This window comes from Ranitomeya variabilis, chromosome 4, assembly GCF_051348905.1.
Source record: "Ranitomeya variabilis isolate aRanVar5 chromosome 4, aRanVar5.hap1, whole genome shotgun sequence".
Lineage (NCBI taxonomy): Eukaryota > Metazoa > Chordata > Amphibia > Anura > Dendrobatidae > Ranitomeya > Ranitomeya variabilis.
Genome location: NC_135235.1, coordinates 650,729,489 through 650,862,593, shown reverse-complemented (window position 1 = coordinate 650,862,593; position 133,105 = coordinate 650,729,489). Strand labels below are relative to the sequence as shown.

Sequence of the window (133,105 nt, the reverse complement as noted above, 5' to 3'; positions counted from 1 at the left end):
GGGCCCGGTACTGCTAGCTGCACAGAGAAAAACACCTCGCCAATGTGTCAGTGGGGTTCAGCACCGCCAGCTGTTCCCCTGCTGTGCAGCCGGCAACGTGTCCTGCAACAGCCACGCAGGCACAACAGACCCAAAGCTGCCGCCAGTGCAGGCTTCGGCCTACACTCTGCTCCCTCTCCTCCTCCTGCTGACCCCGGGCTCCAACACCGCCAGTTGGGGCCCGGTACTGCTAGCTGCACAGAGAAAAACACCTCGCCAATGTGTCAGTGGGGTTCAGCACCGCCAGCTGTTCCCCTGCTGTGCAGCCGGCATCGTGTCCTGCAAAAGCCACGCAGACACTTGCTCTTGTACCTTCTGCTCCCCATCCTGGTTCCAGTACCGTCAGCTGGTTCCGGGCAGAGCCTTTGGCTTAGGTGCCTCCCTCTGGGTATCCGAGTTCCACCAACGTCAGGTGGTCCTTGGTAGTGCTTTCAGGCACGGGTACCTCCTGCTTAGTAACCGGGTTCCAGTAACGTCAGCTGGTCCTCGGTAGTTCCATTGGCTCTTGGACCTTCGGCTACCCATCCGGGTTCCAGCACCGTCAGCTGGTTCTCGGCACTGTCTTTTGCTCTTGTACCTTCTGCTCCCCATCCTGGTTCCAGTACCGTCAGCTGGTTCCGGGCAGAGCCTTTGGCTTAGGTGCCTCCCTCTGGGTATCCGAGTTCCACCAACGTCAGGTGGTCCTTGGTAGTGCTTTCAGGCACGGGTACCTCCTGCTTAGTAACCGGGTTCCAGTAACGTCAGCTGGTCCTCGGTAGTTCCATTGGCTCTTGGACCTTTGGGTAGCCATCCGAGTTCCAGTTCCATCAGCTGGTTCTCGGCATTTTCTCAGCCTTCTTGTACCTTCTGCTACATTTCCAAGTTCAAGAGACTAAACACGATGACCCGGAAGAACACCCCTAAGATGACGACGACACCAGAGACGACAACCACCGTGATGACGACGACCCTGGAGACGATGACCCTGAAGACCACCGTGATGACGACGACCCCGGAGACGACGACCCTGAAGACCACCCCGATGACGATGACCCGGGAGACGACGACCCTGGAGACGACGACCCTGGAGACGACGACGACCTGGAAGACCGAGAAGCAGAAGAACAAGAGGCTGCAGAACAAAGAGCAGAAGAACATTAAGCATAACACTAAATATCAGAGCAAAAAATATTATCTAAATTATAAGCAGAAGAAGACTAAGCAGTGTATGGGGGTGAGTCCGTTCCTCCTCGTGGTGCCCCTGGATAAAGCCTGATGCTGCAGGCCAAACTGAACGCGGACAAATGTAACTGTTTTGTGACAGGCAGAACGGAAGGTGTAATCTTCAAACTTTTATAGATAACAACTACAGGAATGCCTGTCACAAATAAGAATATGATGAAGAAGTAGAATATGATGAAGATAATAGTAAAATAAAAAGAATATGAACAATGTAACCCAAAAAATAATAGGTAGAAGATGAAGAAGAAGATGAATAAGGTGAAGAAGTTGATGTCAAAGAAGCTGATGATGAGGATAATGAAGAAGAAAGCGTGGGAGAAGAAAAAAAGAAGGTGAAGGGCGTTGAAGTAGTGAAACATCAATATGTGGCATAAAAAAAAAAAAAAAAATTAACATAGTCAAATTCTTTCTAACGCCGAACGTCATCCAAAAAAAAAAAAATCCTGCTATTCTATTACATTGGGCTAAACCTCTGTGCCTTTAATGTCTCCGCCACGTCCCCCAATACATCCTACATTATTCTTAGTTGTTTTCCTTCATGTAGAATGAACCTACAAGTGTATAAAGGGTTTATTTTAATTCCGATATTTTCGTCCCATTGACTTGCATTGGGATCGGGTATCGGTATCGGATTGGATCCGATATTTTGACGGTATCGGCCGATACTTTCCGATACCGATACTTTCCGATATCGGAAAGTATCGCTCAACACTACTTACAATTGCTCATTTTGCCTTTCTACCCAGATAATTCTTCCCCTTTCCATTATATCTTTTACTAGCTGATTCCTTCTAAGTCAGTCCCATATGCATTCATCTGTCATGAACCTACAACTCCCAGTATGCATTTTACATTGGTAAGGAGATGCTGGGAGTTGTTATCAGTCTTTTTCAGACTGCGGACCATGCAGGAACCACAATACTTATGAGACACAGAGACAGGATTAATAAGTAAACATTTACATCCAGGAACCTTACAGGTGACCTCTTCTCTGATTTAGTCCTTTCTTTGTGTCACCATCTTGTTCCAGACGCCATGATGACTTTTCACATCCTTAGCTCATCTCTCCAAATTCGCTCTTTAGGCTTCTGCAGCACATCCTGACACCGTGACCTTTAAACCTTTAAAAATAACAGTGTCATTAAAAACATCTGCCCATATTATGACCTAAATAAGCCTCCTACAGTATATTGTCTTCACACTGACTGCCTTTATGAGCTACACCCACCTCTCTGTCTGCCATTATCAGCTATAACTGCTATACTGTCCGCCCTTATGAACCATGGCCTATACCATGGTTGTCCCATCTCTAGTTTTCCCTTACGCTCTCTATATCGCCACACTGCCCCTTGCCATGCTAACCTCTCTCTACTGCACCCTCATTTCACGCTGCCCTGTGTAAGGTGCGCAGGGCAGAAGTCATGGGCGAGGAGCTGCTGTAAGCCCAGACACCTGGCACCCTACGAATAAATGGTATCCCGATTCCCATGTTCTGTATGTCTGCTGTACATTCACAGTTTGGCCGCAGGCCTCTGCGGTCTCCTTGCTTGCTGACTCGAGCTCAAGGCTTTGGGCATTCCTGGAATGTCCGCAGGGAGTTCCACACGAACGAAAGGTTCTGCTCGTGCCTCCAGCCCACTACCCTTGAACTTTGCTTTTCTTCTTACTAACACTGAACTCTCACACCATCTAATCTAATCTCATCTATCTGACTAAAACCAGGAAGTTTTCCCCTTATTAACTGACCTTGGCTCCTCTCAAACTGTGCTTGCCCCAAACATTTAACTATATTATAACCTCTCTGACCCTGCAGTCTGTTGCTGGGTTTTCGCTTTTTTTTTATTATGCCCTTTTTTAAGACCTTTTTCAAATTTCTGGGATAAAGTCTGAAAAAAAAGCATATAGGGCACCAAAAATAAAGAAAAGCATTACTAAATAGGGCATTTTATATTTATATACTTCACCATTGGCTTTGAGGAAATATCTAGACCCGGATGTCTGAAGAAAACTCACCATTTAAGAAAAAACTAGGGTTAAAAGAGTGAGAGGTTTAGACTTGGATTTTTATTTTCTGTAAGACCACACGTATGAACAGTGCTTCCATTTTTCTGTAAGGCCTCATTCAAGTGACTATTTTTTTCCTTTAGTATGTGAAAGAATCGTACCAATTTTAATCAGTGTTTTAGATTAGATTTTTATCCGAGTTTGGTCAGTGTCTCAGTTTTTACCCTCAGTGTTTCATCATGAATTGTCTAGTAACCAAAAAAAATAAAAAAAATGCAATGCTTCCCTCACACATTGCTATATTGAAAATGCACATCACATGGCTGGCGCATAGATGACAGCTGTGTTCTGGCCATGATTTTCACAGACCAATACACTTATTTGGCTGGTGACACACAAGTTTTTTCTCTCTCGTGAGTGAGATTCGGGCCAATTATGGCAATGATATTGTCAGAGTTTGATCCAAGTGTCACCTTAGTGTGATCCAATTCTCTAAGTAGAGAATGTTACAGCACAGCAGCGGAGAAGATGGAGAACAAAATTTCTCCTTTGATTTTGTGCGAGTACATCGGACTGCACTCTGATGACATCTGAGTGGAGTCCCGATGTTTCTCTCGCACCCAAACACTTGAATGGGCGAGTGTGATCCGATCATCAAATTCACTCGATCTGCCCTGCCCCACAGTATGACATTAGGCCGAGTGCAATCCGATTTAATCAGATTGCACTCGTCCGATTTATACGCTCGTGTGAGCAAGCCCGATGGGTGATTTTGACCCATGAACTTATAAAAAAAAAGTGGACATTTCTCTATGATTTGTTTGCAACTCACAATAATAGAGATAGAGCAAATATGTGGAAAAACAGAAGTCTGAATGAGAGCTTAAACGGAAATTAGACCACAGTGTAGATTTGGTGGACCCTAGATAAAACCCTAAATGTTCTGCACAAGGATCTCAAGGCCTTTACTGATCATGGCACATCACGTAGAGGTTTTCACCACCTAATAGTTGGTTTACTATGCCCCAATCTTTTCAGATTTTAATTTTCTGCTCCACCCCTTCAACCCCCTGCTCAACTCCTTCGTGACCTAGAAACTTGATTCTCAAGGATAGAACAAGTTTTAGTTTTTAACCCCGCTAGAGGGACTTTAACTTGCAATTATTTGATTTCTTACAGTAAAATAATAAAATGAATCATCTCTTATGAAGCCCGGCATAGGTCTTGTGGGAATGGGGAACTTCTGAGGGCCTTTGGCTGTCATGGAAAGCCATCCGCACCTTACAATCGTGTCCCATTGGGTCTTTTAGTGCTGGTTCAGATGTTCTGGATTGTGCTACTCATCTTAAACTTAAAGTTTTTGTATTTTTGTTTTTTTCCTCTCGTTGTTCTAAGAGCCATAACTTTTTTGTTGTTCTGTCGACATGGCCATTTGAGGGCTTTTTTTTTTATTTTATTTTTTATGGAATGACTTGTAGTTGGGACAGGCAGCTTTACCATCCAATGTACTGAAAAACGGTAAAAAAAAAAATCCAAGTGTGGTGAAATTGAGAAAAATAAAAATTCCGACAATGTTTTTTGGGTTTCGGCAAGATGCCTGCCATGGGTAACACACTTGTAGATACACACATTCAACCTTCCCAAGCACCTGGCAGGTACACAGGGAATCACAACCAGGCTATACTTTCCTTCTTGGAGGTTGTGGGTACCTTTAGGGTATGTGTCCACGTTCAGGATTGCATCAGGATTTGGTCAGGATTTTCCGTCAGTATTTGTAAGCCAAAACCAGGAGTGGGTGATAAATACAGAAGTGGAGCATATGTTTCTTTTATACTTTTCCTCTAATTGTTCCACTCCTGGTTTTGGCTTACAAATACTGATGGAAAATCCTGACCAAATCCTGATGCAATCCTGAACGTGGACACATACCCTTTGAGCAGCAAGGAACAAACTTGCTAAATTCTAAATTTCATATATGAAAAGTGCAGTGCTTGCAGAAAGATGAAATAACAAAAAGACATACAAGAAAAAAAAACAGCACATAATTAAAAGATATACCGCACATACAGAATCATCTTGCAGATTGGATATGTGAGATTTTCTGGTAGGTGAGATGACGAGGAAATTGGACAGATCTAGGATACTCGTAATTTCTCCAAGGTCTGATAATCAAACATGAGTATGATATATCCATAATTTGTATTATTACATTTCTGTGGTTCCTCAAGGCCACGTTCACACATTTAGTATTTGATCAGTACTTGTAAATAGTGATGAGCGAGTGCACTCGTTGCTCGTGTTTTCCCGAGCACGCTCGGGTGACCTCTGAGTATTTATGACTGCTCAGAGATTTCGTTTTCATCGCAGCAGCTGAATGATTTACAGCTACTAGCCTGCTTGATTACATGTGGGTCTTCCCTAGCAACCAGGCAACCTCCACATGTACTTAGGCTGGTTTCTAGCTGAAAAATCATTCAGCTGCCGCGATGAAAACTAAATCTCCGAGCAGTCATAAATACTCGGAGGTCACCCGAGCGTGCTAGGGAAAACCCGAGCAACGAGTACACTCGCTCATCACTACTTGTAAACCAAAACCAGAAGTCGACCAAAAATGCAGAAGTGGTGCACATGTTTCTATTATATTTTCCCTCGGATTGCTCCTCTCCTGATTTTGGCTTCCAAATACTTAAGTAAAATACCGACCAAATAATGAATGTAAGAATGTAGCCCAAGACTGAAAATCCTGGAGCTTGGAATTACAGGAGCGATTATGTCCCACAATCACAGATATATCAGTGGATTGTGTTGACAGCAGATTATTATCAATATGATATGGAAATATTCAATCTCCATTGTGCCAAGTGATGTCCCTGGTATGGACTGGAGATGTCCAGTACACCTCACTGCAATGTCTTCCCTACATCTATTGGCACACGGAAAAACTGAAGAAAGAGCAGTAGCGAGTGATCAAAGCGATTTTTTATTAAGTGATAGGACAATGAAACAGCTAATGGTAAAATAGTACAAAAAGGATATATGTAACAGCAGAAATAGACAAAGACAGTATTAGCCGGCGATCGCGCCATCACTTGGGTAAAACTTCGTACTGTAATTGCACGTGAGTGTACATGAGTAAACAAGAGGCAAATCAGCATAGATGTGAACAAGAAGTGTAAGCCAAGTGATATTTCAAAATGGTGCTCATCTTCTTAGCTTTCCTCCAGCCTGAGTCTTCCTGCATCTACCTGTTAAGAGACATTTCACCTAATGTGCACATAATTATAATTTATAATTTTTTTTTATTTATATAGCGCCAACATATTCCGCAGCGCTTTACAACTTATAGAGGGGACTTGTACAGACAATAGACATTACAGCATAACAGAAATCACAATTCAAAATAGATACCAGGAGGAATGAGGGCCCTGCTTGCAAGCTTCAAACTATGAGGAAAAGGGGAGACACGAGAGGTGGATGGTAACAATTGCTTTAGTTATTTGGACCAGCCATAGTGTAAGGCTCGGGTGTTCATGTAAAGCTGCATGAACCAGTTAACAGCCTAAGTATGTACAGTACAGACACAGAGGGCTATTAACTGCATAAAGTGTATGAGAACACGATGCAAGGAACCTGATTATGTGTTTTGTTTTTTTTTCTATTTTTAATAGGCCACACAGGGATAGTTAGGTTAATGCGTTGAGGCGGTAGGCCAGTCTGAACAAATGCGTTTTTAGGGCACGCCTAAAACTGTGGGGATTGGGGATTAATCGTATTAACCTAGGTAGTGCATTCCAAAGAATCGGCGCAGCACGTGTAAAGTCTTGGAGACGGGAGTGGGAGGTTCTGATTATTGAGGATGCTAACCTGAGGTCATTAGCGGAGCGGAGGGCACGGGTAGGGTGGTAGACTGAGACCAGAGAGGAGATGTAGGGTGGTGCTGAGCCATGGAGTGCTTTGTGGATGAGGGTAGTAGTTTTGTACTGGATTCTGGAGCGGATAGGTAGCCAGTGTAATGACTGGCACAAGGTAGAGGCATCGGTGTAACGGTTGGTGAGGAATATGATCCTGGCAGCAGCATTCAGGACAGATTGGAGCGGGGAGAGTTTGGTAAGAGGGCGGCCGATTAGTAGAGAGTTACAATAGTCCAGACGGGAATGAATAAGAGAAACAGTAAGAGTTTTTGCAGAGTCGAAAGTAAGAAAAGGGCGAATTCTAGAAATGTTTTTGAGATGCAGATAAGAAGAGCGAGCCAGTGATCGGATGTGGGGGGTGAATGAAAGCTCGGAATCAAGGATGACCCCAAGGCAGCGGGCATGTTGCTTTGGAGTAATGATTGAACCGTACACGGAGATGGCAATGTCAGGCAAAGGTAGGTTAGTAGAGGGAGAGAACACGAGGAGTTCAGTTTTTGACAGGTTCAGTTTCAGATAGAGGGAGGACATGATGTTAGAGACAGCGGTAAGACAATCACTGGTGTTTTCTAAGAAGGTCGGAGTGAAAGCAGGAGAAGAGGTGTATAATTGGGTGTCATCAGCATAGAGATGGTACTGGAAACCAAATCTACTGATTGTTTGTCCAATAGGGGCAGTATACAAAGAGAAGAGGAGGGGGCCTAGGACTGATCCTTGAGGAACCCCAACAGTAAGGGGAAGGTGAGAGGAGGAGGAACCATCAAAACATACAGTGAAGGATCGGTCAGAGAGATAGGAGGAGAACCAAGAGAGAACGGTGTCCTTGAGGCCGATGGAGCGGAGCATATTGAGGAGGAGCTGATGATCCACAGTGTCGAATGCTGCGGAAAGATCCAATAGAATTAGCATGGAGTAGTGACCATTAGATTTAGCTGTTAGTAGGTCATTAGAGACTTTAGTGAGGGCAGTTTCAGTAGAGTGTAAAGAGCGGAAGCCAGATTGAAGAGGGTCGAGAAGAGAGTTATCTGAGAGATAGCGGGTAAGACGGGAGTGGACCAGGCGTTCCAGGAGTTTAGAGATGAAGGGAAGATTAGAGACAGGTCTATAATTAGCTGCACAGTTTTGGTCGTTTTGCACATACCAGCATGTAATAACAATACCATTTTGCAGTACCAATCGTTTTGATCACTCGCTACTCCTCTTTCTCCAGTTTTTCAATCTGCTTGAATGGAGTGAGTTAATCTGTGTGGTGGTTCCATTGCACCCTTGGCTGGTGCCTTGCCCCCTACACCCTAATGTCTCTGGGATTGTTTTCATCCATTGGCACACCTTTGCTAGTGGGAAAAATATATGAGAAAGTTTTCTCTTCTTGAAACCATTGGCTCCTTGCTAATTTAATTATTTACTCACAGGAGATGCTGACAGGGGTCTTAAAAGATTCAATTTATATTTATCTAATCCATAACACAATTCATAACATCATTGTGATAAAGCTTTTTATTGGTGATTGCAAATAATTTAGGCCCTTAAATGTATTTCCCTTCTTCTCAGCATGTGACTTTACTTGACTGTAACTGGTATACGTTTTGTTTTTCTACCTATCAATAACATAAATCTGTAGCAAAAAGAAAATATTTTTCCCCTGTGTGATTACTCTGATGCCTTACAAAATGGGGTCTCTGGTTAAAACATTTACCACATTCTGGACATGAAAATGGCTTCTCCCCTGTGTGAATTTTATGATGTCTAAGAAGATGTGTTTTTGTCGTGAAACATTTGCCACATTCTGAACATGTAAATGGTTTCACCCCTGTGTGAATTCTCTGATGTATAACAAGATGTGATTTCACAATAAAACATTTCCCACATTCTGAACATGAAAATGGCTTCACTCCTGTGTGAATTCTCTGATGTCTAACAAGATGTGTTTTTGTCATGAAACATTTACCACATTCTGAACATGGAAATGGTTTCACCCCTATGTGATGACTTTGATGTGAAACAAGATGTGATATTCTCCAAGAGGGGGTAATTCTGTCTGCCATCTCACCTGATTTGCGGCGGGCGCTGCAGGAGTTTCAGGCTGATAGACCTGACCGTTGTCCAGCAGAAAAACTGTTTGTCCCTGATAGATGGACTAGTAGAGTTATCTCTGAGGTTCATTGTTCGGTGTTGGCTGGTCATCCTGGGATTTTTGGTACCAGAGATTTGGTGGCTAGGTCCTTTTGGTGGCCTTCCTTGTCACGGGATGTGCGTTCTTTTGTGCAGTCTTGTGGGACTTGTGCTCGGGCCAAGCCCTGCTGTTCTCGTGCCAGTGGGTTACTTTTGCCCTTGCCAGTCCCGAAAAGGCCTTGGACGCATGTTTCCATGGATTTTATTTCAGATCTCCCTGTCTCTCAAAGGATGTTGGTCATCTGGGTGGTTTGTGATCGCTTCTCTAAGATGGTCCATTTGGTACCCTTGCCTAAATTACCTTCCTCCTCTGATTTGGTTCCACTATTTTTCCAGCATGTGGTTCGTTTGCATGGCATTCCAGAGAACATCGTGTCGGACAGAGGTTCCCAGTTTGTTTCAAGGTTTTGGCGGTCCTTTTGTGCTAAGATGGGCATTGATTTGTCTTTCTCTTCGGCTTTCCATCCTCAGACAAATGGCCAAACCGAACGAACTAATCAGACTTTGGAGACCTATCTGAGATGCTTTGTTTCTGCTGATCAGGATGATTGGGTGACCTTCTTGCCATTGGCTGAGTTCGCCCTTAATAATCGGGCCAGTTCGGCTACCTTGGTTTCGCCTTTTTTTTGTAATTCTGGTTTTCATCCTCGTTTTTCTTCAGGGCAGGTTGAGCCTTCGGACTGTCCTGGTGTGGATTCTGTGGTGGACAGGTTGCAGCAAATTTGGACTCATGTAGTGGACAATTTGACATTGTCCCAGGAGAAGGCTCAACGTTTCGCCAACCGCCGTCGCTGTGTTGGTCCCCGACTTCGTGTTGGGGATTTGGTTTGGTTGTCGTCTCGTCTGAACTTGTGGACAAATGTCTTTTTTTCGGCCTTGCTAACTATGTTACTATGTTAACAGGAGAAAATGGACCCCAAAATTTGTTGTTTAATTTGTGCTGAGTAAGCGGATACCCTATATGTGGGAGAAAACCAGTTTGGGCACACGTCAGGGCTTGGAAGGGGAGTAGTGACGTTTTGGAATGCAGACTTTGATGGAATGGTCTGCGGGCATCATGTTGCGTTTAGAAAGACCCTGATGTGCCTAATCAGTGGAAATTTCCCACAAGTGACCCCATTTTGGAAACTAGACCCCTCAAGGAATTTATCTAGATATAGGTGATGTCACGGGTATGTCGGAAGCTGCAGTTGCACTGCATATAGCTGCAGAAGGTCTCTATGTTTGGCTTTGCAGACACCTTTTAAACCTTCCTGACTCTTTCACCCTGTGTCAACCTTTCTCTGGTTCTAATTGACACACCTGAACCTGGATGTTTAAAGACATTCCATTTAACCCTGTTGAGGCTTGGAGCTATAGCAATCAGCTATCTTCCTCTTTGGTGTTGCTGGAGGATGTCTGTGTTATCTGAGTCGTTTCAAGAAAAGTGTTCCCCTTGTTTGTCTACCCCAGCTGTCTTTAGTGGTAGTGGGGATTGACTAGTGCTATCATGTCCTTCCCTAAGCAGGGCTTATAGCCAGGGTAAGGCAGGGATTAGGTTCCTGCTCCGCGATAGGTGCTGATTCTATATAGGTACGTTTAGGGCAGACAGTGAGACTTTAGATCTGCCTAGGGGTCTCCACTCTTCCCTTCCCTAGTGTTGGGCTCCCTTCCCCTCATCCCTTCATGTTGCACAGGTTTAGAGTTTATGAAGGGAAGAACATCCACTTTAACCCCTTCCCGACCTTTGACGCAGCATATGCGTCATGAAAACCTGTGCCAATCCGATCTGTGATGCAGCATATGCGTCATGGCCGGATCGCGTCCCTGCAGGCCGGGTGAAAGGGTTAACTCCAATTTCACCCGACATGCAGGGACAGGGGGAGTGGTGCTACAGCCCAGGGGGTGGCTTCACCCCCCGTGGCTATGATCGCTCTGATTGGCTGTTGAAAGTGAAACAGCCAATCATAGCAATCTGTAATATTTCACCTATGAAAATTGGTGAAATATTACAATCCAGCCATGGCCGATGCTGCAATAGCATCGGCCATGGCTGGAGACCCCGATCTGGCCCCCCCACCGACTGACTGTGGCGATCTGCAGCCACCGTCAGTGTTCTGTGCCCCTCTGTCCTGTCCTAAGCGCCTTCCTCTCCCCTCCGCCCCTCCCGCATCCTCCCCTCCGCCCCCCCCGCTGTCCTATCGCACCCCCCATACTTACCTAGTCCCGGTGTCCCTCCCGGTGTCCTCGGTCTTCTCGCATGGGTGCCGCCATCTTGGAAAATGGCGGGCGCATGCACAGTGCGCCCGCCGAATCTGCCGACCTGCAGATTCATTCCCTGTACATTTTGATCGCTGTGATAGAACCTATCACAGCGATCAAAATAAAAAAATAGTAAATAACCCCCCCTTTATCACCCCCATAGGTAGGGACAATAATAAAATACAGAAAATATATTTATTTTTGTTTTTCCATTAGGGTTAGGGGTAGCACTTAGGGTTGCACTTAGGGTTAGGGTTGCACTTAGGGTGGCACTTAGGGCTGGGGTTGCACTTAGGGTTGCACTTAGGGCTAGGGTTGCACTTAGGGCTAGGGTTGCACTTAGGGCTAGGGTTGCACTTAGGGTTGCACTTAGGGTAAGGGTTGCACTTAGGGCTAGGGTTAGAATTAGGGTTAGGGTTGCAATTAGGGTTACAATTAGGGTTAGGGTTAGAATTAGGGCTAGGGTTGGAATTAGGGTTAGAATTAGGCTATGTGCACACGGTGCAGATTTGGCTGCGGATCCGCAGCGGATTGGTCACTGCGGATTTGTAGCAGTTTTCCATCACGTTTACAGTATCACGTAAACCTATGGAAAACCAAATTCGCTGTGCCCATGGTGCGGAAAATACAGCGCGGAAATGCTGCGTTGTATTTTCCGCAGCATGTCAATTCTTTGTGCAGATTCCACAGCGTTTTACACCTGCTCCATAATAGGAATCTGCAGGTGAAATCCACACAAAAAACACTGGAAATCCATGGGAAATCCACAGGTAAAGCGCAGTGCGTTTTACCTGCAGATTTTTCAAAAACGGTGCGGAAAAATCCGCACACAAATCTGCAACGTGGGCACATAGCCTTAGTGTTAGGGTTGGAATTAGAGTTAGGGTTGGAATTAGGGTTAAGACTAGGGTTAGGGGTGTGTTGTGGTTAGAGTTGTGGTTAGGGTTGGGATTAGGGTTAGGGGTGTGTTGGGGTTAGTGTTGGAGTTCGAATTGAGGGGTTTCCACTGTTTAGGCACATCAGGGGGTCTCCAAACGCGACATGGCGCTACCATTGATTCCAGCCAATTTTGCGTTGAAAAAGTCAAATGGTGCTCTCTCCCTTCCGAGCCCCAACATGTGCCCAAACAGTGGTTTACCCCCACATATGGGGTACCAGCGTACTCAGGAGAAACTGGACAACAACTTTTGGTGCCCAATTTCTCCTGTAACCCTTGGGAAAATAAAAAATTGCGGGCTAAAAATTATTTTTGAGGAAAGAAAAATTATTTTTTATATTCACGGCTCTGTGTTATAAACTTCTGTGAAGCACTTGGGGGTTCAAAGTGCTCACCACACATCTAGATAAGTTACTTTGGGGGTCTAGTTTCCAAAATGGGGTCAATTGTGGGGGGTTTCTACTGTTTAGGCACATCAGGGGCTCTGCAAACGCAAAGTGATGCCCGCAGAGCATTCCAACAAAGTCTGCATTTCAAAACGTCACTACTTCACTTCCGAGCCCCGGCATGTGCCCAAACAGTGGTTTACCCCCACATATGGGGTATCAGCATACTCAGGAGAAGCTGGAAAACAACTCTTGGGGTCAAATTTCTCCTGTTACCTTTGGAAAAATAAAAAATTCTGGGCTAAAATATTATTTTGGAGGAAAGAAAACTTATTTATTATTTTCACGGCTCTATGTTATAAACTTCTGTGAAGCACTTGGGGGTTCAAAGTGCTCACCACACATCTAGATAAGTTAGTTTGTGGGTCTAGTTTCCAAAATGGGGTCACTTGTGGGGGGTTTCTACTGTTTAGGCACATCAGAGGCTCTGCAAACGCAATGAGACGCCTGCAGAGCATTCCATCAAAGTCTGCATTTCACAATTCCGAGCCCCGGCATGTGCCCAAACAGTGGTTCACCCCCACATATGGGGTATCAGCGTACTCAGGAGAAACTGGTCAACAACTTTCAGGGTCAAATTTCCCCTGTTACCCTTGGGAAAATAAAAAATTGCGGGCTAAAATATCATTTTTGAGAAAAGAAAAATTATTTTTTATTTTCATGGCTCTGCGTTATAAACTTCTGTGAAGAACTTGGGTTTTCAAAGTGCTCACCACACATCTAGATTAGTTCCTTTGGAGGTCTAGTTTCTAAAATGGGGTCACTTGTGGGGGAGCTCCATTGTTTAGGCACACAGGGGCTCTCCAAATGCGACATGGTGTCCGCTAATGATTGGAGCTAATTTTCCATTCAAAAAGCCAAATGGCGTGCCTTCCCTTCCGAGCCCTGCCGTGCTCCTAAACAGTGGTTTACCCCCACATATGGTATGGGGTATCAGCATACTCAGAACAAACTGGACAACAACATTTGGGGTCTAATTTCTCCTGTTACCCTTGGGAAAATAAAAAATTCTGGGCTAAAAATCTTTTTTGAGGAAAGAAAAATTATTTTTTATTTTCACGGCTCTGCATTATAATCTTCTGTGAAGCACCTGGGGGTTTAAAGTGCTCACTATGCATCTACATAAGTTCCTTGTGGGGTCTAGATTCCAAAATGGGGTCACTTGTGGGAGAGCTCCAATGTTTAGGCACACAGGGTCTCTCCAAACGCGACATGGTGTCCGCTAATGACTGGAGCTAATTTTCCATTCAAAAAGTCAAAAGGCGCTCCTTCCCTTCCGAGCCTTGCCGTGCGCCCAAACAGTAGTTTACCCCCACATATGATATATCGGCGTACTCAGGAGAAATTGCTCAACAAATTTTAGGATCCAATTTATCCTGTTGCCCATGTAAAAATGAAAAAAATTGAGGCTAAAATAAATTTTTTGTGAAAAAAAAGTACTTTTTCATTTTTACGGATCAATTTGTGAAGCACCTGAGGGTTTAAAGTGCTCACTATGCATCTAGATAAGTTTCTTCGAGGGTCTAGTTTCCAAAATTGGGTCATTGTGGGGAAGCTCCAATGTTTAGGCACACAGGGGCTCTCCAAACGCGACATGGTGTCCGCTAACGATGGAGATAATTTTTCATTCAAAAAGTCAAATGGCGCTCCTTCCCTTCCAAGCCTTACCATGTGCCCAAACAGTGGTTTACTCCCACGTGAGGTATCAGTGTACTCAGGAGAAATTGCCCAACAAATTTTAGGATCCATTTTACCTTTTGCCCATGTGAAAATGAAAAAATTGAGGCTAAAATAATTTTTTGGGTGAAAAAAAAGTACTTTTTCACTTTTACGGATCAATTTGTGAAGCACCTGGGGATTTAAATTGCTCCCTATGCATCTAGATAAGTTCCTTTGGGCATCTAGTTTCCAAAATGGGGTCAATTGTGGGGGAGCTCCAATGTTTAGGCACACGTGGGCTCTCCAAACGCGACATGGTGTCCGCTAAAGATTGGAGCCAATTTTTCATTCAAAAAGTCAAATGGCGCTCCTTCCCTTCCGAGCCCTGCCATGCGCCCAAACAGTGGTTTACCCCCACATGTGAAGTATCACCGTACTCATGACAAATTGGACAACAACTTTCGTGGTCTAGTTTCTCCTTTTACCCTTGGGAAAATAAAAAAATTGTTGCTAAAAGATCATTTTTGTGACTAAAAAGTTAAATGTTCATTTTTTCATTCCATTTTGCTTCTGCTGCTGTGAAACACCTGAAGGGTTAATAAACTTCTTGAATGTGGTTTTGAGCAACTTGAGGGGTGCAGTTTTTAGAATGGTGTCACTTTTGGGTATTTTCAGCCATATAAAACCCTCAAACTGACTTCAGATGTGAGGTGGTCCCTAAAAAAAATGGTTTTGTAAATTTTGTTGTAAAAATGAGAAATCACTGGTCAAATTTTAACCCTTATAACTTCCTAGCAAAAAAAAAAATTGTTTCCAAAATTGTGCTCATGTAAAGTAGACATGTGGGAAATGTTATTTATTAGCTATTTTGTGTCACACAACTCTCTGGTTTGACAGAATAAAAATTCAAAATGTGAAAATTGCGAAATTTTCACCAAATTTCCATTTTTTTTCACAAATAAACGCAGAAAATATCAACCTAAATTTACCACTAACATGAAGCCCAATATGTCAAGAAAAAAAAATCTCAGAATCGCTAGCATCAGTTGAAGCGTTCCTGAGTTATTACCTCATGAAGGGACACTGGTCAGAATTGCAAAAAATGGCAAGGTCATTAAGGTCAAAAGAGGCTGGGTCATGAAGGGGTTAATATTTCAGAATTTTATGGCTATGGCCATAATTAGGGCATAATTACTTTAGTATAATTAATATTTGCACTATATTTATTTGGTGAGCACTATTACTATTATTAATTTAATAATACACCAGCACCTTAATCTCGATATTTAATGCAGTTTATTAAGTTATCTCTCATTTTGGCATATAATAATATGTCCTCAATAACTAGCACTTACTACTGGCCCATTTTTTACTTTATTTGGTTTTGAATTCTCACATTCGGGTGCTTGTTATCTTCACTCTCGTCTTCAAGTCATTCCTCTTCAGCTTAAGTTTTTCCCGATGGTGCGCATGTGTGCTTCCCCTCTCCTACACACTTCGTGATGCGCTCCTCCACAGGACCACTTACGTTCCGTGGAGCATATTTCCAGAAGTGACGTTACTACAGGGGAGTAAGAAGAAGTGTCCATGCGCCGACAGCTTCTGGCGCTCTATTCTCCTCCTCACTTACAGTCATACTTTTCTGCCTTCCTATTGGTGTGTTAACTATAAACTCTCCCATCTATCCACCCTTAACACTCCCCCGATGGATGCGAAACATGCGTCGGGGTGAGGAGGGATGCCTGTTAGTTCCCTAGGTCTGCATTCCACATCACTGCTCTGGTAATATGCATCATTTTCACCCTTTATAAACGGTTTGCTATTGTAGCTTTTATACCATAAATAATATACGGCTCTGGGAAAAATTAAGAGACCACCATATCAAAACCCTGACATGGGCAGCCCAATCTCGAGACCTGAACCCCATTGAAAACCTCTGGAATGTAATTAAGATGATGGATAGTCACAAGCCATCAAATAAAGAAGAACTGCTTACATTTTTGTACCAGGTGTGGCATAAGGTCACCCAAAAGCAGTGTGAAAGACTGGTGGAAAGCATGCCAAGACACATGAAAGCTGTGATTAAAAATCATGGTTATTCCACAAAATATTGATTTCTGAACTCTACCTGAGCTAAAACATTAGTATTGTTGTTTCTAAATGATTATAAACTTGTTTTCTTTGCATTAAGTAAGATCTGCAAGCACTGTTTGTTTTTATCTGAACCATTTCTCCTCAGAAAAAAAACAAAATGTATTACTTGGAAATTTGGAGACATGTTGTCAGAAGTTTATAGAATAAAAGAACAATTTACATTTTACTCAAACATATACCTATAAAGAGAAAAATCAGACAAACTGAGCATTTTGCAGTGGTCTCTTCCTTTTTGCCATAGCTGTATGTACTGTGGAAGTATATCTGCATTTGCAATATATCACTGGATTTGATGTAAAGAAATTTTTTCTCTATTACTATAGCCATGTGCCTCACATGTAGTGGATTTTGGTAATAACTGTATGCTACTACAGCCTTTATACTATAAGCAATTTATGCATTATGGATTTTTTTGTCACTTTTACATTATGTCACTTAACGGAATGTAAAGACTTTCTGCTACAAATATAGCCATGTTCCATTGATCTTACATATAGCGGATTCTTGTCATGCAGCCCAGCGTCCCTCGTAGTTAGGGCACTCGTTTTCTATTTTTTGCTTTTATAATTTCTACTGCATCTACAGGGGTCCAGTTAGAAAACGATGAAGGGTGGTTTTGTGCCAAAAATTGCTGGGCGTACAAATTTGTCTTGTCCAAAATGAGGTTTACAAAATCCTCAGAGAAAAAGACATTCAAAAAGTGTATATTTCTGTGAGGCCATTGGTGTCAAATTGGATTCCTGATTGGGCCACAAAATCAGGAATTTGTGGCTCATAATTTTCGGGGGGTGAGGTTCATAAAAGGTCAGTAACGATGGACGCTGGGTCATTTTCTGTCCTGGGGCATCTATGTGGCGGTTCAGTATCACTTGAAGTATCAGCCCTCGACGGTTGTAGGATGGAGGCACGGATAAGATTATTTTTTTCAGTAAAAATAACTGTAGTAGACGATGATTATTAAGGTACATTTTTACTGTCCCTCATCTAATCCTATCAACTAATTGAATTTCTTTTTTACTCTTTACTATCTGACTAACTCCATTCAGTAAAAAGTACGGTAGTAGATGAAAATTACTTAGGTATATTAATTATTGTCCCTAATCTACTTCTATCAAGTAATTAAATTATTTTTTACTAGATTTTTTTTTGACACAAAAAACCTCAACAACTGGAGTTCGGTCAGTAATGGTCGTCACCGACAAACGCTCGACGGCTGTAGGACGCACGCACAAATGTGGTGCAAAAAGGGGTTAAAAAAAATAGGAAAAAAGTCCTTTGCTAAATGGGAGCGTGCATCAGTTTTGTTTGTTTGATCAGAAGCTTGGAAGCTGTAGGACGCACACATGAAGTGGTGCAAAGGAGCGAGGAGAAAAATAAAGTTGAGGAAAACAGCGAGCACGAGAACCAGGGATTTGTCAGTGATCAGCGCTCAGGGGCTGCAATGTGCACGATCGGAGGTGGTGCAAAGGGGGAGAATAGACAGGGACAAAAATAAGGCATATAAAACAGCGAGCATGGACGTTGATCAGGAAAGATCAAGAAATCTTTCAGCTGCAGCAGAAATAAGAGTGATGGCATAGGCTTTGTGGCACCCTAAGGCTCAGACACAGTGACTGCTCTGTACAAATCTGCACCAAGAATGAGGAAGTACAATGTGGTCATTGTGGGGTCATATTGCGTCTGTGCGCTCCAATTGGTGCAATTTACGTAATTGACGATCGCATCAATTAGAGCTGGTCCTTGTGACGTCATGGTTTCTAGGCTCCAGCACATGATCGATGCTATTACAGTACTGATTATCAGCTGGACATCAGTGTTTCAGGGAATCTGATTGCCTGAAACACTGAAAAGCTTTGAACAGCCAATCACAGTGATTGTTTTTACGAGGAGACAGCGCCACCCCTCAGGATGACAACTTCATGTACCCTACTACAAGACTGAGCAGGTACATGAATGCGATCACTGTGACTAAGTTTGCTGTGCCATATTTTAGCTATGTATACGTCTAAGGCCAGTTTCACGCGTCAGTGGCTCCGGTACGTGTAGTGATAGTTTTCTCACATACCGGAGACACTGACACATGTAGACCCATTCAAATGAATGGGTCTATGCACATGCCTGCGTGTTTTCACGGACCGTGTGTCCGTGTGCAAGACACGGAGACATGTCAATTTTTCTCCGGCAGCACGGTCCGCAAAGCGTCCCGCACATGTGCACATGGAGAACAGTGTTCACTCTCCTCCGTGTGCACGTACCGCCGCAGGAGAAACAGCGATACAGTTAAGCGCTGTCCCCTGCGTGTGGTGCTGAAGCCGGCATTCATCCCTTCTGTCCTGCTTGGCTGAAAGCAGCGCTTGCAGGAGAGAAGGGATGAAAGATCAAGTTTGGTTTTTTTTAAATAAAGTTTGGGGGTCACCTCCCGTGTCCCCCCCCTCCCCCCCGCCCGTTTGCAGAGAAATACCCAGCTCCCGCGATGCCTCCTCTCAGCATCGGCAGCCTGTCCTGTGTGAGCGGTCACATGGTACCGCTCCTTACAGTGATGAATATGCGGCTGCACCTCCCATAGGGGTGGGTGCGCGGGGGTGGGAGGCGGGAGGTGACCCCCAAACTTTATTTTTAACAAAAAAAAATAAAAAATTGATTTTTCATCTCCTCTCTCCTGCGAGCACTGCAGGGGACAAGAGATGAATGCCGCCTTCAGCACCACACGCTGGGGACAGCGCTTACTGTAGCGCTGTCTCTCCTGCACAGTCCATGTGGTCCTCAGGCGGCACAAGGGCAGCACACAGCTGCTGCACCTGTGCCACCTGAGCACACGGACACGGATAACTCCGGTACCGTTTTCTCCGGTACCGGAATTATCTGGACGTGTGAGACTGGCCTAAGGTTGGTAAGTACCTGTCGACCAAGACAAACTGGATATGTCTAAGGTCACTAAGAGGTTATCGTCAGGATGGGGAGCTGGAGCTGTCTTTACACTACACACATTTCTTTCGCGTGTGAATCGGACCAGAAACATGCATGCCTTGGTTTGGTGATATATATACATGTAGCAGAGCTGTGTGTAGTTGTAGCAGATCCGTGCGCATAACTATATCACTTATGTTATTACATTATTATTATTCATTTCTTGACCTGTTTGAACAGGCTATCCGCATTTCCTTGGGCACAGAATAATTTATAACAGGAGAGTCCTGTGTGCACAGATCATGTTTTCCACAAGATGAATGATGATTTTTACACTTGCTGTTTACACAGGCCAATAATCAGAAAACAAGACAGTCAAAACTCTTCAGACACCTGATCTTTCCTTCTCTATACAGATCTTGAGAAACAATGCCAAATTCACGTCTGGTTTTCCTTTTCTCATGCAAAAAAAAAAAGGGCTGATGCTGATCAGATTTTCATCTGTTTTGATTCATGTATCAAAGGTACTTTTTATATGCAAATAAAAACTATTTGTTTATTTGTCACAAACACTACCCAATCATTGCACAAAGGACTTGGATATGTGTGTAAAGGTGGACTCTGCTTCTCATACTAACTCATCCACTCACCTATCACAATAGGCTGACAATCAGTCACGCGTTCCCCACAGCCAGTTCACACTCCTTGCGGAAACCACTCGCGAGCGAGATGCTTGCCCAGGGTAACACACTTGTAGACATGCACACCCACCTTTCTCCAGCACCTAACAAGTCCACTGCTTGCATTCTGGCATACACATTTTAGATTTCATGTATGAAAAAAAAGTGTAGTGCATTCAAAAACTATAAAAAGACATACGCACAAGAAAAGAAAAAAAAAACCCGACAAAAACAGATATACATAAAGATGCATCTTGCAGACTGGATTTGTGAGATTTTCTGGGAGAGGAGATACTGAAGAAATTGGATAGATCTTTGATGCTCGCCAACTCTCCAGGGTCTGACACAGAGTTTTTCTTGAGTTGTGGGTCCCATCCACACCTCTCACCCTCCTAATAGTCAAGTGAGAGGAGGGTGGATAATTGTATGCAAGTAAAAATAGGTACAGGAAATAATTATAATTTGTGTCTTATTTTGCCTGTGGCTCTTCCTAGTGGAATAATATGACTATATTTCCAAACATGCTTTCAACATCCTAGACACACCAAACATGACTATAATATATCTATAATTTGGCTTAATATTAAATTTGTGGTTTCCCAAGACTGAAAACCTGGAGCTTGAAACCACAGATGCAATTATATCCCCATATCACAGATATACAGTTGTGCTCAAAAGTTTACATACCCCGACAGAATTTTTGCTCTCTTGGCCTTTTTTCAGAGAATATGAATGATAACACTAAAACTTTTTCCCCACTCATGGTTAGTGGTTGGGTGAAGCCATTTTTTGTCAAACTACTGTGTTTTCTCTTTTTAAATCATAATACAATCATTTGTATCACTAGATTGTGTTGACAACAGATTATTGTCGATATGGCATGGAAATGTTGCATTTCCATTGTGCCATGTGATGTCCCTGGTATGAACTGGAGACGTCCAGTCCACCTTAGTGCTACTATCTTCCCTGCATTTATTGGCATACCTTTGCTAGGAAGAAAAATACAGAAGTTTGGTATTGTTGGGATCTTTGGCTCCTTGCCATATAATGATCTACTCACAGGAGATGTTGCCAGGTGTCCAGAGATATTGGATATTAATTTATCTAATCCTTAACACAATCCATAAAATTATTGTAAAACATTTTAATGGTGATACACTTTACTATAACTGGTATATGTTCTGTTGTACTTCTCATTCACATAATTCTGTAGCAAAAAGAAAATAATTGTCCCCTGTGTGATTTCTCTGATGTCTTGCAAGATGTGACTTCTGGTTAAAACATTTACCGCATTCTTGACATGAAAATGGCTTCTCCCCTGTATGAATTATATGATGTCTAAGAAGATGTGGTTTTGTCATGAAACATTTTCCACATTCCGAACATGAAAATGGCTTCTCCCCTGTGTGACTTCTCTGATGTCTAACAAGATTCGACTTCTCGTTAAAACATTTTCCACATTCTAAACATGAAAATGTCTCCCCTGTGTGAATTCGCTGATGTCTGACAACATGCGATTTCTTGGTAAAACATTTCCCACAATACGAGCATGAAAATTGCTTCGCCACTTTGTGATGTTTCTCATGTTTAACAAGATTTGATTTATCTTTAAAACTTTTTCCACGTTTTATACATGAAAATGGCTTCTCCACCGTGAGAGCTCTTTGATGGTCAACTTTCTTCCTTTTATTTTTCTTAACATTCTGTGATTCATCAAACGATAGAAGTTCTTCAAAATGATCAGATGATAGCTCTTTGGTGTGTACAGCAGAAGGTATATTTGCTATAAAATCTGTAGCCATCGCATGTCCCTCTGAGCTTCTGAAATAGTCACCTGCCAAAAATAAAACGTATTTGAAGTTAATAATGTTAGGATGATTGTGTTAAAGGAAATCTTTCAGTAGAATAAACCCTGATACACCTTCTATATAGGCATGCAGGACATAGAAAGTTGAATAAAATGATACCTTTATGTCTACGATCAGATGTTATTCATGAGAAATCCACATTTTTCTTAATATGTAAATGATCTGTTAAAATCTCAGTTTTGAAAGTGGTCTTGACAAGGGTTCAAATAACTTTACATGGCGTTGAATATACAATGCAATATTGTGATGACAGCCATCAAGAAGTTGCTTAAATTTCACACAACAATGACCTTATCTAGAACTGGATGTCCCTCAAACATTGATGAAAAGACAGAAAAGTGGTCTAAGAGTCCAACAAGCAACAATAAAGGAGCTGCAAAAATTTCTGGCAAGTAATTTTTGTGTACTGCTTGTGATCACAATCTCCCATATCCTTCATATGTCTGGCCTGCCTATGGGGTAGGGTGGTAAGACACAAGCCTTTTTATAACCAAGACAAAACATCCAAGATTGGCTATGTTTTGTGAAAGCCTACAAAAGTCTGCCAAAGGAATGTGGGAAAACGCGTTCTGGTCTGATAAGATCAAGTTTGAACTTTTTGGCCATAATTCCAAAAGGTATGTTTGGGGCAATGCCAGCATTGTGCATCACCAAAACGAGCACCATCCCCACAGTGAGACATAGTGAAGGCAGCAAGCATTGGAAAAGTTTCTCAGTAGCTGGAACTGGTGTTTTAGTCAAGATGGAGGGAATTAAGAACCAATCCAAATATCAGCCAATTTTGCATCAAAATCTTTAGGCCAAAGCAAAAAAAAAAAATTGAAGATGAAAAAGAATTTCTCTTTTCAGCAAGAGAATGATCCTAAGCAAACCTCCAAGGTAGCAAAAGAATGGATTCACCAGGAGAAGATGAGAGTTCCAGAATTGCCCTGCCAGAGACAAGACCTGAATCTGATTTAAAAAAATCTGTGGGGGACATGAAGAGGGGGCTGTACACAGGAGATGCCCCAGAAAACTGACAGATGTGGAGCTACTGCAAGAAATCGAAAAAGGTGGGGGAAGAATCCTGCAGCGATGAAATCAAGAAGGAAAGTGATCTTTTTTGTAAAAAAAAAAAAAAAATGAAAAACTTTTAATCGGAACAGTAGTATATTAAAAAAAGACATGGATCCTGGTCACCACAGCCTGTGATGAGCAACCAACATGTTTCAGCTAAGAGCTAATCATGGTATATAACACCCTGGACTGAAGGGGTTTCTAATATAGATCACAAGTTAGTGCTGCACAGGTCTGAGCTGATGAAGAGAACAAACCACCTGAAAAATTAACTCAATAAAGTGCCACAAAAATTTAACACAGAGTTGGAAGAAAATAAACACATATATCATACATAAATATACAAAGACAGTATGAAAAGGAAAAAAATAAATTATTTTTTCTCTTGCTAAAAAAATGTGTGTAGTATACCAAGACAAAAAGAAAAATTCATTAGACTTAATTGTATTGTAAAATAAGATCTTGTTGTAGATTCATACCGTGGGGGACTTTGGTCTGTAACTTAAAAATCCAAAAAGATTTGCTGTTCAACAATTTTCGCCTTAAATCCCCTCCTCTCTTAGATCTATATACTTTTTCTATACCATAGAATTTTAGGCATCTGATATTACCCTCATGTATTTGAGAAAAATGTTTGAGATTGCTGATACACCAACAGCTTTCATATAACCGCGTCGGACATATGCCGTCTTATGTGTCTTTTCAAGGGTCCAGGGGTACAGCCTGTATATTGGATATTAAATTATTCGCATTCAATTATGTAAAGGACTCCTGTTATATTACAATTTATAAAATTATTAATAGAAAATTCTTTGTTTGTAGTAATAGATTTAAATTTTTGTTTATTATGAACTACATGTGAACATGCTTTGCAGGGAGTATGTCTACTGCAAGAAAGAATGGGAGAAAATTGCCATTACTAGATGTGCCATGCTGATATACTCCGACCCAAAAAGACTGAACGCTGTCATAAATCCAAAGGGGGAAATCACGAAAGTATTAGAATAAGAGTGCAATAACACAGGTGTATTATTTAAGTTTTGTTTTCTTCTACTTCCACCCAAGATTTCAGTTTTCTTTTCAATGGATTTGTACAGATTATAGGATTCTGCTATAACTTTTTTTTTTACGTCATTTTGACAGGTGTGTAGATTTTCTTTCATATCCACTTTATGTCGTTTTTAATATCCGAATTGCATCCATATGCCTGTTTCTAACATCCATGTACCATCCTTATGTCGATTTTGTACATGCGTATGTAACACAATTTTTACATGAAAAAAATAATGCCTGTTCCTCGCCGTAATGTGAATGTTCTCCTACACAACTGATGCACTGCTGAGTTGGCTGTGAATCAGTCCTGGGACATCATTACTGCTGTCACTTACTATGTACTGAGCGGTGACTGAAGCTGCTCCTCTATGACTAAATTCCAGAGGCTGAAGGGAGGAATAAAGTTAATTTCCTCTCTGTAGCCGGACTTTCAGTGCGGTGGCTACACGGCTTTAGAACGGTATTAACCTGCAGATTAGTTCTATGACAGTTTCCCCTTTATAATATAACAAGTACATAAGCCAACAATGGTGGCAGAAGACTAAAAGAAAGGATTTGGCTTTGCCCAGTGAACATATCTTTGAACTGGTTAAAAGTGGTTTCTCATGTTAAAATTCTTGTTAACCTCTGTCCAGATAATTTGCCTATTTAGACAATTATAACCGGTCCACAAACTGAGCAGAAATTGGCAGAGGAATACGCGGGCTCTATCCTTAGCCAGTCTCGATGGTGATTTACTAGTGGACACAGAGATGGGATCAGTTTTGCCAAATATAGTCTTTTCCTTGATCACTAGATATACAGAACTGCTAAACTTCCTCTATGCAGTCATATTCCATTTCCACATTTCAGCTGTATTTTTATTGCTCTATTTTGTAATCTATAACAGTATCACATTTTCATCCATCATTAATTAGTAGTATAACTGAAGGTAGAATATCAAGAGAGTTTTTTTATTTCAACAACAGCTCATGAGGTTTCCGTCTATATCTGGACAACAGGTCAGAATTATAGATTGTATTGAATATACCTGTGTTTTTCTATTTCAACAAAATCTCTACATTTATTGGTTACTATTCACCTGGGTAGTCATATGTAAGAATCTCCTCTTTACACTGCTCATCACCAATCACAAATGTCTCTATATCATCAATATGGGTCAGATCTTCATCCTGAAACAAATATTGTAAAAGTCACAGACAGATGGAGAAGTCACATCTACAAGTGCTTCTCACAAAAATTACAATATCATAAAAAAGTTAATATATTTCAGTTCTTCAATACAAAAAGTGAAACTCATATATTATATAGAGTCATTACAAACAGAGTGATCTATTTCAAGTGTTTATTTCTGTTAAAGTTGGTGATTATAGCTTACAGCAATGAAAACTCAAAAGTCATTATCTCAATAAATTAGAATAATTAACAAAAAACACCCACAAGGCTTCCTAAGCATTTAAAATGGTCCATTAGTCGGTTTTAGCAGGCTCCACAATCATGGGGAAGACTGTTGACTTGCCAGATGTCCAGAAGGCAATCATTGACATATTCCACAAGGAGGGTAAGTGTTATGGTCTGGTGATGTAGGAGCGACATGCGACTAGCTCTGAGCAGGTGGTAACTATACAGACTGCAGTTCCTGATCTTAACACAGACACTAGCAGTAGCCGTGGGATGTTCCTGTCACTCCCTGGACACCTCGTCACAGCCGGAGAACTAGCTACCCCTAAAGGTAGAAACAGGAAAGCTATCTTGCCTCAGAGAAAATCCCCAAAGGATAGGACAGCCCCCCACATATAATGACTGTGAGAGGAGAAGGAAATGACATACGCAGTATGAAACAAGATTTAGCAAAGGAGGCCACTTCTAGCTAGATAGAATTAGTACAGGACAGAACACTGTGCGGTCAGTAATAAAAACTAGAAAAAGTCCACCGCAGAGAAATGCAAAAATCTCCACACCTGACTAAAGGTGTGGAGGGCAAACTCTGCTGCCCAGAGCTTCCAGCTTAGCGGAATAGGTTCATACTGATAAGCTGGACAAATGAGCAAAACATAGAAAGTGCTGAACAACAAAGTCCACAACAAGTGAACTGCAAAAGGACAAGCAAGGACTTAGCTTTGCTGAACTGGTCAGAGTGTCAGGGAAATCAAAAGAGCCGTGACTCCAGGCTGGAACAATTGACAACTGGCATTGAATGAGGGAACAGGCCAGACTAATAAAGCCGAGCCAGAAAGACGATCAGTGAAAACAGCTGCTGATGCTAAATCCCAGAAGCAGCCATACCACTCAAAACCACAGGAGGGAGCCCAAGAACAGAATTCAAAAAAATGCCACTTACAACCACCGGAGGGAGCCCAAGAGCGGAATTCACAACAGTACCCCCCCTTGAGGAGGGGTCACCGAACCCTCACCAGAGCCCCCAGGCCGATCAGGACGAGCTAAATGAAAAGCATGAACCAAATCGGCGGCATGGACATCGGAGGCAACCACCCAAGAATTATCCTCTTGGCCATAACCCTTCCACTTGACAAGATACTGAAGCCTCCGCCTCGAAAAACGAGAATCCAAAATTTTCTCAACCACATATTCCAACTCCCCCTCAACCAACACCGGGGCAGGAGGATCAACAGATGGAACAACGGGTACCACATATCTCCGCAACAAAGATCTATGGAAAACATTGTGGATGGCAAAAGAGGCTGGAAGGGCCAAACGAAAAGACACTGGATTGATAATCTCAGAAATCTTATAAGGACCAATAAACCGAGGCTTGAACTTAGGGGAAGAAACCTTCATAGGAACATGACGAGAGGATAACCAGACCAAATCCCCCACATGAAGCCGAGGACCAACACACCGACGGCGGTTAGCAAAACGCTGAGCCTTTTCCTGAGACGTCAAATTGTCTACCACATGAGTCCAAATCTGCTGTAACCTGTCCATCACGGAATCTACACCAGGACAATCAGAAGGCTCAACCTGCCCTGAAGAAAAACGAGGATGGAAACCAAAATTACAAAAGAAAGGCGAAACCAAAGTAGCCGAACTGGCCCGATTATTAAGGGCAAACTCGGCCAACGGCAAGAAAGCCACCCAATCATGCTGATCAGCAGACACAAAGCATCTCAAATAGGTTTCCAAGGTTTGATTAGTTCGCTCAGTTTGGCCATTTGTCTGAGGATGGAACGCCGAAGAAAAAGACAAATTAATGCCCATCTTAGCACAAAAGGCCCGCCAAAACCTGGAAACAAACTGGGAACCTCTGTCAGACACAATATTCTCCGGAATGCCATGCAAACGAACCACATGCTGAAAAAACAATGGAACCAAATCAGAGGAAGGCAATTTAGGCAAAGGCACCAAATGGACCATTTTAGAGAACCGGTCACAAACCACCCAGATAACAGACATCCTCTGGGACACAGGAAGGTCCGAAATAAAATCCATGGAAATATGCGTCCAAGGCCTCTCCGGGACAGGCAAAGGCAAAAGCAACCCACTAGCGCGGGAACAGCAAGGCTTAGCCCGGGCACAAGTCCCACAGGACTGCACAAAAGAATGCACATCCCGCGACAAGGAGGGCCACCAAAAAGACCTAGCAACCAAATCTCTGGTATCAAAAATCCCAGGATGACCGGCCAACACAGACCAATGGACCTCAGAAATTACCTTACTTGTCCATCTATCAGGAACAAACAGCTTCCCCACAGGACAGCGGTCAGGTTTATCAGCCTGAAATTCTTGAAGCGCCTGCCGCAAATCAGGGGAGATGGCAGACAGAATCACCCCTTCCCTAAGAATGCCAACCGGCTCAAGGATTCCAGGACAATCAGGCAAAAAACTCCTAGAGAGGGCATCCGCCTTAACATTCTTAGATCCTGGAAGATATGAGACCACAAAGTCAAAACGGGAGAAAAACAGGGACCACCGAGCCTGTCTAGGGTTCAGCCGCTTGGCCGACTCGAGGTAAATCAGATTCTTATGATCGGTCAAGACCACAATGCGGTGCTTGGCTCCCTCAAGCCAATGTCGCCACTCCTCAAATGCCCACTTCATAGCCAACAACTCCCGATTGTCGACATCATAATTGCGTTCCGCAGGCGAAAACTTTCGGGAAAAGAAGGCACATGGCTTCATCAAGAAAACCATCAGAATTCCTCTGTGACAAAACGGCCCCTGCCCCAATCTCAGAAGCGTCAACCTCAACCTGAAAAGGAAGAGAAACATCCGGCTGACGCAAGACAGGGGCAGAAGTAAATCGGCGTTTAAGCTCCTGAAAGGCCTCAACAGCCTCAGAGGACCAATTTGTCACATCAGCGCCTTTCTTTGTCAAATCGGTCAGGGGTTTAACCACACTAGAGAAGTTGGCAATGAAACAGCGATAAAAATTAGCAAAGCCCAAAAATTTCTGAAGGCTCTTCACAGATGTGGGTTGAATCCAGTCATGAATGGCTTGGACCTTAACAGGATCCATTTCTATAGATGAAGGAGAAAAAATAAACCCCAAAAAAGAGACCTTCTGAACTCCAAATAGGCACTTAGACCCCTTCACAAATAGAGCATTATCACGAAGGATCTGGAATACCATCCTGACCTGCTTCACATGAGACTCCCAATCAATGGAAAAAATCAAAATATCATCCAAATACACAATCAAGAATTTATCAAGATAATTGCGGAAAATATCATGCATAAAGGACTGAAATACAGAAGGAGCATTAGAAAGCCCGAAAGGCATCACCAGGTATTCAAAATGGCCTTCGGGTGTATTAAATGCAGTTTTCCATTCGTCACCCTGTTTAATACGAACAAGATTATATGCCCCTCGAAGGTCAATCTTGGTAAACCAACTAGCCCCCTTAATCCTAGCAAACAAATCAGAGAGCAAAGGTAAAGGGTATTGGAATTTGACCGTGATTTTATTAAGAAGGCGATAATCAATACAGGGTCTCAAGGAGCCATCCTTCTTGGCAACAAAAAAGAATCCCGCTCCCAATGGTGACGAAGACGGCCGAATATGCCCCTTCTCTAAAGACTCCTTGACATAGCTCCGCATAGCGGCATGCTCTGGCACAGACAGATTGAAAAGTCGGCCCTTAGGGAACTTACAGCCAGGAATCAAGTCAATAGCACAATCACAGTCCCTATGTGGAGGAAGGGAACTGGACTTGGGCTCATCGAATACATCCTGGAAATCTGACAAAAATTCAGGAACATCAGAAGAGGGGGAAGAGGAAATTGACATCAAAGGAACGTCACTATGTACCCCTTGACAACCCCAACTAGTCACAGACATCGATTTCCAATCCAGCACAGGATTGTGCACCTGTAACCATGGAAAACCCCGTACAACAACATCATGTAAATTATGCAACACCAGAAAACGGCAATCTTCCTGATGTGCTGGAGCCATGCACATAGTCAGCTGAGTCCAATACTAAGGTTTATTCATGGCCAACGGTGTGGCATCAATACCCCTCAAGGGAATAGGACTCTGCAAAGGCTGCAAAGAAAAGCCACAGCGCCTGGCGAATTCTAAGTCCATTAAATTCAGAGCAGCGCCTGAATCCACAAATGCCATGACAGAAAAAGATGACAATGAGCAAATCAGGGTCACAGACAGGAGAAACTTAGGCTGTACAGTACTAATGGTAACAGATCTAGCGACCCTCTTAATACGCTTAGGGCAATCAGAAATAGCATGAGCAGAATCACCACAGTAAAAACACAGCCCATTCTGACGTCTGTATCCCCTCTGTTCCGCTCTAGTCAAAATCCTATCACATTGCATAGGCTCAGGACTCTGTTCAGAGGATGCTGCCATATGGTGCACCACATTGCGTTCGCGCAGGCGCCGATCAATCTGAATGGCCGGAGACATAGATTCGCTCAAACCAACAGGCGTGGGGAACCCCACCATAACATCCTTAAGGGCTTCAGAAAGACCCTTTCTGAAAATTGCTGCCAGAGCATCCTCATTCCATTTAGTGAGCACAGACCATTTTCTAAATTTCTGGCAGTATAATTCTGCCGCTTCCTGACCCTGACACAGGGCCAAAAGTGTTTTCTCAGCATGCTCTACAGAGTTAGGTTCGTCATACAATAATCCGAGCGATTGAAAAAATGCATCTACATTAAGCAATGCCGGATCCCCTGACTCAAGGGAGAATGCCCAGTCCTGAGGGTCACCACGCAGCAGAGAAATAACTATTTTAACTTACTGAATGGGGTCACCAGAGGAACGGGGTTTCAGAGCAAAAAACAATTTGCAGTTATTTTTAAAGTTCAAAAACTTAGATCTATCCCCATAAAACAAATCCAGAGTAGGAATTCTAGGCTCTAAGGCCGGAGTCTGAACAACATAATCTTGGATACTCTGTACTCTTGCAGCAAGCTGATCCACACGAGAAAACAACCCCTGAACATCCATGCCCGCATCCAAGTCCTGAATCACCCAGAGATTAAGAGGAAGGAAAAAGACAAAACAGACTAAAGAAAAAAAAAATGGCTCAGAACTCTTTTTCTTTTCCTTCTTTTGAGATGCATTCAGCTCATTTCTGGCCAGTTTTACTGTTATGGTCTGGTGATGTAGGAGCGACATGCGACTAGCTCTGAGCAGGTGGTAACTATACAGACCGCAGTTCCTGATCTTAACACAGACACTAGCAGTAGCCGTGGGATGTTCCGGTCACTCCCTGGACACCTCGTCACAGCCGGAGAACTAGCTACCCCTAAAGGTAGAAACAGGAAAGCTATCTTGCCTCAGAGAAAATCCCCAAAGGATAGGACAGCCCCCCACAAATAATGACTGTGAGAGGAGAAGGAAATGACATACGTAGTATGAAACAAGATTTAGCAAAGGAGGCCACTTCTAGCTAGATAGAATTAGTACAGGACAGAACACTGTGCGGTCAGTAATAAAAACTAGAAAAAGTCCACCGCAGAGAAATGCAAAAATCTCCACACCTGACTAAAGGTGTGGAGGGCAAACTCTGCTGCCCAGAGCTTCCAGCTTAGCGGAATAGGTTCATACTGATAAGCTGGACAAATGAGCAAAACATAGAAAGTGCTGAACAACAAAGTCCACAACAAGTGAACTGCAAAAGGACAAACAAGGACTTAGCTTTGCTGAACTGGTCAGAGTGTCAGGGAAATCCAAAGAGCCGTGACTCCAGGCTGGAACAATTGACAACTGGCATTGAATGAGGGAACAGGCCAGACTAATAAAGCCGAGCCAGAAAGATGATCAGTGAAAACAGCTGCTGATGCTAAATCCCAGAAGCAGCCATACCACTCAAAACCACAGGAGGGAGCCCAAAGAACAGAATTCACAAAAATGCCACTTACAACCACTGGAGGGAGCCCAAGAGCGGAATTCACAACAGGTAAGCTACAAAAGGTCATTGCTAAATAAGCTGCCTGTTCCCAGAGTGCTGTATCCAAGCATATTAATGGACAGTTGAGTTGAAGAAAAAGTGTGGTAGAAAAAGGTGCACAAGCAACCGGGATAACCGCAGTCTTGAAAGGATTGTTAAGAAAAGGCCGTTCAAAATTTTTGGAGAGATTCACAAGGATTGGACTGCTGCTGGGGTCATTGCTTAAAGAGCCACCACACACAGACATATCCAGGACATGGGCTACAAGTGTCAAATTCCTTGTGTCAAGCCACTCAAGACCAATGGACAACCCCAGAAGCATCTTATCTGGGCCAAGAAGAAAAAGAACTTGACTGTTGCTCAGTGGTCCAAGGTGTTGTTTTCAGATGAAAGTAAATTTTGCATTTCATTTGAAAATCAAGGTCCCAGAGTCTGGGGGAAGAGTGGAGAGGCACACAATCCAAGCTGCTTGAGGTCTGTTGTGAAGTTTCCACAATCAGTGATGGTTTGGGGAGCCATGTCATCTGCTGGTGTAAGTCCACTGTGTTTTATCAAGACCAAAGTCAGCACAGCCATCTACCAGGAAATTTTTAGAGCACTTCATGCTTCCCTCTGCCGACAGGCTTTTTTGGAGATGTAAATTTCATTCTCCAGCAGGACTTGGCACCTGTCCACACTGCCAAAAGTACCAATACCTAGTTTAAAAACAACAGTATCACTGTGCTTGATTGGCCAGAAAACTCACCTGACCTTAGCCCCATAAAGAATCTATGGGGTATTGACAAGAGTAATATGAGAGACACCAGACCCAACAATGCAGACGAGCTGAAGGCTGCTATCAAAGCAACCTGGGCTTCCATAACACCTCAGCAGTGCCACAGGCTGATCACCTCCATGCCATGCCACATTGATGCAGTAATAGATGCAAAAGGAGCTGCAACCAAGTATTGAATGCATTTACTGAACATACATTTCAGGAGGCCAACCATAGGGAGGGTGCCGGAGCAACAAGTATCCTCAATTGCTAACTTTCAGTTCCTGCTAGCATGTGTTTCTGTTTCTGAAGTCTCTGTCAGTGCTCCGCTTACACTGTTTGTCTCCACAGACTATCTGCTATCCGCTACCTGGCTTCCCTGGACGATCTCCAATCTGCTTACTGCAGTTCCATCTCGTCCCGCCATTCAGTCACCTGAACCTCAGGACAACGTCAGTACCGCTGGAACCAGCTTCTACCTGTATCCCCGATACCCACCGGTTAGCTCTACGTCACCCGCTAACCCTGCTTGTCCGTATGTCCCGCTGGGTCAGCTACCACGAGCCCGGTGTCTAACTGGAGGTAGCACCCGTGTCCCCCAGGTATCCCATTCTGACCCTGTTCGAGGGGTCTTACCATGGGTGTCTGGGGCTCACGTAGTCACACCCCCTTCAGAGCCCCCCCGGTCCGTGGTCCAGAGGTTCCACGTTTAATGACAATAAAAACTAATGTGAGCTTCACCATCTGTGCCTCCGTTTCCATTTGTTACACACTGCATAGTAAACCATGTAAGTGCAGGGGCTCTGGGCTTTCTCAAAATGTCGGCAGAACCACCGCACTACTGAACACCCCATCATCCCTGCCTGCAGGCCTTCAGCAACACTAGCAACGCCACACTCTTTCCTCCTCCAGCAGCGACCCTGGGACTCCACTTCACCGCAGCCACCACCCCCAGTAAGCAATAAGACACATGGATTATAAAAAGCACCACCATTTTATTAAAAAAAATGTTTTCATACTTTTCTCCTCAAAATTTCGGGTGCGTCTTATAATCTGCAAAATGCGGTGTTGTAATTTACTCAGATAATGACTTTTGGGTTTTGATTGGCTGTAAGCCATTAACATTAACAGAAATAAACACTTGAAATAGATTACTCTGTAATAACTCTCTATAATTTGACTTTTTGTATTGAAGATGAAATAAAAATTTTGATGATATTCTAATTTTGTGAGAAGCACCTGTATGATCAGCTCTAATCCTGCCATCTCCACCGTTCTCATTACACAAGTATAAAACATATAATACTGGTGGATAAAACAAGACTGAGAACAAGACCTTCACAGCTGCCTACACATCATACAGGAGATCTCATGACACCTCTCCATCTACCTGATGATCCTGAGGAACATCAGGATTTTCTTGTTTACAGTCCTGTGGAAGAAGAGGACAGGGACATCTCTCTGGTGTTGTCCTCTTACTGGATAGAACTGGAGAAAGCACATACATGGACTGAATTAATTCTTCACATACAGATAATTATAGGCCGTGTGTATTTAGTCCTGTCTATTACCTGGTGGTGTGAGGGGCTGGGGAACCTCCATCATGACGTCCTCGTACAGATCTTTGTGTCCTTCTAAATACTCCCACTCCTCTATGGAGAAATAGATGGCGACATCCTGACACCTTATTGGAACCTGACACATACAATGATAATGTCAACCCCCCAATCCCTTGGTAGCATTACTGTATGATGTCCCAGCATTCCCAGCAGTGTCACCTCTCCAGTCAGCAGCTCAATCATCTTGTAGGCGAGTTCTAGAATCTTCTCGTCACTGATCTCCTCATGTATAACGGGGTGAGGTAGAGGCTCCGTGATTGGGCTCAGGGGTCTTCCCCATCCCTCAGACACAGGGGGCTGACAGCACTCCCTAGGGGTCTTCTTCACTACTGTATAATCCTGGTTATGGAGAGACACATTAATAATAAATATCGCTACAGACATTTCCAGAGTCCTCACCTCACCAGTTCTGTCCATCTGTTTTCCCCATAGATAAGAATGATGTATTGTGGCATCATCAGAATCTCTCACCTCTCCTGTAAGATGAAAGAGGATCTCTAGGGTAAGGTGTAATATCCTTTCTGCCACATTGTTCCTGTTCCTATCCATCCAGGAAAATTATCTTATACAGAATATCTCCAATGAGAGGATCCGATATTGTAGGGACCTGAATGGGAAAAAGATGAGAAAATGTAACATCATAAAGAATCCAATAATACTACACAGCGAGCCGCTCTCCCTTCCGACCACTCCTCCCTTCCAGGTGGAGGAAGACTAAGAGGAGGTTGAGTCTTGCCCACCTGGGAGCCTGGTAAGTGATCTCCAGGCAACACATAGCGGGATAGCCCCTGAACAGGTGGCGTTCCCGTCAGACTCCAGTCCATTGGAGAACGTAGGGAGTGGAGAGGACACAAATGTTAGTAACAGTTAGGGGAGCTGCCTCGTCATGCAGCAGATCAGGCAGCAGGAATCCCCCATTTGATTTAATCAGCTGGTGTTTGGGGATAGATCTACGCTGATTAAGCAACCAGAAGGGAGAACGGGTGCAAAATAAAAAAATATAGAAGAAAGATATATCAGAGGTGAAGTTTGTTTATGTCTCCCTTCCTAGGGCCCCTTGGTCCTGCTGCGTAGAACCCTCTACCCACACTGGCTCATACCCAGCTGTGGGTCCACAGCAAGGGAGTGGGGAGAGTGCAGACCACCAGGTGCAGGATGCAGTTTCTGCTGGCATTATCAGAGAGGGCAGCAATTGGTATACGACTGCAAAGACGGACAGCGTATGTGGTATGGAGAGTGGCCTGTTGTAGGGCAGTGATAAAAGTAATGGTGGTGCCCAGGACCGCTCCCCAGTGAAAGGTGGGGCTGACCTGGAACCTGGTGCACCCACTGGCATATGGGGGATGGCATGTCGAAACATGCAGGTAGCAGGAGCAAATGCCGTCGGCAACAGCCAGCGGCTGTTGTCTCCCATAATGTCAGTGGTGTGCTGACAGCCGGGGCTGCATCTCCGGCAGCGTCTGCTGTGGTGTCAGGGTCCCCCACGTGCAGACCTGCTGCTTGATCAATGAGAGGGACCCCGGCACTAGTGAAAGTTACAGCCACAGGGTCAGCTATGAAGCCGGCGGCGTCAGTCATGGCCGCAGTAAAATCAACCGCAGCCGCATCTCTGACAGTGTGTGCTGCTGTGTTGGGGTCCCCTGCACCATCACCTGTTATAGTGGCCGTGGTGGTCGGCGCAGCGCGAGCCCATGCAGTAAAAGGGGTTCCACAGCAGTGCAGGAGTGCGATCTGTGTCAAGAGAGGCGGCTGTGCTGGGAGGATCTGCTGCATAGCTGATGAGGCTGTACAGCGTCTCAATTAAATGGACCATGACCGTTAAAAACCCTGAGTGTAAAAACCCAATGTAAGCTGAAAATCCCAGCAAAAGCAAGGGAGAAAACAACAGAAGGTGGTACCCTTGAAAATAAAAACCTAAGAAAAAAATGTAATAAATGTAACTGTGGTTGGTGAAGGTGCAGTTTTGCTTGAAAATGCTAGTGTGTATGAAGGCAAAGGTATGAATGGTGCAGGGAAAGTGGGGGGTAGTGGTCCTGGTGTGAATGGTTTGTCTGGAGTAGGTGCAGTGGGAGCATGGTTTCTGCTGCAGAGATGGATAGTTTGAATGGTGTTAGTATGGATTTCTCCACTGCACTGGTGTAATAGGGGTGTGCATAGGGTGGGTGAGGAGGTGACGGGAGAATGTGTTGGTGAAGTGTCACAGCTATATGAGGTGGGGGCTGGTCCATCTGCAGCCCCCCCCCCCCAGTGGTGAGTCCTCGCATTGATGAAAGTGCCGCAGCTGGAATTTCAGGGCAGTCCTCACCTCCGGACTCTGGGGACGGAGTTATGCACCGCCGTTTCCTGGAGGCCATAAAAAGGGGGGAGCGGACAATCATCTTAGAGGTAAGAGAATTGGACTTGTCTTTCTGTTAATAGAGACATAAGGTAGCTGCCTTCCAAGATAAGAGAGGGGGAGGGGGGGGAACTGTATGGTCCCTCTTGACAGCCCGGCCACGGATCACCAGGAGGAATGTTGTTTGTCTTTGTTGGAGGGCCGATGAAACATGTCCACCAAGGGCTAAAGTGGTGAAGTTCCTCTTGAAGATGGATTTCAGGGCAATTTACATCTTTTCTCTGATACATCCTTTTGGGACCTCTACCTTAGACGTCAGTTTTGTTTGACCAGAGGGCCTAGAACTTTTCTGGTCAAATAATGAGCTGGTGAAGGAGAAGCCCTGCTGGCAAGGCTTTGCTATACAGGCAATGTCTCGCCAAAATGGGACAAAGAATGTGATCGTGCTCACAAGTAACGAGTTACTTTCTGGAGTCCATATTACGACGTGGCAAAGCCGATATGGGGAGGTTACGGAGGTCTCCCCCCCCCAAAAAAAAAAACAGGAATGAATTTCGCATCTGGTCGGGGCGCTGGACCTTCATGATGAGGTTGAAGCGTTCAGGAGGTACTGTCACCCACTTAGCTGGTAATAGACAGGAACCTGGTCTTCTACCAGGAGCAACCGAAGGTTTGCCACAGGTCCGTCAATCTCCATCACTTCAGCGCGAGATGCAAGGTGCAGAAATGTGCCTTGTGTGGTGGGATAGGCCATCTCGTTGCATCCTGTGGGGACCTGTGTCACCTGTTTAGTCGCTGCCCTCGTTCCTTCTCCAACGCCATCTCTAGCCAGGCAGGAGGAAGTTCCTAGCGATACAACTCCTGCTGAAGTTGGGGGTAGCAGCGGGGTAGGAATTGAGGGGCCAGTGAAGAATGGCAAGGTCAGGAATCCCTCTTATCAGAGGTGGTAGTAGAAGCATCAGAGAGACAGGGAGCAGGGAAACTCCCAATATGAAAATTTTGAATAAGATGGTGGGTGTTAGGGCTGGCGGAACGCACCGAGTCAATTGAGAGATTTTATTTGGTGCGTTCGCAGCCCGGGGTCCACCGTGCAGGAGAGGACCTGCTGCTGGCAAATGGCGGCCCTTTATGGCGGTAGAAGCGAACTCTGTTACTTCAGAGACACTGTGCCAGATCTCACTCTGACCCTCGGTGGCTTTTGAGCCCGCGACTGAGGACGCCCCGAGTCAGCAGCTGAGACCTTGGCAACTAAGAAACATGGAACCCTGTTGACTTCACAGGAGTATCCAGCAACTGCCGAGCTGATGGCAGTGTGTGGCAACACAAACATACAATCTCCTCACCGGAGGAGCCAGTATTCTAGGGGCTTATTTCTGCCGGGGCCCTTAATCCACGCACACAATCTCCTTGCCGGAGGTGCCGGCATTCTAGGGGCTTATTTCAGCCGAGTCCCTGAACACACATAAATGTGACCACACTGGCGCATGCACATAACTGATTCAATACTAGCGCATAGCCGTGCGGTCATGAGAGCCTTAAATAGCTGCAGCAAGTACAGGACCTTCCTAGAAGGACCAATGAGAGGCTGCTACAGAGCCGGAGCACCTTCAGGACCTTCCTGGAGGACCAATGGATTTAGCTGCAGTATCTGAACATGTGACCCTCGATCTCCACTGAGAGATCTTACTCTGGGCATGCTCAGAACAAGAAAAGCAGGACTTAGTCCCAGAAGCGTCTGCTCGCCGCTGCCCAGCACTGGCTTCAATGGCAGAAGCTGGAAAAGCAGCAGTAACCCTTTGTACAGAGTCAGACTGAGCGAGACGCTGGGACTGACGTCTCCGCTGAGCAGGCTCCACTGCGGCAGGAGAAGAATGGGAGACCGCAGCGGAGATGGCCTGAGGTTCCCCCTGTGCAGAGGGGGGAACTCGACCCCTAACAGGGCCCCCCCTCCTTGGGCATCGCTACGCTCGAAGGCAGCAATGAGCTGCGGAGCCTGAATGTGCTCAGCAGGCTCCCAGGACCTGTCCTCAGGACCATAACCCTTCCAGTCCACCAAATAAAAATTTTTGCTACATACCACCTTGCACCCCAAAATAGCGTTCACCTCGTAATCATCCGTAGACTAACCCGATGTCCCGGCAGATGACTCAGAAAACTGGGACATGTATACGGGCTTAAGGAGGGACACATGAAAGGTGTCGGTGATACCTAGGCATGGAGGAAGGGCCAGACGGTAGACCACAGGGTTAACCTGTTCGAGGACCTTGAAGGGACCCAAGTAGCGAGGTGCAAACTTAGTGGACTCAACACGCAGCCTGATGTTATGGGCGGAGAGCCACACTAAGTCGCCAGGAGCAAAGGTCGGAGCAGGGCGCCGATGTGCATCGGCGGAGGACCTCATTCTCTCCTTGGAGGCCCGGATGGCATCTGAGTGCGGTCCCAAATGTCCCGTGCCTCCACTGCCCAGTCTGCCACCCTGAAGTCAGCAGAAGACACAGGCATAGGCACAGGAACCCGTGGATGCTGGCCGTAATTAAGGAGGAAAGGAGTTTGACCGGTGGAGTCGGCTACAGCGTTGTTAAGCGCAAACTCCGCCCACGGTAGCAAGGATGCCCAGTCATCCTGCCTGGCAGAGACAAAATGTCGCAGATATGTGACCAGGGTCTGGTTGGCCCTCTCTACCAACCCATTCGTCTCGGGATGATATGCTGAGGAGAGATTCAACTCAATGCTGAATAGACGACAAAGGTCTCTCCAGAATCGAGACGCAAACTGGGGACCCCGGTCACTGACAATTTTGTCCGGCATACCATGTAGGCGAAATATGTGTTTGATAAACAACGCCGCCAGAGCCCGTACAGAAGGTGGCCGTGGAAGAGGCACCAAGTGCACCATTTTGGAAAAATGGTCGGTGATCACCCAAATAATGGTGCAGCTACGAGACTTGGGTAAGCCCACCACAAAATCCATCCCGACCACCTCCCAGGGCCTATCTGCCACCGGCAGAGGGTGAAGCAACCCAGCTGGCCGTTGATGAGGAGACTTGTTCTTGGCGCAGGAGACACATGCCCGAACATAGTCTGCGATGTCACGGACCATATCAGGCCACCAATATGTCCTCGCCAGTAACTCAGATGTCCTTTTGGTCCCGAAATGTCCACCCACCCTAGACGAGTGAGCCCAAGAGAGAACCTCCGGACGCAAACTGGATGGTACAAAAGTCTTGCCCGGAGGCACAGACTCTAGCGAAACCGGGGCCACAGTTCTCAGGCTCTCGGAAGGGACAATAAGCCAAGGCTCCTCTTCCTCCTCCTCAGATAATACCACAGAGAGAGCGTCGGCACGAATGTTCTTGTCCCCGGAAAGAAAATGGAGGGTGAAATGAAACCGAGAGAAGAACAAGGACCATCTGGCCTGGCGAGAATTTAGCCGCTGGGCGGTCTGTAAATAAACCAAATTCTTGTGGTCTGTGAATACTTGAAAGGGAAAGCGAGCCCCCTCCAAGAGATGTCTCCACTCAGAGAAAGCCAACTTCATGGCTAGCAACTCCCTGTCCCCGATGGAATAATTCCTCTCCGCCGGTGTGAAGGTCTTGGAGAAAAAGAAGCAAGGATGCTTCCGACCTGGAGCATCCTTTTGGAAAAGGACTGCTCCAGCTCCAACGGATGAGGCATCCACCTCCATGATAAATGGCTTATCTACGTCGGGGCGATGTAGGATGGGAGCACTAGCAAAATGTGACTTAGTAGAAGAGAAGGCCTTGGAGACCTCTTCAGACCACAATTTGGGATTTGCTCCCTTCTTGGTGAGGGCTACCAAGGGAGCTACCAAAGTGGAGAAGTGGGGAATGAACTGGCGATAGTAATTAATGAACCCCATAAAGCGCTGCACCGCTTTAAGAGAATGGGGTTCTTGCCAGTCCATGACAGCCTGTAGTTTGGCAGGATCCATAGCCAATCCCTGGGCGGAGATGATATAGCCCAGGAAAGGTAAAGACTCCTGCTCAAACATACACTTCTCCAACTTTGCATAGAAGGAATTTGCCCATAAGAGGTCGAAGACTCTGCCAACATCCCTCCGGTGGGAGTCAATATCTGGAGAGTAGATGAGAATATCATCCAGATAGACTACGACCGAGGTGGAGAGCATATCCCGGAAGATATCGTTAACAAAGTCTTGGAAAACGGCCGGGGCATTACAGAGCCCGAAGGGCATCACCAGATATTCATAGTGCCCATCCCTGGTGTTAAAAGCCATCTTCCATTCGTCCCCCTCACGGAAGCGAATCAGGTTGTAAGCACCCCGCAGATCTAATTTTGTGAATACCCTTGCTCCCCGAAGCCTATCAAAAAGCTCCGATATCAGGGGCAGAGGATACTTATTCTTAACAGTGATGGCGTTAAGACCCCTGTAATCTATGCATGGACGTAGTTCCCCGTTCTTCTTCTCTACGAAGAAGAACCCATCCCCTGCAGGTGACACTGACTTCCTGATGAACCCTCTTGCCAGATTCTCTTGAATGTACTGAGACATTGCCTCCATCTCCGGGAGAGATAACGGATAGACTCGACCCCGGGGAGGCTCAGCACCAGGCAAGAGATCAATAGGACAGTCATAGGGGCGGTGGGGCGGAAGGGTCTCTGCCGCCTTTTTGGAGAACACGTCCGCATAAGGCCAATAGTGCTTGGGGAGAGAGGAAAGATCTGCGGTACCTCAGTAGTAGCAACCTGAACGCATTCCCTCTGACACCTACCCCCACAAGATTCACCCCATCCCAGAATTCTGCCTGAGGACCACTCGATATGAGGAGAGTGGTACCGTAGCCAAGGTATCCCCAACAGGACCTCATCAATTCCCTCAGGAATGATGAGCAGAGATATAATCTCCTGATGGGATGGTGACATGGACAGAGTAAAAGGGATGGTCTGGTGTGTTATCTGTGAGGGCAGTATTGACCCATTCACCACTCGTACCGTTACTGGTTGAGCTAGCATTACCAGGGGTATTGCGTGACGTTGGGCGAAGGCAGAAGACATAAAATTGCCCTCCGCCCCAGAATCCACGCAGAGCTCCACCGAGTGGGTGGATGAGCCTATAGTAATTGTCCCCTTAAAGGACAATTTGGAGGCAAACGTCGCCGTGTCTAGTGTACCTCCACCTACTACCACTAGACGCTGACGTTTCCTCGACCGCTGGGAACATCTGGTGGCAAGATGTCCTGACTGCTGGCAAACATGACAGACCTTGAGTGCACAAACGGTCCGGGACTTAGATCCCGCTCGTGACACTTCCATGGCCTCATGTGACTCAGGGACCAGGACTGGAGATGCCAGAGGTTTGGCGAAGGTGGGAGCCAGCCAAAACCTCTGCCTACACTGGGTTCGCTCTAACCTCCGCTCGTTAAAACGGAGGTCAATACGAGTGGAGACAGCTATTAACTCCTCCAGTGTGGCGGGAATCTCCCTAGTGGCCAGAGCGTCCTTCACGTGGTCAGCCAGCCCCCTCCAAAATATGGGGATAAGGGCTTTAACCGACCACTCCAGCTCAGATGCTAGGGTACGGAAGTGGACGGCAAAATGGCTGACCAAGGACGAACCCTGATTCAATGCCAGCAGTTGGAGCTCCGTGTCATGGGTGACTCGAGGTCCTAAAAAGACCTGTTTCAGAGTGCTCAGGAACAGCGGAGCGCTCTGCACCACATGATCGCCACGCTCCCACAGCGGCGTAGCCCATTCCAGCGCCCTGTCCGACAAGAGAGACACAAATCCCACCTTTGCCTGCTCTGGGAAAACATGCAGCCAGAAGCTTGAGGTATATAGAGCACTGACTCACGAAACCCCTACAAGATTTACTATCTCCAGAAAATTTTTCTGGCAGAGGGAGGCGAGATAATGTCGGAACAGGGGTGGCAGTGGACAAGGTTGCTGCAGCCATGCTAGCAGCCTGTTCAGCAACTGCGGTAACATCCACAGCTGAGGTTGTGCTCTCGAGAGCCGCCAACCTACCCTCCAGCTGCTGGATGTACCGCAAGGACTGCTGTATGTCCGCCATTTACTAGCCAGACCCTGGCGCTAGTATTCTGTTAGGGCTGGCGGAACGCACCGAGTCAATTGAGAGATTTTATTTGGTGCGTTCGCAGCCCGGGGTCCACCGTGCAGGAGAGGACCTGCTGCTAGCAAATGGCGGCCCTTTATGGCGGTAGAAGCGAACTCTGTTACTTCACAGAGACGCTGTGCCAGATCTCACTCTGACCCTCGGTGGCTTTTGAGCCCGCACCTGAGGATTCCCCGAGTCAGCAGCTGAGACCTTGGCAACTAAAACATGGAACCCTGTTGACTTCACAGGAGTATCCAGCAACTGCCGAGCTGATGGCAGTGTGTGGCAACACAAACATACAATCTCCTCACCGGAGGAGCCGGTATTCTAGGGGCTTATTTCTGCCGGGGCCCTTAATCCACGCACACAATCTCCTCGCCGGAGGTGCCCGCATTCTAGGGGCTTATTTCAGCCAGTCCCTGAACACACATAAATGTGACCACACTGGCGCATGCACATAACTGATTCAATACTAGCGCATGGCCGTGCGGTCATGAGAGCCTTAAATAGCTGCAGCAAGTACAGGACCTTCCTAGAAGGACCAATGAGAGGCTGCTACAGAGCCTGAGCACCTTCAGGACCTTCCTGGAGGACCAATGGATTTAGCTGCAGTATCTGAACATGTGACCCTCGATCTCCACTGAGAGATCTTACTCTAGGCATGCTCAGAACGAGAAAAGCAGGACTTAGTCCCAGAAGCGTCTGCTTGCCGCTGCCCAGCACTGGCTTCAATGGCATAAGCTGGAAAAGCAGCAGTAACCCTTTGTACAGAGTCAGACTGAGCGAGACGCTGGGACTGACGTCTCCGCTGAGCAGGCTCCACTGCAACAGAAGAATGGGAGACTGCAGCGGAGATGGCCCGAGATTCCCCCTGTGCAGTGGCGGGAACTCGACCCCTAACAGTGGGGAACAGTCTAAAGTAAAGGGTGATGTAGGTACCAAGAAAAAAAAAAAAATCATCGTCTAAGGAAGCTCTCGCTGGCTCTCCTCTGATTCCCCTCTCCAACCATTTCCAAACCCTTGATGACTCTGCTGGGACAGAGGTCGGGGATAAGGTTCGTGGAGCAACACCAGGAGGGTTTTTGGGGGGGTGGCAGAGTTCCACATCTGGAAGATGTGTCTTCCTCTGGAGGAGGGGGGTCTGACGCTGAGATGAGCAAGGGACTAATAATATGGACAAGTCAGTTTTTTTAAAGAAGAGTGGGGAATCCGCTTCTTCCTCTGAGGAGAGAAAAAAAGATGGGTGGGTGGAAGAGGAAAGTCATCTAAGGCTAAGTTCACATTTGCGTTGTGCGCCGCTGCGTCGGCGACGCAATGCACAACGCAAACAAAACCGCAACAAAACGCACGCTAAAACGCTGCGTTTTGCGACGCATGCGTCCTTTTTTGCCGAAAGTTGGACGCAAAAAAAATGCAACTTGTTGCGTTCTCTGCGCCCAACGCTTGCGGCCATGCGTCGCAAAACGCAGCACAACGCATGTCCATGCGCCCCCATGTAAAATATAGGGGCGCATAACGCTGCGGCGCCCGACGCTGCGGCGCCGAACGCTAATGTGAACGTAGACTTACTCGATCACTCATGATTAGAGATGGGCGAACCAAACAGTAAAGTGTGGGGTCCGTACCGAACACCTAGCATTCGTGCACGGGCCCCGAACATGGGCTTCTCCAGGAAGTCTATGATGCTGTTCGGGTTCTGCACCTCAAACATTGGGTGTTTCCCATGCTGTTATATGCATGACAGCATGAGAAACACAGGCGGCTCTGATCGGCAGTAAGATCATTAGATCTTAGATTAGAATAGTCAGAGCGCTGTGTTTCCCACGCTGTCAGCAGCTGTGACTGGCGGTAAAAAGGTTACTCCAGTCACAGCTGTCGGCTGATTCCCATATCCTTGTAATTGTTTAATATAAGTATCACTGCTGTTTAACTTTTGGGAAATACTGTTTTCTTGGGGGCTGGCAGGAGCATAACCTTATTGTAGGCATATGTTAAACTGTGTCCACATTATGCAATTATGCAGTTTTAATTGGTTTTAACTTTTTGTAGTGCAGTGTTGTGATGTTTTCCTAATAAAAAACTATTTTGATTAATATTCTTGGTGATCCCTGATAATTGCATGCTACTTTTCTTGTTTGCCTTCATACTGTTAATGCATGCAGTAGGTGATCCCTGGTAGTGGTGGCCTCTTGAGCTTCCTCTTTTCTACTACTCTTATCAGACAAAGCCTGCTGTTGCTGAAAGAGCAGACGAAATTGATGGGAGTATTCAACAGCCGGCACTTGTACGCTATAAATAAATAATAAAAAAAAAGACATGTGGTCTCTTCTATTTTTTGACAACCAGCCCAGGCACCCTCAGCTTTCAGCATTATCATGGCTGGTTATCAAGAATAGAGGGATCCCAAGTCGTTTTTTTTGTTTATAAAATAAATTTTTTAAAAAATGGAGTGGAATCCCCCTATTTTTGACAACCAGCCAAGCTAAAGCAAACAGCTTTGGACTGGTATTCTCAGACTAGTAAGGGGGTCATGTATATTGCCCCGCAGCCTAAAAATAGCAGCCTGCAGCCACCCCAGAAAAGGTGCATCTATTAGATGATCCAATTCAGGAGCTTTGCACGGGTCTTACTATTTGCCCTGGTGCATTGGCAAGTGGGGTAATGGTTGTGGGGTTGATGTCAGCTGTTTTATGGCCGCTGACATCAAACCCACAGGTTAGTAATAGAGAGGTGTCTATAAGATGCCCCCATTATCAACCCCATGGTTAGATTGTATATAAAAAAAAAAGAAAAAAAGACACAGCCAGAATAAAATCCCTTAATTGAAATAATGGCACAGACTCCTTTATTTCAAGTAACAAAGCAGTTATATTCACCTTTACGCCTAATCCACCGATTTCCATCCCCCATGGAAAAGAAGAAAATTAATAAACAACTATATGCCTCACCTGTCCGGGCAAGTAGGAAGAGCGACGCTAAGTGCAAGATTTGGCACAAATTACTTATGCGCCATTTCTTGGTCAGCCGAGAGCTGATGCTTTTAGTCTGAGAGGGGGCCAATATTCATGCCCCTTTCCTAGCCTATTAATATCAGTCTGCAGCTGTATGAATAGCCTTTGCTGGTTAATGAATATAGGGGGACCCCACGTCATTTCTTTTTTTGGGGGGGATCTCCCTTATAATAACCAGTAAAAGCTAAGCAAACAGCTGTGAGCTGATAGCAATAGCCTGGGAACCTTTACGGCTATTGGCTCCTTCCCTGAATATTAACATAAGCCCTCAGCCGTTGGCTTTACCTTTGCTGCTTATAATAATTACGGAGTACCCCACACGTTTTTTCTTTTCAATTTTTTTTAAATTTATTAACAAGAACAGTAAGGTAATAATTAGTGTTGAGCATTCCGATACCGCAAGTATCGGGTATCGGCCGATACTTGCGGGTATCGGAATTCCGATACCGAGATCCGATACTTTTGTGGTATCGGGTATCGGTATCGAAACAACATTAATGTGTAAAAGAAAGAATTAAAATAAAAAATATTGCTATACTCACCTCTCCGACGCAGCCTGGACCTCACCGAGGGAACCGGCAGCGTTCTTTGCTTAAAATGCGCGCGTTTACTTCCTTCCGTGACGTCACGGCTTGTGATTGGTCGCGTGCCGCCCATGTGGCCGCGACGCGACCAATCACTGCAAGCCGTGATGTAATTTTCAGGTCCTCAATGCCTAATTCTAGGCATTCAGGATTTTAAAATTACGTTCCGGCTTGTGATTGGTCGCGTCGCGGTCACATGGGCGACGCGACCAATCACAAGCCGTGATGTCACGGGAGGCAGGAAACGCGCGCATTTTAAAATTACGTCACGGCTTGTGATTGGTTACGTGCCGCCCATGTGACCGCGACATGACCAATCACAGCAAGCCGTGACGTAATTTCAGGTCCTGAATGCCTAATTCTGCATTCAGGACCTGAAAATTACGTCACGGCTTGCTGTGATTGGTCGCGTCGCGGTCACATGGGCGGCACGCAACCAATCACAAGCCGTGACGTCACGGAAGGAAGTAAACGCGCGCATTTTAAGCAAAGAACTCTGCCGGTTCCCTCGGTGAGGTCCAGGCTGCGTCGGAGAGGTGAGTATAGCAATATTTTTTATTTTAATTCTTTATTTTACACATTAATATGGATCCCAGGGCCTGAAGGAGAGTTTCCTCTCCTTCAGACCCTGGGAACCATCAGGGATACCGTCCGATACTTGAGTCCCATTGACTTGTATTGGTATCGGGTATCGGTATCGGATTAGATCCGATACTTTGCCGGTATCGGCCGATACTTTCCGATACCGATACTTTCAAGTATCGGACGGTATCGCTCAACACTAGTAATAATAATTCTTTATTATGGGGGATTTTAACCATTCAAACGTTCAGTGGGACATAGAATCTTCCGATTGTGCTACAAGCTGCAAGTTCTTATGAGCAATTCAAGACAATTACCTCTCTCAGTAGGTAGATGAAGCAGCTGGATCCAGTGGTGTCAAATAGACCAGATACAATTTTAGAGCTACAGGTCAGGGAGCATTTGGGATGCAGCGAACATAATATGGTGCGTTTCAATGCAATTTTCAATCAAACAGTCAAAAGGGGAAATGCAAAAACCTGGAACTTTAAAGCGGATTTCAACATATTAAAAGCTTAAATGTGTAGACTGGGACCATCTCATGGTAACTGGGGATACCGAACATAATTGGGGCATATTTAAGGAAATACTACTAGAACCTGTAGAAAACTTACACCCTCTGGTAATAAAATGTCCAGGAATAAAAAGAAACTATTATGGACAAATATGACAGTACAAAATTTAATAGACATAGTGGATTCAAAATCTTGAAGGCCGGGAATACAGAAATAGCATTTCAGGAGTATAAAGATATAATAAATAAGAAATGCAAAAATGAAATTAAAATCATGTAAAAATTCAAAAAAAATTCATGATTATAGGGGAACACCGGAGAGCCCGAAAAATAAGCCGGACACAAGTCCACACTAATAAGCATTAAATAGCACATAGTTTATTAATAAATCAGGTGAATGATAACAGAACAAATGGCAATGCAAATATAGATAATTACCATATTAAAAGGGCACTCAATCCGGTAAATAGAAATATTGTCATATAAATTTAAATCTCATCTCTTGAGATTTTGGTCCCAAGATCACCATCTGCGCATGCGTCGCCCCCGGCGGCAGCCATATTCCTGGAGTCCATCGCACACGCACAGGGAACAGTGGAATTACTGGGGCTCTGGACTGTCGCAAAATGCCGGCAGAGCCCCGGGCAGCGCTGACACCCATGCAGCACCACTGGGCATCGGAGACACCCGCAGCAGCGGCCAGCAACCGCCGGGCACCCAGAGACACCCCCTCACCCCAGCCTGCGACCTGCACCCACGGTATCAGTAAGGCATGTCCGCTGTATAAGACGCACTCCCCATTTTTCCCCCAGTGCGTCTTACAAAGCGAAAAATATGATATGTCACTTGCGCAGGCGCAGTGACAATGCCGCGGTGCCTTATGGGATTCAGGGACAGTGGCTGGAAGACCCAACTGGCGAATATAAAAATAAATATATATACAGTTAGGTCCATATATATTTGGACAGAGACAACATTTTTCTAATTTTGGTTATAGACATAACCACAATGAATTTTAAACAAAGCAATTCAGATGCAGTTGAAGTTCAGACTTTCAGCTTTCATTTGAGGGTATCCACATTAAAATTGGATGAAGGGTTTAGGAGTTTCAGCTCCTTAACATGTCCCACCCTGGTTTTTAAAGGGACCAAAAGTAATTGGACAGATTCAATAATTTTAAATAAAATGTTAATTTTTAGTACTTGGTTGAAAACCATTTCTTGGCAATGACTGCCTGAAGTCTTGAACGCATGGACATCACCAGACGCTGTGTTTCCTCCTTTTTGATGCTCTGCCAGGCCTTCACTGCGGTGGTTTTCAGTTGCTGTTTGTTTGTGGGCCTTCCTGTCTGAAGTTTAGTCTTTAACAAGTGAAATGCATGCTCAATTGGGTTGAGATCAGGTGACTGACTTGGCGATTCAAGAATATTCCACTTCTTTGCTTTAATAAACTCCTGGGTTGCTTTGGCTTTATGTTTTGGGTCATTGTCCATCTGTAGTATGAAACGACGACCAATCAGTTTGGCTTCATTTGGCTGGATCTGAGCACACAGTATGGCGGCTCTGAATACCTCAGAATTCATTTGGCTGCTTCTGTCCTGTGTGACATCATCAATAAACACTAGTGACCCAGTGCCACTGGCAGCCATGCATGCCCAAGCCATCACACTGCCTCCGCCGTGTTTTACAGATGATGTGGTATGCTTTGGGTCATGAGCTGTACCACGCCTTCGCCATACTTTTCTCTTTCCATCATTCTGGTAGAGGTTGATCTTGGTTTCATCTGTCCAAAGAATGTTCTTCCAGAACTGTGCTGGCTTTTTTAGATTTTTTTCAGCAAAGTCCAGTCTAGCCTTTTTATTCTTGATGCTTATGAGTGGCTTGCACCGTGCAGTGAACCCTCTGTATTTACTTTCATGCAGTCTTCTCTTTATGGTAGATTTGGATATTGATACGCCTACCTCCTGGAGGGTGTTGTTCACTTGGTTGGCTGTTGTGAAGGGGTTTCTCTTCACCTTGGAGATTATTCTGCGATCATCCACCACTGTTGTCTTCCGTGGGCGCCCAGGTCTTTTTGCATTGATGAGTTCACCAGTGCTTTCTTTCTTTCTCAGGATGTACCAAACTGTAGATTTTGCCACTCCTAATATTGTAGCAATTTCTCGGATGGGTTTTTTCTGTTTTCGCAGCTTAAGGATGGCTTGTTTCACCTGCATGGAGAGCTCCTTTGACCGCATGTTTACTTCACAGCAAAACCTTCCAAATGCAATCACCACACCTCAAATCAACTCCAGGCCTTTTATCTGCTTAATTGAGAATGACATAACGAAGGGATTGCCCACACCTGTCCATGAAATAGCTTTGGAGTCAATTGTCCAATTACTTTTGGTCCTTTTAAAAACTGGGTGGCACATGTTAAAGAGCTGAAACTCCTAAAGCCTTCATCCAATTTTAATGTGGATACCCTCAAATGAAAGCTAAAAGTCTGAACTTCAACTGCAACTGAATTGTTTTGTTTAAAATTGATTGTGGTAATGTCTATAACCAAAATTAGAAAAATGTTGTCTCTGTCCAAATATATATGGACCTAACTGTATTTCTGATATTATGCTCCACGGTCACAATCTCCAACCTGAGGATAAGGGTCCTCATTACTGTGATGCTAGTCACTTTTCACGGCCAAGCCGTGAGTCAGAATGGTCAAGGAGTCCAAGATCAGAAGCCAGGAGGGGTGCAGAAGGAAGAGACAAAAGCGTAGTCAGGTAACCTTCCGAGGTTAGAATACCAGGAGGATACTGTATCAAAGCAGAAAGGGTTAAACAGACGGATGGTCAGAATGAAGTCTAAGGTCAGGCAAAAAAAGATCAAGTATATGGAACTCAAGACACAGGCAACACAAACCTCACTAGCTTAATGTACATCTGGCAGAGGTCTGGAAGAAACAGCTCAGTCAAGTAGGCATGGAGATGACCTGGGATAATAAACACTTGGAGACAGCCAGCACCTCCCTGTCTCAAATTGGATAGTCAAACTGTTAATCAAAACACTTAGAATTGAGAGTCCTCAGTGGTTGATACCTTTTAATGGCTAACTGAAAAGATGGTAACAAATTGCAAGCTTTCGAGACTACATACGTCTCTTCATCAGGCAAAGACTAAAACAAATTCTGAAGAATCAGAATTTGTTTTAGTCTTTGCCTGATGAAGAGACGTATGTAGTCTCGAAAGCTTGTAATTTGTTACCATCTTTTCAGTTAGCCATTAAAAGGTATCAACCACTGAGGACTCTCAATTCTAAATATTTTTCTATCTACTGGCTAACACGGTACCAAGATATATTTCTTTCCTGAATCAAAACACTGATAGCTCAGCACACCCCTGTATTTGATTGGATGGCTGAGCTATCAAAGTACTGGGAGCTTTAGCATGGCCCTGTACGGAATTGGACGGCCGAGCTGTCAGTAACTGCATCCCAGACACCCTGAGGGGTGGAACACTGACAATTACAGAGCCAACGCCACAGACATTTCATGGGAAATCCCTTTATAGGAAAATTACATTTACATTTTTCCAGTTTTCCAAGACTTTAAAAGCCACATTTCAATTCCTTATAAATTCCTTGTACACTAGACAGAAAGTGTCATCTGTCTGTCTGTGCCCTCCCCTGTATACATGAGCACAGCCAGTGTTCTATTACTGTACATATACACATGGCAGAGCTGGGAGCGCTGCTCTGGGCGGGAACTGTTACTCTGGGTGGGAACCGTTACACTATTGTAAATGAGTAAATAAACTGCCAACACACCCCGTGAGAGATCTTATGGTTATGTTTTAAATGCTGTTTTATCTGGCTTGTGTCCTGCAACAGTTAGTTAGCTACAGAGTGTTAACTCTTGGGGCCAGCCCATGGTGGGAGTAGATATGTGGCAAAAGGAACCTAGTTTCTGTTGTCAGGCATATAGGGGAAAGTATTCAGAAGATAAAGACCTATGGTCCTTATGCTCGTAGATCTGCATTAGAAAGGGTGTCCGTATGCAAAGAAGGGAGACCAGATTGGATAGTATGTTCTGCAGGAAACCAGGACTAAGTGGCAGAAGGAATCCTAATCTCAGGCAAGCAGGTCTAAAGGAAAGATGCCACAGTGCAGCAAGGCCTGAGGGTCACAAAGAGGAAGATGGCCAAGCTGGCACATGAGTTTTCCTACAGGGAAGAACACCCTATTTTTGTGGCCCTTATTGAGATGACTGAGAACAGTGGTAAGGAGTCGTACTGACGCGCCTCAGATAGTGGGGTCTTCACAAATCAGCTGGGAGTTGGGACTAGCTGTGACTATAGCGACAAACCTGGACCTGTGCAGTCCTCACAGGGGAATATGGCCGGTCCAGGAATGGTTTACACCACTGTTGTACCATGTAGTAGAAGTAATGTACCGCCATATGTCATCACGCCTGCCTCTGGAATGGGCAGAAGTGTTGTGCTGTCTGATGTACATACTTCTCATCAACTTGTTCATAAAGAAAAGGTTTCTCTCACTCATCTCCATGTCCTCTGGTCCTGGCCTGCCATGTCAAGGGGTCTGCAGATGCCTATCGCCAAGGTAACAGGACACACATCCGGCCATTTTCCTGTAGCATGGAGGATGCGCACCTCAGCCATGGCTGCCGCCCCCATTACATTATCTCGGTGATATAGGGGTTACTGCCCCCTGTGCCCAGTAATGGGGAATCTCCAGCACCTACCTCCACCTGCAGAGCCGCACACCACATATATGGCTGTTCTGTGCGCACAGGACCTGGGATGAGGTCACAGGAGGGGAGGAGTCAGGGGTCACATGATCAGGGGCCTCAGTGTATGCAGGACTCTGCTGTGCTGGTTGTCATGGTGCTGGATGAGGGGAAGTTTCTGTGTGGGGTCAGGAGGGGTTTACAGGGTGGATGTAGCAGAGCCGTGTGTGTACGAGGTGTACGGAGCAGAGCGGTGTGTGTACGAGGTGTACGGAGCGGAGCCGTGTGTGTACGAGGTGTTCGGAGCGGAGCCGTGTGTGTACGGAGCAGTGTGTGTACGAGGTGTACGGAGCGGAACTGCGTGTGTACGAGGTGTACGGAGCGGAACTGCGTGTGTACGAGGTGTACGGAGCGGAGCCATGCATGTACGAGGTGTACGGAGCGGAACTGTGTGTGTATGAGGTGTACGGAGCGGAGCCGCGTGTGTACGAGGTGTACGGAGCGGAACTGTGTGTGTACGAGGTGTACGGAGCGGAGCCGTGCATGTACGAGGTGTACGGAGCGGAACTGTGTGTGTACGAGGTGTGCGGAGCAGCGTGAGTATGAAGCGGAGCCATGTGTACGAGGTTTATGGAGCGGAGCCGTGTGTGTACAAGGTGTACAGAGCGGAGCCGTGTGTGTACAAGGTGTACAGAGCGGAGCCGTGTGTGTACGAGGTGTACGGAGCGGAACTGCTTGTGTACAAGGTGTATGGAGCGGAGCCGTGTTTACGGAGCAGAGCAGCATGAGTATGGAGCGGAGCTGTGTGTACAAGGTGTACGGAGCGGAGCTGTGTGTGTACGGACCTGAAAGTGAAGAAAAAGAAGTTATATTATAATCACCCGGGGGGCGGTCCGGTCCAATGGGTGTCGCAGGTCCGGCGCCTCCCATCTTATTGAAACACTGCCCTCCTGCTTCTTCCTTGCTCCCCGGCATCGTGCTCCTGCGCAGGCGTACTTCTCTGACCTGTTGAGGGCAGAGTAAAGTACTGCAATGTGCAGGCGCTGAGTCTCTCTGACCTTTCCCCGGCGCCTGCGACACCCATCGGACCGGACCGCCCCCCTGGGCGAATATAATATAACTTATTTTTCTTCTCTTGCAGGCCGGACCGGGGACTTATCTACAACAATATAGAATGCTGTAGATAAGCCCTGAAAGGCAGTGGCAGCATCTTATAGCGGCAAAATCTGCCGACAGGTTCCCTTTAAGTTACTCTGCCACATTGTGCGGTTTGTCTCCTAGACAAATGAACTTCAGCAGACTCTGTAGTAGCTTGGCTGAGTCAGTGCTGCAGAGCTTCAGCTGATGTGGATGACTCTGAGATAGCATATCGGAGATGGAGGACGAGGGGGTGCAGAAACTGGTGTAGGAGGTGGAGAAAACCCTGATAGAAGGGCCAGCAATCCTTGGTGTCGGTAGCACGTACCATGCAAGGGTGGGACACGAGCCCAGCACCACAAGTTTCATTCCAGTGTGCCGTCAGTGAAATGTAGAGTCCCTGGCCACAAGAGCTTGTCCATATTTCGGTTGTTAAGTGGACAATCCCAGTAACCACGTTGGTAAGGACACAGGTGCTGTTCCCGGATACGTGTTGGTACAAGGTGGGAATGAAATCAAACAAAGTCCAGCTCACCATGGTCGACATCCTTGGAGACTCGGAGCACGAAACCGCTGTGTCAGGGCGTGGAAGAATCAAGAAAATGATGAGGAATCCAGCTCAACGAGAGAGTGAAAAAACCTTTTCTTTATTCACTTGGAAAATGTGTTCAGTGGAGGATAAAAACATCAGCAATTACAGAGAATAAAATGCGATATCAACGCGTTTCTGGTGACCAAGCACCCTTAGTCATGATATCCACTGTGTGGCTTGTCTTGCATTTTTATACTGAGATCCGGTGAACACACCGGTACAATAATTAATTAACATAATTGCTGAGCAAAGTGAAAGCACATGAAAGTGAATACAAATTAAAAATTAAAAACAAGTACTTTGGCTGGATAGAAATACAATATAGACAATGTGTTATTCACAATATTAAGTAGTTTTTGGATTATAGATCCTGTTACATAAAAATAGCAGCAAAAATATCTGAAATATATGGAATTTCATTTAATGACATTATTTTATCAACACGAAAAAATTCACCAAAATTGTTGGCACATCCAGTATAGGAGCAGATCTAATACTGACAGTCAATTTTTAAGTCAAGATCCAATGAAATGATTTTGACAACAATTAATTTCGTTACATATGGTTGTTTTGCACTATGAGTACTGAGGAATTAGTATAATTAGTGGCAGGGCTGATGTAGCGATCTATCCTTTATATCGGTTTTCGAAAAAGGAATGATTGAACTTCCTGACAGAAAACCCTGCACTATAAATTCTAAATGCCTATATATAACATATAATGCATTCTATATTTAAAAATATCCAGTTTATGTGTTTATCTGCCAGTATAAAATATGTGCAAGGTATCCCTTCCTTTTTCTTCATGACAGTGGTAATATTTATTTTATATGAATGTGTTTATTTGTGAAAAAAATGGAAATTTGGCAAAAATTTTGAAAATTTTGCAATTTTCCAACTTTGAATTTTCATGCCTTTAAATCACAGTGATATGTCACGCAAAATACTTAAGGCTAGGTTCCCATTGCGTTAATGGGATAGCGCTAACGGACAGCGTTGCACGGCGAAATTAACGCCGTGCACCGCGTCCGTTAGCGCTCCCATTGCCGGCAATGTTAGAGCGCATTGCTAGCGCGTGTCATTTTCGGCACGCGCTAGCGATGTGCCGATCTTTTGTAGCGCGCCTCGGACGCTGCTTGCAGCGTCCGCGGCGCGCCAGAGGTCCGTTCCCCGCTCTCGCAGATCGGGGATCTGCAAGAGCGGGGACGTTAACGCGACCCCTGAACGCGGCCCCGAAAAAGACATTGCGTTAGCGCAATCCGCTAGCGCTCGCGCTAAACGGATTGCACTAACGCAATCTGAACCTAGCCTAATAAGTAACATTTCCCACATGTCTACTTTACATCAGTACAAATTTGGAACCAACATTTTTTTTTTGTTAGGAAGTTATAAGGGTTAAAAGTTAATCAGCGATTTCTCATTTTTACACCACCATTTTTTTTTTAGGGACCACCTAACATTTGAAGTCACTTTGAGGGGTCTATATGATAGAAAATACCCCAAAAGTGACACCATTCTAAAAACTGCACCCCTCAAGGTGCTCAAAACCACATTCAAGATTCTTATTAACCATTCAGGTGCTTCACAGGAATTTTTGGAATGTTTAAAAAAATTAACATTTAACCTTTTTCACAAAAAAATAACTTCAGATCCAATTTTTTTTATTTTACCAAGGGTAACAGGAGAAATTGGACGCCAAAAGTTGTTGTGCAATTTGTCCTGAGTACGCTGATACCCCATATGTGGGAGTAAACCACTGTTTGGGCACGGCAGAGCTCGGAAGGGAAGGAGCGCCGTTTTAATTTTTCAACGCAAAATTGGCTGGAATTGAGATCGGACGCCATGTCGCGTTTGGAGAGCCCCTGATGTGCCTAAACAGTGGAAACCCCCCACAAGTGACACCATTTTGGAAACTGGACTGCCCAAGGAACTTATCTAGATGTGTGGTGAGCACTTTGAACCCCCAAGTGCTTTACAGAAGTTTATAACGTAGAGCCGTGAAAATAAAAAATCATATTTATTCCACAAAAATTATCTTTTTGCCCCAAATTTTTAATTTTACCAAGGGTAAGAGAAGAAATTGAACCCCAAAAGTTGTTGTGCAATTTCTCCTGAGAACACTGATACCCCATATGTAGCGGAATACCACTTTTGAGGCACAGTGCAAAGTTCAGAAGGGTAAGAGGCATCATATTGGAGTTCAGATTTTGCTGGAATGGTTTGAGGGTGCCATGTCACATTAGCAGAGGCCCTGAGGTGCCAGAACAACAGAAACCCCCTATATGTGAACTCATTTTACAAACTATACTCCCCAATGAATTCATCTAGGGGTGCAGTGATCATATTAACACCACATGTGCCTCACAGAGTTTTATACCACTGAGCAGTGAAGAAAGAATAAATTACATTTCTACAACTAAACTAAACTAAAATGTTGTTTTAGCCCCAAATTTTCTGAGGGCTAATATGAATGTTTTTACAACAAACTGAGGTCCATTTTTTTCCTGAATGTGCCAATACCCTACATGTAATCGGGAAATATTTTTCAGGCACAGCGCAAAGCTCAGAAGGCAAGGAGCGCCAGATTTTACTGTTATGGTTTGCAGGTGCCATAACCCACTGGGAGAGCCCATGAGGTGCCAGAACAGCAGAACCCCCCATATGTGACCCCATTTTACGAACTACACCTCTCAATGAAGTCATCTAAAGGTGCAGGGATCATATTGACACCATGGGTGTGTCACAGAATTGTAAACCATTGGGAAGGGTAGACAAAATAACTACATTTTTACCACCAAAATTTTGTTTTAGCCAAAGATTTTACATTTACACAAAAAGTGGGTAAAAATGTCACCAAAATTTGTCCCACAATTTCTACTGAACGTGGCAATACCCCATATGTGGCTGTATAGTACTACTTAGCCATACGGAGAGACTTAGGAGGAACGGAATGCTATTTGCCTATTCAAGTGAATGGGTCTGTGCACGCCAGTGTGTTTCCATGAACCATGTGTCCGTGGGCAAAACACGCTGACATGTCTGTTTTTTAATGTCATCCCGTACATGTGCATACGCATAACACAAATAGATGTCATCTTTGTTACATGTATCGGCGCTGGGGAAGAAGCGTTACAGTACGCGCTGTTCCCCGTCGCTGGGTGCTGAACACAGCTCTCATCATTCTCCCCTGCTCTGCCAGCGATATAGGAAAAAAAGTTCCCGCAATTTAGTCCTTTTCACCATTTTGACTATTATGTCATTCTATTGCTTAACCCCTTCATGACCCAGCCTATTTTGACCTTAATGACCTGGCCGTTTTTTGCAATTCTGACCAGTGTCCCTTTATGAGGTAATAACTCCAGAACGCTTCAACGGATCCTAGCGGTTCTGAGATTGTTTTTTCGTGACATATTGGGCTTCATGTTAGTGGTAAATTTAGGTCGATATATTCTACGTTTATTTGTGAAAAAACCAGAAATTTGGCGAAAATTTTGAAAATTTTACAATTTTCACATTTTGAATTTTTATTCTGTTAAACCAGAGAGTTATGTAACACAAAATAGTTAATAAATAACATTTCCTACATGTCTACTTTACATCAGCACAATTTTGGAAACAAAATTTTTTTTTGCTAGGAAGTTATAAGGGTTAAAATTTGACCAGTGATTCCTCATTTTTACAACAAAATTTACAAAACCATTTTTTTTAGGGACCACCTCACATTTGAAGTCAGTTTGAGGGTTCTATATGGCTGAAAATACCCAAAAGTGACACCATTCTAAAAACTGCACCCCTCAAGGTGCTCAAAACCACATTCAAGAAGTTTATTAACCCTTCAGGTGTTTCACAGCAGCAGAAGCAACATGGAAGGAAAAAGTGAACATTTAACTTTTTAGTCACAAAAATGATCTTTTAGCAACAATTTTTTTTATTTTCCCAAGGGTAAAAGGAGAAACTGGACCACAAAAGTTGTTGTCCAATTTGTCCTGAGTACGCTGATACCTCATATGTGGGGGTAAACCACTGTTTGGGCGCACGGCAGGGCTCTGAAGCGAAGGAGCGCCACTTGACTTTTTGAATGAAAAATTGGCTCCAATCTTTAGCGGACACCATGTCGCGTTTGGAGAGACCCTGTGTGCCTAAACATTGAAGCTCCCCCACATGTGACCCCATTTTGGAAACTAGACCCCCCAAGGAACTTATCTAGATGCATAGTGAGCACTTTAAACTCTCAGGTGCTTCACAAATTGATCCGTAAAAAATAAAAAAGTACTTTTTTTTTAACAAAAAAATTCTTTTAGCCTCAATTTTTTCATTTTCACATTGGCAATAGGATAAAATGGATCCTACAATTTGTTGGGCAATTTCTCCTGAGTATGCCGATACCTCATATGTGGGGGTAAACCACTTTTTGGGTGCACGGCCAGGCTCGGAAGGGAAGGCGCGCCATTTGACTTTTTGAATGGAAAATTAGCTCCAATCGTTAGCGGACACCATGTCGCGTTTGGAGAGCCCCTGTGTGCCTAAACATTGGAGCTCCCCCACAAGTGACCCCATTTTGGAACCTAGACCCCCCAATGAACTTATCTAGATGCATAGTGAGCACTTTAAACCCCCAGCTGCTTCACAGAAGTTTATAACGCAGAGCCGTGAAAATAAAAAATAATTTTTCTTTCCTCAAAAATGATTTTTTAGCCCGGAATTTTTTATTATTCCAAGGGTAACAGGAGAAATTGGAACCTAAATGTTATTATCCAGTTTCTCCTGAGTACGCTGATAATTCATATGTGGGGGTAAACCACTGTTTGGGCGCACGGCAGGGCTTGGAAGGGAAGGCACGCCATTTGGCTTTTTGAATGGAAAATTAGCTCCAATCATTAGCGGACACCATGTCGCGTTTGGAGAGCACCTGTGTGCCTAAACATTGGAGCTCCCCTACAAGTGACCCCATTTTGGAAACTAGACCCCCCAAGGAACTTATCTAGATGCATAGTGAGCACTTTAAACCCCCAGCTGCTTCACAGAAGTTTATAACGCAGAGCCATGAAAATAAAAAATAATTTTTCTTTTCTCAAAAAATGATTTTTAGCCCCCAATTTTTTATTTTCCCAAGGGTAACAGGAGAAATTTGACCCCAAAAGTTGTGGTCCAGTTTCTCCTGAGTACGCTGGTACCCCATATGTGGGGGTAAACCACTGTTTGGGCACATGCCGGGGCTCGGAAGGGAAGTAGTGACGTTTTGGAATGCAGACTTTGATGGAATGGTCTGCGGGCATCATGTTACGTTTGCAGAGCCCCTGATGTGCCTAAACAGTAGAAACCCCCCACAAGTGACCCCATTTTGGAAACTAGACCCCCCAAGGAACTTGTCTAGATGTGTGGTGAGCACGTTCAACCTCCAAGTGCTTCACAGAAGTTTACAATGCAGAGCCGTGAAAATAAAAAATAATTTTTCTTTCCTCAAAAAAGATGTTTTAGCAAGCAATTTTTTATTTTCCCAAGAGTAACAGGAGAAATTTGACCCCAAAAGTTGTTGTCCAGTTTCTCCTGAGTACGCTTATACCCCATATGTGGGGGTAAACCACTGTTTGGGCGCACGTCAGGGCTCGGAAGGGAAGTAGTGACATATTGAAATGCAGACTTTGATGGAAGCTCTGCGGGCGTCACGTTGCGTTTGCAGAGCCCCTGATGTGCCTAAACAGTAGAAACTCCCCACAAGTGACCCCATTTTGGAAACTAGACCCCCCAAAGGAACTAATCTAGATGTGTGGTGAGCACTTTGAACCCCCAAGTGCTTCACAGAAGTTTATAACGCAGAGCCGTGAAAATAAAAAATCATTTTTCTTTCCTCAAAAATAATTTTTTAGCCTGCAATTTTTTTTCCCCAAGGGTTACAGGAGAAATTGGACCCCAAAAGTTGTTGTCCAGTTTCTCCTGAGTACGCTGGTACCCGATATGTGGGGGTAAACCACTGTTTGGGCACACGTCGGGGCTCGGAAGGGAGAGAGCACCATTTGACTTTTTCAACGCAAGATTGGCTGGAATCAATGGTAGCACCATGTCGCGTTTGGAGACCCCCTGATGTGCCTAAACAGTGGAAACCCCTCAATTCTAACTCCAACACTAACCCCAACACACTCCTAACCCTAATCCCAACCCTAACCCCAACACACCCCTAACCCTAGTCTTAACCCTAATTCCAGCCCTAACTGTAATTCCAACCCTAACCCTAAGGCTATGTGCCCACGTTGCGGATTTGTGTGCGGATTTTTCCGCACTGTTTTTGAAAAATCTGCAGGTAAAACGCACTGCGCTTTACCTGCTGATTTACCGCAGATTCCCAGTGTTTTTTTGTGTGGATTTCACCTGCGGATTTCTATTATGGAGCAGGTGTAAAATGCTGCGAAATCCGCACAAAGAATTGACATGCTGCGGAAAATACAACGCAGTGTTTCCGCGCTGTATTTTCCGCACCATGGGCACAGCGGATTTGGTTTTCCATAGGTTTACGTGGTACTGTAAACGTGATGGAAAACTGCTACGAATCCGCAGTGACCAATCCGCTGCGGATCCACAGCCAAATCTGCACCATGTGCACATAGCCTAATTCTAACCCTAATTCCAACCCTAGCCCTAAGTGCAACCCTATCCCTAAGTGCAACCCTAAGTGCAGCCCTAAGTGCAGCCCTATCCCTAAGTGCAGCCCTATCCCTAAATGCAGCCCTATCCCTAAGTGCAGCCCTATCCCTAAGTGCATCCCTAAGTGCATCCCTAAGTGCAACCCTAAGTGCATCCCTAAGTGCAACCCTAAGTGCAACCCTAAGTGCATCCCTAAGTGCAACCCTACGTGCATCCCTAAGTGCATCCCTAAGTGCATCCCTAAGTGCAACCCTAAGTGCATCCCTAAGTGCAACCCTAAGTGCATCCCTAAGTGCAACCCTATCCCTAAGTGCAACCCTAAGTGCAACCCTATCCCTAAGTGCATCCCTAAGTGCATCCCTAAGTGCAACCCTAAGTGCATCCCTAAGTACATCCCTAAGTGCAACCCTAAGTGCATCCCTAAGTGCAACCCTAAGTGCATCCCTAAGTGCATCCCTAAGTGCATCCCTAAGTGCAACCCTAAGTGCATCCCTAAGTGCAACCCTATCCCTAAGTGCAACCCTAAGTGCATCCCTAAGTGCAACCCTAAGTGCATCCCTAAGTGCATCCCTAAGTGCAACCCTAAGTGCATCCCTAAGTGCAACCCTATCCCTAAGTGCAACCCTATCCCTAAGTGCATCCCTAAGTGCATCCCTAAGTGCATCCCTAAGTGCAACCCTAAGTGCATCCCTAAGTGCATCCCTAAGTGCATCCCTAAGTGCATCCCTAAGTGCAACCCTACCCCTAACCCTACCGCCAACCCTACCCCTAACCCTAATGGAAAAACAAAAAATAAATATATTTTCTGTATTTTATTATTGTCCCTACCTATGGGGGTGATAAAGAGGGGGAGTTATTTACTATGGTTTTTATTTTGATCGCTGTGATAGAACTTATCACAGCGACCAAAATGTGCAGGAACGAATGTGCCAGCTGGCAGATTCGGCGGGCGCACTGCGCATGCGCCCGCCATTTTCCAAGATGGCGGCGCCCATGAAGAAGACGGCCGGACACCGGGAGGGACATCGGAGCTAGGTAAGTATGGGGGGGTGGGATCGGAGGACCTGGGGAGCCGACAGGAGGACCGGGGGAGCCGACAGGAGGGAGGAGGGGAGCGGAACTGAGATCGGGGCAAAAAGGACGACTGGGGAGGCGATCGGCGGGGTGGGGTGGGGTGGGGGCAGATCGGGGTCTCCAGCCATAGCAGATGCTATTGCAGCATCGGCCATGGCTGGATTGTAATATTTCACCATTTTCATAGGTGAAATATTACAAATCGCTCTGATTGGCAGTTTCACTTTCAACAGCCAATCAGAGCGATCGTAGCCATGAGGGGGTAAAGCCACCCCCCCTGGGCTGAAGTACCACTCCCCCTGTCTCTGCAGATCGGGTAAAATGGGAGTTAACCCTTTCACCCGAGCTGCAGGGACGCGATCATTCTGTGACACAGCATATGCGTCACAGGTCGGATTGGCACCGACTTTCATGACGCATACGCTGTGTCACAGGTCGGGAAGGGGTTAAATAAGAATAAAATAAAACATTCTCTAATATTCAGGTAACTATTGCTCATTTCATATCACATCATTTATATAGGTGATATGAATAGCCATATAAAGGATTATTTTTACATAAAGGAATATAAGAATATAGAATATGATAAGGAAAGTCCATGATCTGAATTTATGGTACACTTTGATAGGGCAAATTGCCAGTCTACTGCTAAATAGATTCTTCTTGCTAATGGAACTTTTAGTTTTATGCTTACGCAAAGCTTTTTTTAAAAACTTCTTAATGTGGACAGCAGTTTAATGTTGTTTTTATTTTCAATTCCTGGTGCCAAAATGTGTGAGCCAAAAATATCAGTAACAAAAATCAGGATGAGAACAGAGGACAGGAGACTAAACTAGTTCCAGTAACATGTGAGAAACCTTTGTTATTCGCTCTCCTTCATCTGGTTCCTATCTGTCAGTTCGTTGCCATAAGGGTACCGTCACACATTGAAATTTCCATCGCTACGACGTTACGATTCGTGACGTTCTAGCGATATCGTTACGATATCGCTGTGTCTGACACGCTACTGCGATCAGACACCCTGCTGAGAATCGTACGTCGTAGCACATCGTTTGGAACTTTCTTTCGTCGCTTGATCACCCGCTGACATCGCTGGATCGTTGTGTGTGACAGCGATCCAGCGATGTCTTCGCTTGTAACCAGGGTAAACATCGGGTAACTAAGCGCAGGGCCGCGCTTAGTAACCCGATGTTTACCCTGGTTACAAGCGTAAACGTAAAAAAACAAACCGTACATACTCACCCGTCGGTGTCCTTCAGGTCCCTTGCCGTCTGCTTCCTGCTCTGAGTGCCGGCCGGAAAGTGAGAGCAGAGCGCACTGCTCTCACTGTACGGCTGCACTCAGAGCAGGAAGCAGACGGCAAGGGACCTGAAGGACACCGACGGGTGAGTATGTACTGTTTGTTTTCTTACGTTTACGCTGGTAAACAGGGTAAACATCGGGTTACTAAGCGCGGCCCTGCGCTTAGTTACCCGATGTTTACCCTGGTTACCCGGGGACTTCGGCATCGCTCCAGCGCCGTGATTGCAACGTGTGACCGCAGTCTACGACGCTGGAGCGATGATCATACGACGCTGCGACGTCACGAATCGTGCCGTCGCAGCGACGAAAATTTCAATGTGTGACGGTACCCTAAGTGTATGACTCTAAAATGTCTGGTGCCAAAACACGGGGCATAAAAACATCAGGAACAAGAGATAAGGTGCTAAACCAGTGCCACTTACAACTAAGAAACATTTATTTGAATGAAGGCAGAATAACCAAAGTGTAACTACCCTGCCGGTATCACTGCATGGCCTCCCATCCCCATCTGCATTACACTCAAACTCACTTACTTCTCTTGGCCTTGTTGTGACTTCTCTCTGCTGCCAGCTCCATGCTGTGTGCCTCATGTCTGCGGCTTGCTCTGTGCATGCTCTGTCTGTGTGCATAGGGGGGCGGCACTGGCAACTCCTGTGTCTTATTGAGACTGTGCACCTTGCTAAGGTGTCCCCAGCCAATTGCCATGAGGCTTCCTGTATTTAAGAGATCCCCACCCATTGGAGGGGGCCTGTGGAACTTACTCGCTCAGTCAGATCTTAGCTGCTGAGGTGCCAGGCCCTGTCTCTGTTAATCTCGTGTCCGCCACCCAGGGGGGCGTTGTACCCTGGTCTGTGTCCTGTGTAGCCACCCAGTGGGGCTTAGTATCCTGGCCTATGTCCTTGTGTAGCCACCCAGCGGGGCTTAGTACCCTGGCCTATGTCCTTGTGTAGCCACCCAGCGGGGCTTCGTACCCTGGCCTATATCCGCCACCCAGAGGGGCGTCGTACCCTGGCTTGTGTCCATGTCTCTGTGCCTTGTCCTGTTCCTGACTTTGTCTTAGCCTAGTCCTGTTCCTGTGTGTTTCTATCCCTGCCTTGGTTTCCTTTCCCTGCAGTGAGTACTCTGTGTCTTGCTTTGCTCTGCTTTTGGCTCTGCTCTCTGCGACCTTGCTTTGCTCCTTGCTCTGCATTCTGTGACCTTGCTCTGCTCTCTGTGGCTTTGCTCTCAGCTCTGCACTCTATCTTGCTCTGCACTCTGACTTTGCTCTGCTCTCAGCTCTGCACTCTGTGGCTTTGCTCTCAGCTCTGCACTCTATCTTGCTCTGCACTCTGACTTTGTTCTGCTCTCAGCTCTGCTCTCTGTGGCTTTGCTCTCAGCTCTGCTCTGTTACTTTGCTCTGCACTCTGACCTTGCTCTGCACTCTGAGTACAAGTCAATGGGACTCAAGTATCAGACGGTATCCCTGATGGGTCCCAGGGTCTGAAGGAGAGGAAACTCTCCTTCAGGCCCTGGGATCCATATTAATGTGTAAAATAAAGAATTAAAATAAAAAATATTGATATACTCACCTCTCCGACGCAGCCTGCACCTTACCGAGGGAACCGGCAGCCTTCTTTGCTTAAAATGCGCGCGTTTACTGCCTTCCGTGACGTCACGGCTTCTGATTGGTCGCGTGCCGCCCATGTGACCGCGACACGACCAATCACAACAAGCCGTGACGTAATTTTCAGGTCCTGATGCCTAATTCTTGGCATTCAGGATTTGAAAATTACGTCACGGCTTGTGATTGGTCGCGTCGCGGTCACATGGGCGGCACGCGACCAATCACAAGCCGTGACGTAATTTTCAAATCCTGAATGCCTAGAATTAGGCATTCAGGACCTGAAAATTACGTCACGGCTTGTGATTGGTCGCGTCACGGTCACATGGGCGGCACGCGACCAATCACAAGCCGTGACGTAATTTTCAAATCCTGAATGCCTAGAATTAGGCATCAGGACATGAAAATTACGTCACGGCTTGTTGTGATTGGTCGCGTCGCGGTCACATGGGCGGCACGCGACCAATCACAAGCCGTGACGTAATTTTCAAATCCTGAATGCCTAGAATTAGGCATCAGGACCTGAAAATTACGTCACGGCTTGTTGTGATTGGTCGCGTCGCGGTCACATGGGCGGCACGCGACCAATCAGAAGCCGTGACGTCACGGAAGGCAGTAAACGCGCGCATTTTAAGCAAAGAAGGCTGCCGGTTCCCTCGGTAAGGTGCAGGTTGCGTCGGAGAGGTGAGTATATCCCTATTTTTTATTTTAATTCTTTCTTTTACACATTGATATTAATACCGATTCCCGATATCACAAAAGTATCGGATCTCGGTATCGGAATTCCGATACCCGCAAGTATCGGCCGATACCCGATACTTGCGGTATCGGAATGCTCAACACTAATCTTCACCCTGAAATAAATATTATACAAGTCACAGACAGATGGAGAAGTCACATCTATGATCAGCTCTAATCCTGTCATCTCCACCATTCTAATTACACAAGTATAAAATATATAATACTGGTGGATAAAACAAGACTGAGCACAAGACCTTCACAGCCGTCTACACATCATAAGGGAGATCGCATGTCACCTTCTCTCCATCTACCTGATGATCCAGAAACATCAGGATTTTTTTTGTTTACAGTCCTGTGGAAGAAGAGGATGGGGACATCTCTCTGGTGTTGTGCTCTTACAGGATAAAAATGGAGGAAACACAAGGACTGCACTCATTCTTTACATACAGATAATTATAGGTCGTGTGTATTTAGTCGTGTCTATTACCTGTTGATGTGAGGGGCTGGGGAACCTCCATCATGGTTTTCTTGAACATATCTTTATGTGCTTCTAAATACTTCCACTCCTCCATGGAGAAATAGACTGTGACATCTTGACACCTTATAGGAACCTGACACATGCAATGATACCATCATCCCCCTATCCCTTCATAGCGTCACTGAATAATGTCCCAGTATTCCTAGCAGTGTCACATCTCCAGTCAGCAGTTCAACCATTTTGTAGGTGAGATCATTATTATTATAATTATTATAGCGCCATTTATTCCATGGCGCATAACATGTGAGGAGGGGTATACATAATAAAAACAAGTACAATAATCTTAAACAATACAAGTCACGGCTGGTACAAGAGGAGAGAGGACCCTGCCCGCGAGGGCTCACAATCTACAAGGGTTGGGTGAGGATACAATAGGCGAGGGTTGAGCTGGTCATGAAGTGGCTTGGTCGGGCGGTGGTTACTGCAGGTTGTAGGCTTGTCGGAAGAGGTAAGTCTTCAGGTTCTTTTTTAAGGTTTCAACGGTAGGTGAGAGTCTGATATGTTATGGTAGAGAGTTCCAGTGTAGGGGTGATGAGCGAGAGAAATCTTGCATTCGATTGTGGGAAGAGCTTGAGCTTGTGGGACTGGGAAGAGTGGGCAACCATTTACTTTAATGAATAGGTCTGTTGGGGAAGTTGTGTGAGATGGGAGAAAGATGATGAATTCTGTTTTGTCCATATTAAGTTTTAGAAATCTAGCAGAGAAGAAGGATGAAATAGACAGACATTGAGGGATTCTGGTTAGTAGGGTGGTGATATCTGGTCCAGAGATTTAGATCTGTGTGTCATCAGCATAGAGGTGATACTGAAAGCCATGAGATTCTATGAAATGTCCCAGGTCGAAGGTGTAAATGGAGAAGAGCAAGGGCCCTAGGACTGAACCTTGTGGGACTCCGACAGATAGAGGGTGAGGTGAGGAGGTGGTGTGTGAGTGGGAGATGCTGAATGTCCGGTCTGTTAGGTATGATGAGATCCAGGATAGGGACAAGTCTGTGATGCCAAGGGATGAGAGGGTCTGTAATAATAGGGAATGGTCCACTGTGTCAAAGGCAGAGGACAGGTCCAGGAGGAGGAGGAGGACAGAGTAGTGTCGCTTGGCCTTGGTGGTTAATAGGTCATTAGAGACCTTAGACAAAGTCAGTAAAAGGCGGATTCTTTAGGAGCGCTGGATAGGTAGCCCTAGTGAGAGGAGAGTGCACAGTCCCCCCGCAGTTCCAGCCGAACACCTCCGAAGGATGACAGAAACAGGAAAAGGGTGAAACTCGGTCAAAGTTACAGGTATTGTGGTGTTATAAAGAGCGGCATCCGCATTATGTAGGGAACTTATGTCTGAAAGAGGGAGGAGGGATTCAGAGATTGAGTGTAGATCGAGGTGTTTCTGCGAGGGTGTGCAAGTTTGTGGGGTGGGGATTGTGGACAAGGAGTGGAGAGGGAAGATAAAGTGAGTAGGTTGTGGTCAGAAAGAGGAAGAGGTGAGTTAGAGTGGTTAGATAGGAAGCAGAGGCGGGTGAAGATGAGGTCCAGTGTGTGGCCATCTTTGTGAGTGGCTGTAGAAGACCAATGAGTGAGGCCGAAGGATGAAGTGAGAGATAGAAGTTTAGTGGCAGCTGAGAGGGAAGTGTCAATGGGGATGAAGTCGCCCAAGATTATAGTGGGGATGTCAGCGGAGAGGAAAAGAAGTAGCCAGGTGGTGAAGTGGTCAAAGAAGAATAAATAATTTTTATTTTTATATAGGGCTAACATATTCCGCAGCGCTTTACAGTTCGCACACATTATCATTGCTGTCCCAAATGGGGCTCACAATCTAAATTCCCTATCAGTATGTCTTTTGAATGTGGGAGGAAACTGGAGTGCCCGGAGGAAACCCTCGCAAACATGGGGAGAACATACAAACTCCTTGCAGATGTTGTTCTTGGTGGGATTCGAAACCAGGACTCCAGTTCTGAAAGGCTGCAGTGCTAACCACTGAGCCACCGTGCTGCCCTAGGATCTTCTGGTCACTGATGTCCTCATGTATCAGGGGGTGAGGTGGAGGCCCCGTGATTGGGCTCAGGGTTCTTCCACATCCCTCAGACACAGGGGCCTCACAGCACTCACTAGAGGTCTTCTTCCCTACTGTGTAATCCTGGTTATGGAAAGACACAATAATAAATCTCACTACAGACATTTCGAGAGTCCTCAACTCACCAGTTCTGTCGATCTGTTATTCCCATAGATAAGAATCTCTCACCTCTCTAGTAAGCTGGAAAGGATCTCTAGGGTGAGGTGTAATATCCTCTCTGCTATCTTGTTCCTGTCCCTATCCATCCCTGATGGGTCAATCAGGAAGAGTGTCCTATATAGAAGATCTCCACTGAGAGGATTCGATATTGTAGAGACCTGAATAGGAAAAAGAAGAGCTGAGTAAAGTCATGAAGATCCCATGTAATAATACAATTACTGGAGTTAATAAATGGAAACATATGTGGAGACAGAACATATAGCTGTCATATTCTTTCCTTTCATGATTGAATGCCATGTAGGGGGAGGCAGAGTTGATGAAGACGTTGTGGCAACAGGGGGGTTGACATGATGCTGTTTGTAGTTTGATATGCTGATGTTGATGTGTGATTATTTATATGTGATAGTAAGTTCCTGATTAATTAGTGAGTGTTAGGCCATGTGCACACGGTCAGTATTTTTCGCGTTTTTTCGCTATAAAAACGTGATAAAAACGCGAAAAAATGCTAACATGCCTCCCATTATTTTCAGTGTATTCCGCATTTTTTGTGCAAATGTAGCCTTTTTTTCCGCGAAAAAATCGCATCGCGGAAAAAAAAGCAACATGTTCATTAAAATGCGGAATTGCAGGGGATTCTGCACACCTGGAAGTGCATTGATCTGCTTACTTCCCGCACGGGGCTGTGCACACCATGCGGGAAGTAAGCAGATTATATGCGGTTGGTACCCAGGGTGGAGGAGAGGAGACTCTCCTCCACGCACTGGGCACCATATAATTGGTCCAAAAATAAGAATTAAAATAAAAAATAGTCCTATACTCACCTTCGATGTCTTCCCGCCTCTCCGCTGCATGCTGCCGCTTCGGTTTCTATAGCTGGTGTGCGGTGAAGGACCTGCAATGACGTCACGGTCTTGTGATTGGTCGAGACCGGTCATGTGACCGCTCACGTGACCGCGACGTCATGGAAGGTCCTGAACCACACCGGCATCTATAGGAACGGACGCCTGCAGCAGGGGCGGACCTACCGCCGGTTCAACCGGTGCAGCCGCACCGGGGCCCGGAGGTGGAGGGGGGCCCTTGCAGGCAGGGACATACAGGGGCCCGGCTTTGTGCTGCTGCAGTAGATCGGTGCACGGGTGCAGGCCCCGCACTGTATTAGCAGTGTACAAGTGCCGGCCGGCATTCTCCTATTGCAGACACAGCAGGAGCCTGTGTGTCTGCTGATCTGACGTCACCTGCGCGCCGGAGAGGAGAGATGAAGTTAGTAGAAAGCCATGGGGTCCCGGCAGGAGGTATGTGACGGGCTTCATCTCACTCCTGCTTTCTTATCTGCTTTCTGTAGAGGATCTCTCTGTACTGTGAGATTTATTGCACCACCTTAAGTTTACATACAGATAAGGTCTCGGCTCCAGCGTCACCCGATCTGCATGTAAGCTGAAGCTGCAGCAATAAGTCACAGTGATCCTCACCCTGCACTGTGTGACCCTGAGCCCGGCTCCAGGACATCCCACATTATATATCAGATATATATTTGTACTATGTGCACATATATAGTGTTATATGCACTGAGCACTGACCAGGCTGCAGAAACTCACATTATAATATAGTATATTATAATGGTCAGTGCTCAGTGTATATAACACTATATATGTGCACATAGTACAGTGCACAGTATATACAGTATGGAGCATCATGTGTGGTCATTATACAGTATGGAGCATCATGTGCGGTCAATATACAGTATGGAGCATCATGTGCGGTCATTATACAGTATGGAGCATTATGTGCGGTCATTATACAGTATGGAGCATCATGTGTGGCCATTATACAGTATGGAGCATCATGTGCGGTCATTATACAGTATGGAGCATCATGTGCAGTCATTATACAGTATGGAGCATCATGTGTGGCCATTATACAGTATGGAGCACTGTGTGGCCATATTTTTTTATTTATAATTATTCTTTATGAAAGTGTGATCAGCAGTGCTAAATGGGTGTGGTTGGGACGTGGATATGGGTGTGACTAGTTATGAATGGGTGTGGCCAGAGGCGTGGCCTAAAATTTGCCGCGGCGCACGTTGCGCGCCACAAGCTTGGTCCCTCTTTCCCATCTTCAAAAGTTGGGAGGTATGATGCTGGGCAGGGAGGGGGGCCCAGACACATTTCTTGCACAGGGGCCCAAAGCTGTCAGTGTCCGCCACTGGCCTGCAGGTGAGTATAACCATTTTTTTAATTATTTTTAAACATTCTATCTTTTACTATAGATGCTGCATAGGCAGCATCTATAGTAAAAAGATGTTCACACTTGTCAAACACTATGTTTGACAAGTGTGACCAACCTGTCAGTCAGTTTTCCAAGCGATGCTACTGATCGCTTGGAGAACTTTAGCATTCTGCAAGCTAATTACGCTTGCAGAATGCTAAAAAAACGCGAAAAAAAACGCAAAAAAAAAATGCGGATTTCTTGCAGAAAATTTCCGGTTTTCTTCAGGAAATTTCTGCAAGAAATCCGGACGTGTGCATATACCCTTAGGGTATGTGCACACGTCCGGATTTCTTGCAGAAATTTCCTGAAGAAAAACGGAAATTTTCTGCAAGAAATCCGCATTTTTTTTTTGCGTTTTTTTTCTGTTTTTATCGCGTTTTTTTTAGCATTCTGCAAGCGCAATTAGCTTGCAGAATGCTAAAGTTCTCCAAGCGATCAGTAGCATCGCTTGGAAAACTGACTGACAGGTTGGTCACACTTGTCAAACATAGTGTTTGACAAGTGTGACCATCTTTTTACTATAGATGCTGCCTATGCAGCATCTATAGTAAAAGATAGAATGTTTAAAAATAATAAAAAAAATAAAAAAAATGGTTATACTCACCTGCAGGCGTCCATTCCTATAGATGCCGGTGTGGTTCAGGATCTTCCATGACGTCGCGGTCACGTGAGCGGTCACATGACCGGTCTCGACCAATCACAAGTCCGTGACGTCATCGCAGGTCCTTCACCGCACACCAGCTATAGAAACCGAAGCGGCAGCATGCAGCGGAGAGGCGGGAAGACATCGAAGGTGAGTATAGGACTATTTTTTATTTTAATTCTTATTTTTGGACCAATTATATGGTGCCCAGTCCGTGGAGGAGAGTCTCCTCTCCTCCACCCTGGGTACCAACCGCACATAATCTGCTTACTTCCCGCATGGTGTGCACAGCCCCGTGCGGGAAGTAAGCAGATCAATGCACTCCTAGGTGTGCAGAATCCCCTGCAATTCCGCATTTTAATGAACATGTTGCTTTTTTTCAGCAATGCGATTTTTTCGCGGAAAAAAAGGCTACATTTGCACAAAAAATGCGGAATACACTGAAAATAATGGGAGGCATATGTTAGCGATTTTTTCGCGTTTTTATAGCGAAAAAACGCGAAAAAAACGCAAAAAATACTGAACGTGTGCACATGGCCTTAGAGTATAGGACTCAAAAGATGTATAAGTTCAGAGTGGAGTCCAGTCAGTGAAGGAGAGTGGAGTGTGGAGTAAAGCTGGACAAGACAGTGTCAGCAAGTGCAAGAAGAGGGGGCTATCCTGGAAGGTGTATTGAGAGCCATACCCCTATTCCCCCTGTGAGGAAGATGTCGGCTCGGTCGCAGACTGGTTCGAGCTGATAGAAAGGCAACAGTGACTCAAATCGCCACCCGTTACAACCAAGGTAGGCCTAAGAGCATCTCTGAACGCACAGTGCGTCGAACTTTGAGGCAGATGGGCTACAGCAGCAGAAGACCACACCGGGTACCACTCCTTTCAGCTAAGAACAGGAAACTGAGGCTACAATTTGCACAAGCTCATCGAAATTGGACAGTAGAAGATTGGAAAAACGTTGCTTGGTCTGATGAGTCTCGATTTCTGCTGCGACATTCGGATGGTAGGGTCAGAATTTGGCGTAAACAACATGAAAGCATGGATCCATCCTGCCTTGTATGGAGCATCTTTGGGATGTGCAGCCGACAAATCTGCGGCAACTGTGTGATGCCATGTCAATATGGACCAAAATCTCTGAGGAATGCTTCCAGCACCTTGTTGAATCTATGCCACGAAGAATTGAGGCAGTTCTGAAGGCAAAAGGGGTCCAACCCGTTACTAGCATGGTGTACCTAATAAAGTGGCCGGTGAGTGTATATATATATACTACAGCAGCCGCCCAGCCCAGGCCCCCAGCACAGCCTGTATAGATACAGTGTATATAATATATATTCAGGACAGGTGCTGGGGGCCTGGGCGGCTGTTGAAGTATATACACTGCACAGTACCACTCCCCTGTATATATACACTGCACAGTACCTCTCCCCTGTGTATATACACTGCACAGTACCTCTCCCCTGTATATATACACTGCACAGTACCACTCCCCTGTATATATACACTGCACAGTACTACTCCCCTGTATATATACACCGCACAGTACCTCTTCCCTGTATATAACACTAGGCGGCGCCCTAGCTCACCCTGTTCCCTGGGATACTTCAGATGGTGAAGACGCTGGGGCCCCGCACCCTTGTCTTAACTCTTAACTTAGCCCTTTGTCGGTCCCCTTCTCCCGCCCAGGGAAGCAGGGGCGCTACTGTGCACCGCAGTACAACAACCAGACAAACAGGGCAACAAAGACAAGCATGAACTAAAAACTTCACACACAAAAAATATTCACTCACAGAGGAAATCCATCAAGGTGTGCAGGAAGGGGAAGAAAGCAAAACAGAGAAGGACAAAGGATTATCAAGCATACAAACCAAACAACAGTCGCTTATAACTCCTCCAGCAATCTTTCTCTAACCAACTTCTCTCCCTCCTATTGTCATGAAGAAAGTGCTAACTCTGACAAGCACTAATAGAGCCCAGATTTTACAGGGAAAAGGAGTGGCTAATCGAGCACAGCTGAACACAGGAATTTCCAACATGGCCGATTAACCGCTGTTCTGCTGGAAGAAGAAATAAACACATTTTATAAACCCGAGAAGTGCTTCTTCTCAGAGGCAGAGTAGGAGGAACCAGACGCTGCGGTCTTCAGGCTCCCCTCCGTTGAGGTAACCACATGACAATATGGATGAGTAACTGAACACAGAAATTTTTTTCCAAGCTTTTATTGAATGTTACATAACACCGAAATGTACCACAGAACACGTAATATTATATAGTGGGGAATATAAATATTTTATACACTGACAATTTTGCAAGTGATTTGCTCATAGCTATTCTCCTATTGACTTCTGATGTCGTCACTGCATCTTGAGTGATCATTGATCCGAGTAGGTTGAAGTCCTTTACAACTGTGAGTTTGTTGCCCTCCATCTCAAATGTGTTCCGGTTATTCTCAGCAGTGGTCAATATTATTGTCTTCTTTGTATTGAGTAGGAGTCCCATGCTCGAGCTTTCCAACTTGACACTCCGTATTGCGTATTTACGATTGTTGATAATTGTTCCAGCAATTTTGATTCCTTCTTTTTTTGGCAAGTCCAGACTTCCTGAAAATAGCTTTTGCATATAAACTGAAGAAAAATAGTGACAGGATGCAGCCTTGTCTGACACCTTGCCTTACTTTGAACCATGTCATGTTCCGTTTGGACTGTTGCTTCTTGGTCAATGTAAAGGTTCCTGAAGAGACTTATCAGATGATTTGGCACATCATGGTATACCAAAGTATTTGGTGATCAACACAGTCGAAGGCTTTGCTGTAGTTGATGAAGCAAAAATAGATCTCTGTGTTGTATTCTTTGGCCATTTCCATTAACCATCTAATGTTAGCAAACATCTCTTGTTCCTCTGCCTTTTCTGAATCCTGCTTATTCCTCTGGCAGTTCTTTGTCAAAGTAAAGCTGTAGCCATCTTTGTAGTATCTTTAGTAGTATTTTGCTGGCATTTGGTATGAGCACAATAGACCAATGATTTCAAGAGTCAGTGGTATTTTCCCTCTTCAGCTGATTGTTAGCATATGTATAAATACTGGTCACTACTGCTTTATTGTTTGGATTGAAAATTTTTTATTGCAGCTGAATTATCACATGGGTGAATAAAAGATTAATTTCACTGGATGTGTTGCCTCACTCTCCATATCTATTGACTATTAGTGATGAGCGAGTATACTCATCGCTCGGGTGATCTCCGAGTATTTGTTAGTGCTCTGAGATTTAGTTTTTGTTGACGCAGCTGCATGATTTATGGCTGCTAGACAGGCTGAATACATGTGGGGATTCCCTAGCAACCCCCACATTTACTCAGGCTGGCTAGCAGCCATAAATCATGAAGCGGTGTCAACAAAAACTAAATCTCCGAGCACTATGAAATACTCGAAAGATCACCCGAGCGTGCTCGAGAAAGTCAGAGCAACGAGTATACTCGCTCATCACTATTGACTATTGGTGACTGTTTGATCAAGTCTTTAGAGGAGAGCATCCTCTCCTTCAAATTGCCTGTGCTGCTGCCTTTCATTTAAAGGGAATCTGTCAGGTTATTTTTGCCTGCCTTCGTAATAGTATCCTGAAAAAGGGCTTGGGCAGTCCATTCAGGATATGTAACTTTTATTGATGTACGTTACCCAGTTTTGTTGCTGTAATCCCCCGAAAATGTATTTCGTCTGCTCTCCTGACCGGAGTGTGACAGCTGTATAGAAATAGAGTTTTTCTAAAAGAGTGATTTTAATGGATTTCATACACACCTTGCACCTCTTCTCCTGGTCAGTTGAGAGGAGGATGGCTAATTGTAAGTAAAAATGGGTGCAGGACATAATTCTAATTTCTTTCATATCTTCCCCAAAAGCTCTTGCTAGTGGAATAATTTGACTGCCATATGTCCAAGCCTACTTTCACCATCCTACACACACCAACATGACTATGATATATCCATAATTTGGGTTAAAATTAAATTTCTGTGCTTTTCCAAGTACAAAAATCCTGACACTTAAAATCACAGAAGTGATTATGTTCTCCAATCACAAATACATTAGTGGGTTGTGATGACAACAGAATATTATCGATATGACATGGAAATAAATATTGCCTTTCCATTGTGCCATGTGATATCTCTGGTATGGACTGGAAACGTCCAGTCTACTAAAGTGAAATTATCTTCCCTACAAATAAGAACCCCATTTGATAGCAAAAAAAATACACAGAGAGAATTCTCTCTTTCTGTGAATGTCAGCTCGTCACTAATTTAATTATCTACTCACAGGAGATGCTGCCAGGTGTCCAGAAATATTAGATATGTATTTATCTAATCCATAACACAATCCACAATGATATTATAATAAACGTTTTATTAGTTATTGCAAATAGTGTCATTTATTGGTTTCGCTTTCTTTTCAAATCTGACTTTACTTGACTATAACTGGTATATTTTCTGTTGTACTACCTATCATTAACATAAATCTGTAGCAAAATTAAAATGGTTCTCTCCTTTGTGCTTCCTTTGATGTCTAAGAAAATGAAATCTCTGGATAAAACACTTGCCACATTCGGAACATGAAAATGGTTTTTCCTCTGTATGAATTTTCTGATGTCTAACAAGATGAGATCTCTGGCTAAAACATTTTCCACATTCTGAGCACGAATATCGCTTTTCCCCTGTGTGAATTTTCTGATGTATATCAAGATTTGATTTAAAGGTAAAACATAGCCCACATTCTAAACATGAAAATGGCTTCTCCCCTGTATGAACTCTATGATGTATAACAAGTTGTGATTTCTTCTTGAAACATTTCTTACATTCTGAACATGAAAATGGCTTCTCCCCTGTGTGAATTCTCTGATGCATATCAAGATGTGATTTCTTCATGAAGCATTTCTTACACTCTGAACATGTAAATGGCTTTTCCCCTGTGTGAACTCTCTGATGTATAACAAGATTTGATTTGGTGTTAAAGCATTTCCCACATTCTGAGCAAGAAAATGGCTTGTCCCCCAAGTGAGTTTTCATATGCGCAACTAGATTCGATTTCTCTGTAAAACATTTCCAACATTCTGAACACGAATATGGCTTCTCTCCTGTGTGAAGTCTCAGATGTCTAACAAGATGTGATTTCCTGGTAAAAAATGACCCACATTCCGAACAAGAAAATGGCTTCACCTCTTTGTGATCTTTTTCATGTTTAACAAGATTTGATTTATCTGTAAAACGTTTGCTACATTTTATACATGAAAATGGATTCTCCACTATCTGATCTCTTTGATGGTCAACTTTCTTCCTTTTATTTTTCTTAACATTCTGTGATAGCTCATATGATAGAAGCTGTTGAATAGGATCAGATGATAGATCTTCAGTGTGTACAGTGGAAGATATATCGGCTTTAAAATCTGTAGACATCGCATGTCCCTCTGAGATTCTGAAACAGTCATCTGCCAAGAATGAAAAAGGAGTTGAGCATAATAATATTGGGATGATGGTATTAACATAACAATGTTAGTTTATTTGACTAGTTTGTTAAAGCCAGCTCCTTCATACGTTCATGTTTCACTGTGCTTTACATCAACAATTTCAAGTGAAGTTCTCTGTAGAGAATCATAAACGGACAATTAAAGGGAATCTGTTACTACCTGGGACGTATATGACCTATTAAAATGGGCATATAGGTAATAGAAATGTTACCTTAGTCTTAACTGTATGCCTTATATTAATGGTCTTGTTGCTGAGAAATGTTATATTCTTTCTTTATGTTAATGATTTCTTCCAGGCTCCGGGGCATGCAGAGTACTTACCCCCTCCCGTCAGCGTCAGTTACGTCCCAGGAATCATGCACCCTGCACTCACTCAATTACATAACTCATCCTCCCATCTGTGGGCACTGCATTCAGAGATCTTCTGCGCAGGCGCCGGTGAGTCAATGTGACCTCCGGTGTGCATGGCGATAACTATACAGGGAGGAAGTGGGGAGAACACCTTATCGGCGCGCACACCACTAGAGCGTAAGTCGCTGGTGCCTACACAGAAGATCCCTGAGTGTAGCGCCCACAGAATGGAGGATGAGGTATGTATTTCTGAGGAAGTGCAGGGAGCAGGATTCTGATGCTGCAAGACCATTAATATGAGGCATTCAGATCGGACTAGTGTAACATTTCTAATACCTGTATGCTCATATTAATAAGTCATATACAGTGCCTTGCGAAAGTATTCGGCCCCCTGGAACTTTTCAACCATTTCCCACATATCATGCTTCAAACATAAAAAGATACCAAATGTAAATTTTTGGTGAAGAATCAACAACATGTGGAACACAATTGTGACGTTGAACAAAATTTATTGGTTATTTTGAACGACAAGAATTTCAGTCAGTCGATGTACAAAACTGATAGAGACATACCCCAAGCGACTTGCAGCTGTAATCGCAGCAAAAGGTGGTGCAACAAAGTATTAGGCTGCTTTCACACTAGCGTCGGTACGGGGCCGTCGCGCTGCGTCGGCCTGACGTACCGACGCATACTGTGAAGAAAATGCCCGACGTTGGCAACGGAAGCAGTCTTAAGACGCTTCCACTGCTTCTTTGTAAGGTCCGGGGAGGAGGGGGCGGTCCCGACGCACAAAAAAAGTTACATGTAACTTTTTTTGTGGCGGAGGTGTGCCAAAACACGACGCAACCGTCGCACGACGGATGCGACGTGTGGCACTGCGTCGCAATGCGTCGTAATGTTAGTCTATGGGGAAAAAACGCATCCTGCAGACAACGTTCTCCTAAACGACGCATTGCGACGTGCTGCCAAAAACGCTAGTGTGAAAGTAGCCTTAAAAGGGGCCGAATAGGGGAAGAGGGATGAACAGAATTTGTATCCATTTGATGCACTCTCAAACATCTGCAATCTCTTTAACCCTTTCACTCATCAGCCTGTTTTCATCTTCCTGACCAGGCCAAATTTTACAATTCTGACCAGTGTCATGTTATAAGGTAATAACTATGTAACGCTTCAACAAATCCCAATGATTCTAAGATTGTTTTTATGAAAAATTTTACTTTATGTGGTAAATTTAGGATGATATTTTTTGTGTACATTTGTTAAAGTATTGAAAATTTGGTGAAAATTTAGCACATTTCGGAATTTTACAACTTCTAATTCTTATGCTCTTAAACGAGGTAGTTATATCCAACAAAACAGTTCATAAGTAACATTTACCACATATCTACTTTGCATCATAATAATTTTTGAAACAATTTTTTTGTTAGGAAGTTAAAAGGATTAAAAGTTTATCAGCAATTTCTAATTTTTCCATCAAAATATACAAAACCACTGTTTTTAGGGACCACATGACAGTTGAAGTGACCTTAACCCCTTCAAGACGCATCCCTTTTTCGGTTTTGCGTTTTATTTTTTCGTTCCACTCCTTCCCAGAGCCATAACTTTTTTATTTTTCCATCAATATGGCCATGTGAGGGATTATTTTTTGTGGGCCGAGTTGTACCTTTGAACAACACCATTGGTTTTACCATGTCTTGTACTAGAAAACGGGGAAAAAATTCCAAGTGTGGTGAAATTGCAAAAAAAAGTGCAATCTCACACTTGTTTTTTGTTTGGCTTTTTTGCTAGGTTCACTAAATCCTAAAACTGATATTACGATTCTCCAGGTCATTTCGAGTTCATAGACACCAAACATGTCTAGGTTATTTTTTATCTAAGTGGTGAAAAAAATATTCAAATCTTTGCTAAAAAAAAAACTGCGCCAATTTCCGATACTCGTAGCGTCTCCATTTTTCGGGATCTCGGGTTGGGTGAGGGCTTAATTTTTGTGTGCCGAGCTGACGTTTTTAATGATACCACTTTTGTGCAGATACGTTCCATGGGAGGCTAGAAGCTGGCATAGCCTGATCGGCTCTGCTACATAGCAGCGATCATGAGATTGCTCCTATGTAGCTGAATTGCAGGCTTGCTATGAGTGCCAACCACAGGGTGGCGCTCACAGCAAGCCGGCATCAGTAACCAAAGAGGTCTCAAGGAGACCTCTGGTTACTATGCCGACGCATCGCTGACCCTGATCATGTGACAGGGATCAGCGATGCGCTCATTTCCAGCCGCGCGGCTGGAAGCGCTAGTTAAATGCCGCTGTCAGCGTTTCACAGCGGCATTTAACTCTTTAATAGCGGCAGGTGGATCGGGATTCTACCTGCCGCCATTGCGCGCTCATGTCAGCTGTACAAAACAGCTATCATGTCGCGACTTTGATGTGAGCTCAACGCCAGAGCCCACATCAAAGGAGGAGACGCGACATGCGCCATACTAGTACGGGGCATATCGTGAAGGGGTTAAGGGGCCTATATTGCAGAAATACCTAGAAGTGACACCATTTTAAAAATTGCACCCCTCAAAGTGCTCAAAACCACATTCAATAAGTTTATTAACCCTTTAGGTACTTCATTGGAATTAAAGTAATGTGGAAGGAAAAAAATAAACAATTTACTTTCTTCCACAAAAATGATGCTTTAGCCTCAAATTTTGCATTTTCACAAGGGTAACAGGAGAAAATGGACCATACAATTTGTTGTGCAGTTTCTCCTGAGCACGAAGACACCCCATATGTATGGCAAAGCTACTGTTTGGGCAAACGGCAGGGCTCGGAAGGGAAGGAGCACCATTTGACTTTTGAAATGCAAAATTGGTTGGAATAAATAGCAGATATCATGTCGCGTTTGCAGAGCCCCTGATGCGCCCAAACAGTGGAAACCCCCAACAAGTGACCCCATTTTGGAAACTAGATGTGTGGTGAGCACCTTGAGCCCCCAAGATGCTTCAAAGAATTTTAAGACATTGAGACATGAAAATAAAAAATAGCAGTCTCACAAAAAATTTTATTTTAGCCCCATTTTTTTAATTTTTACAAGAGTAACAGGAGAATATGGACCCCAAACTTTGTTGAGCAATTTCTCCTGAGTGCGCCGATACCCCATATGTAGTGGAAAACTACTGTCTGGGCACACTGTAGCACCAAATGTAAAAAGTGACATTTTGGAGAGCAGACTTTGATGGTGCTAGAACCTCCCCTGCTCCACAAAGTGATGCTATATTGGAATTGATCTAGTGTTTTCCTGGTGCGTGAATTTTATAATGTGGTGGCATACGTGGGTTTTGTACAGTACATCAAGTTGGCATATACGAGTTGTGTCGAGTACATGAAGTTGTGCAATAAATTAGAGTAAATCAGAAATACATTTAGCAATTCATGGATGAGTGGCACATTTTGAAATCATTTTATGCACAGGCCAGTTTTTATAGGTGTTTTTATCGCTCTTGTCCTTATACTTGATCACCAACATGTTGTTGCTACATTGGGCTCAGCTCTCACCCTTTCTGAGGAGCTACCCAATTAGAGACCTAGGGAGGCTCTCTGGTCTTTACTCACAGTACCGCATGCAGTGGTAGCTCTTTGCCGGTGTACAGATTATCAACTGTGGTAGATTGGCACAGGAACGTTTCTTCTGCTGGTTTATTTAAACACGGCATAAACAAGTGCAGTATTTAACAAAATAAACATAGTCTTTCTGACATAACAGCTAAGTGGCTGGACATTTAACTTGTTGGACCACACCCTTGAGTGGAAATATGTTGAGTAACCGTCCCGCCCATCTCTTACAGTTACTCACAAAAAAACTCAACCTGTCATGGCTGATTGTACTTTAATTGTTTTTTTTTAATTACATAAATTAATGTACTTATTGGAAAAATATATCATTTTTTTTTTATTTGGGAACTTAACCCCTTCATGACCCAGCCTATTTTGGCCTTAATGACCTTGCCATTTTTTGCAATTCTGACCAGTGTCCCTTTATGAGGTAATAACTCAGGAACGCTTCAACGGATCCTTGCGGTTCTGAGATTGTTTTTTCGTGACATATTGGGCTTCATGTTAGTGGTAAATTTAGGTCGATAATTTCTGAGTTTATTTGTGAAAAAAACGGAAATTTGGCGAAAATTTTGAAAATTTTGCAATTTTCACATTTTGAATTTTTATTCTGTTAAACCAGAGAGTTATGTGACACAAAATAGTTAATAAATAACATTTCCCACATGTCTACTTTACATCAGCACAATTTTGGAAAGAATTTTTTTTTTTGCTAGGAAGTTATAAGGGTTAAAATTTGACCAGTGATTTCTCATTTTTACAACAAAATTTACAAAACCATTTTTTTTAGGGACCACCTCACATTTGAAGTCAGTTTGAGGGTTCTATATGGCTGAAAATACCCAAAAGTGACACCATTCTAAAAACTGCACCCCTCAAGGTGCTCAAAACCACATTCAAGAAGTTTATTTACCCTTCAGGTGTTTCACAGCAGCAGAAGCAACATGGAGGGGAAAAATTAACATTTAACTTTTTAGTCACAAAAATGATCTTTTCGCAACAATTTTTTTATTTTCCCAAGGGTAAAAGGAGAAACTGGACCACGAATGTTGTTGTCCAATTTGTCCTGAGTACGCCGATACCTCATATGTGGGGGTAAACCACTGTTTGGGCGCACGGCAGGGCTCGGAAGGGAAGGAGCGCCATTTGACTTTTTGAATGAAAAATTGGCTCCAATCTTTAGCGGACACCATGTCGCGTTTGGAGAGCTCCCGTGTGCCTAAACATTGGAGCTCCCCCACAAGTGACCCCATTTTGGAAACTAGACCCCCCCAAGGAACTTATCTAGAAGCATAGTGAGCACTTTAAACCCCCAGGTGCTTCACAACTTAATCCGTAAAAATGAAAAAGTACTTTTTTTTCACACAAAATTTCTTTTAGCCTCAATTTTTTCATTTTCACATGGGCAACAGGATAAAATGGATCCTAAAATTTGTTGGGCAATTTCTCCTGAGTACGCCGATACCTCATATGTGGGGGTAAACCACTGTTTGGGTGCACGGCAAGGCTCGGAAGGGAAGGCGCGCCATTTGACTTTTTGAATGGAAAATTAGCTTCAATCATTAGCGGACACCATGTCGCGTTTGGAGAGCCCCTGTGTGCCTAAACATTGGAGCTCCTGCACAAGTGACCCCATTTTGGAAACTAGACCTCCCAAGGAACTAATCTAGATGTGTGGTGAGCACTTTGAACCCCCAAGTGCTTCACAGAAGTTTATAACGCAGAGCCATGAAAATAAAAAATTATTTTTCTTTCCTCAAAAATGATATTTTAACCCACAATTTTTTATTTTCCCAAGGGGAACAGGAGAAATTGGACCCCAAAAGTTGTTGTCCAGTTTCTCCTGAGTACGCTGATACCCCATATGTGGGGGTAAACCACTGTTTGGGCTCGGAAGGGAAGTAGTGACAATTTGGAATGCAGACTTTGATGGAATGGTCTGCGGGAATCATGTTACGTTTGCAGAGCCCCTGATGTGCCTAAACAGTAGAAACCCCCCACAAGTGACCCCATTTTGGAAACTAGACCCCCCAAGGAACTTATCTAGATGTGTGGTGAGCACGTTCAACCCCCAAGTGCTTCACAGAAGTTTACAACGCAGAGCCGTGAAAATAAAAAATCATTTTTCTTTCCTCAAAAAAGATGTTTTAGCAAGCAATTGTTTATTTTCACAAGGGTAACAGGAGAAATTGGACCCCAATATTTGTTGCCCAGTTTGCTGTGAGTACGCTGATACCTCATATGTGGGGGTAAACCACTGTTTGGGCGCACGTCAGGGCTCGGAAGGGAAGTAGTGACATTTGAAATGCAGACTTTGATGGAATGGTCTGCGGGCGTCACGTTGCATTTGCAGAGCCCCTGATGTGCCTAAACAGTAGAAACCCCCCCTAAGTGACCCCATTTTGGAAACTAGACCCCCCAAAGAACTTATCTATATGTGTGGTGAGCACGTTCAACCCCCAAGTGCTTCACAGAAGTTTACAACGCAGAGCCGTGAAAATTAAAAATCATTTTTCTGTCCTCAAAAAAGATGTTTTAGCAAGCAATTTTTTTTTCACAAGGGTAGCAGGAGAAATTGGACCCCAATATTTGTTGCCCAGTTTGTTGTGAGTATGCTGGTACCCCATATGTGGGGGTAAACCACTGTTTGGGCGCACGTCAGGGCTTGGCAGGGAAGTAGTGACATTTGAAATGCAGACTTTGATGGAATGGTCTGCGGGCGTCACGTTGCATTTGCAGAGCCCCTGATGTGCCTAAACAGTAGAAACACCCCACAAGTGACCCCATTTTGGAAACTAGACCCCAAAAGGATCTTATCTAGATGTGTGGTGAGCACTTTCAACCCCCAAGTGCTTCACATAAGTTTATAACGTAGAGCCATGAAAATAAAAAATAATTGTTCTTTCCTCAAAAATTATGTTTTAGCAAGTAATTTTTTATTTTTGCAAGGGTAACAGGAGAAATTGGACCCCAATAGTTGTTGCCCAGTTTGTCCTGAGTACGCTGGTATCCCATATGTGGGGGTAAACCACTGTTTGGGCGCACGTCGGGGCTTGGAAGGGAGGGCGCACCATTTGACTTTTTGAACGCAAGATTGGCTGGAATCAATGGTGGCGCCATGTTGCGTTTGGAGACCCCTGATGTGCCTAAACAGTGGAAACCCCTCAATTCTAACTTCAACACTAACCCCAACACACCCCTAACCCTAATCCCAACTGTAGCCATAACCCTAATCACAACCCTAACCCCAACACACCCCTAACCACAACCCTAACCCCAACACACCCGTAACCCTAAATCCAACCCTAACCCTAATCCCAACCCTACCCACAACTGTAACCCCAACACAACCCTAACCCTATCCTTAACCCTAACCACAAGCCTAATCTTAACCCTATTTCCAACCCTAGCCCTAATTCCAACCCTAAGGGTACCGTCTCACATAACAATTTACCAACGTTCACGACCAGCGATACGACCTGGCCGTGATTGTTGGAAAGTCGTTGTGTGGTCGCTGGGGAGCTGTCACACAGACCGCTCTCCAGCGACCAACGATGCCAAGGTCCCGGGTAACCAGGGTAAACATCGGGTTACTAAGCGCAGGGCCGCGCTTAGTAACCCGATGTTTACCGTGGTTACCAGCGTAAAAGTAAAAAAAAAAAACCGTACATACTCACATTTCGGTGTCCTTCAGGTCCCTTGCCGTCTGCTTCCCGCTCTGACTGAGTGCCGCCGTACAGTGAGAGCAGAGCGCAGCGGTGACGTCACTGCTGTGCTGTGCTCTTACTTTCCGGCCGGCAGACAGTCAGAGCGGGAAGCAGACGGCAAGGGACCTGAAGGACACCGAAATGTATGTACGGTTTTATTTTTTTTACTTTTACGCTGGTAACCACGGTAAACATCGAGTTACTAAGCGCGGCCCTGCGCTTAGTAACCCGATGTTTACCCTGGTTACAAGCGAACGCATCGCTGGATCGCTGTCACAACGATCCAGCGATGACAGCGGGAGATCCAGCGACGAAAGAAAGTTCCAAACGATCTGCTACGACGTACGATTCTCAGCAGGGTCCCTGATCGCTGCTGCGTGTCAGACACAGCGATATCGTATGGATATCGCTGGAATGTCACGGATCGTAACGTCGTAGCGATCAAAGTGCCACTGTGAGACGGTACCCTAACTCTAATTCCAACCCTAACCCTAAGGCTATGTGCCCACGTTGCGGATTCGTGTGAGATTTTTCTGCACGATTTTTGAAAAATCCGCAGGTAAAAGGCACTGCGTTTTACCTGCAGATTTACAGCAGATTTCCAGTGTTTTTTTGTGCGGATTTCACCTGCGGATTCCTATTGAGGAACAGGTGTAAAACGCTGCGGAATCCGCACAAAGAATTGACATGCTGCAGAAAATACAACGCAGCGTTTCTGCACGGAATTTTCCGCACCATGGGCACAGTGGATTTGGTTTTCCATAGGTGTACATGGTACTGTAAACCTGATGGAAAACTGCAACGAATTCGCAGCGGCCAATCCGCTGCGGATCCGCAGCCAAATCCGCACATGCCATAACCCTAACCCTACCCCTAACCCTAACCCTACCCGTAACCCTAACCCTACCCCTAACCCTACCCCTAGTTCTAACCCTAACCCTAGTTCTAACCCTAACCCTAGTGGAAAACGAAAAAAATAAATATATATATTTTCTTTATTTTATTATTCTCCCTACCTATGGGGGTGATAAAGGGGGGGAGGGGGTATTTATTATTTTTTTTATTTTGATCGCTGTGATAGAACCTACCACAGCGATCAAAATGTACTTGTAAGGAATCTGCCGGCTGGCAGATTCGGCGGGCGCACTGAGCATGCGCCCGCCATATTGGAAGATGGCGGCGCCCAGCGAGGAGACGTACGGACACCGGGAGGATCGGTAAGTATGAAGGGGTGGGGGGGGGGTGGATTGGAGCACAGGGGGGGTGATCGGACCACAGGGGGGGTGAATTCAAACAAGGAGGGAGCGGACAGGAGGACGGGGGAGCCGGCAGGCGGACGGAGGGGACCGGACCCCATAACGGAGGACTGGGGGGGCGATCGGTGGGTGTGGGGGGGGGGTCACTTAATATTTCCAGCCATGGCCGATGATATTGCAGCATCGGCCATGGCTGGATTGTAATATTTCACCATTTTTTTAGGTGAAATATTACAAATCGCTCTGATTGGCAGTTTCACTTTCAACAGCCAATCAGAGCGATCGTAGCCACGGGGGGGGTGAAGCCACCCCCCCTGGGCTGAAGCACCACTCCCCCTGTCTCTGCAGATCGGGTAAAATGGGAGTTAACCCCTTCACCCGATCTGCAGGGACGCGATCATTCCATGACGCATACGCTGCGTCATAGGTCGGATTGGCACAGACTTTCATGACGCAGCGTATGCGTCAAAGGTCGGGAAGGGGTTAAAAAAATATATTTTTACACATCATTTTTTTTACATTTTCCCAGGATGGGACATCACTATATAATATCAGATCGCTGATCTGACACTCTACACTACAGAGTGTCAGATCAGCGATCTGACAGGCAGGGAAGGAGGCGTGTCAGTGCCTGCTCTCAGCAGGCGCTCATAAGCCACCTCCCTGCAGGATCCGGAAGGACCCCGCAGACATCTTGATGCCGGGGGTCTCCATGGAGACCATCAGGCCAACGTGATCGCATTGCATTGTTCTGATGGAAGCGCGAAGGGAGCCCCATCCCTGCATGATGCTTCTCTATGCATCAGAGGGGTGAAATGCACCCGATCACCACGGCACTCAACGTGAGGCCGCACGATCGGTGCGTTGTACTAGTACTGCTGTTTACGGGAACGCATTTCCCGCAGAGCAGTACTAGTATGGCGCATGTCGGGAAGGGGTTAAGGGGTCACTATAAGTGGGCTGTGGCTCATTTGCTGTCCTGGGGTATCTGCGTGGGGGTTCGTTATTAGTGATGATCGAATAGTGAAATATTCGGATTTGTGAAATTCGTTCCAAATAATTTCTAATATCGGTGTATTCGTACTGAATAGCAAATACAATGCCAGTCAATGGGAAAGCCGAATATTTTTCTAATGGACCCAAAAACAGGTCTGGGGGCCTGAGAAAAAAAGCTGAAATTAATTGTCAAGTGCTAAAACTGAATGGAAACAGCATGGAGAAGATGTCTGCATGCATTTTTAACTCACTTATGGTTTCTGGGAATAATGTAGTCAGACTATTGTGCCAGTTTTACGGATATATAAGAAGACCTACGAAACCAAACCTAAATTGTTTTATACAGGGAAAAATGCTAAGAAACACCCTTTTCTTCATAATTACTTGTATACACTATAAAATAAAAAAAAAATAAAAAAATTAAGAAAAAAATAGAATTATACCCCCTTAGGATATATTCACACAGAGCCTTTTGGTTTCAGTTTTATCTTCTACATTTAGGAGGCCCCTCCATCATTCATAATTGTTAGCTTGATAGTGAAATACATATTCCCCATCACTTTACAATGCCAGCTAAAACATGACCATTTGAATTTTGGGCTTTGCCCGCCACCACCACCATGTCCACGGGCATGTCATTATGCGGCCCTCGCTTCACATTTTCAGAGGGCCAGCAGGTGCTGTGAAACCTGAGTTCTGTGAGCTCCACAGTTCATTTTGGCCACCAGATCCCAATGGAGCCACTGTCATAGTGTGTGAAGCTAAGGTGAAAATAATACAGGAGTTGGAGGACCGGTATGAGCAATGTCAGTAAATTGGATTCTACCAGACACCAAAAGCATTAGAATTCAATTTGGAATACAGTGTATGCAAGCGAGGGCCTGTATTGTGCTCAGTCTGTCAGGCCTGAAACCCATGTCAGGAACATGTACAAGCCTCATGTTACTTTGAAGCAGCCTCCTCAAGGGAAAGAGCCAGGAGTGCCATTGACCAATCTGCACAAGCCTACGCACTTCTTCTGGAAACTACCCAACCAGGCAGAATGTATCTTTTGCATGGTTTTGAGCAACAAAAAAAGTGGACGTGGTTTTTGAATGTTCTTACTGTATGTGCAACTGTAGGTTGTGGGTAAGAGGCATCAGCACCTGATTCCTGCACAGCAGATTGGGAAGGCTGTAACATAGGGGAAGGGGCAGTGGTTTCACCCTTAGACACAGATTCTGTACCCAGGCATTCCGCCCATCTACTGGGGTGCTTGCCTGCCATGTGATTCTGCATGCTGCTAGTGTTCTTACCTCTTCTCATCTTGGTATGGCAGATGCTGCAAATAACAGTTGTTTTGTCTGAAAGACTTTCAGAAAAAAACTGCCATAAAGGGGAACAACACACCCTTGGCCTGCTATCTAACCAAGTGGGGGCTCTGTTGGACAGTTGACCGAGTTCTCCCTCTGGTCAAACCACTACCTCTTCTTGCCTGTTTTCGTGCTATGGATCCATCCCTCTCAGCACTGCTTTGCTCGCTATGCGAGCCACCCTGCCAGGTTGGATCAGTGGCCTCATCATCGACCATATCATCTTCCAATTCATCAATCTGATCCTCCTTCTGAGTTGCGATTTTAAGCTGACCTGATGGCAACTGTGGGTCATCATTATCCTCCACCTCTTCAGACATGAATTGACGTTACCCAAAGTGGCTTTCTTTTGGCCGTGGGTGCTCAAATGTTTGTGAATCACTGTACTCCACCTCCTCATGGTGCACGGTGAGAGGCCAGAAAAATGAGGAGGGAATGTAAACAGCTCCTCAGAGTGGCCAAGTTTGGGGTTATATGTCTCCTGAGACTCTTGATGGGGGGGGGGGGGGGGAGGAGCTTGAGGACTGTGAGACCCAGCCACTTGGCTACTGAAACTGGACCGTGTGGAAGACTTGGTGGTGCTACTTGTCAACACCTTGGAGCCTTTGTGTGCCATCCAACCCACAACATCCTAACACTTTTTAGGGTTCAACAGTTGTGTAGCGCACAGACCTGATTTTAACAGGAAGCTAGAATGAGATAAAGTCACCTTCTGATCTGTCACATGGCGGCACCACCACATCTACATCCCCATCCCTTAACGTCACCCTTTCCCATATTGAATGCGTTAAGAAAAAAAAGTCCTGGCTTTAATTTGTCACAAAAACCCTTACAGAGGTGTTATGTACAAATTCCCTGTATCTATCTATGTGTGGGTAATTTATTTTTTTTAGCCATCTACTTTATTATACACGCCAAAAACAGACACAGCTAAATTGCTGGTAAATAGTCACATTTGCATATGTCAGCAGTCTTTATGCCAGGCGAACAACTGCTAGATAAATATACGCCATTTCAGCAATAGGCAAGAAATATTATTTAGCTCTTAATAGAGCTCTTTAGTATATACTCGTACCGGATATGAAACCCTGCTTCTCTCTCCCTACTCCAGAACCTGTTCCTACACTATACACAATGCCAGCTAGCAGACATCTGCAGCATGTACTTGCAATGGTAACACCCGGCCTGCCTTTCCCACTCCCTGGTATAAAACTCTCCCTACGCTATCTAAACCTAACAGAGACCTAATCTTCACTCTAAGTAGCTCTTAAAATAGCGTTTTGGACTCAGAAACTTTCCCTATATGCTGCTCTAATTCTCCTTACGCTGAAACTAAGCTCTCAGTACGCCGTTTCCGCATGCAATGTGCGCAAGATGGCGCCGGCAGAGATTAAATATCCCCTATGATGCTGTAAGGCCAGCCAATCACAGTAATGCCTTAACAAAGATGGCTACAGCATTTCTGTGATTGGCAAGCAAGCCCATCATGTTAATTGGCTGCAAATAAAGCACAAACCATGTTGGGCGGGTCACTCGAATATACCAAGGTGAATAACTAATTACTCGCCAAGTAACGAATAGCGTACTATTCGTGCGAGTAACGAATAGCGATGAATGTATTCATCCATCACTATTCATCGTAACTGCAGGAAGAGGATGAGGAAAAGAAGAGGAAGGTGGCATCCTCTCACTCACTATCAGTGTCACAGGCAAGGAAGGAGTATGCCTTTTCATTTGAATACTTTCTTTGGGAAGAGCTGTACATTTTATTTTTCACGTGAGTGATGTGTTTGTTGTGTTTTTCATGTGTGTATTGGATAACCAAATTTTATATATTTGTGTGTGTGGTGTAAACTTTTTTTTAAATAAATTTATTATAGAGGGAAAAAAATGGAAAGAATAAAAAAAAAAAATAGGGTAGAGAAAAAAAAGAATAGAATATAATAATCTAGGAATAAAAATAAAAAGGAGAATATAAATATTTGGTAAAATAAAAAAAACGTACTAAGAGTAGAACAGTAAAGCAATTACTGAGCGCCTGCAACTAAATTACGCCACCGTAATTCTATGCAGTAGAAAAAAACTATACTATAATTACTTCAAGAATTTCCCATTAAAATTCTGATACCACAATTACTAAACAGATGTCAGCAAAAACTATTACTGAGTGCCCGCAACTATCTGACGCTAATTTAGATAATATTTTAGCAAAAAATACTGACGTAGAAGCAAATTACTACAGTACTACAGTCGGGGGTTGACTTATACGCCGGGTACGGCGTGTGCAGGGAGCTGTCATGGATGGTTCCCAGGGTCTGGAGGAGAGGAGACTCTCCTTCAGGCCCTGGGATCCATATTCATGTAAAAAAATAAAAAATAAAAATATGGATATACTCACCTTCCGACGGCCCCCAGCGGTGCACGCGGCGGCTTCCGTTCCCAAGGATGCATTGCGCGAAGGACCGGAGATGACATCGCGATCACGCGACCGCGACGTCATCTCCGGTCCTTCGCGCAATGCATCCATGGGAACGGAAGCCACCGCGTGCACCGCTGAGAGCCGAGAGAACTCCGGGGGCGGTCGGAAGGTAAGTATATCCCTATTTTTTATTTTTATTCTTTTTTTACATGGATATGGATCTCAGAGCCTGAAGGACAGTCTCCTCTCCTCCAGACCCTGGGAACCATCCGGACCTCACATGCTGTATAAGACGACACCCGGCGTATAAGATGACCCCCGTCTTATACAGCGAGTATATTCCAAACTCTATATTTTATATGGAAAAGTTGGGGGTCGTCTTATACGATGAAAAATACGGTATATTTTAGTAAAACATCCTGTAGTATGTGACTTATACAGTATATTTCTTACCATCCCTAATCTAGCCCCATCAACTAATCGAAATTATTTTTACTTGATACTTTTTTTTTGCATTTAAAAACAAACAAACAAAAAAAAAAAACAACTGGATGTTGATCAGTAATGTGCATCACTGATCAGCACTCAGTGGCTGCAGGACGCAAGCACAGAGGTGGTATATACTGATCAGCACTTGGTGGCTGAGAATGCAGGCACAGAGGGGGTAGTAAAGAAAAAACTGCCAAAAATCAAGTGATCAAGTTCTGATCAGTGATCTGTTTCTTGTTTCTCAGTTCTCTGTCTTGAGTCTGTGACTACACAAAAACATCAAGATACTAAATCAGCGCCACTTATTAATGTATTTAACTGAAGGGAGAATATCCAAAGTTGTTTTTATTTCAACAACTCTCTTGGGTTTTCTGCCTTCCTCTGGATCCACAGGTCTGAATTACAGCTTGAACTTTTTATCTGTGTCTGAATTGAAAGGATTCTACTCACCTGGGTAGTCATATGTAGGAATCTCCTCTTTACACTGCTCATCACCCCTCACATATGTCTCTGTAGTATTATTATGGGTCAGATCTTTACCCTGAAATAAATATTGTAAAAATCAATTACAGATGGACAAGTCATATCTATGATCAGCTCTAATCCTGCCATCTACACAGTTATCATTAAACAAGTATAAAACATGTAATACTGGTGGATAAAACACAATTAAGCACAAGTAGAGAATATATAATACTGGTAGATAAAACAAGAATGAACATTAGACCTTCACATCGTAGGGGAGATTTCATGACACTTTCCCTTCATCTACCTGATGATGCTGAGGAACATTGGGATTTTCTCGCTTACAATCCTGTGCAAGAAAAGCACGGGGACATCTCTCTGGTGTCCTCTTACTGGATAGAACTAAAAGTAACACAAAAAGGGACTGAATTCATTTTTTGTATACAAATAATTATAGACTGTGTGTATTTATTACTGTCTATTACCTGATGGTGTGAATGGCTGGGGAACCTCCATCATGACGTCCTTGTACAAATCTTTGTGTCTTTCTAGATACTCCCACTCCTCCATGGAAAAATAGATGGTGACGTCCTGACGTCTTAGAGGAACCTGACACATACAATGATACCATCATCCCCCGATCCCTACATAGCATCACTGTATTGTGTCCCAACATTCCCAACAGTGTTACCTCTCCAGTCAGCAGCTCAATCATCTGGTAGGTGAGTTCTAGGATCTTCTGGTCATTGATGTCCTCATGTATCAGAAAAGGACATGGAGGCCGAATGATTGGGCTCAGGGGTCTTCCACATTCCTCAGACACAGGAGCCTGATAGGGCACATTAGAGGTCTTCTTCACTACTGTGTAATCCTGGTTATGGAGAGACACGTTAATAAATATAACTACAGACATACTCACAAAGTCCTCACCTCTAGCCTCTTCAGTTCTGTCCGTTATTCCCATAAATAAGAATGAGATAATGGGACATCATCAGAATCTCTCACCTCTCCAGTTAGCCGAAAGAGGATCTCTAGGGTGAAGTGTAATACCTCTTCCATCTTTTTCATGCCCCTATCCATCCTTGATGGGTCTATCAGAAAAATTCTTTACGTAAAAGATTTCCACTGAGAAGATCCGATATTGTAGATACCTAAATGGGAAGAAGATGAGCCGATGTGACATCATAAGGTCTGGAGTACGAGTGTAAAATCTTATTACAGCTGTTCCTTCAAGACTGAAGTTAATGCATGTTGTACTTTCACAAGAAGACTACAATTGATCTCTAGCCTCAGCACCAGGTGAACCTGAAGACTTACAAAGAAGAACCTTTCCGTCTCTTTGATTTGTTAAGCTTTGGGATCTGGAGAGGTCGCTTAGAATAATACAAATCTTTACATGACATTCTGGGCAGTCTCTTTCAGGACCGATTTTATCCAGACATAATGAAATTGTCTAAATAAGCTGAATTGAGCTCGAGATTTCAGGAGATTTGCTCAGCTATACAAGTAATCATCATTAAACAACAAAACTAAAATCATGTCATAATGATGAAGTGGTTTATAGTGCAAAATCCAACTGCAACAAAGACAGTTAAACTTACAAAACATTATTTGAATTTCAGCTCTTTTGGCCATACATATTTGTATTAGAGTAAAAGCCACAATAAGGCCTCATTCAGACAGACATTCATGTTGCACATGAAAAAGTAGACGTGTGCACAGCCATAAAGAGGAGCCAGAGTAGGTTCCCATACCGTAATATATAGCAAAAACTCGGCACAAAACTTAACATAATACAGGTGATTTAATGGTGTCCACAAAATAACAGAAACGTTTCGGTCCTACATCCGGACCTTCATCAGTCACAGTTGATAAATGTGAGGGAGCGAGTGGACCCACAGAATTGCTGATTGTGGAATGAGATTACACTTGTGTGTGAGCTCTTCCTGTATGTGGGCAGTATAGTGTGATAGAAATATATATATCATGTAGATCTCACTTGCATGTATACTCCTCTATAATCATATACACTCATATGCTCACAGCCAATATATACATTATAATCAATGGTTTAAAATGGCTGACATGAACTAATATAAACCAGACAGATCGTATGGGGTTTTCCATCCCAAAAGCGGAATAGTGTCAGATGTATTAACTGCTGATCAAATGTCTCAACTCTGTCCTACATGCAGAGAGCTACATTTTACTTGCTTGGTCAGCAGTCATATGAGCATTAATCACAATATTCCATATATGCTTAGATAACCAATGACAGAGGAGCTAGACAATATGGTAATTAACTAACCACCCCTAGCCACTCCTTTCTATTTGCTATCATAAAAACTATGTATGTACAATAAAGTATCAGTATTGATGGAATGGTATTGACACAGCATGGTGTGCAGTCTCATTCCTTGAGCGCTCAAAATACTCAGTCTTATTGGGAGCGGCCACAGCACACACAGAGGGATAAATTTATCCAACCCAAATATTTCCATATCAATAGCCCCAAATGAAGGGATATGCCTTCAAATATCAGGACATAAGTGCCGTGCCTGTGAGGGACGCGGAATCCACCGCTAGTCCATCCGCATGAAAATAAAAAAAAAAAAAAAAAAGGTATAAGATAAATTCACATGTAAAGGCCTGGGCACCCCTCATCAAAATCACTGCTATTGTAAACAGTTAAGCAAGATGAAGATGAAATGATCTATAAATGGCCAAAAGTTAAAGATGACACATTTCCTTTGTCTTTTAGGCAAAAAAAAAGTAGAGTCATTTTTTACATTTTAAAAATGGGCTGATGCAAAAATATGGGCACCCTTGGAGATTTGTGTGCTCAGATAACTTTAACCAAGGTTTCAGACCTTAACCCCTTCACCCCCAAGGGTGGTTTGCACGTTAATGACCGGGCCAATTTTTACAATTCTGACCACTGTCCCTTTATGAGGTTATAACTCTGGAACGCTTCAACGGATCTTGGCGATTCTGACATTGTTTTCTCGTGACATATTGTACTTCATGATAGTGGTAAAATTTCTTCGATATAACTTGCGTTTATTTGTGAAAAAAACGAATATTTGGCAAAACTTTTGAAAATTTCGCAATTTTCCAACTTTGAATTTTTATGCTCTTAAATCACAGACATATGTCACGCAAAATACTTAATAAGTAACATTTCCCACATGTCTACTTTACATCAGCACAATTTTGGAACCAAATTTTTTTTTGTGACGGAGTTATAAGGGTTAAAAGTTGACCAGCAATTTCTCATTTTTACAACACCATTTTTTTTTAGGGACCACATCTCATTTGAAGTCATTTTGAGGGGTCTATATGATAGAAAATACCCAAGTGTGACACCATTCTAAAAACGGCACCCCTCAAGGTACTCAAAACCACTTTCAAGAAGTTTATTAAGCCTTCAGGTGTTTCACAGGAATTTTTGGAATGTTTAAATAAAAATGAACATTTAACTTTTTTTCACACAAAATTTATTTCAGCCCCCATTTTTTTACTTCCCCAAGGGTAAGAGAAGAAATTAGACCACAAAAGTTGTTGTGCAATTTGTCCTGAGTACGACGATACCCCATATGTGGGGGTGAACCACTGTTTGGGCGCATAGCAGAGCTCGGAAGGGAAGGAGCGCTATTTTTCTTTTCAATGCAAAATTGACTGGAATTAAGATGGGATGCCATGTTACGTTTGGAGAGCCCCTGATGTGCCTAAACATTAAAAACCCCCACAAGTGACACCATTTTGGAAAGTAGACCCCCTAAGGAACTTATCTAGATGTGTTTTGAGAGCTTTGAACCCCCAAGTGTTTCACTACAGTTTATAACGCAGAGCCGTGAAAATAAAAATTATTTTTTTTTTTTTCACAAAAATGATTTTTTAGCCCCCAGTTTTGTATTTTCACAAGGGTATCAGGATAAATTGGACCCCAAAAGTTGTTGTCCAATTTGTCCTGAGTACGCTGATACCCCATATGTGGGGGGGAACCACTGTTTGGGCGCATGACAGAGCTCGGAAGGGAAGGAGCGCCATTTGGAATGCAGACTTAAATGGATTGGTCTGCAGGTGTCACGTTGCATTTGCAGAGCCCCTAATGTACCCAAACAGTACAAACCCCCCACAAGTGACCCTATATTGGAAACTAGACCCCTCAAGGAACTTATCTAGATGTGTTGTGAGAACTTTGAACCCCCAAGTGTTTCACTACAGTTTACAACGCAGAGCCGTGAAAATAGAAAAAAAAAATTTCCCACAAAACTTATTTTTTAGCCCCCAGTTTTGTATTTTCCCAAGGGTAGCAGGAGAAATTGGACCCCAAAAGATGATGTCCAATTTGTCCTGAGTACGCCGATACCCCATATGTTGGGGTAAACCCCTGTTTGGGCACACGGGAGAGCTCTGAAGGGAAGGAGGAATGTTTTACTTTTTCAACGCAGAATTGGCTGGAATTGAGATCGGATGCCATGTCCCGTTTGGAGAGCCCCTGATGTGCCTAAACAGTGGAAATCCCCCAATTATAACTGATACCCTAATCCAAACACACCCCTTACCCTAATCCCAACAGTAACCCTAACCACACCTCTAACCCAGACACACCCAACCCTATTCCCAACCGTAAATGTAATCCAAACCCTAACCCTAACTTTAGCCCCAACCCTAACTGTAGCCTTAACCCTAGCCCCAACCCTAGCCCTAACCCTAGACCTAACACTAGCCCTAACCCTAGCCCTAACCCTAACCCTAGCCCTAACCCTAGCCCCAACCCTAGCCCTAGCAATAACCCTAGCCCTAACCCTAACCCTAATGGTAGAATGGAAATAAATACATTTTTTTTATTTTTCCCTAACTAAGGGGGTGATGAAGGGGGGTTTGATTTACTTTTATAGCGGGTTATTTAGCGGATTTTTATGATTGGCAGCTGTCACACACTGAAAGACGCTTTTTATTGCAAAAAATATTTTTTGCATTACCACATTTTGAGAGCTATAATTTTTCCATATTTGAGTCCACAGAGTCATGTGAGATCTTGTTTTTTGCGGGACAAGTTGACGTTTTTATTGGTAACATTTTTGGGCACGTGACATTTTTTGATCGCTTTTTATTCCGATTTTTGTGAGGCAGAATGATCAAAAACCAGCTATTCATGAATTTCTTTTGGGGGAGGCTGTTGTGAACTCTGTTTTCGGACTCCCTCCTGTGGTCGTGAGTGGTACTGTGTGAGTTCTATCTTTGGGCTCCCTCTGGTGGCTCTTTTGTTATTCTGCGGGTCTGTGGCTGGGATCAGCTGCCTCGTCACCTGCTATTCAGGCTTTCTATTTAACTCACCTGGACCTTCATTTTTTGCCTGCTGTCGTTGTATTCTGTGCTGGTTTTGATCTCTCCTGACTTCATTCGTGATCTGGCTCTCCAAGAGAAGCTAAGTTTTTGCTAGTTCATTTTTGCTCATCTTTGTTCAATATGTTTTCTCAGTATATGAGGTGTTGTGAAATTGGATTTTGGGCTCCCCCGGTGGCCACTGGTGGAATTGAACTGGTGTGCATTATCCCCTCTGTTCACCTGTTTCCATCAGGATGTGGGAGTCGCTATTTAACCTTGCTCCTCTGTCACTTCCATGCCGGTCAACATTGTAATCAGAAGCCTTTCTGTGCATGTTCCTGCTGCTAGACAACTCCCAGCTAAGTTGGACTTTAGTCCTCGTTTGTTTTTGCATTTTGTTCCAGTTCACAGCTGTAGTTTCGTTTCTGTGTCTGGAAAGCTCTTGTGATCTGAAATTGCCACTCTGATGTTATGAGTTAATACTAGAGTCTTAAAGTAATTTCAGGATGGTATTTTGATAGGGTTTTCAGCTGACCATGAAAGTGCCCTTTCTGTCTTCCTGCTATCTAGTAAGCGGACCTCAATTTTGCTAAACCTATTTTCATACTACGTTTGTCATTTCATCTAAAATCACCGCCAATATATGTGGGGGCCTCTGTCTGCCTATCGGGGAAATTTCTCTAGAGGTGAGCCAGGACTATATTTTCCTCTGCCAGGATTAGTTAGTCCTCCGGCCGGCGCTGGGCGTCTAGGGATAAAAAACGTAGGCAACGCTACCCGGCTACTGTTAGTTGTGCGGCAGGTTTAGTTCATGGTCAGTTTAGTTTCCATCCTTCCAAGAGCTAGTACTTATGTTTGCTGGGCTATGTTCTCTTGCCATTGAGAACCATAACAATAAGGAGTTCAGTCCAGCGTGCTCATATGTGACCTTTTCGCTTGCTGGTAGCTCTGGGGTGCTGAGGTTCTCCCCTCACATCGTTAGTTGGTGTGGGGGTTCTTGCATCCTCTGCGTGGATATTTTTGGATAGGGTTTTGTACTGACCGCATAGATTCTTTACTGTTCTCTTTGTATCTAGTGATTAGCGGGCCTCCTTTGCTGAACCTGTTTTTTATTACTGCGTTTGTGCTTTCTCCTTTGCTCACCGTTATTATTTGTGGGGGGCTGTTCTATACTTTGGGGTTATTTCTCTGAGGCAAGTGAGGCCTTTATTTCTCTCTAGGGGTAGTCAGTTTCTCAGGCTGTGAAGAGATGTCTAGGATTTTAGGAACGTTCCACGGCTGCCTATAGTGTGTGCGGTTAGGATCAGGTTTGCGGTCAGTCCAGTTACCACATCCCCAGAGCTCGTCCTATGTTCACTTACTTAGCTGGTCAGATTTGTGATCCTAAGCCACTAAGGATCATAACAGGAGGCGTTTATACCGTTCCGCGTTTGGTAAAATTGATAAAGCAGTTTTATTCATCGGGTCAGTACGATTACAGCGATATCTCATTTATATCATTTTTTTTATGTTTTCGCGCTTTTATACGATAAAAACTATTTTATAGAAAAAATAATTATTTTGGCATTGTTTTATTCTCAGGACTATAACTTTTTTATTTTTTTGCTGATGATGCTGTATGGCAGCTTGTTTTTTGCGGGACAAGATGACGTTTTCAGCGGTACCATGGTTATTTATATCTGTCTTTTTGATCGCGTGTTATTCCACTTTTTGTTCAGCGGTATGATAATAAAGCGTTGTTTTTTGCCTCTTTTTTTTTCTTACAGTGTTTACTGAAGGGGTTAACTAGTGGGGCAGTTTTATAGGTTGGGTCGTTACGGACACGGCGATACTAAATATGTGTACTTTTATTGTTTTTTTCTTTTTATTTAGCTAAAGAAATGTATTTATGGGAATAACATATATATTTTTTTTTTCTTTATTTAGGATTTTCTTTTTTTTTTTTTTTTTTACACACATGTGGAGAATTTTTTTTTTACTGTTTTACTTTGTCCCAGGGGGGGACATTACAGATCGGTGATCTGACAGTGTGCACAGCACTCTGTCAGATCACCGATCTGCCTCACAGCACTGCAGGCTTACCAGAGCCCGCTCTGAGCAGGCACTCGGTAAGCCACCTCCCTCCCTGCAGGACCCGGATGTCGCGGCCATCTTGTATCCAGGACCTGCAGCGAGGAAGGAGGCAGGAGACCCTCGGAGCAACGCGATCACATCGCGTTGCTCCGGGGGTCCCAGGGAAGCCCGCAGGGAGCCCCCTCCCTGCGCGATGCTTCTCTATACTGCCGGTACACCGCGATCATGTTTGATCGCGGTGCGCCGGGGGCGGTCCGTGACCGCTCCTGGCACATAGTGCCAGATGTCAGCTGCGATATGCAGCTGACACCCGGCCGCGATCGGCGGCGCTCCCCCCGTGAGCGCGGCCGATCGCGTATGACGTACTATCCCGTCGGTGGTCATACGGGCCCACCCCACCTTGACGGGATAGTATGTCATATGTCAGAAAGGGGTTAAAAAGCCTGTTAGGTCTATGGCTTGTTCACTATCATTATTAGGAAAAGCCAGGTGATACCAATTTCCCATCTTTATATATAAACCCAGCCTCCTCTAACCTTGTGCCAAAAAAAACAGCAGCTGTGAGTCATTCTAAACAGCTGCCCATCACTCTGAAAATGGTAGAGGCCCACAAAGAAGAGAAGGCTATAAGAAGATAGAAAAGCATTTTCAAGTTGCAGTTTCATCAATTCCAAATGTAATTAAGAAATGGCAGTTAACAGGAACAGTAGAGGTCTAGATAAGTTCTGGAAGACCAAGCAAAATTTCAGTGAAAGTTGCTCGTAGGATTGCTACATAGGCAAATCAGAAACCCCGCTTGACTGTCAAAGACCATCAGAAAAAGGACACATTTTTAGGAAAAGAACATCTCGCTAACAGTTAACTCCTCTGTGACCTTAGACGTACTATCCCGTCGAGGTGACCTGGGCCTATCTGACCCTCGACGGGATAGTACGTCATAGCCGATCGGCCGCGCTCACGGGGGGAGCGCGGCCGATCGCGGCCGGGTGTCAGCTGCATATCGCAGCTGACATCCGGCACTATGTGCCAGGAGCGGTCACGGACCGCCCCCGGCACATTAACCCCCGGCACACCGCGATCAAACATGATCGCGGTGTACCGGCGGTATAGGGAAGCATCGCGCAGGGAGGGGGCTCCCTGCGGGCTTCCCTGAGACCCCCGGAGCAACGCGATGTGATCGCGTTGCTCTGAGGGTCTCCTACCTCCCTCCTCGCCGCAGGTCCCGGATCCAAGATGGCCGCGGCATCCGGGTCCTGCAGGGAGGGAGGTGGCTTACCGAGTGCCTGCTCAGAGCAGACACTTGGTAAGCCTGCAGCCCTGCACAGCAGATCGCAGATCTGGCAGAGTGCTGTGCACACTGCCAGATCAATGATCTGTGATGTCCCCCCCTGGGACAAAGTAAAAAAGTTTAAAAAAAATTCCCCACATGTGTGTAAAAAAAAATATAAAAAAAATATCCTAAATAAAGAAAAAAAATAAAAAAATTATTCCCATAAATACATTTCTTTAGCTAAATAAAATAAAAAAAACAATAAAAGTACACATATTTAGTATCGCCGCGTCCGTAACGACCCAACCTATAAAACTGCCCCACTAGTTAACCCCTTCAGTAAACACCGTAAGAAAAAAAAAAAAAAAACGAGGCAAAAAACAACGCTTTATTACCATACCGCCGAACAAAAAGTGGAATAACACGCGATCAAAAAGACTGATATAAATATCCATGGTACCGCTGAAAACGGCATCTTGTCCCGCAAAAAACGAGCCGCCATACAGCATCATCAGCAAAAAAATAAAAAAGTTATAGTCCTGAGAATAAAGCGATACCAAAATAATTATTTTTTTTATAAAATAGTTTTTATCGTATAAAAGCGCCAAAACATAAAAAAATGATATAAATGAGATATCGCTGTAATCGTACTGACCCGACGAATAAAACTGCTTTATCAATTTTACCAAACGCGGAACGGTATAAACGCCTCCCCCAAAAGAAATTCATAAATAGCTGGTTTTTGATCACTCTGCCTCACAAAAATCGGAATAAAAAGCGATCAAAAAATGTCACGTGTCCGAAAATGTTACCAATAAAAACGTCAACGCGTCCCGCAAAAAACAAGATCTCACATAACTCTGTGGACTCAAATATGGAAAAATTACAGCTCTCAAAATGTGGTAACGCAAAAAATATTTTTTGCAATGAAAAGCGTCTTTCAGTGTGTGACAGCTGCCAATCATAAAAATCCGCTAAATAACCCGCTATAAAAGTAAATCAAACCCCCCTTCATCACCCCCTTAGTTAGGGAAAAATAAAAAAATTAAAAAATTTATTTATTTCCATTTTCCCATTAGGGTTAGGGTTGGGGTTAGGGCTAGAGTTAGGACTAGAGTTAGGGCTAGGGTTAGGGTTAGGGCAAGGGTTAGGGCTAGGGTTAGGGCAAGGGTTAGGGCTAGGGTTGGGGCTAGGGTTAGGGCTAGAGTTAGGACTAGAGTTAGGGCTAGGGTTAGGGTTAGGGCAAGGGTTAGGACTAGGGTTAGGGCTAGGGTTGGGGCTAGGGTTAGGGCTAGGGTTGGGGATAGGGTTAGGGCTAGGGTTAGGGCTAGGGCTAGTGTTACGGCTAGTGTTAGGGCTAGTGATAGGGCTAGGGTTATTGCTAGGGTTAGGGCTAGGGTTAGGGTTGGGGCTAGGGTTGGAGCTACAGTTAGGGTTGGGGCTAAAGATAGGGTTAGGGTTTGGATTACATTTACGGTTGGGAATAGGGTTGGGTGTGTCTGGGTTAGAGGAGTGGTTAGGGTTACCGTTGGGATTAGGGTTAGGGATGTGTTTGGATTAGGGTTTCAGTTATAATTGGGGGGTTTCCACTGTTTAGGCACATCAGGGGCTCTCCAAACGGGACATGGCATCCGATCTGAATTCCAGCCAATTCTGCGTTGAAAAAGGAAAACAGTGCTCCTTCCCTTCAGAGCTCTCCCGTGTGCCCAAACAGGGGTTTACCCCAACATATGGGGTATCAGCGTACTCAGGACAAATTGGACATCATCTTTTGGGGTCCAATTTCTCCTGCTACCCTTGGGAAAATACAAAACTGGGGGCCAAAAAATAAGTTTTGTGGGAAAAAAAGGATTTTTTATTTTCACGGCTCTGCGTTGTAAACTGTAGTGAAACACTTGGGGGTTCAAAGTTCTCACAACACATCTAGATAAGTTCCTTGGGGGGTCTAGTTTCCGATATGGGATCACTTGTGGGGGGTTTGTACTGTTTGGGTACATCAGGGGCTCTGCAAATGCAACGTGACGCCTGCAGACCAATCCATTTAAGTCTGCATTCCAAATGGCGCTCCTTCCCTTCCGAGCTCTGTCATGCGCCCAAACAGTGGTTCCCCCCCACATATGGGGTATCAGCGTACTCAGGACAAATTGATCAACAACTTTTGGTGTCCAATTTATCCTGATACCCTTGTGAAAATACAAAACTGGGGGCTAAAAAATCATTTTTGTGAAAAAAAAAGGAATTTTTATTTTCACGGCTCTGCGTTATAAACTGTAGTGAAACACTTGGGGGTTCAAAGTTCTCACAACACATCTAGATAAGTTCCTTGGGGGGTCTAGTTTCCAATATGGGGTCACTTGTGGGGGGTTTGTACTGTTTGGGTACATCAGGGGCTCTGCAAATGCAACGTGATGCCTGCAGACCAATCCATTTAAGTCTGCATTCCAAATGGCGCTCCTTCCCTTCCGAGCTCTGTCATGCGCCCAAACAGTGGTTCCCCCCCACATATGGGGTATCAGCGTACTCAGGACAAATTGGACAACAAAGTTTGGGGTCCAATTTATCCTGATACCCTTGTGAAAATACAAAACTGGGGGCTAAAAATCATTTTTGTGAAGAAAAAAAAAGGAATTTTTATTTTCACGGCTCTGCGTTATAAACTGTAGTGAAACACTTGGGGGTTCAAAGCTCTCAAAACACATCTAGATAAGTTCCTTAGGGGGTCTACTTTCCAAAATGGTGTCACTTGTGGGGGGTTTTAATGTTTAGGCACATCAGGGGCTCTCCAAACGCAACATGGCATCCCATCTTAATTCCAGTCAATTTTGCATTGAAAAGTAAAATAGCGCTCCTTCCCTTCCGAGCTCTGCTATGCGCCCAAACAGTGGTTTACCCCCACATATGGGGTATCATCGTACTCAGGACAAATTGCACAACAACTTTTGTGGTCTAATTTCTTCTCTTACCCTTGGGGAAATAAAAAAATGGGGGCGAAAAGATCATTTTTGTGAAAAAATATGATTTTTATTTTTACGGCTCTGCATTATAAACTTCTGTGAAGCACTTGTTGGGTCAAAGTGCTCAACACACATCTAGATAAGTTCCTTAAGGGGTCTACTTTCCAAAATGGTGTCACTTGTGGGGGGTTTCAATGTTTAGGCACATCAGGGGCTCTCCAAACGCAACATGGCGTCCCATCTCAATTCCAGTCAATTTTGCATTGAAAAGTCAAATGGTGCTCCTTCCCTTCCGAGCTCTGCCCTGCGCCCAAACAATGGTTTACACCCACATATGGGGTATCAGCGTACTCAGGACAAATTGCACAACAATTTTTGGGGTCCAATTTCTTCTCTTACCCTTGGGAAAATAAAAAATTGGGGGCGAAAAGATCATTTTTGTGAAAAAATATGATTTTTATTTTTACGGCTCTGCATTATAAACTTCTGTGAAGCACTTGTTGGGTCAAAGTGCTCAACACACATCTAGATAAGATCCTTAGGGGGTCTACTTTCCAAAATGGTGTCACTTGTGGGGGGTTTCAATGTTTACGGACATCAGGGGCTCTCCAAATGCAACATGGCGTCCCATCTCAATTCCAGTCAATTTTGCATTGAAAAGTCAAATGGCGCTCCTTTCCTTCCGAGCTCTGCCCTGCGCCCAAACAATGGTTTACACCCACATATGGAGTATCAGCGTACTCAGGACGAATTGTACAACAAATTTTGGGGTCTATTTTCTCCTCTTACCCTTGGTAAAATAAAACAAATTGGAGCTGAAACAAATTTTGAGTGAAAAAAAGTTAAATGTTTATTTTTATTTAAACATTCCAAAAATTCCTGTGAAACACCTGAAGGGTTAATAAACTTCTTGAAAGTGGTTTTGAGTACCTTGAGGGGTGCAGTTTTTAGAATGGTGTCACACTTGGGTATTTTCTATCATATAGACCCCTCAAAATGACTTCAAATGAGATGTGGTCCCTAAAAAAAAATGGTGTTGTAAAAATGAGAAATTGCTGGTCAACTTTTAACCCTTATAAGTCCGTCACCAAAAAAAATTTTGGTTCCAAAATTGTGCTGATGTAAAGTAGACATGTGGGAAATGTTACTTATCAAGTATTTTGCGTGACATGTCTGTGATTTAAGGGCATAAAAATTCAAAGTTGGAAAATTGCGAAATTTTCAAAATTTTCGCCAAATATTCGTTTTTTTCACAAATAAACGCAAGTTATATCGAAGAAATTTTACCACTATCATGAAGTACAATATGTCACGAGAAAACAATGTCAGAATCGCCAAGATCCGTTGAAGCGTTCCAGAGTTATAACCTCATAAAGGGACAGTGGTCAGAATTGTAAAAATTGGCCCGGTCATTAACGTGCAAACCACCCTTGGGGGTGAAGGGGTTAAGCATGTGGTGGATCAGTCATGCTTTGGGGTTGTGTTGCAGCCAATGGCACAGGGAACATTTCATGGGTAGAGAGAAGAATGGATTCAATAAAATTTCAACAAATTTTTGATGCAAACATAACACCATCTCTTAAAAAAAACGATAGCTTTAGTTGAAAAGAGGATGGCTTCTACAAATGGATAATGATCCTAAACACATATCAAAAAAAGACAAAATGAGCAATTGTAAGTACAAAGTGCTATATAGTACGATGACTGCAATATATTAAGAAGATAAAAACTTTGATGGGAGGAGGAGGAGCGCTTCTTTATCATTGCGAAGGAGAGGAGAAGCTTTGTCCCCTGATGGTAAAAATGGACATCGGGACCAATTTCTCCATTGTTTAAACACAGACGTGTGAATGAGGCCTTAGACTTAATAACGTATAAAGTGCTCATGTTTCCTCCATATTCTGCCCCACAGTCTCCTCCTCCAGGATCAGTGTCCTCAGTACAGGACCGACGCCACAGACATTTCATGGGAAATCCCTTTATTCTAACCTATTACAGCCAAAATTAGGGAAATTACAGTTTCTCCATTTCTCCAGATTTCTATGGAGAGAAAAACCCGACATTTCCATTCCCTGTAATCTCCATCATCTGTCCCCAAACCAGAGCGCCCCCCCCTGTATACATGAGCACAGCCAGCGTCCTATTACTGTACATATACACATGGCAGAGCTGGGGGCACTATCTCCGGGAATGGAGGGGTTACTGCCCCCTGCCCCCGCCCAGTAATGGGGAATCTCCAGCACCTACCTCCACCTGCAGAGCCGCACACCACATATATGGCTGTTCTGTGCGCACAGGACCTGGGATGAGGTCACAGGAGGGGAGGAGTCAGGGTCACATGATCAGGGGCCTCAGTGTATGCAGGACTCTGCTGTGCTGGTTGTCATGGTGCTGGATGAGGGGAAGTTTATGTGTGGGGTCAGGAGGGGTTTACAGGGTGGATGTAGCAGAGCCGTGTGTGTACGAGGTGTACGGAGCAGAGCCGTGTGTGTACGAGGTGTACGGAGCAGAGCCGTGTGTGTACAAGGTGTATTGAGCGGGGTTGTGTGTGTACGAGGTGTACGGAGCAGAACTGTGTGTGAACGAGGTGTACGGAGCAGAGCCGTGTGTGTACAAGGTGTATTGAGCGGGGTTGTGTGTGTACGAGGTGTACGGAGCAGAACTGTGTGTGAACGAGGTGTACAGAGCGGGGTTGTGTGTATACGATCCATATGGGGAGGTACCAGTGTGTATGAGGCTGAACCAAGTGTGTGTGGGAGAAGCCGTGTGGAACTGTACCTGTGTGTGATGTGTACAGGGGAAAGCTGTGCATTGTGTTCTGGTCAGTGACGCAAGTCTGCACAAGCAGGGCCGGCTCCAGGTTTTCATGGGCCCCTTTAACACATACCACAATACATCATGCACAGTTAAGCAATATAAGTATAATACAATGACAAAGATTTTGCTTACTTCTTACATTAGATGTTTTATATCTATTGTGAATTGTACAATATCATACAGTAGTGGGGATTCAGGTTTCAGTACCTGTAGTATTAGAGGTAAACGGGATATTGATAAATGTACCCCACCAGTAGATGCTGCCCTCGACAGTGTACCCATTACAGAAATGGTGACCCAGACCATCCTCCATTCATCATCAGATTTTTAGATGCAGTTCAGGTGCCAGGTATAACAGGCATCAGCTGTGATTCTTGCTTGTACTGGATGACATCAAAGGCCAGTGACTTACTCCAGTCCTCACGGGGCCGGAAAACAACAATAAAGACCAACAGGGACCACCTGCAACCATTTTCTAAATGCATTAAGCATCAATTAAAAAGTGGATGATCCAGCAGCGTATATACCATCATAGACAAAAGTATTGGCACCCTTGAAATTGTTCCAGAAAATGAAGCATTTCTCCCAGAAAATTATTGCAATTACACAATGAAGTAACACAAAAAAAAATAACAGGGAAAAAAAGGCAAATTGGACATAACTTCACCCAAAATCCAAAATTGGACTGGACAAAATTATTGGCAACTTTCCAAAATTGTTGGTAAAAATCTTTTTTCAAGCATGTGATGCTCGTTCAAACTCACCTATGACAAATAACAGGTGTGGGCCATATGAAAATCACCTGAAACCTGATAAAGGGGAGATATTGGCTCAATCTTGCATTGTGTTATTGTGTGTGCCCCACTAAGTATGGAGAACAGAAAGAGGAGAAGAAAACTGTCTTGAGGACCTCAGAACCAAAATTGATGAACAATATCAACAATCTCAAGGCTACAAGTACAACTCCATGGCACTGTAGCTAATCTCCCTGGACGTGGATAGCAGAGAAAAATTGATGAAAGATTACAACGCACGATAGTGGATAAGCAGCTCCGATCAAGTTCCAAATAAATTCAAGCTGTCTTGCAGGCTCAGGGTGCATCAGTTTCAGCGCAAACTATCCTCCAACATCTTAATTAAATGAAACACTATGGCAAGAAACCCAGGAGCAGGGCCGGACTGGCCATCTGGCAATTCTGGCAAATGCCAGAAGGGCCTGTTTGATTGTGGGCTGCCTTGTCTGCTACATTAACAGAATCAATGTTCTCAAGATACCCATACTGTTAAGATTTGTGATGGAGCACAAAGTCCCTGACTCCGTCACTTACCCCACCAGGCCATGGGTATCAGAAAAATTGGTCTTGTAGTAAATCTTGCTTTCCTTCATTCAGGGTAATATTAGTAATATATTGCATCTAGTGCTTGGGGACAGGGACAGTATGGGCCTGTGTGATTTCAAATGCCAGGGCTGAATTTCAGCGCCAGTCTGTACCTGCCCAGGAGGACATCACTGCACACATAAACATAAATGTACGTGAGTTAGTCAAGATCCTCCTGGGAGAGCGTATTGTGGACAGATGAGACCAAGATAGAGCTTTTTGGTACAGCACATTATTCTACTCTTTACCAAAAATGTAATGAGGCCTACAAAGAAAAGAACACAGTACCTACTGTCAAATATGGTGGAGGTTCAAAGATGTTCTGGGTTTGTTTTGCTGCCTTTGGCACTGAGTGTCCTGAATGTGTGCAAGGCATCATAAAATCTGAATACTGCCAAATAATTTTGAGTCTCAATGTAGTGCCCAGTGTCAGAAAGCTGGGTTTTGTTCATGGGTCTGACAGCAGGACAGTGACCCCAAATATACTTCAATCCAGAAAAGGATGGAAACAAAATGCCGGAGAGTTCTGAAGTTGTCAGCAATGATACTGGATCTAAATTCCACTGAACACCTGTAGAGAAATCTTAAAATTGCTGTTGGGAGAAGGTACCCTTAATATATGTGAGATCTGGAGCCATTTACGAAAGAAGAGTGGGTCCAAAATTCCAGGTGAGAGGTGTAAGAAGCTTGTTGATGGTTACAAAAAGCAATCAATTGCAATTATTTATTTCAAAGGGTGTGCAACCAAATATTAAGTTGAGAGTGGCAACAATTTTGTGCAGCCCATTTTTGGGGGTTTTGTGTGAAATTATGTCTAACTTGCCTTTTTTTCTCTGTTTTTTGTTGTTGTTCCAGTACACACAAAGGAAATAAACATGTGTATAACAAACATACATTACAATCATTTTCTGTGAGAAATACTTAATTTTCTGGGACAATTTCAAGGGTGCCAACCCTTTCAGACATGACTATATGTAAATATCCTTCTATATTATTTCAAAACACTCTTTTTGGGTGATTAGTTGTATATCCATTCATACTACACACAAATGATTCCACACACACAAATGATACACCATTTGAAAGGTAAACTTGCCCCCTTCAGCAAGAAAATAGCCAAACAAACCACTCATCCATGATGTGATAACAAAATATAGTTTAAACATGAATTTTCATAAACCTGCAGTAGGGAAAAATGACCTGCAGGTGGCAACACACTACCCCAAAGCACACTCCCACAATGCTGCTTACAGACATCACAAACAAATCCTAACATTTGCCTTGGGGGCTTTCCAGCTTGCCAAACTCCTTGCCCAGCTGATTTCAGACACATTGGAGGATTGCACACTTCACTGCAGGTGAGTCACATATGCAACAAACACATTTGTAAACATGCACTGCCTATTCAATTGCACACTTGTACAGTTTATACTCCACCGACACACACAAATGATACACCATGTCAAAGGTCAAATTACTTGCAGGTGGCATTTGCGTTGGGGTCTTTCCAGCTTGCTGAAGTACTTGCCCAGCCTATTTCAGGCAAATTCAAGGATTGCACACTTCACTGCAAGTGAGTCACATATGCAAACACATTTGTAATCATGCACTGCTTTTTCAGTGATTACTTTGCCCCCCACACACAAATGGTGAGTCACATATGCAAAGACATTTGTAAACATGCACTGTTTTTTAGGTGATTACTTTGCCCCCACACACAAATAATACACCATTTGAAAGGTAAACTTGCCCCCTACAGCAAGAAAAGACACAAACAAACCACACATTCACGATTTGATCAATAGAGACAGTTTAAACATTCATTTTCAGAAACCTGCAGAAAAAAAAACAATAACCTGCAGGTGACACCACAACCTCAAGACATTTTTTTAGGCGCTACTTATGAAACCAATTTATTGTATTACCAATCTACATATATAAATACCTCTCTGTGTTCATCTTCTCATTAAATACGTTAACATTTGACCAGCTTGATTTTCCTGAAATTGCCTGCGCCCTCGACAACCAATGTGCAAAAATTTTGCATGGGCCAACAAGTATATATATACAGCTCTGGCAAAAATTAAGAGACCACTGCAGTTTTATAAAAATCAGCTTCTCTACATGTCTGACAGCCATTCCATTCCAGTGTCAGTTGAATTCCAACCAGAGTACACCTCATTCTACATAATGTGCTTCTGGTTAGGCGATCACCTGAACCAAATTTTGCTTAAGGATGTAAAATATAAAAATCACTGCTGTGGTGTTCACAATACTCTTGCGATAGGACAAGCTGGATGGCAAAACAAGTGCTAGTAATATCCCAAAAGTAATAGGAATGAAAAAATCACTTTTAACCATGCCAAAGGAGTTGAAAAGAAAAGTCAAGTGAGGAAAAGATGTTTTTTCCACAAAATATTGATTTCTGAACTCTTCCTGTGTTAAAACTTTAGTATTGTTGCTTCTAAATGATTATGAACTTGTTTTTTTGCATTATTTGAGGTTTGCAAGCAATGCATTTTTTTATTATTTTGACCATTTCTCATTTTCAGAAAATAAATGCAAAATGTATTGCTTGGAACTTCGGAGACATGTTGTCTGTAGTTTATAGCATAAAAGAACAATTTACATTTTACTCAAAAATATACCTATAAAGAGAAAGATCAGGCAAACTGAAAATTTTGCAGTGGTCTCGTAATTTTTGCCAGACCTGTATATATATACTGTATTTTTATGAAATTATATATGCGGGAGCTGGATCCATCTTTATATACTTAAATAAATACACATAGTCTATACAGTATTATGGGCCACATATAGTGCTCCATACAGTATTATGGGCCCCATATAGTGCTATATACAGTATAATAGACTCCATACAGTATTATGGGTACCAGATAGTCCTCCATACAGTATTATAGGTATCACAAAGTCTTTCATACAGTAATATGGGACTCATATAGTGCTCCATTCAGTATAACAGGTCCCATATATTGCTCTATTCAGTATAACGGGCCCATATATTACTCCATTCGGTGTAACAGGCCCCATATATTGCTCCATTCTGTATAATGGTTCCCATATATTTCTCCATTCAGTATAAGTGCCCCATAGAGTGCTCTGTACATTACAAATAAATACTTGACTGTCGCCATTTCCCCACTGATCAGTTGGAGCGCCCCCACTGTCGCAGGGCCGAGGGGTACCCGGTACCGGGCCTCTCTGTCTTGGTTCTGGGATTGTCACGGTGGCTAGACCCGGTCCGTGACCCTGCTAAGGGGCATCCAGTAAAAGTTGAGAGCGATAATGTGTGGTGCAGGGTGCGATGAATAATGAGGACACAGGGTTGCAGTCTCTTTACTGAAGGCTTCGGGATCCTCAATCCAGAGTACGGTTAACAAGGCTGTCTGAGACCGGCCGGTCCGATGGCACCTCCAGAGTTCCCTTTGCAGGTGGAAATCTGTGCCTTCCTTCTAGCGCTTGTGTGTTGTAGTCCTTCCCTGCTCAGCACCACGGGATAGTCCTCACAACTGTTGTGTCTGTTTCTGATGTTCCCTCACAACTGATTCTGATGTTCTTCTCCGTCCCCCAGATGATATGGCTAGGAGGCACCCATATGACGGGTAGGCCTGGAGTTCTTCCGGGACCCTAGAGTCGCCCCTCTCCCACTGTTGCCCCCTATGTCTGCTTAGGTGATTTAGCTGAGACAGCCCGCCTATAACTGACTGTCCTGCCGTTGGTTTGAAGTAAGGCTTGGAGCCAGTACTTCCTCGGCGTTTCCGGCAACCGGCTACACGCCTCAGTAGGATGTTGCCTCGATCTTACAGCACGACTCCTACTGGTGTTTTCTCCTTGTTGCTTTGATCTCGTTTCTCACTCTTCACAATAAACCTCTCTTCTTGTCCTTTCTTGGGGTACTGCCGTGATGAAGTGCAGTGATGAAGTGCAGGCGCGGTCCCGTAATGTTCTTTCTGTTCGCTAGGCCTCTGTCAGGATCCCACCCCTGACAGGGACCCCCCTGAATCTTCCCCTGCAACACCCTCTGCCACAGGATGTTGCCTGGTTCCAACCCAGTCAGCTTTCTGTCTAACTTTCTATCTAACCCCCAGTTTTACCAGATTGTGAGGAGTGGCCTAATGCATAGTGCCCTTTGCTCCCCCTGGAGGCCAGACTATGAAGTGCATTGGTGTCTGTGATACCTGGTCAGGTGAACTCCTTCAGTGCCATCAGACGTACCATCACTCCCCTTAGCGGCGGAGCGATGTTACTGCAACGACCAGGTCTCTGGGGCGCTGCACTTGCCTCTACAGTCACTGGTCTTCTGATCCTTCGCACTGCTTGGCACGGAGGGCACACTGTAGTGACGTCCTAGCTCCCTCTGTGCTGAGGTGTCACAGAGCTCAGAAGCAGAGAAAGAATGATGGGAGAAGCAGCGTCACCTGAAAGCTCCCTCTCCCATCATTTTATTCAACTGTATGCTGGCAATATATGGTTGAAAATACAATGCGGGAAGGATTGAGCTGGTGCCAGCTCTGGGACTCCCTAGTCACAGACCCCATAGTGGTCGCGTGGTGTACTGCCATTGGCAGTACGCCACTGAGTGGGCCTCCCTATTTGTCCAGGGCCCCAGCACTTGACCAGGTTGATTGGGTGGCCCGACCCTGTGCGTGTGCCATATTTGAAAGGCGGAGCACTGCATGGCGCAATGTGTAAAAAACAATTCCAAAAAATATAATCTCAACTTTTTTTAACTTAAGAATGATTTTAATTTCTATTTTCCTTTTTGTGGGTGTGGCTTAGTATAAGGGTGTGGTCATCCTTAACTCATCAAATATACTATAATCTACACCAGAGGTGTCAAACTGCATTCCTCGAGGGCCGCCAACAGGTCATGTTTTCAGGATTTCCTTAGCATTCCACAAGGTGCTGGAATCATTTTGTGCAGGTGATTAAATTATGACCTGTGCAATACAAGGAAATCCTGAAAACATGACCTGTTGGCGGCCCTCGAGGAATGCAGTTTGACACCTCTGATCTACACGAAAAAGTGCCCTAAGTTATCCCTGTGTCCTGCAAGAAATGTGTCCAGTGTAGACCTTTCTATAAATCTGTGACTGCCATGTCATGTCTGGGGCAAGAGTGGTGCTCTGGTCTGGTGCCTGCCATGTCATGATCGGGGGCAGGAGTGTCAAATGGGTCTGGTGCCTGCCATGTCATGATCGGAGGCAGGAGTGTCACTCGGGTCTGGTGCCTGCCATGTCATGACCAGGGGAAGGAGTGGCGCTCTGGTGTGGTGCCTGCCATGTCATGACCAAGGGCAGGAGTGGCGCTCTGGTGCATGAGAGAGATTGTGGGCATTAACCTTGGTGAGACAGGGGCACATACACCTCAGCTAAGTTCACATGACATACGCGTTCTGAGCCCGGACACTAAGGTTGTGTGTCCACATTCAGCATTTGGTGAGTTTTTGATGCTGCATATTTTCTGCACCCAATACATGATATATTTTAATAGAATTTTTGCTTTGGCTTTTGCCTCTTTTTCATGGTCAAGTTGTTATATAAAGCTGCTTTGTTTCTCACACTTCCATGTATATGGCTTTGACAGAACCATAGTGAGATAGTCATTTGTTGATTACATGCAATTTTAATGCATTTTTGCAAAGTTCACTCACTGAAAATACTTGTGCTTCTCGCAACATTAGAATATCATCAAAAAGTTAATTTATTTCAGTTCTTCAATACAAAAAGTTAAACTCATATTACATAGTGTCATTGCAAAGTGATCTGTTTCAAGTGTATATTTCTGTTAATGTTGATAATTATGGCTTACAGCCAATTAAAACCCAAAAGTCATTATCTCAGTAAATTAGAATAAATAACAAAAAACACCTGCAAAGGCTTCCTAAGGTCCCTTAGTCTGTTTCAGTAGGCTCCACAATCATGGGGAAGACTGCTGACTTGTCAGATGTCCAGAAGGCAATCATTGACACACTCCACAAGGAGGGTAAGCCACAAAAGGTCATTGTTAAAGACGCTGGCTGTTCACAGAGTGCTGACTCCAAGCATATTAATGGAAAGTTGAGTCGAAGGAAAAGTGTGGTAGAAAAAGGTGCACAAGCAACTGGGATAACCGCAGCCTTAAAAGGATTGTTAAGAAAAGGCCATTCAAAAATTTGGGGGAGTTTCACAAGGAGTGGACTGCTGCTAGAGTCATTCCTTCAAGAGCCATCACACACAGACGTATCCAGGACATGGGCTACAAGTGTCGCATTCCTTGTGTCAAGTGTTGTGAATTCTGCTTTTGAGCTCCCTCCGGTGGTTGTAGGTGGTAATGCAGTTGTCCCTGGGTTGCAGTCCTGGTCAGGTGTATCTGCTGATTGCAGTTCTGACTGGGGTATTTAGGCGTGCAGGATTCATTAGTCCTTGCCAGTTGTCCATGGTTGTTGGGAGGTTTTGGTCTTTGTTTAGTTCCTTCTGCCTTCTGCCAAATCAGCAAAGATAAGTGTCTGGTTTTGTTTCTGTGGCACACATGCTGTGTGCTTAATAATTCTGTGCTATTCATTGTTTTTTTGTCCAGCTTAGATTGTGTCAGTATTTTCTCAGTCTTGTTGGATTCTCTGGAGTGGCAGATATACATTCCATGTCTTTAGTTAGATTGTGGAACTTTTGTATTATCTGCTGTGGATATTTTTGGAAGGGTTTTAATACTGACCGCTTAGTATTCTGTCCTATCTTTCCCTATTTAGCTAGAGTGGCCTCTTTTGCTGAATCCTGTTTTCTGCCTGCGTGTGTCCTTCCTCTCCTACTCACAGTCAATATTCGTGGGGGGCTGCCTATCCTTTGGGGTTCTGCTCTGAGGCAAGGTAGTATTCCTATTTCCATCTATAGGGGTATTTAGTCCTCCGGCTGTGTCGAGGTGTCTAGGGTTTGTTAGGCACACTGTTGTGAATTCCGTTCTCGGACTCCCTCCTGTGGTCATGAATGGTACTTCGGTGAGTTCTGTCCTTGGACTCCCTCTAGTGGCTTTGAGTGGAACTGCTGGTCCTTGAGGTTGGCTTTCTGTTATGACCCCAGTGGACAGGGTCTCAGAGGAACGTGTAAGTCTGCGAGATTCAAAAATCCAGCTCATAGGGCTGTGGTAACTGGGTTGACCAAATAGCTACTCCTAACGCCAACACTAGAAGTAGCCGGGGATCATGCCTACGGATCGCTAGATGACTCGCGCCAGCCGGAGAATCTAACTACCCCTAGGAGAAGAAAACAAAGACCTCTCTTGCCTCCAGAGAAAGGGACCCCAAAGCAAGATACAAGCCCCCCACAAATAATAACGGTGAGGTAAGAGGAAATGACAAACACAGAAATGAACCAGGTTCAGCAAAGAGAGGCCAGCTTACTAATAGCAGAATATAGCAAGATACTTATCTGGTCAACAAAAACCCTATAAAAATCCACGCTGGAGATTCAAGAACCCCCGAACCGTCTAACGGTCCGGGGGGAGAACACCAGCCCCCTAGAGCTTCCAGCAAAGGTCAGGATACAGATTGGAACAAGCTGGACAAAAATACCAAACAAAACAAAAGCAAAAAGCAAAGAAGAAGACTTAGCTTGAAATACAGGAACCAGGATCATAGGACAAGAGCACAACAGATTAGCTCTGATTTCAACGATGCCAGGCATTGAACTGAAGGTCCAGGGAGCTTATATAGCAACGCCCCTGAACTAACGGCCCAGGTGAGGATATAGGAAAAGACAGAAGCTCCAGAGTCAAATCACTAATGACCACTAGAGGGAGCAAAAAGCAAAATCACAACAGTACCCCCCCCTTAGTGAGGGGTCACCGAACCCTCACCACGACCACCAGGGCGATCAGGACGAGCGGCGTGAAAGGCACGAACTAAATCGGCCGCATGAACATCAGAGGCGACCACCCAGGAATTATCTTCCTGACCATAGCCCTTCCACTTGACCAGGTACTGAAGCCTCCGCCTGGAGAGACGAGAATCCAAGATCTTCTCCACCACGTACTCCAACTCGCCCTCAACCAACACCGGAGCAGAAGGCTCAGCAGAAGGAACCACAGGCACAACGTACCGCCGCAACAAGGACCTATGAAACACGTTGTGGATAGCAAACGACACAGGAAGATCCAGGCGAAAGGATACAGGATTAAGGATTTCCAATATCTTGTAAGGACCAATAAAACGAGGTTTAAATTTGAGAGAGGAAACCTTCATAGGAACAAAGCGGGAAGAAAGCCACACCAAATCCCCAACACGTAGTCGGGGACCCACACCGCGGCGGCGGTTTGCAAAGCGCTGAGCCCTCTCCTGTGACAACTTCAAGTTGTCCACCACAAGATTCCAGATCCGCTGCAACCTATCCACCACAGAATCCACCCCAGGGCAGTCAGAAGGTTCCACATGACCCGAAGAAAAACGAGGGTGGAAACCAGAGTTGCAGAAAAACGGCGAAACCAAGGTGGCGGAACTAGCCCGATTATTAAGGGCAAACTCAGCCAACGGCAAGAAGGTCACCCAATCGTCCTGATCAGCAGAGACAAAACACCTCAAATAAGCCTCCAAAGTCTGATTAGTTCGCTCCGTCTGTCCATTAGTCTGAGGATGGAAAGCAGACGAAAACGACAAGTCAATGCCCATCCTACTACAAAAGGATCGCCAGAATCTGGAAACGAACTGGGATCCTCTGTCTGACACAATATTCTCAGGGATGCCGTGCAAACGAACCACGTTCTGGAAAAACACAGGAACCAGATCGGAAGAGGAAGGCAGCTTAGGCAAAGGAACCAAATGGACCATCTTGGAGAAGCGATCACATATCACCCAGATAACAGACATGCCTTGAGACACCGGAAGATCAGAAATGAAATCCATGGAGATATGTGTCCAAGGTCTCTTAGGGACAGGCAAGGGCAAGAGCAACCCGCTGGCACGAGAACAGCAAGGCTTAGCTCGAGCACAAGTCCCACAGGACTGTACAAATGACCGCACATCCCTAGACAAGGAAGGCCACCAAAAGGATCTGGCCACCAGATCTCTGGTGCCAAAAATTCCTGGGTGACCTGCCAACACCGAGGAATGAACCTCGGAAATGACTCTGCTGGTCCACTTATCAGGCACAAACAGTCTGTCAGGTGGACAAGAATCAGGCCTATCAGCCTGAAATCTCTGCAACACACGTCGCAGATCTGGAGAAATAGCTGACAAGATAATACCATCCTTAAGAATACCAACAGGTTCAGCGACTCCAGGAGCATCAGGCACAAAGCTCCTGGAAAGAGCATCGGCCTTCACATTTTTTGAACCTGGTAAATACGAGACAACAAAGTCAAAACGGGAGAAAAACAATGACCAGCGGGCCTGTCTAGGATTCAGGCGTTTAGCAGACTCGAGATACATCAGATTTTTGTGATCAGTCAAGACCACCACACGATGCTTAGCACCCTCGAGCCAATGACGCCACTCCTCAAATGCCCATTTCATGGCCAACAACTCCCGATTGCCCACATCATAATTTCGCTCCGCAGGCGAAAACTTCCTAGAGAAAAAGGCACAAGGTCTCATAACAGAGCAACCAGGGCCTCTCTGCGACAAAACGGCCCCTGCTCCAATCTCTGAAGCATCCACCTCAACCTGAAAGGGAAGCGAGACATCAGGCTGGCACAAAACAGGCGCCGAAGTAAACCGACGTTTCAACTCCTGGAAAGCCTCCACGGCAGCAGGAGCCCAATTAACCACATCGGAGCCCTTCTTGGTCATATCCGTCAAAGGTTTCACAATGCTAGAAAAGTTAGCGATAAAACGACGGTAGAAGTTAGCGAAACCCAAGAACTTCTGAAGACTCTTAACTGACGAGGGCTGAGTCCAATCAAGAATAGCTCGGACCTTGACTGGGTCCATCTCCACAGCAGAAGGGGAAAAAATGAACCCCAAAAAGGGAACCTTCTGTACACCAAAAAGACACTTTGAGCCCTTGACAAACAAAGAATTTTCACGCAAAATTTTAAAGACCATCCTGACCTGCTCCACATGCGAGTCCCAATTATCAGAAAAAAACAGAATATCATCCAGATAAACGATCAAAAATTTATCCAGATAGTTCCGGAAAATGTCATGCATAAAGGACTGAAAAACTGAAGGGGCATTAGAGAGCCCAAAAGGCATCACCAAGTACTCAAAATGACCTTCGGGCGTATTGAATGCGGTTTTCCATTCATCCCCTTGCTTAATGCGCACAAGGTTGTACGCACCACGAAGGTCTATCTTGGTAAACCACTTGGCACCTTTAATCCGGGCAAACAAGTCAGACAACAGCGGCAAAGGATACTGAAATTTGACAGTGATCTTATTTAAAAGCCGATAGTCAATACAAGGCCTCAAAGATCCGTCCTTTTTAGCCACAAAAAAGAATCCCGCACCAAGAGGGGAAGAAGACGGACGGATGTGTCCTTTCTCCAGAGACTCCTTGATATATGAATGCATAGCGGTATGTTCAGGTATCGACAGATTAAACAGTCTTCCCTTAGGAAATTTACTGCCTGGAATCAAATCTATTGCACAGTCACATTCCCTATGAGGAGGCAATGCACTGGACCTGGACTCGCTAAAGACATCCTGATAATCAGACAAATACTCCGGAACTTCCGAAGGCGTAGAAGAAGCAATAGACACAGGCAGGGAATCCTCATGAATACCACGACAGCCCCAACTAGACACTGACATAGCCTTCCAGTCAAGGACTGGATTATGGGTCTGTACCCATGGCAGCCCCCAAACAACCAAATCATGCATTTTATGTAGAACGAGAAAACGTATCACCTCGCGGTGTTCAGGAGTCATGCACATGGTAACCTGTGTCCAATACTGCGGTTTATTTTCTGCTAATGGCGTAGCATCAATACCCCTAAGAGGGATAGGATTTTCTAATGGTTCAAGAATAAAACCACAGCGCTTAGCAAATGAGAGATCCATAAGACTCAGGGCAGCACCTGAATCTACAAACGCCATGACAGGATAAGATGACAGTGAGCAAATCAAAGTTACAGACAGAATAAACTTAGGATGCAAATTACCAACGGTGACAGGACTAACAACCTTAGATATACGTTTAGAGCATGCTGAGATAACATGTGTAGAATCACCACAGTAGTAGCACAAGCCATTCCGGCGTCTATGAATTTTCCTCTCATTTCTAGTCAGGATTCTATCACATTGCATCAAATCAGGTGTCCGTTCAGACAACACCATGAGGGAATTTGCGGTTTTTCTATCACATTGCATCACATCAGGTGTCTGTTCAGACAACAACATGAGGGAATTTGCGGTTTTGCGCTCCCGCAGCCGCCGGTCAATTTGAATAGCCAGGGACATGGTATCATTCAGACCTGTGGGAATGGGAAAACCCACCATAACATTCTTAATGGCCTCAGAAAGGCCATTTCTAAAATTAGCGGCCAGTGCACACTCGTTCCAATGTGTCAGCACGGACCATTTCCGAAATTTTTGGCAATACACCTCAGCCTCGTCCTGGCCCTGAGACATAGCCAGCAAGGCTTTCTCTGCCTGAATCTCAAGATTGGGTTCCTCATAAAGTAAACCGAGCGCCAGAAAAAACGCATCAATATCAGCCAATGCCGGATCTCCTGGCGCCAACGAAAAAGCCCAATCTTGAGGGTCACCCCGTAAGAATGAAATAACAATTTTTACTTGTTGAGCAGAGTCTCCAGACGAACAAGGTTTCAGGGACAAAAACAATTTACAATTATTCCTGAAATTCCTAAACTTAAATCGGTCTCCTGAAAACAGTTCAGGAATCGGAATCTTGGGTTCAGACCTAGGATTTCTGGTAACATAATCTTGTATACCCTGCACACGAGCGGCAAGCTGGTCCACACTTGTAATCAAGGTCTGGACATTCATGTCTGCAGCAAGCTTTAAGCCACTCTGAGGTAAAGGGGAAAAGAAAAAAAAAAAAAAAAATGAGAGAGGGAAAAAAAAACCTCAAAATTTTCTTTCTTATAATCCCACTTCTGCAATGCATTAAACATTTAATACTGGCCTGGCATACTGTTATGACCCCAGTGGACAGGGTCTCAGAGGAACGTGTAAGTCTGCGAGATTCAAAAATCCAGCTCATAGGGCTGTGGTAACTGGGTTGACCAAATAGCTACTCCTAACGCCAACACTAGAAGTAGCCGGGGATCATGCCTATGGTGATCGCTAGATGACTCGCGCCAGCCGGAGAATCTAACTACCCCTAGGAGAAGAGAACAAAGACCTCTCTTGCCTCCAGAGAAAGGGACCCCAAAGCAAGATACAAGCCCCCCACAAATAATAACGGTGAGGTAAGAGGAAATGACAAACACAGAAATGAACCAGGTTCAGCAAAGAGAGGCCAGCTTACTAATAGCAGAATATAGCAAGATACTTATCTGGTCAACAAAAACCCTATAAAAATCCACGCTGGAGATTCAAGAACCCCCGAACCGTCTAACGGTCCGGGGGGAGAACACCAGCCCCCTAGAGCTTCCAGCAAAGGTCAGGATACAGATTGGAACAAGCTGGACAAAAATACCAAACAAAACAAAAGCAAAAAGCAAAGAAGAAGACTTAGCTTGAAATACAGGAACCAGGATCATAGGACAAGAGCACAACAGATTAGCTCTGATTTCAACGATGCCAGGCATTGAACTGAAGGTCCAGGGAGCTTATATAGCAACGCCCCTGAACTAACGGCCCAGGTGAGGATATAGGAAAAGACAGAAGCTCCAGAGTCAAATCACTAATGACCACTAGAGGGAGCAAAAAGCAAAATCACAACACTTTCTCAGCTGCCCTCGTTTATGGCTAGGCTGGCTTCTCTATTTAACTCCACCCAGATCGTTACTTCCATTTCTATCTTTAGGGGTAGTTAGCTCTTAGGCTGTGAAGAGGCGTCTAGGGAGAGTTAGGTACGCTCCACAGCTATTTCTAGTGTGTGTGATGGGAGTAGGGTTTGCGGTCAGCAGAGTTCCCACTTCCCCAGAGCTTGTCCCGATTTCTAGTTTAACCATCAGGTCATTCCGGGTGCACCTAACCACCAGGTCCATAACAGTACAGCTGGCCCACAAAGTGTTAATGCATCTCAAAAGAGGGATAAGAGAAGTTCTGAACCCATTTTTTTTTCTTTGCAGTGTGTTTTGTGTCTCTTTTCCCCTTAACCTCTGGGTGGTTCAGGACTCAGGTGTAAATATGGATATACAAGGTCTGTCCTCTTGTGTGGATCAACTCACTGCAAGGGTACAAAGCATTCAAGATTATGTAGTTCAGAATCTGATGTTAGAGCCTAGAATTCCAATGCCTGATTTGTTCTCTGGGGATAGATCTGTTTCTGAATTTCAAAAATAATAGTAGACTGTTTCTTGCTTTGAAACCCCGCTCCTCTGGTGACCCCATTCAGCAAGTAAAAATTATTATTTCTTTGTTACGTGGCGACCCTCAAGACTGGGCATTTTCCCTTGCGCCAGGAGATCCTGCATTGCTTAATGTAGATGCGTTTTTTCTGGCGCTTGGATTGCTTTATGACGAACCGAATTCAGTGGATCAGGCAGAGAAAATCTTGCTGGCTTTGTGTCAGGGTCAGGATGAAGCGGAGGTATATTGCCAGAAGTTTAGAAAATGGTCTGTGCTTACTCAATGGAATGAGTGTGCCCTGGCAGCAATTTTTAGAAAGGGTCTTTCTGAAGCCCTTAAGGATGTTATGGTGGGGTTCCCCACGCCTGCTGGTTTGAATGATTCAATGTCCTTGGCCATTCAAATTGATCGGCGTTTGCGCGAGCGCAATGTTGTGCACCATTTGGCGGTGTCCACTGAGCGGAGGCCTGAGCCTATGCAATGTGATAGGACTTTGACCAGAGCTGAATGGCAAGAACACAGGCGTCAGAATGGGCTGTGTTTTTACTGTGGTGACTCCAGTCATGCTATCTCTGATTGCCCTAAGCGCACTAAGCGATTTGCTAGGTCTGTCACCATTGGTACTGTACAGCCTAAATTTCTTTTGTCTGTTACTCTGATTTGCTCTTTGTCGTCCTACTCAGTTATGGCACTTGTGGATTCGGGCGCTGCCCTGAATTTGATGGACTTGGAGTTTGCCAGGCGCTGCGGTTTTCCCTTGGAGCCTTTGCAGCATCCTATTCCATTAAAGGGAATTGATGCTACGCCTTTGGCCAACAATAAACCTCAGTACTGGACTCAGTTGACCATGTGCATGGCTCCTGCACATCAGGAAGATATTCGCTTTTTGGTGTTGCATAATTTGCATGATGTGGTCGTGTTGGGTTTGCCATGGCTACAGATTCATAATCCAGTATTGGATTGGAAATCAATGTCTGTGTCTAGTTGGGGTTGTCAAGGGGTACATGGCGATGTTCCGTTGATGTCAATTGCTTCTTCCACTCCTTCTGAAGTCCCTGAGTTCTTGTCGGATTACCGGGATGTATTTGATGAACCCAAATCCAGTACTCTACCTCCTCATAGGGACTGTGATTGTGCTATTAATTTGATTCCTGGTAGTAAGTTTCCTAAGGGCCGACTCTTCAATTTATCTGTGCCAGAACACGCCGCTATGCGGAGTTATATAAAGGAGTCCTTGGAGAAAGGGCATATTCACCCGTCTTCGTCGCCGTTGGGAGCAGGGTTCTTTTTTGTGGCCAAGAAGGATGGTTCTCTGAGACCCTATATAGATTACCGCCTTCTTAATAAAATCACGGTCAAATTTCAGTACCCTTTACCTCTGCTGTCAGATTTGTTCGCTCGGATTAAGGGGGCTAGTTGGTTCACCAAGATAGATCTTCGAGGGACGTATAATCTTGTGCATATTAAACAGGGCGATGAATGGAAAACAGCATTTAATACGCCCGAGGGACATTTTGAGTACCTGGTGATGCCTTTTGGGCTTTCTAATGCTCCATCTGTGTTTCAGTCCTTTATGCATGACATCTTCCGAAAGTATCTGGATAGATTCATGATAGTATATTTGGATGATATTTTGGTCTTTTCGGATGACTGGGAGTCTCATGTTAAGCAGGTCAGAATGGTTTTCCAGGTCCTTCGTGCTAATTCCTTGTTTGTGAAGGGGTCTAAATGTCTCTTCGGAGTTCAGAAGGTTTCCTTTTTGGGCTTCATTTTTTACCCTTCTACTATCTAGATGGATCCTGTTAAAGTTCAGGCCATTTATGATTGGACTCAACCTACATCTGTGAAGAGCCTTCAGAAATTCCTGGGCTTTGCTAATTTTTACCGTCGCTTCATCGCTAACTTTTCTAGTGTGGTTAAACCTTTGACTGATTTGACAAAGAAAGGTGCTGATGTGTTGAATTGGTCTTCTGCGGCCGTTGAGGCTTTTCAGGAGTTGAAATGTCGCTTTTCTTCGGCCCCTGTGTTGAGTCAGCCAGATGTTTCGCTCCCTTTTCAGGTCGAGGTTGATGCTTCTGAGATTGGAGCGGGGGCTGTTTTGTCTCAGAGAGGTTCTGATGGTTCTGTGATGAAGCCATGTGCTTTCTTTTCTAGAAAGTTTTCGCCTGCTGAGCGTAATTATGATGTTGGCAATCGGGAGTTGCTAGCTATGAAGTGGGCATTCGAGGAGTGGCGACATTGGCTTGAGGGAGCCAAACACCGCGTGGTGGTCTTGACGGATCACAAGAATCTGACTTATCTCGAGTCTGCCAAGCGGTTGAATCCTAGACAGGCTCGATGGTTGCTGTTTTTCTCCCGTTTCGATTTTGTGGTCTCCTACCTTCCGGGTACTAAGAATGTGAAGGCTGATGCCCTTTCTAGGAGTTTTGTGCCTGATTCTCTGGGAGTCCCTGAGCCGGCTGGTGTTCTCAAAGAGGGGGTAATTTTGTCTGCCATCTCCCCTGATTTGCGGCGGGTGCTGCAGGAGTTTCAGGCTGATAGACCTGACCGTTGCCCAGCGGAGAAACTGTTTGTCCCGGATAGATGGACTAGTAGAGTTATCTCTGAGGTTCATTGTTCGGTGTTGGCTGGTCATCCTGGGATTTTTGGTACCAGAGATTTGGTGGCTAGGTCCATTTGGTGGCCTTCCTTGTCACGGGATGTGCGTTCATTTGTGCAGTCTTGTGGGACTTGTGCTCGGGCCAAGCCCTGCTGTTCTCGTGCCAGTGGGTTACTTTTGCCCTTGCCGGTCCCAAAAAGGCCCTGGATGCACATTTCCATGGATTTTATTTCTGATCTCCCTGTCTCTCAAAGGATGTCTGTCATCTGGGTGGTCTGTGATCGCTTTTCTAAGATGGTCCATTTGGTACCCCTGCCTAAATTACCTTCCTTCGCTGATTTGGTCCCATTATTTTTTCTGCATGTGGTTCGTTTGCATGGCATTCCGGAGAACATTGTGTCGGACAGAGGTTCCCAGTTTGTCTCTAGGTTTTGGCGGTCCTTTTGTGCGAAGATGGGCATTGATTTGTCTTTTTCTTCTGCTTTCCATCCTCAGACAAATGGCCAAACCGAACGAACCAATCAGACTTTGGAGACCTATCTGAGATGCTTTGTTTCTGCTGATCAGGATGATTGGGTGACCTTCTTGCCTTTGGCTGAGTTCGCCCTTAATAATCGGGCTAGTTCTGCTACTTTGGTTTCACCTTTTTTTTGCAATTCTGGTTTTCATCCTCGTTTTTCTTCGGGGCAGGTTGAGCCTTCTGACTGTCCTGGTGTGGATTCTGTGGTGGACAGGTTGCAGCAAATTTGGACTCACGTAGTGGACAATTTGACGTTGTCCCAGGAGAAGGCTCAACGTTTCGCTAACCGCCGTCGCTGTGTTGATCCCCGACTTCGTGTTGGGGATTTGGTTTGGTTGTCTTCTCATTTTGTTCCTATGAAGGTTTCTTCTCCTAAGTTTAAGCCTCGTTTCATTGGTCCTTATAAGATTTCTGAAATTCTCAATCCTGTGTCATTTCGTTTGGTCCTTCCATTTTCTTTTGCCATCCATAATGTGTTCCATAGGTCGTTGTTGCGGAGATATGTGGCGCCTATGGTTCCCTCCGTTGATCCTCCTGCTCCGGTGTTGGTTGAGGGGGAGTTGGAGTATGTGGTAGAGAAGATTTTGGATTCTCGTATTTCAAGACGGAAGCTTCAGTACTTGGTTAAATGGAAGGGCTATGGTCAGGAGGATAATTCCTGGGTTGTTGCCTCCGATGTCCATGCTGCCGATTTGGTTCATGCCTTTCACGTGGCTCGTCCTGATCGGCCTGGGGGCCCTGGTGAGGGTTCGGTGACCCCTCCTCAAGGGGGGGTACTGTTGTGATTTCCGTTCTCGGACTCCCTCCTGTGGTCATAAATGGTACTTCGGTGAGTCCTGTCCTTGGACTCCCTCTAGTGGCTTTGAGTGGAACTGCTGGTCCTTGAGGTTGGCTTTCTCAGCTGCCCTCGTTTATGGCTAGGCTGGCTTCTCTATTTAACTCCACTCAGATCGTTACTTCATGCCAGCTGTCAATGTCTCAGTATTGGTTCAGATCTCTCTTGGACTTCTCAGATGACCTGTCGACTCCAGGAGAAGCTAAGTTCCTGCTTGTTCATTGTTGTTACTGCTAATTCTAGTCCAGCTTGCTATCATGATATTTCCTTGCTAGCTGGAAGCTCTGGGGGTGCAGAGTTGCACCTCCACACCGTGAGTCGTGAGTGAGTGAGAGTGGAGGTCTTTTTGCATACTCTGCGTGGTTTTTGTAGTTTTTTGTGCTGACCGCATAGTTCCCTTTTCTATCCTCTGACTATTTAGTGAAAACTGGCCTCCTTTGCTAAAACCTGTTTCATTCCTGTGTTTGTGACTTTCCTCTAAACTCACCGTCAATATATGTGGGGGCTGCCTTCTCCTTTGGGGAATTTCTCTGAGGCAAGGTAAGGCTTCCATTTCTATCTTTAGGGGTAGTTAGCTCTTAGGCTGTGAAGAGGCGTCTAGGGAGAGTTAGGTACGCTCCACGGCTATTTCTAGTGTGTGTGATGGGAGTACGGTTTGCGGTCAGCAGAGTTCCCACTTCCCCAGAGCTTGTCCCGATTTCTAGTTTAACCATCAGGTCATTCCGGGTGCACCTAACCACCAGGTCCATAACAGCACACCCCACGGCTACTTCTAGTTGCGGTGTTAGTTCAGGTTTTGCGGTCAGTACAGTTCCCACCTACTCCAGAGAAAGTTCATGTGGCTCCAAAGTCACCGGATCATAACAGTCAAGCCACTCATGACCAATAGACAAAGCCAGAAGCCTGTTACTAAGGCCAAAGAGAAAAAGAACTGGACTGTTGCTCAGTGGTTCAAGGTGGTGTTCTTATATGAAAGCATATTTTGCATTTCATTTCGGAAATTAAGGTCCCAGAGACTGGAGGAAGAGTGGAGAGGCACACAATCCAAGCTGCTTGAGGTCTAGTGTGAAGTTTCCACTATCAGTGATGGTTTGTGGAGCCATGTCATCCGCTGGTGTAGGTCCACTGTGTTTTATCAGGACCAAAGTCAGCGCAGCCATCTACCAGGAAATTTTAGAGCACTTCATGCTTCCCTCTGCCGACAAGCTTTTTGGAAATGGAAATTTCATTCTCCAGCAGGACTTGGCACCTGTCCACACTGCCAAAAGTACCAATACTTGGTTTAAAAACAACAAAATTACTGTGCTTGATTGGCCAGCAAACTCGCCTGACCTTAACCCCATAGACAATCTATGGGTTATTGTCAAAAGGAAGATGAGAGACACCAGATCCAACAATGCAGACGAGCTGAAGGCTGCTATAAAAGCAACCTGGGCTTCCATAACACCTCAGCAGAGCCACAGGCTGATCGCCTCCATATCACGCCACATTGATGTAGTAATTGATGTAAAAAGAGCCCCGACCAAGTATTGAGTGCATTTACTGAATATACATTTCAGTAGGTCAACATTTCGAATTTTAAAATCATTTTTCAAGCTGGTGTTATAAAAGTATTCTAAATTAAGGAGATAATGACTTTTGGGTTTTTATTGGCTGTAAGCCATTAATCATCAACATTAACAGAAATAAACACTTGAAATAGATTACTCGGTTTGTAGTGACTCTATATAATATATGAGTTTCACTTTTTGTATTGAAGAAATGAAATAAATTAACTTTTATAATATTCTAATTTTGTGAGAAGCACCTGTACATGTGCATTTTTTATCCTGTGGATTTTCCGCATCTCATGCAATTCTATGGAGAAAAATTGCAAAAAAACATCCTAAGTGTTCCAGCAAGAGAAATTGACATGTTGCCGTTTTGAAAAACAGCAGCGCAGGTTATTAAACAGTGTGCATGAGTATTCTATAAATCCCGTCCACTTTGATGGAATTGTAAGACAAAGCGTTTTTACAGATGGGAAGGTAAAGATTTAAAGTTGTTGATTACAGGACTCCAATAAAACCAGTGTGTACTCGCCTCTCACAGCAGCACCATTCCAGCTACAGTATATCAGCGCTATTTGCCCTAAGGGCAGACGTTCACATGGGTTGGGAGAGAGATGAATATGCAAAGAGCATTACTTTGAAATTACAGTTTGGGACATGATGAATAATAAAAAAAAATGTTAAAAACTATTTTAACCCCTTCACCCCCCAATCCTGTTTTCACTTTCATGAGCAGCCCAAATTTTACAATTTTGACCAGTGTCACTTTATGAGGCCATAACTCTGGAACCCTTCAATGCATCCCACTGATTCTGAGACTGTTTTTTTTGTGACATACTGTACTTCACGATAAATGTAAAATTTCTCCGATGCAAGTTTCGTTTATTTATTGCAAAAAAAAACGGAAATTTGGTGACAATTTAGCAATTTTCAAACTTTCAATTTTTGTGCCCTCAAATCAGTGTTATCTAATATAGAAAGCTTAATGTGTGTGTGTGTGTGTATGTATGTATGTGTGTATGTCCGGGATAGGCATCTGCATTGTCGCAGCTACAGCCACAAAATTTTGCAGTTACACATCTGGACCCCGAGAGCGTCTTAGGCTATGTTGTGAGGCGAAATTTTAACCCCGCGCGTTTCAATTCACCAAACAATTTTGCCCCTATCTAAATAATGGGGAAAAAGTGAAAGGAAAAGTGTTGGAGGCAAATTGACAGCTGCCAAATGTGAACAAGGGGGACTTAAAGAATGAGAGCGATGGCGCCTAAGAGCAGTGGCGTAGGAAGGGGGGTGCGGGGGGCGGGCCGCCCCGTGCGGCACAATGCGGGGGTGGGTCACCGGGCCACGGCCGGCGCTGCAGCTGTTTAACGCTATTGACGTGCGGGCCCGCACGTCAATAGTTAACAGCCGCCAGCGCCCTGACTCCGGAGCCCGCAGGAGCTGCTCCTCATCCTCTCGTCTCCCGAGGAGAATGTGATGGAAGCGGAGAAGCCCTGGACACTGTAAGGGGACACAATGCCCAGGAGGAAGCAGGAGCAGCCCAAGCGCCTACCTTCATGTAAGTGCCCGCCGCCGTCTGGCGCTGCAGCGAGCTGCCCGTTGTATGCGCTAGTTTAGAGTTACAGAGGTGCTGTGTGCGGGCTGAGCAGGGCAGCCATGTTGTGGAGCAGCAGTCCTGTGCTGGCTATGGGTTTCATCATTTTATTCAGCTAGTCTGTGGGTGTTGTGTGTGGAGCGGGTGTCTGTATAGGAATCCCTGCGAGGGGCTGCAGCCTGGGCACAGGAAGGGGCACCCACAGCCCCGGGCACACGCTGGCCTTGCTGCAACTTTTCCTGCTACTTCTAGCCCAGTCCTTCATTGTCCACAGCCTGGAACCTTTCTCATGCTCAAAGATGGCAGAGCATGTAGTGCTGGGCATGATGCCTAATGTGTGCCCCAGCCCTGGGCAGGAGCAGGTCACCAGCACTGACCCCTGGGGCATCTCGGAAATGACTTTCTATGGGTGAGGCGGCGGGTATACTATCATCCCCTCTAAGTGGTGAGGGGCAGATCTGGGCCATGCTTCACCTGTTACCCTAGTGGCACTGCTATAAGCAATAGGTGCTAGGAGGGCTCAGGTGGTGGTGGTGGTGGGGGGTGTATCATCCCCTCTAAGTGGTGAGGGGCAGATCTGGGCCATGCTTCACCTCTGATACCCTAGTGGCACTGCTGTAAGCAATAGGTGCTGGGAGGCTCAGGTGAGGTGGGCACTGTAGAGGCCACTTCTGGGGTGGTCTCGCACGCCTCTCCTGGATGCCCTGTGATGTAAATGTCTCCTGTATCATGTCACCTGACACAAAGCATTCTTCATCACTGGTGTGTAGTGTGGTCCAGGGGTTATGCAGCAGCTGGCACCAGACACCCCAAAATTCCTACATTCAGTGTTCACATCCACCGTGGGCACACGGGGTGCTGCTGTATTGTTTTCCGTGTTTACATTGTCTTTTCCATGGTTTGGTTGACTGGCCCTGACTGTAGCTTGCAGGTGATACCCCGGCCTGTCACATCGTCTCTGCCATGAATGTGGCAGACAGTGGCGTAGGAAGGCGGGCCGCCCTGCGCGGCACAATGCGGGGGGTGGGTCACCGGGCCGCGATCGACGCTGCAGGCTGCAGCTGTTTAACGCTATTGACGTGCTGGCCCGTGCCCACACATCAATAGTTAACAGCCGCCAGCCAATCTGAGGCTGGAGGCTGACGTCAGTCCCAGCGTGCATGTCGCCGGCATCTGACGTCATTGTCAGTCGCCGGCGAGTGCACGCTTCAGCTGCGTGGAGAGAGCAGGAGCGCGGTCAGGTAAGCAGAACTTGTTTTTTTTTGCAGTCCCGATCATCATATTTTTGGTAACCTTTGTGTGTATTGAGCCGGGGGGCGCCAAACTCGGGAACAGCCCCGGGCGGCAAAAGCTCTAGCTACGCCCCTGCCTAAGAGTATATACCATACAGTTGTTAAGGTGGGGCCCCGACATGGGATACTCACCACACACGGGGATATGAACACACACACAAAACGCGCCACACACTACCACTTGCTTGAACAAATATACCACCCTCAGCACACATTTCACCACACATACACCAACCTCGCCACATAAAAGTCAAAACACAAAAGTTGCCACTCAAAACTCGCCACGAGCAAAATTCGCCACATGCAAAACTAGGCTCACGCAAAACTCGCCACACGTGCGCTATGCGCTCATGGAAAACTCGCCACATGCACAAAAGTTGCAACACATGCAAAAGTTGCCTCACACAAAACTTGCACATACTCAAAACGCACCACACATAAAACTCGCCACGCGCATAACTCGCCATGCGCAAAACTTGCTGCACACAACTTGCTCCACTAACCTGTCACATGCAACTCGACACACAAAAAGTTGCTACACACATGTCGCCACACAAAACTCATCTCACAAAAGTCGTTACATGCATGTCGCCACACGCAACTCAACACACACAACTTGACACATGAAACTCGCCCTAAAACACACACAAGTCTGGTATTATCCTTCAAAAATAAAAATCTGATTAATAAGCAGACAAACTACAAGAGCAACAAATGTACCATATAGGAAGTACGGCAGCTGTCAGTCACATGACCTGTCTATTATGTGTATGTGTAAGCTAATATATACTGCCAGGGGGGAGGGCTTCCTGTTGGCTGGGGATTTATCAGGCTGTCAATTTAGCTTACAAATACTGAGGCAAAAATACTAACCAAATAATGTGTGAACGAGGTCTAATACAGGAGATGACACAGATATAAACTATATACAGGAGATGACATACAGGTACATACTATATACAGGGGAGATGACACACAGGTATATACTATATACAGGAGATGACTTACAGGTATATACTATATACAGGAGATGACATACAGCAGGTATATACTATATACAGGAGAGATGACATACAGGTATATACTATATATAGGAGGAGATCACATACAGCAGGTATATACTATTTACAAGGGAGATGACACACAGGTATATACTATATACAGGGGAGAGGTATACTATATACAGGGGAGATGACATACAGGTATATACTATATATAGATGACATACAGGCATATACTATATGCAGAAGAGATGACATACAGGTATATACTATATACAGGAGGAGATGACACATAGGTATATACAATATATAGGAGGAGATGACATACAGCAAGTTTATACTATTTACAGGGGAGATGACAAACAGGTATATACTATATACAGGGGAGATTACATACTGGTATATACTATATACAGGAGATGACATACAAGTGTATACTATATATAAGGGAGATGACAAACATGTATATACTGAGGGGAAAATGAGAGGTGTGAGGTGAAAATGAGAGGTGTGAGGTGAAAATGAAAAGCTATGAGTGCAAACTGAGAGGAGTGAGGGAAAATAGTGGAGTGATCAGAAAATAACAGATGTGAGGTTGAAATGACAAGTGTTGTGGGGGAATGAGAGGAGTGAGGGGGAAAATAAGAGGAGTGAGCGGGAAAATGAGAGGTGTGAGGGAGAAAATGAGAGAAGTGAGGTGCTAAATGAGAGGCGTGATGGGAAAATAAGAGAAGTGAGGTGCTATAACTAACCACAGATATTTACTATGCCCAGGCAACGCCGGGCTCTACAGCTAGTTTCACATAAAATAGTCAATAAATAACATTTCCCACATGTCTACATCAGAACAAGTTTTTAAAGTTTTTTTTTGCTAGAATGTTATAAGGGTTAAAAATTGACCAGCGATTTCTCATTTCTCTAACGAAATTTACAAAATAATTTTTTTTAGTGACCACATCACATTTTAAGTGACTTTGAGGGGTCTATATGACAGGAATTACCCAAAAGTGGCACCATTCTAAAAAACTGCACCCCTCAAAGTACTCAAAACCACATTAAAGAAGTTTATTAACCCTTCAGGTGCGTCACAGGAATTAATTGAATGTGATGTGGAAGGAAAAAACAAACATTTAACTTTATTTCACAAAAATGTAACTTTAGACCCAATTTTTTTTTACAAGGTTAACAGGAAAAAAATGGATCCCATAATACATTGTGCAATGTCTCCTTTGGCATGCTGCTGATCTTGGAAGCGAAGGAGCGCAATTTGTCTTTTTGAATGCAAAAATTTGCAGGAATAATTAGAGGATGCCATGTAGCATTTTGAGAGCCCCTGATGTTCAGAAACATTTTGGAAACTAGACCTAAGAGAAATTATCTAGATGTGGGGTGAGCACCTTGAGCCCACATGTGCTTCACAGACGTTTATGACGTTGAGCAGTGAAAAAAAAACACATTTTTCCCACAAATGTTTTTAGCCCCAAATTTTGCATTTTCATACAATTTGTTGCAGATACCCCACATGTGGGGGAAAACTACTGTTTAGACGCACAGCAAAGCTTGAAAAGTATGGAGCACCATTTGACTATTCGAATGTAAAATTTGCTGAAAAAAGTAGCAGACGCCATGTCACATTTGGAGTGCCCCTGATGTGCCTAAACAGTGGAAACCCCTCATAATTGACCCCATTTTGGAAACTAGACCCTCAGGGAACTTATGTAAATGTATGGTGAGCACCTTCAAACCTTTCATTCCTTATAGAAGTTTATAACATTAGGCTGTGAAAATAAAAAAAAATCTAATTTTTCCCACAAAAATGTTTTTTAGCTCCAAATTTTGAATTTTAATAAGAGTAACAGGAAACATTGTACCACACAATTTGTTGTGCAATGAGTATTCTGACAGCCAATATGTGGAGGAAAATTACTGTTTGGGTGTACAGCAGGGCTTGGTAAGGAAGGCGTCCCATTTGACTTTTCGAGTGCAAAATTGCTAAAATAAGTAGCATACGCCATGTAACGTTTTGAGAGCCCCTGATGTGACTAACCAGTGGAAATCCCGAGCAAATGACCCCATTTTGGAAACTAGACCTGTCAAGGAATGTAATTAGATGTGTAGTGAGCACCTCGAACCCCAGGTGCTTCACAAAAGTTTATAACGTAGAGCTGTAAAAATAAATCAAATTTTTCCCACAAAAATGTTATTTTAGCCCCAAATTTTTAATTTTCACAAGGATAGCAGGAGAAAATGGTCCCCAAAATTTGTTGTGCAATTTCTCCTGAGCATGCCAATACCACACGTGTTTGAAAACTACTTTTGAGGCATCGTGCAAAGCTCAGAAGGGAGGAAGCACCATATTGGATTTTTCTGGAGTGGTCTGATGGTGCCATATCACATTGGCAGAACCCCTGAGGTGTCAGAACAGTAGAACCCCCATAAAAGACTCAATTTTACGAACTATACCTCTTGTGATGTACCAACTAGTGGTATACTGAGAAACAGGTATGTATCACACAGACAGAGGTCTGCTACAATCTGAATCCAGGACAGGTTGCTGGGTCTCGTCCCGCAAACCTGTACATTAGTAAAGGGCTGGATTTAAAGGCTAGCCAGAAAGTGATTGGTGGGACTGGTTAACCACATACCTCACAGGGGTGTGTTCCTGTGATGTCAGAAAGGTCTTATATGTTTCATGGTTGCCCCACATGGAGGGAGATGGTCATGTGTAAGACTGGAGCTGGCTTAAGCTCCTGAAAGTCCAGAAAGCACTGAGGGTCTGGACTGCTGACAGGACCTATATGAAGCCAGGTGGGGAAACTTGAGAATCTGTTAAGCAGGTAAGGCTAGGTTCACATTGCGTTAGTGGGTGATCGCTAACGGACAGCGTTGCACGGCGAAAATGTCGCAATTAACGCCGTGCAACGGGTCCGTTAGCACACCCATTGACAGCAATGTAAATTTCGCCTGCAGCGCATCACTAGCGCGTGCCTTTTTCGGCTCGCGCTAGTGATGTGCCGTTCTTCTGTGACGCGCCTCGGACGCTGCAAGCAGCGTCCGTGGCACGCCCGAGGTCCGTTCCCCGCTCTCGCAGATCGGGGATCTGCGAGAGCGGGGACGTTAACGCGACCCCTGAACGCCGCCCCTAAATAAACATTGCGTTAGCGCAATCCGCTAGCGCTAAACGGATTGCCCTAACGCAATGTGAACCTAGCCTAACCCAGAGCCTGGGATATTGTAAACTGACGGGCATCAGGTATTTGAACGTAACCACAACTGGAATGGACGATATGTAGGTTCTGTGATGCTCACATGGCCTACCGTGGTTTATGGAGATGTAAGAAACCAGGCATGGACTTATGTAAATGAAACGGTTGCGGTTTGGTTAAATATCACCGCCAAATGAGTGTACCCGTCTTAGTGATCACTATGTCACATGTGGTGGAGAATGCTAGGGGCACTCTTGTAGCCTTGTTGCTAGGGGCAACGGAGGAGGCCTACAAGCTCAGTTGCTGGGGGCAACAGACAAGGTGCATGTTTTCTGGATTCTTCAGCAGTGCAGCCTAGTTGTTAGGGGCAATGATATAGCTGCAACAGCACTCGTGGAACAAGCATCTGGATGGGCTTCTGGCTGCACTTTCTGCTGTCTGATCA

At 44.6% G+C, this 133,105-nt stretch overlaps 2 protein-coding genes across 2 annotated transcripts; both read right to left on the bottom strand.

The window, feature by feature from the left end:
* Positions 1-21,320: 21,320 nt before the first annotated feature.
* LOC143766173 (uncharacterized) lies at positions 21,321-52,025 on the bottom strand. The gene is made up of 7 exons (XM_077253640.1): positions 51,960-52,025; positions 34,572-34,707; positions 34,260-34,439; positions 34,053-34,176; positions 33,872-33,969; positions 25,430-25,520; positions 21,321-22,205 (listed from the first exon to the last, which is right to left on the bottom strand). Exons 2-7 carry the CDS (start codon positions 34,647-34,649, stop codon positions 21,565-21,567), a joined length of 1,212 nt encoding a protein of 403 aa, XP_077109755.1. The 5' UTR covers positions 34,650-34,707; positions 51,960-52,025; the 3' UTR covers positions 21,321-21,564.
* Positions 52,026-74,146: 22,121 nt separating this feature from the next.
* On the bottom strand, positions 74,147-104,794 carry LOC143766169 (uncharacterized). The gene is made up of 7 exons (XM_077253636.1): positions 104,704-104,794; positions 91,831-91,976; positions 91,517-91,696; positions 91,311-91,434; positions 91,133-91,227; positions 90,811-90,901; positions 74,147-76,156 (listed from the first exon to the last, which is right to left on the bottom strand). Exons 2-7 carry the CDS (start codon positions 91,903-91,905, stop codon positions 75,180-75,182), a joined length of 1,542 nt encoding a protein of 513 aa, XP_077109751.1. The 5' UTR covers positions 91,906-91,976; positions 104,704-104,794; the 3' UTR covers positions 74,147-75,179.
* Between the last annotated feature and the right edge of the window lie 28,311 nt (positions 104,795-133,105).

Excerpts from the sequence above, each read along its gene's own strand:
- LOC143766173 (XM_077253640.1), bottom strand. The coding sequence starts at position 34,649 with ATGGATAGGAACAGGAACAATGTGGCAGAAAGGATATTACACCTTACC. Across the intron at positions 34,440-34,571 it reads TCTTTCATCTTACAGGAGAG|GATTATACAGTAGTGAAGAA; the intron begins GTGAGAGATTCT and ends CTCCATAACCAG. Across the intron at positions 34,177-34,259 it reads TTGAGCTGCTGACTGGAGAG|GTTCCAATAAGGTGTCAGGA; the intron begins GTGACACTGCTG and ends TGTATGTGTCAG.
- LOC143766169 (XM_077253636.1), bottom strand. The coding sequence starts at position 91,905 with ATGGATAGGGGCATGAAAAAGATGGAAGAGGTATTACACTTCACCCTA. Across the intron at positions 91,228-91,310 it reads CCAGCCATTCACACCATCAG|TTCTATCCAGTAAGAGGACA; the intron begins GTAATAGACAGT and ends TGTTACTTTTAG. Across the intron at positions 90,902-91,132 it reads ATGTTCCTCAGCATCATCAG|GGTAAAGATCTGACCCATAA; the intron begins GTAGATGAAGGG and ends TATTTATTTCAG.